The sequence below is a fragment of the Dermacentor variabilis genome, chromosome 6, assembly GCF_050947875.1.
Source record: "Dermacentor variabilis isolate Ectoservices chromosome 6, ASM5094787v1, whole genome shotgun sequence".
NCBI classification, from domain to species: Eukaryota; Metazoa; Arthropoda; class Arachnida; order Ixodida; family Ixodidae; genus Dermacentor; species Dermacentor variabilis.
Window position 1 is genome coordinate 150,408,889 of NC_134573.1, and position 144,179 is coordinate 150,553,067.

Below are 144,179 nucleotides of genomic sequence, written 5' to 3' on the forward strand. Positions count from 1 at the left end.
CATTTGTCTATGTTCACTCATTACGGATCATTGATATATATAGAAGCCTCACGATGAGCGACCACCGGTTGTGGCGCACGCCACCTCCTTAAAGAGCCGCCAGCAAGGTCACCTCCCGGTACACATCCTGCGAAGCACACGCAATCTTTCATATTTACTGCGCTGCGAACTCGGGCGCGTTTCTCAGCCGTCTTGCCTTCTACGCGTCGAACATGCGCGCGTAGGTCAACCGGGCGTTTCGGGGGGGGGGGGGGGGGGGCGAGACCCTCTGGATTGCTTCTGGATTGTTTCTGGATTGCGATGGTGTTTATTGGTTTCCTGGTAAAGCAGCCCAAAGCGGACGCGAATCTTACCCAAGGGCGCCGTCCATTGTTTTAAAGCGAAGCTTTCCTTGTTTAATTTTCCGTGTTTGGCGTTGGCTGCCTGGCTGCTAGTAGCTGTTTGGTCGGTCAGTATCTCGACGGATATATTTCAGGATATGTATACAAAGGTTATACGTGCGCACGAATGAAAGTACCAGCGAACTGGCATGTAATACCCTGCTGTATGGTGGACCAGGTGTGCGCCCCTCTGCTCTGCGTAACAAAAAGTTAACTCCCTCTAAAATGCATCTCTCAAACACGCCGATAAGTTAATAAAATGGTGAATTATACTCCAGGGATTGTGCGATTGACTCAATTTCAAGTGATTTAGCCATCTGGTATGTCCTGGGGGGTGTGTCAACTCTTGGCCAGTCCTTCAAAATGGGTACCTCCCACTGTGACACGGCAGGTACATAATCCCTAAATGTTGCTTGCTTGATACGGGTTGCACTTTTCTGCGCGCACACCTGTCATCACTATTCTTCCTTCGAGAAGCATCATACATTGATATTCATCCTTGTGACATCGCTGCGTGTACGTCTCGCGTTGTGCATCCACCTGAATTTCAGTATATACATTTCGGCATAGCTTGCGAGCGATGTACTGCATAAACATAAAAAAAATTGCAAGACAATGAAGTTTTGACCTTTGTAGTGGAGAAATCTATAAAGATTGGATGACATTACACGTTACCTAGAATGGAAGTAAAGAAAATTGAACGCATCGCCGTTAATTGTAAAACACACACACACACACACACACACACTTTCTGAGAGAGCGATATATATATATATATATATATATATATATATATATATATATATATATATATATATATATATATATATATATATATATATAGATAGATAGAGAGAGAGAGAGAGAGAGAGAGAGAGAGAGAGAGAGAGGAAAGGCAGGGAGGTCAACCAGACCAGCGTCCGGTTTGCTACCCTGCACTGGGGTGAGGGAAAGGGGCATAGAAAGAAGAAAAAAGGAAGGAAGGGATTACTGTGTGCAGTGAAACACCGTGACACTATATACGCTATGCGGGGAACTTTGTTTTTGTACGCCGCCGTTGTTTGTGGTCTCCCTTCTTTTCTGCCACGAAACCTCCAATCGTCTCTTACTAATCTCTGTTGCGGAGATGATTACCTTCCCCCTGCTGTCCTAGAACCCAAGGGATTCAAGGAGGCCAGAGCAAATGCTCCTCTTCCTTGGTGTACCTCACTTTATAAGTACGCGTTCTAAAGCCTCCTGATCTCGCTTCGAAAAGGAGCTTGCCTTTGAACGATCATAAATTGTTTCTTTTCCGATTTCGTTTTTTTTCTCTTAGGTAGTTACTCACAGCATGTTTGCTTTCCATCGCCGCCACCCATGAGATTGTATCAGCCTCTCTGACTTTGCGTTTGCCGTTCTTTGTTTTCATGTTGCTTACCACACCGGTTGCTTACTTGCTGGTAAGCTTCGTAGTTCTTTTCCTCCACTGTGAGTCTGTTTTTTTGTACACATACCTGAACACTCTCGCAACCCATTTACTTTCTTTCAGATCCCTCAGTCGTCTTTTAAGACCAATTTTACTCTGAACTTCCCTCACTTCATTACTTGTCGAGCCCATATCACCATGCACAGCTTCATGTCAGCCTTCCCGTGGGCACCCAATGCGATGCGTTCCACTGTCCTTTCGTTGCCATCGAGCTCAGGTTGTACCTCTGACTTTAAGCAAACAGCCACATTTCCAAATGTAAGTCCTGAAGCCATTGTACCTTTCCTCACACCTGGAAGCACTTCGCACCTATTGTATCGACATAGCGCTCTGTGTTTCATTGTGGCCGCAATTCGCTTCCTCTTTGCTGTTATTGTGTTTTCCAGTGTTTCCATATATATATTGCCTTCGTTTATCCGTTGTTACATACGGGACATTTTCCTGAGCCTACTTCGAGTTCACCAGACCACATCGAATCGCGTCACACCTAATTAAAGAGCGCAGAAGCACATCTACCACGTTCCCGAGGCACGGCACGTCCAAACAAGTTGGCGCCCCCCACCTCGTGCGCCGCATGTGGAGCTGTTGTCCCACTGCTTGACTCTTCCCGAAAGTGTAGCGGGAGCCTGGCACGGTTCCAGGTAACGTGAGTCCCGAGCCAAGCTGCTTTGCAGCTCTGAACGGTCGCTCGAAGACAACCCGTCTCCCCCCATCCGCCTATTGTGACGGCGCTTGCAAGCAGCGAGGCAACGACGGCCGTAATGCACCGTGAAGCCCTGGGAGCAATCCCCCCCGTCCGCCTTTGTGACGGCAGTTGCAGACCAGGAAGGCAATACCGCAGACAAGTAATCCCTCGGACAATTGGAGCTCAAGGAGCGACCCTCTGCGGCGGGTGCGACTGACATTCGCACGGGCGGCCACCATTGGCCGAAAATGACGCCACCTGAGCGGGCTCGCAGATTGGCCAAAAATGATGCCACCTGAGCGGGCTCGCCGATTGGCCGAACGTCACGTGACTTCGAGACACCGAAGGGGTTAAAAGCCAGAGACCGGGAGCACCAAGAGAGCATTCCTTCATTCATCTCTTTCCAGCTTCTTGCCACGGGCCGCAGCGTCCGAGTTGCTGCCGGTCCGTAATGACTTTATGACTGTTAATTTCTCTGCACTCTCACTGTAAATAATGTAAATAAACCTCCAGTTTTCTTCTCAAAGTCCTCCTCAACCTCGGCCAACTCCCGCACCCAACGGCAAGGTCCAAAATCTGGGGGACAGCAATTGGGATTGTCCTCCAGATCCAACATCATATACACCAAGTTATTTGTACACTTTACCAGAGGTATTTCCCGGTTCTGTATTGCGACTGTCTGCTCTTTGTTTACATTGAATATCAATAAATCCCGCCACTGCAAAATTTGACAACATTGCGGAGTTTGATAGTGTGCAGAATAGCACTCCCAGCGCCTTGCAGAACAAATTGGCGACACTGCAGCACCCTGCAGCCACAGCCTCCAGGATTTCCCATTTTTGTGACGCTACTCCTCACTTTGCCGTATTAGGGTTCCCCGCGCAAGGTTGGAGAGGGGATTTTCGCAATATCTCCAATTCGCAGAGCACCTCCGCCCTCCTTTAGAATGCCGTAGATGTGGAGTCTATATAGGCAGAGGTCATTGGCTGTACTCACGTTTCACAACGTTCTCTAAGTAGGCATATATGCTGTTGCACCGACTTTCTGTGGCTTCTCAACATGATCATAATCATTGCCCTCCGGTACAGTAAGTAGCCGTACTACTCTCTTAGGAATCGGCAAAGAATCTGGTGACGTCCCTGGCGTTATCATAGAAATCATAAGGGGTGTTAAAATCGAATTAGAATATACGACATTGGCAAGAGAGAGAGAGAGATATGTCCTATACTGACAGCAGATAATAAAAACGAAAAAAAAGCACGTCTTCGTCATCGTATAACCAAGTTTCCCGTGAATCTGGCTCCAGAACTGGCGGAACCAAGGGATAATGCTGTCGTTCACCTGTTAATTACCTTCAGACGACGTATGCATGCATTGTGTCCTTAATCTTATAGGGAGAAGAATACAGCGCCACGTCTACCGCTTTTTTTTATGAAGTAGCCTTTGTTGAATTGTCGTGGTTGTGTATATCCTTGGTTCCAGGAGAGGAAGACGAAGCGGCGTTGACACGCGCATAGCGCTCGAGAGCCGCTCGCGCGACGGCTTCGAGCTCAGCGTCGGGCGCGGGTCAGGCCGATCCGCAGGATTAGGCCGAACGAAATTTTCACCATGTAGGCTCCAATGTCAGATCAGGCCGCAAAGGTAACCGCGGTGTACTACCCACCAGGCGAACAGGGTAAGCCAGCGGCCACGCCCATTGACATTTCCCCAAACGTATTCATCAAGCCGGCACTAACCTTTGACGATGGGAAGAGCGCGGGCAAACCCGAAGTCGCCACCACGAGGCATGTGACACCGGACGGCATTGTCATCAGCCGAAAGAGGGAGAAGTACGCCATTAAGCCCAATGTCGAGACGGTCGTCGTCGAGGCACGACCCCCAACTCCGCCGCCGCACGGCCACCAGCACTGCCTGCGTGTGCGGCCAGTTCCTCCGCATGCTCTCGTACCTTTCGCCAGGCCCGTACCTCCGCCAGCGCCACTGTGCCCGCCACCGGTGATACCGGGAGGATATCGCCGCGCGTCGGCAGCTCAGGCCGCTGAGAGATTCAGTCGCAGCGTCCAAACCGAGTGTCCGCTTCATTTCAAGGCCTCCTTGGAGACTCAGACCGTCGATACTGCTAATAACATCACCGGCATCCCGTTCACACCCATCTACATGCCGGTTTCGATGCAGAGGCAACGGCAAAACAGCATCGTCCACGAGTCGAACGTGGCCCCGCAGCACAACTTCAGGATCCTTTCGCCGCCTCCCGTGATCGAGACTTCGGCGGTCGGCGAGGCGCAACGCGCGGTCGTCACTCTCGAGAACGAGTACGACATCAAATTTCCGGCTCCCCCGCGGCGCGAGCCGTCGGTGAGGGCGATAGGCTGCGGATCAATGGACGAGGATGACTTCCTCGGCAACGCATCGATGGTCGCACAGACCACCATAATCCTCAATGAGGGCTCGCCGGGCAGCCCGGGGAACATCATCGTTCGTCGCGGCAGCAGCGCCACCAACCTGGCGGCGTCCCCCATGGCGACGATAACGCTGCCTCCTACTGGTCAGCGAATGACGACGCAGCAGATCACCATCCCGCCCGTCGGACCGGTCCAGGTGTCCCCGCCGCAGGTGTCCATGATGCCGCAACCGCAGACCATATCGCACGTGCAACAGACGACCTCGGGGGCGCAGCCAATGGCCACCATCAACATCACGTCCCGCATCCGCGACCTGACCGACCAGGTGATGCGCGAGTCGCGGCGCGTGGGCCGCGCCCGAGACCGGCTGCGGTGCCGCCGTCCGGCGCCCCTGAGCCGCGTGTACTCGGCCGAGAATAAGCTGCACAACCTCATGAGCCTGGAGAACCAGCTGGCCAACGAGATCGCCAACTACCGAAACACTGGGCGCGTGCGCGACCCCGACTTCCTCGCGACGCTGGCGCAGACGGAGGACAAGCTGCGGCGCTTGATCAGCGCCGAGAACGACGTGGCGCGCGACATGCGCCGCATCAAGAAGGAGAGCTTCAAGCAGGAGAGCTACAAGGTGATCAGCCCGCGCCGATACATCACGCCGACGTCGTCGGTCACTTCGACCTCCATGTCCTCGTACAGCCCACCGTCGACTCCCATGCCTCCCATGTATCCGATGCCGGTCATGCCGCCCATGCCGCCGCCGCCGCCGCCGCCACCGCCCATGACGCCTCAGCAGCAGCAGATGATGATGCAGCCGGGAATGATGCAGCCGGGAATGATGCAGCAGCAGCGGTTCGCAGGGCCTGGCATGTTTCCGGGTCTGATGCGCATCAGCATCGAGTCTCCCGAGTGTACGTGCACGAGCTTCACCTCGTCGAGCACCGTTTCGTCCGACTCGTCGGACTCGTTGTCCAAGAAAAAGGAAGAGACCAAGGTGGTTGTGGAGATGCCCAAGTCGCCGCCGACGCCGCCGACGCCGCCACCGCCTCCTCCGCCACCTCCTCCGCCGCCGCCCGTGGACCCGAACGCTTCTCCGTCGCCGGACGAAGGCGGAGGCAAGAAGAAAAAGAAAAAGAAGAAGAAGAAGAAGAAGAAAAAGAAGAAGAAGGGAGGCAGCCCCGACGATGGCTCGCCGTCGCCGGAGGGCGGCAGGAAGAAGAAGAAAAAGAAGAAAAAGAAGAAGAAGAAGAAGCATTGAAAGATCGGGCAGACACAAAATGCGGGACTGTGACACGAATCGGATTAAATTCAGGCCTCCACGGGCCGCGCTTCGACGTAAACTTTTTTTGTCTCTCTAACTTCTTTGGAGGGTGTATATCCAAACACGTCATCGCGGTCACCGTAACTGAGTACAGGGCCGGTATAAGGTAAGGATTCCTTTCACTCTATTTTATTCGTCATCTGCCCTTCAAGGCCGGCCGATTGTGGGGATAACGTAGGCGGAGCGCCGCTCGAACCACTAACGAAGCCAGGAAAGGAACAGAATTGAAATAACACCGTTATGTTAACCCAGCGCAGGGTAATCCGGATTTGCACAAGTCATCTCGTTAACATTACTTTCGTTAACGTTATGAAAAAGAAAAAGAAAAAAAAACCGTCCGATATGATTCTTAAAAGTTTGTACTGACAGGATTAACCTGGTGGATTTTATGCTAAATACAAGCTGTTCGGAAGGCCAACATGCTGAGCGGTATTTACCTTGAAACAGGTCTGCCTTGCACAGTAAGAGCACTGGAAATCCTATGATCATTTGAATTTGGGGCAGAGGCTTGGCAGCGGTGTGAATAATAATATGCGGCCCATGTTTTAAAGGATCAGTGAATAATTAATATTTTCAATTAAAATTGAATACCTTTGGCTAATAGAAGCGCTTCCGATTCGAAGAGTTTATATTCACAGCGTACAAATATTCGCTGGGGCAAAAAAAAATATATATATATGGCATTTGTTTACTACGAGTGCCAGGGTACCTGTGTTAGTGAAAATATATGTATATAGCGAGTGTTTCGTGTTACTGGAGCCAAGATTAAGAATAAATAAAATCGTACACCTTAGGCGATTGAGACCAACGGTGATATCTTGACGTGTGATTAGCTAGCTATTTAACTATGTTCAATTGAATGTTAATTTTAGGGCATAAGTGTCATTGTAAAAGTTGCAGAGCGTGTTCAGAAACACCAAATGAAATTTATTCGACGAGAGTGTATTTTCCGCGTTCTTTTTTTCACGGACTCTGAAGAAAGTTCTCAACGGTTTTTCCAAAGAACGACGCCCTCGTGTTTTAAATGTGGCCGATGGGGTATTTGATCCGCTTCCTGGGCAGGCCTATCACTTATAATTTTGGACCGCGCCGACGTGGCTGCCTTGATGGCGGGGCGTTCTTTTTTACAAAGGAACACGCGACCTTCGTTGCTTGGAAACATGACGGAGGGCGGCGAAAACCAGACAAGCAAGCTCACATTAATGCTTTTCTTCCCATGTTTCTCAGGCTTTCTACAGAGCCCGGAACGAAGACCCACGTAAATGATAACACAACAAAAGCAATTTAATTGGGTGCTATTGAGCACGTTCTACATCTTTTACGATCATGGTTATGCCCTAAAAGGAATATTTAAACATTTGCGTAATTGAACGTACTTGGCAAATTAGCTAAGTAATCGCTCCTGAAAAAAATATAAAGAAAGAAAACACTCAGTGCCCTTGGACTCTGTGAAGAAGGGAGACCAGCGAAGCTGTATACATCATCATCATGATCATGATCATCATCATCATGATCATGATCATCATCATCATCATCCTGCTTACGCCCACTGCAGGGCAAAGGCCTCTCCGATACTTCTCCAACTACCCCGGTCATGTACTAATTGTGGCCATGTCGTCCCTGCAAACTTCTTAATCTCATCCGCCCACCTAACTTTCTGCCGCCCCCTGTTACGCTTCCCTTCCCTTGGAATCCAGTCCGTAACCCTTAATGACCATCGGTTATCTTCCCTTCTCATTACATGTCCTGCCCATGCCCGTTTCTTTTGCTTGATTTCAACTAAGGTGTCATTAACTCGTGTTTGTTCCCTCACTGAATCTGCTCTTTTCTTATCGCTTAACGTTACACCCATCATTCTTCTTTCTATAGCTCGTTGCGTCGTCCTCAATTTAAGTAGTACTCTTTTCGTAAGCCTCCAGGTTTCTGCCCCGTAGGTGAGTACTGGTAAGACACAGCTATTATACACTTTTCTCTTGGGGGTTAATGGCAACCTGCTGTTCACGATATCAGAATGCCTGCCAAACGCACCCCAGCCCATTCTTATTCTTCTGATTATTTCCGTCTGATGATCCGGATCCGCCGTCACTACCTGCCCTAAGTAGATGTATTCCCTTACCACTTCCAAGTCAGGCATACAATTTTCTGGGTACCGGGACACGCTGGAATAGAAGGGAACCTAAGGGCGGACAAGGCAGCTCGAGAGCACACAAACCGAGCGGCCACAAGCACCGACCCTGAGGAACCCATACCAGTCAACCCAAGCTACTCAGACATTTTGAATTACTATAAGGGGGTCCGAATCAAATACCCTCCACCCCACAACAGCCTAAATCAGCATGAAGCAACCTCTTGGAGGAGGCTGCAGACAGGAACATATCCAAACCTAAACACACTAAGCAAGATGTTTCCCACCCAGTATAGAGACATTTGCCCCTGGTGCGGCGCCAAGCCCACCTTATATCACATTACATGGGAATGCGTTCAGAATCAACAATTCCTTCAAATAAAAGACCCGAGTGCGGAGCAGTGGGAGAGGGTGCTCTCCAGCAGCGACCCGAAAGTCCAGCATGGACTAGTAAGGCACGCTCGCCGAGTAGCCACCCTCAGTGGTGCCCTGGAATAGGGGCGTCGACCCTGTGCAGATGGGGAAGAAGACCGTGAAGACGGCCGACCGCATCTGCCACCGCTAATTTCTAACCAATTAGAGCAAATAAAGTTTTTCCTCCTCCTCCAGTGCCTCGCTACCTATTGTAAATTGCTGTTTTATTCCGAGACTGTTAAACATTACTTTAGTTTTCTGGAGATTAATTTTTAGACCCACTCTTCTGCTTTGCCTCTCCAGGTCAGTGAGCATGCATTGCAATTGGTCCCTTGGATTACTAAGCAAGGCAATATCATCAGCGAATCGCAAGTTACTGAGGTATTTTCCATTAACTGTTATCCCCAATTTTTCGCAATCCTGGTCTCTGAATACCTCCTGTAAACACGCTGTGAATAGCATAGGAGAGATCGTATCTCCCTGTCTGACGCCTTTCTTTATTGGGATTTTGTTGCTTTCTTTATGGAGGACTACGGTGGCTGTGGAGCCGCTATATATATCTTTCAGTATTTTTACACTCGGCTCGTCTTCACTCTGATTCCGTAATGCCTCCATGTTGGCTGAGGTTTCGACAGAATCAAACGCTTTCTCGTAATCAATGAAAGCTATATATAAGGGTTGGTTATATTCCGCACATTTCTCTATCACCTGATTGATGGTGTGAATATGGTCTATCGTTGAGTAGCCTTTATGGAATCCTGCCTGGTCCTTTGCTTGACAGAAGTCTAAGGTGTTCCTGATTCTATTTGCGATTACCTTAGTAAGTACCTTGTAGGCAACGGACAGTAAGCTGATTGGTCTATAATTTTTCAAGTCTTAGGCGTCTCCTTTCTTATGGATTAGGATTATGTTAGCGTTTTGCCAAGATTCCGGTACGCTCGAGGTCACGAGGCATTGCGTATACAGGGTGGCCAGTCTCTCTAGAACAATCTGCCCGCCATCCTTCAACAAATCTGCTGTTACCTGATCCTCCCCAGCTGCCTTCCCCCTTTGCATAGCTCCCAAGGCTTTCTTCGAAGCTGTATACGTGGGCCTCTTAATGGCGAACTCCGCCACGGGTCGGGCTGGCATCGCACTATCTTCGGTATCGGCACACGTATGGGCAGTGCTTAACGCCTGCGCCATCTCCGCCGCGGGTCGGCCAGGCATTGCACTATCTTCGGTATTTTTCGGTATATTTTTTTCCTGCGTGCGGACATGATGGTGGGGAAAGTAACCTTTAACAGCTTCGCTGTAAAAGAAGAAAAGAACGTATTGCCCGTCTCTCGTGTCTCTCGCCCAATTCTTGGCCTATCCCCCTTAATGGGTACGAGCCATGACAGATGTTCATCATCATCATCATCATCATCATCATCATCATTGAAGATCATGTTCTTGGGTGTAAGTTTCAATCCATCTAGTGTGGCCAATCCCTTTCGTGGGTACGAGCCATGTTTTGAGGCAACAACAACAACGACCTAACCCTATACGCGATGACCGCGCATGTGCTGTCGACAGCGTCACAGCGCGACAGCTGCGCCGACGGGGCGAACGCACCTCGAATGTCCATATAACTGCTATCGCAATAAGAGAGAGATAGATAAAACATTTATTTTGACCATCGAGGCCGTCGCTCTTGAAGTCGAGTGGGTGGTGTCCTCATTCCACGACTCCACTGGCCATGGCTGCTCGACGTACTTGCTGGACGAGATCTTCTTGTCCCGCCGGTCAGCTGTACCTCCCACCGCTCAAATGACGTGCTAGGCGTCTTCAAGTGTTGAGGTTTGCCCCCGCACCCCCACGAGATGTGAAAGAGTGTAGGGCGTGTGTCGCCGCACCAGGGGCAGATGCCGCGATATGTTTGTGGGTACACTTTGCTATCGCAATAAAACATATTCTGACTCAACGCGACTACGAACAATATGCTGTTGGCATAAATTGCCTAAAGGGTACCGCTTTTTCACAATTTGCAGCAAGGTTCAAGTTGCGTGAAACACCTGTTATAGTGGTTCCTTAGATAACGTTTGTTAAAGTCAACACAGCGGGAAATTCTCACCTCTACCTCAGCTATTATGACTGTTATGACTAAATTTAAGGGGGGGGGGCCGCTGTTGCGGTCGAGAGCTTCGACAACCGAACGAGCATGCGGAACAGCCAATAACTTGTAGTCATTTATCTAATTAGGGATCCTCGTTTTTTTAGGCAGCCTCCGAACTTCTCGTTTCACTCGCGAAATTGTGTTTCTCTTCCTCTGCAGGTACCACCATGCCTGCACGACTAAGTGATGAGCCTTCTTCTATCACTGCGCCTATCTTCTCTGAACTTATATCGGCATTTAGTCGCATCTTGTCGCTCGTTGAGATTATTCTCATTGCCCTAATAATGACCATATGGTGTAACTTGCCCATTGACGCTAATTTAAGATCGCCCCATTTTTCCGAACTTTCAGCTGTGTATGGTTATACATGTGCTGAAGTGTATGAGTAAGCTTTCTTTAGCCTACAGACAATTTTTTTAGGGGTGAAGAAATATTTGGTATTCGATTCGATGTTCGAAGGATAATTACATCAGATTAGTATTCAATTCGTAGATTCTGCTTGTCAACCAGCTTTCACCCCCCCCCTCCGCCCCCTCTTGTATGCTTTAGCAATTGCCTAGACTGGGCTACTCGACATCAGGGAGAAACTTCCTACTCAGGCGTTCAAGCTTGTGGTATATGAAGGAAAAAAGGTCAATTATTATGATTCCTTATTCTTTTAGGACTTGAGTAAGGTGTCCACTTCGGCGCATACAGGCTGCGCAAGTCCACGTAGGTCTTCCGAACGATGCGCCAACTAGATATGATAGAGAGATAATTTAATTGAAAGAAGGCAGAGAGGTCGACTTGAGCCAACGCGCTCAAGCCTGCTACTCTTCACGGGAGGAGGGGGAACGGGGACATAAAGGTGTGATGATGGATGATGATGACATAGAAAGCGTTACCACGTAGCCTCCGTAAGAGAGCAAGCTGCACCCGAACATGATGTCCACGTGATAGCGGCCGGAATCCACCAAGTGTCAAGTGGAATCTATATCTCGTAAGAACAGTCAGGCAGTGAGATAGCGCCACCTATAAGAGCGCCATTTGCGATAGTAAGGAAGGAAGCAGGAATAGATAGAAATACAGGGAGGCTAGCCAATTCTCAGACCGGCTGGCTACCCTGCGGACACGAACTAAAGTATAGACAAGATTGAACGAGGAAAAAAAAAAGAACCTTTAAGGCAAACGGCAGGAGCGTTCTTGGTCGAGTGTTGCTAGACGGGGTTTCGGATAGACCTTCCTGAGTGATACGTGCCGACCCGTTTCCGAGAGCACGCTGAGCAAATTGGTTGGGGAGTGTCTTTCCCATCTGCACGCCACCCACGGCGCGAGGACAAAACCAACGCGTCGGCCTTTGCTTCGAGAGAGAAAATTCCTACAACGTCTTCGCTGTGTGGAGAGTCACGTCGCCTTTTTTGCTGTATCGTCTCATGCTTTGACTCTTTCCTTTTTGTGTTTGCAACTCCTCTCATTCATTCTGGGTGCCTGTTCCGAAATCTCTGAATGGCGCACACCAGGGGTACGCTGAGAGCAAGAGTGACCGCTGTGAGATTTCAATGCAAATGAAATGGAAGGGACGGATGCGGGGAACCCGAAGCAATAGCTGGAAGCCCTCAACTTCTCAGCCACGTTTTACTTATATGTTTTACTTCCCCATTTTTAAGGAAGCAAATATGTGGGCGTTCGAAAAACGGTTCGCTTTCCTATTGTGTTGCTTTCAGTTCACACTGTGCTGCATATTGCAGCAAGTTCTAGCTCCATGTTTTACTACGCTTGGCGTCGAAACAGTTCCCGGAGTTGCATAATGCTGCAGGCATTAGCCCGAACTTTACATGCACAAAGAAGGAAGCACGTAAATAGAGAGGTGGTGTACATACACACAGAGCAACCTCTGTGCGTTGTACTTGTTTCCTTCGTTGTAGGTGGCAGCAACTAGTGTTAATGTTTAGTATAAACATGGGTCACCAACTCGTCCACACTGTCATTCTAGAGTTCTAGACAAACATTCGTCTCGCGAGTTAAAATATAAAGAAATAACTGTTACTGCTATTTATTTTTACTGGCAACACAGCAGACGCAATGCACACACAAACACACACACACACACACACACACACACACACACACACACACACACACACACACACACACACACACACACACACACACACACACACACACACACACACACACACACACACACACACACACAAACACAATATTTAGTTTTGCTTTTGTCTGCGAAAGGCTTTTTCTTATGTGGCTATTAATGTAACAGAGCACGCTTTACAGGAGTCAAATTTGGTGAATGCGTTACAGGGTGCGGGGGTGCCCATTGCAACGCATTTTGTTGCTCGAGCTCATTCAGCCTAATTGGTCCTCAGCGGAAAGAGCAGGGCTAACGTGTTATCAGATCAACTGTTTCGCCGCCGCCACCTCGCTACAACGCGCCCGCCACAGAACCAGCCTTTTGCAAAGGGTGCTTCGTTACAATAATACCAACATCAAGAGGAAGCCCACTTTCAGGCAAAAACGTGACTGTGTTTTCTATTGTTTCGCAAGAAAAAAGAAGGCGTTCTGAAGAAACAAAGATAGGCTCAGGTACAAACGTTGCAAAATATGCTAGGCGGCCGCGACTACGCACGCGCCAAATTCACAAAGAAAGCCCACATTTGCCCCACACACCCCCATTCATCGATTACCTGCTTCTGCGTCACTAACGCCTCCCGATCAGCCGCGACAGTTCAGGGACTACCGCGTTCTTCTGCTGAGTACCAGATCACGGGTGTGATTCCCTACCGCGGCGGCCGCGTTTCGAAGGGGGCGCCATGCAAAAATGCCCGTGTACGTAGATTTGGGCGCACGTTATGTGCACGCGTTAAAAATTCTTCCGTAGCTCTCCGCTACAGCGTCACTCGTAGTCCCAGTGTTGCCTCGAGACGTTACGTCGCCATGAATCAATGAATCAGCTCAAGCAAAGACCAAACCACGCCATTATGCGTTCGACTGCAGTTTTGATGGATATCGCGATCCCGTAAAACATTGCCAACGATCACCTCTTCAACACATTACGCGTCCTGCCTAGTACATGTCTTCTTTTTACTTTCATCAAGAAAGTCAGCTCACGTTTTCTTGATAGCCAAAAAGAAAGAAACAGCTCTGTTCCTCGTGGTTGGCTTTCAAGTTTCTTTATTAGCCTGCAATTTACTATGTTTGTAGTTTTCATTTAAATGGTACACATATACATCGATGTCGTTTCGTCTAAGGAATTATGGCATTCTATTCGATCTTTTCTTTCTGATGTACTACACAGAGGTCCATAATTTGTTCCAAGGTGGGGCTGATCCACACAAACACACACACGCACACGCCCGAACGAACATAGACACGCACACACATGGGCACGTACTCTCTCTCTCTCTCTCTCTCTCACACACACACGCAAACACACACACACACACACACACACACACACACACACACACACACATGCACACACACACACACATGCACACACACACACACACACACACACACACACACACACACACACACACACACACACACACACACACACACACACACACACACACACACACACACACACACACACACACACACACACACACACACACACACACACACACACACACACACACACAAACACACACATGCACACATACACGCACGCAAGCACGCACGTACGCACCCAAAAACAGAAATAAAATCAGCCTTCCGCCACTCCCTTAATTCTAACTTTATATCACTTTCCTTTCTTTCTCTTTTTTGAATTAAGCTGACCTATTCGTTCAACAAGCCAATGAAGTCATACAAATCTTTCTGAAGTCTTTCTGAAGTTTGTATTCTTCTTTATTTTCTTCTTTTTTTCACTTTACGTTTCTCCCTGACGGCTGACATCCGGCCGCCTATTGTCAATTCCGCGTGTGTCTTTTCCACTTAGAGCGTCGGAAAAGAACGAGATTCGAGCCGTAGAAATCGGGTGACAGCCACGGTAGACACGGGACGGTTTTAAAGCGGCACGGAGCCCTTGAGGCGTCCGTACTCACGGAACACTGGAGGCCTTTAAATTGAATGCCAGGAAGAGAGAAAAAATAGGCTCTCATCCAAGTAAATATTTCTCCTTCTCTGTCAATGGAAGACTTGTGGGATTAGGTTTCGTGGTTTTCGTGGTCACTCTTGGGAAGCAGGCATTTAAAAAAGAACGAGGTAAAAAAGAAAAAAAAATTGTCGATGCCAGCCGAGGGCGGAGGGCTCGTCTGAGCCGGAAATCAATTTGTGTCGAAGGGAATGTTTTATAAGTGGGTGCGATTTTTCAATTCCTGTTTTCGTGCTCAAAAAGAAAAAAAAAGGAGAGAAAGAATGTCGGCATCCTTTTTGTATTTTGCGTGTAGGAACGCGTTTCCCAGACCATCATTCTATGCGTGAAGGGCAACTAGAGAGAAGAATAAATCAGTTTCTATTGCTAGATTATTTTTAGAACCGTCTGCATTCTTGTTGCCTGAAATAGAGGAACAACACGAGAAAAAGAAAAAAAGTAAGGAATTTGGGAGGAGGGAGTTTAAATATTCAAATGCACGCCTATCTGCGGCGCCGCTGACGTAAGATTAGAGCCGCTGGCTTCACGACACCTTCACGCATTGAATTATTATTAGGCGAGTGCGAATGGCAATTCCTGAGACCGAATAGAATACTAATCAAAAAGTGCCAGAAGTGAAGCGAATCGAACCTAATAGTTTTCGAATATCGAACAGCCGTTTTCACAATTGCCATAAAAGTATGTTCGCACCCTAGTATTCATAACGTTGGAAATTAAAGCACAGATGGAGCATCCGGAGCATTTTCTTCGCATGTACGGAACTCTTCGGAGAGTTCGAATGATCCATGTATAGCCCGTAAGGTATGGCTTCCTGAGCGACCTAGCCTGCTCCGCTGCGCAAGTTCTCGTGTTCTATGCCTATACTATGCCAGCGGGGAGGAAATGAATAGACGTTTGGAACTATTCGAAATCTATTCGATCAATATTCGTATTTACGAATACTGGCTATTCGATTGGAAGAACCAATCGAATGGGACAATATCAGATTTGTTATTCGAAAGTTTCGAATATTTCGCACCCCTATAGTTATTGTTGTGCAGAAAAAAGTGCGCGAAGGTGGCCGGGCGGTGATTTTTCTGTTTCACTCCGAAATAGAAGGTAATCTTTTTTTTGTGTGTGTGTGCCGAAGAACAGTTGCCGAAATCTATGACGTCACACAAGTATGGTCGTTGCCTGTTCCAGTTCAATAACTATCTTATACTTCCTTTCTGGATTACGAAGTCTACCCTCACGATAAGAGCAGCTTATTTTCAATGTCCCGAGCACAGTCTATTAGATTACTTGCATTTCATCTTTGTGTTTACTTGTCTACTGGCGCACTGTATTCTTTGTCGTTGCTTTTACTTACGTGTCATCTTATTATATCTTCCCTCATTACGTGCATTCTCTTTATCCTTCGACTTCTGCCTCTATCCTCTTCTTCCTGAAAAGTAGGCACGCTCTTTGCCTCTCTCGGGGGCAGTTGCAAGCCTGCGCCCTTCAATTTTTCAATGTCATTTTTTTTTCTCTTTTCGTGTACTTTCCTTCACCTGAAGGCTTCCACGGAACTGATTTTCCACGTTCAGTGTCTCAGTGCCTCGAGTTGTCGATTAATTTGCCCTCGCTCTACAATCGGCTAGCCTCCTGGTTAGCTCAGATGGTAGAGTCACCGCACCGGAAAGGCATTGGTCCCGGGCTGGAGTCCCGGACCAGGACAAATTTTACTTCAACTGCGAGGCTTTGTTCCTGAGAAATCCGTATGCTTCCTTTGTAGCTTCGTGCTGCAATACGGGTGGATGCCACAATTTTTTTCTTTCATGTACTTTCCTCCACCTTGCGGACTTCTGCAGAACCGATTTGCTATAGTCCGTCTTGTAAAAAGAAAGAAAGCAAAGAAAGCCAAACAGGGTCTCGGAAGGCGAGTCATGTAAAAGGAATAGTTATGCTGCCGAAAGTTATAAGAAAACGTTTTCTCGTACGAATTAAAATTAAGTACAATACCTGTTTGTGCAACAAGCACTCTCACGAATTCGCGCTTGGTTTCATTTTAAATGATACAACGACGTGATATGGAGAATTTCGGCTTTGATGCGAAAGCGTCAAATGGCTTTTTGAGCGAAAAAGCCGGCGTCATCTGTAGCAGAGAGACGGCACCTAAATTTTCATTGGCTGCAACACCACATCACGTGACGCTGGCTCGCGCTTGCAGGCTCGGAATTCGACGCAGCAGAGCGGTAGAAACTTGCGTGGGGCCACGTCACTAGCGCGACGCCACGTCACTAGCGGGGCTCAACGGACCAGATACGGCGACGCGGCGATGCGGGCCGTCGCACTGATGCCTCGGTCTCTCGTCGCGCAGGACGCTGGCGGCATGCGGCGCCCTTAATTTCGCAGAAATGTCGTCCAAATGATTCCTGTATAAAGCCGACATGCTAACATAGACACTGTACGAGTACCAATTTAATCGAAAAACTCGATAACATACGACGGAGCAAAGCTCTAAAACATTACTTGCAGCGCAAAACTCGAAGGAGCGCTCATAGCAGTTCAATTGGACGATAATGCTTTCGCATTGACAACTCGTAAGAAGTATTTAAAGGGACACTAAAGGTTACTATTAAGTCAACGTGAACAGTTGAAATACCATCACAGAAATCTCGAAACGCTTGTTTCGTGCCAAGGAGAGACTTATTTTAAGAGAAAATGCGTTCTGAAGCGTCCGCGTACCTCTAGCGCAGTTCAAATCGCCCGCCCTCCGATCGAGGAGTACTGACATCATGGTCTCATAGTGACGTTGCGCCATCGGTGAGTAGAACGGCGTCCGGAGACGGCGCTACGGCTTTTCTGCGCAAAACGCGAACGCGCGGCCAGAAACAGAGCCAAGACAGAGCCGACAGCACAGCGAAAGCGGGAGTATGGTGGCTAGCGGAAGGAGAAACGAATTACGTCCCACATTACGTCCCACGGCACACGGAGAGTCCGTTTTCGTTAAACTATAGGCTGCGGCGAGCTCGCAGCGTGGTCGGCGTGGTCTATGAGAAGCGACGAGCCTTTTCGCACTCGCAACAGGGCATAAAAATGTGCGAATCGACGGAAAACTCGGCCTAGAAACGTGCTTCGCCACAGCCAGGGCTCAATACGACCCAAGCTGGCACGACCCAGATGTCGTTTCCCGCACCGCCACCAGGCGCCGCTACTATACCTCAAGCTCCAGCGCAAGACGCCCATAAGCTGGTACTTCATTCTATGACGCTAACTTCGACGCTCGTCGCAATGGACCCTGACACCGACAGATTGGCTCGCGATGGTGGGCTCAACTTCAGCTATTTGAGCACCGACGAGCGCGACCTGCTGCTAAGGGCTCGCATTGCCGGCGTCGTTGCGTACTACGACGGCGGCCTCGACACCGGCTCTCCGGAGCGGGAAAGCAACGAGGGCTTCCCACGACATCACATGGACGTGGCGTTCTCGCTGCTTGTTCCAAATGAAAGTTTCGCGAGCCAGCAGAACCCTCACAGCACGACGCGATAACGAAACTACTGAAACTCCAAAGCGTGCGCGGCGCAGAGTCGAGCGCACAGAGTCGAGCGAAAACGAAACCTTTCGAACGCCCATATTACTGAAGGGTAACGTCAAAATGTTATTTTTTCTTAGAATCGAATAGACGTAGACAAGTAGCATTTTTTTCCGTCTTATAATCGAATGAAATGATATTTTTAATACGAGTAGTTGAGTATTAGTAACACAAATTATGAGGAGTCCCTTCGTCATTGGGCTAGTACCGGAATGTCGCTGGGGGGTCTCAAATCGTGTCATGCATTTACCTCAATTTCTCGGTTACTAAAGCTCTGTTCGCGATTATATTGACGCCTTAGACGTTCTAGAACATTGCTCTACCACTTTAACTTGAGTTTCTGGTAACCTTTAGTGTCCCTTTAAGTGTCCTCGGATTCTTTAAATGACTCAATAAAGCCATTTAATGTATTGTACAAGAATAAAGAGATGAAAAGAGAAAAAGACAATTGGTGGAGGTGCTAGGAACAACCGGAATTCTGGAACTTCGTAATCGGACACTGTAGCCCGTCTTCATTATGCCGGAAGAAGAACCACCAGAACCCGCTGCCCCGGTGACTACCGTGATCTACCCCGGCACTTCCACCAATTGTAAGGGAGGTTTATTCGGCTCGTAGAGCAGCAGCGACAAACTCAGCACCAGCATGTAGGGCGCAGCCAGAGAGCGAACTGGGTACGAGCCACGTGATGGGCAACGGGGCTTTTCAGCCTGCCGATCTTCTCCGTCACAAATGATACAGAGAGAGAGAGAGAAAAAAGTTTGAGGTCGCTGTTATAGCGCTAATTTTCGATCGTGTTAGAGACTCACGATCGCAAACGCAACCAATTAAGTTGGAAACAACTAAGAACAGTATAATTTTTTTAAGCGACTGTGACCATATCCCACAATTCCCTACATTCAGCGTTAACCACTTCCATCCGGAGTCTAACAAGGAGCACAAGCACGGCGGCCAAAAGCTGATACTTCACCAAAGGCTTGGACTATCTTCTTTGGGGAAGCCGATGCTGCCAGTTACAGAAAAGGAAAAAAAAAAAAAACAAAGTGAAATATAAGACAGACATCAGAAATCAGTGAACAACATCCTTTATTTCTTCTTTTCTAAGCCACGCGAGGAAAACGGAACGAGAAGAATTGGAAAGATAGACGTGTGTCGTGATGCCCGGCACACTGTTTTCTTCGGCATCTTCAACGACAGCGTTCGCAAGAGCTGCAATGCAGCCGGCTATTACAAAGGTTGATCGATGTTGCCGAGAGAGATAAATACACTGCAAACCCGCGGGTCACGTTTACTTGTATCTCAACAGAGAGAGAGAAAGGCAGGACTCGAACGACTCAAAAGGGGAGGTCACAAAAGCAAACGGGGAAGCACCGATTAGTTCCATGCATCGGGCAAGATAACGTAGATCTATTTTTCCGCAAAGACCGCTCTTCTGACACTTTATGGTTGTTTGTTTGACCAAACTACCGCGTATTCTGTACAGAGGCGGTTTTCTGACGCCGCAGACGCATGTGAAAAAAAAATAATAATGAAAGAAAGAGAGAAAACGCCGTCATACTTTTTGTTTTTGTTTGTTGCGTCATAGCTCGCGATCTATCTCGGCGTTAACTTCTTGTCCGTGTTACTGATTGCATTTGGATTTTTTTTAAATATTTCCCTCTCATTATGTTCAACGTCGCTCGGCGGTTTCCCTGAAAAGCATCGTCCAACACATTTCCGGCGTGTATACAGCAGAAACCTGCGACATAGCAGGTGACGGTTAAATGTTTATCTCATCGTTTACAGTGGCGTTTTTCATGTTTTTTTTTTCTCCGCTTGTTAACGTGTAACCCAGATCTCCTGCGTTTTAAACAAAGAAACACCTGGCGGGCTCCGGTCCGCTCAACGAGGGTGCCTCTGACGTCACGCTCCGTTGAGTATTGCCAGTGAATGTTTTTTTTACGTAATTTGCGACAAGACGAAAGCTTTTCACGAGTGTTTCGAAGCAGCGGTGACAGCACCTCGATGTACAGCAGCGCTCAACCTTGGGACGAAAAAGTAATTGTTGTGCTATTGCTTTCAGCCAGGGGTTTATAAATGAAACCAGAGAATCCAACGTGCGTTACGCTTTGTTTACCTTTCAATTTTGATTAAATATATTTTTCTGCTGATTACAGGGCATTAACAATAACGCTTCCCTAAAGTAACTCCGCAGAAAAAAGAAGCGAACATAGTCTGATTTCTTGAAAATGTATAACAGGACATATACGCAGTGCATGGAAGTATACATAGTTGCCGATATGTTGGAGGAACAAAAAAGAAGCAAGACATTTATTTCGTGTAGCCCGCGACACACGACGATCCCGCAGGTAGACTGCTCTCGCCTGGCTCGAGACATCCCGCGATTTGGGTGCATGTGTGACATGATGTAACAAATTAGCCGCCAAACGAGAGAGAGATAAGAGAACCAGACAGACTTTCTGCACTCGATATCCACGGCTCCAGATACGCTTGGTTTGTGTCTGCTGCCGCACAAATTGTACAGACTTTCACATGCAATAAATTAAAACAAAGCGAATAAAAGCTACCAGCGGCTGAACAGCCAAACCTAAATGTTGCAATCGGAACAAACACACTTGTCTACACTTGCCAAATGCACGCCGAGACGAAGCTCGGAGGCTAGGTTTCTGACTCTATATAGAGCAGTTTTCACAACGTAATCAGGCTCGGTCGTTGCCTTGCGACATTTATTGTTTTTTTTTTCGTCCATGGCGCATAGGGCGTTCATCCTGAGAGGACAACGAAATGTGCAACTATAATGACGGGAAATGAGAGGTCGCTCGGTCATGAATTCTTTATGGCGCGAGGCAAGCGCGCGTCTGTGCCGCGTCACTTCCGGAGGGAGCCGGCGGCGGAGCCGGACTCCTGCTGCTCCGCCGACGACGAGTGGAGCAGACTGCGTTCGGCCGCAGCCACCATGACGTCATCGGCAACGGATCGCTTTCCGGGACCACCGAGGAACTCCGAGTAGCGTTTTCCCGGGCCTCCCAGAAACTCTGAGTAGCGTTTTCCCGGGCCGCCCAGGAACTCGGAGTATCGTTTTCCGGGACCGCCCAGGAACTCCGAGAGCCGCTTGCTGGGTCTCGCCCTCTGGTGGCCCAGGATCCAATCCAAGTCGTGGCCGTAGCCACGGCTCCTCGCGAACGGGCTGTCGCCGGCGTACAGCTGTTGCAGGCTTCTGCTAAGTGCTCCGTCCGTATCTGCCCGAGTCGGGAAAGGGTGAAAGGAACGTCAATTAGAGAGCAACGCGTTTAACGTTCTGATAGAGAAAAAAAAAACGGGGAAAAAAAGAACGCTGCGACAACTGGCGTTCTGCGACCAATGTGCCACTATCGATTAAAGAAAAACAAACAAAAAAGACGGCGGGCGCTAGTCGCCCCGTTATCGGTGTTTCATGGCTGGAGAGCGCAGAGTGCCCTTTGTCTGTGTAATCAGCATTGTATTCGGCTTTGACGAGCGTAAACTTGAAGCTGCGAAAACGCAAGTCTTTCAAGATCGCTTTCCCAAAATGTGAATGTGGGAACGACCGCCAGAAGGACGCACCGCCTTTTCTAAAGCTTCCTGCACCGCGATACTGAATTTTGTAGATAAGAAAATGCTGCTATCGCAACGAGTTGCAACCAGCCGTTTACCAGTTGAACTTTATTCCTACTGAGAGCATCCCTCCTTTGTTCGAGGTCATCCAACATTGCCCAAGATCCCGGTGAAAGCGCTATTATCAGTTCGCCCCCCCCTTTTGACTCAGGCTGTTGCAGGTGTTACGAGTGGAGCCCAAGAGTATAGATCAACGAGTGAATAATGCTCCCTGCTCCTCATATAGGCGGCGCACAAAGAGTCAAGGCTCTGTACGTGTAAAGTAGTGTTTGTAAGGTCAGGCACCGGAGAGGCGGTACGCCGGAAAGATACGCCTGCGTGGAGCGTAGACGTAGCGTGCACGAATACATTTATGCTGCTGCTTCCCATCCGTCAGGAATCGAAACTGACGCCGAAGTTCACTTTCTCCTCGAAGGCATTCTGCTCTTGACGTACGTGCTAGCTTAACTTACGTACACTAGCAGATGTGACCAGACATTTATCCGGACGATGAGTAAAACGTGAACAAGGTGAATGCAGGAGCCAAGGTTTCGACAAGTCGACTTGTCTTCTTCAAGGCCACTTGTCGAAACGTTGGCTCCTGCATTCACCTTGTTCACGTTTTGCTCATCGTCTTGAATTTCCATCTCCAGCATTCCCCGTCTTTCCTCCAGACATTTATCCGTCATTTACGTTAATCTGTCCTTACCTGTTCTTATGTACCTCTTCCCTTGATTCCATGTGGTCTTTGTTTTGTTTCGTTACTTGTATTTCTTGCGCTCCGTATCAATTTTCGCATATCTGATGGGTGAACACAAACTAGGCTCGACTAATGCATTTTAAGTATTGTTTAAACAAGAGAGCGTCAGGATCACTTCACTAGCGCGCCAGCCATGAAAGCTAGTGGGTATATCAATAAATAAGCAACATTTTGTGTACAGTAGCTACGTTTCTTCTTTTTTTTTTTGCACTTTTCATTTTCTGCAGAAATATGTATACATATGAAGCCACGAATATAGTTTGAACCATGCTGGTGATTTCACGATGGTGACGGTTTAGTCTTAAATATTTAGGCGACATGGTTAAGTGGAACATTTAGATCACAGACTCACGTGTTGGGTGGTGCTGACCGAGCCATACAAAATTGTCTTATGCCCCTTGAAGGAAGAAAAAGAACACGGATGCATTTAAACGTCGTGCATAGAAAGTTTGTGCAGAGAGCGATCACAGGCATTGTTTAGGCAAGGTTTAGATGTTGAAAACAAAACTTGTGGCAAGTTTAGACGCGACTTTTAGAGCGCTATAATCAGAAGGAAAGAAGAATGTAGGCTTTTTGAGGTGAGTCGGGAGACCACATGTGCAAGCATAAAACAGGGGGGGAATGTCACTTTAATGAGCACGTGTTTAGAAGAGACTTCAGCGCAAGCGTCAGCGTTTTAAACACAATTGATTCATTTCAATGGTCGAGATGAACACTTAGCACCGCCTAAATCACCGGTTGTTCGTCACCAAAAAATACAAAACAATTAGACAAGGGCACAGCGAGACCCTCGCGCAACTGGAATTCGGCAACGATCGAATATGGATCCAGCCCGTCTGCGGCAAAGCATAAACACTGTCTCACTTCTTCGATTGATCGCGCTCGACATTACAGCTAACGCATTTGCTTTGTTCCGTGCGGATGGTTTTTAGAGGAACGGGTCAATGGCTTCGTCATTGGTAGTTCATGCGAAGAGATCATTAATTTATGGCTGTTATTCGGCGAAAGTCAAGCGCATTAAATTGTAGAGGGCGGTAATAAGAAAGATAGGAAGTTTAATCTGGCAAGCCGCTACTTCGAAGTAAGTTTAAGCGGACAAGCTTTTATCGGTCAAAAACGTTATTACTCACTTCTTATGTTGCTTACACAACAACAATAATAAAAAGAGAAATATTTAGGAAGTTCGATGTCTCCATGCATTTGCATATCAACAGTAGCGCTAAGGAGAGGCTAGGTCTAGGATGATGAAAAAAAATCTTCATGATCTGTACACGTATACAAGACATTCGCCAATCTTCGTTATTTGTACAGACATAAACTAACGCGGACAGATCACGGAGACCGTGTAATCAAAGGCGTTGGTTGGCTGATCTTGATAACGCTACCGCAATACAGCATCGTAGCGTGCGAGTGTTCTTTTGATTTTGTTGTATGCCTCACTGTTTGAGCTGGAGGTAACGCAGCGTCTAACAAACGCCCACAAACATGCGTTCCGCAAATCGCATGCCGCTTGTGCCTCCGCGCCTGCTAGGTACTGAACCCAGCACGTGTGCATCGAACTGGGTTGCCCTTATCAACTAAGGCCTCGTTGCAGGCGAGTTCAAGTAAGATACGTTTAATGTATCGGTGAGGCACAAAAAAAAAAAAAAAAAGCAGGGAAGAGGTCGACATAGACGGAGTCGTTATAGGCATAGGTAAAGGTAAAATATAAAGAGAGGTTTTAATAAAGGGCGAGGGGGGTTCAGAAGAAAGAGCAAGGTGATATGGGCGAAACGCTACACTGCTGTAGATGTATATAAAATCTGATTAGCTCGCGCAGGCTAGGTGGCCATTTGTCGTCACCCCGTTTCGAAGGGCACGCCCATACAGGTCATCATCATCGTAATCATCATCATCATCATCATGTTCTACTAGCGCCTGCAGCTTAGCTTTACGCAGGGGGCTTCTCTTGCACATAGTTGATACGGTCATTGCTCCGACGCTGTAGTTACTTGCCTTCAGACACGAGGACGTCAAAAACAAAAACGACCGGGCATGGAAGTAGAACTCAGCAATGGTATGGTTAGAGAAATATATGCTTTTTACCATCGTCCGGAAGCAAAAGCATTGCCTCCCGACTCGTTTTAGTCGTCGTACAGTTTAGAGAAGGAGTTTCATGCAAGTATTACTGGAGGGAAAACTGACGCCGCGGTCGCAGGGCCGCCGTGCGATTCGTGAGAAGCAAGTAAATGTTATTCGACCCACTTTAAGGGCATAGGTGCGGCGTCTTCTACCATTATTTTTTAGGTCTAGTTTTGTCGCGAGCTTCATGCCGTTTCTTCGAACAACTACACGTTTAACAGGAAGCTTTAGCCCGGGGGTTCCAATCTAAATACACATGAAAGAAAAAATTGTGTTTCTCGGCAACCACTGTACCAAATTTGATAATATTTGTTGAATTTAAAAGAATATGTTAAAATCTAGTGACTGTCGGTAGCCATGTTTTTTTATTTAGGCCATCAATATGTTTATAAATATCGTTAAAAATCACAAACATTTAGAAAACGAAACTATAAAGTTTAGAACTCTGTAACTCAGAAATGAAAAACGATATCCCAATTCTGTAAATTGTACCTAATAGTACAACTCAGCGGAAAAAATTGATGCATTATGTATGGCTCTAAAATGGGCTACTAATATGTGAGTAGGATGTTTGTGAAACCCTTGCGGACAAAGCATAACAAATTCACGTAAGATGTAAAACGATAAAACAATTTTTGTTCGCTTTTGATGCTCTAACAGATGCAGTTTACAGAACTGCGATACCTGTTCTTAGTGCAGAGCTACGATTTTGTAAACCTCGCGCTTCCATTTTATTCAAACTTACCAATTCTTGAATGCTCCACTTAAAGAATTCGGGACCAAAATGAAAATTACGCTTCCAAAAGTCACTAGAATTTAACATTAGCTCTCAAATGCAACAAATTTCATTAAAATCGGCCCAGCGGTTATCTCGAAGAAAAGCTTCTTTGCGCTTTACATGATACTTGAATAGGCAGCATCGTAGTTGAGCCCGACCTAAAGCATCCTTATTAAGCTTGAGTAATTATTCAATTTCCGACCAACTGTTCGAGACTAATTGTTATAGTTAGTTACAGACTGTGCTACGAAAGAGCAGCTATATGTAGACAGTATAACAATCACTTTAGAAAATAACTTGCTGACATGCTAAACTAATTGACTGTCTTAAGAGAACCAAAAACCGTATGGTGTCAGGTTACATAGTTATTGCTGCATAAAGAAGTAGTAATGGGAAATAATTTTATGTTTACTCTGAAAAAGGATACTGCAAAAATAGAAAAAATGCAAAAGAAATAAGCAATGCAGCACCTCCCATAATTTGTATTCAGCTTGAACGACATCGCTGGCGGTTCCCTGAGGCACCGGCGCCAGATTTCTCCTCCAGGAATTTTCTCAAGAAACTTTATGGTTTAGAAATGGCCTCCGAGAGTGACAAAAGGCAGGGTTTCGCACGGGGTCCCACACGTAGTCGCACCATTTCGCTCCTTCGAAACCGTAGCGCTCGCGCTATCGAAGCATCGTTAATTCCACCGCTCCTGCACGCAATATTGAGGAGAACAAAATTAATGTTCGCGGTGTCTATATAGCACACGTGGCAGAGTCCGTTCCCTGCAACGTGCAACACTGCGCCATTCTATCGCTTGTTACATCGTGCGCCGAAGCAGCTAAAAAATTTAGTGTATAAAAGTATTTTGAGATTAGGATACACCAGAAAGGTAAAATGAACGATGTTGGTGGTGCGCGCCGCCGTTCCGTATGAAATGGGGCGCTCACATCACCATCATCATCCACAACATCCTCGCCGCAGCGAGTGCGATTAGGCTCTATCGGATTGGACGCTTGGAAACGCGACGTATGGGGAAACCCGCCGCACGTGTCACGCTCGGAGGCCTCGGTTTAGACATAGCTTTAGTTGTGACCTCCGAGACAGCCGGCTCGCGCCACGTAACCGCGCCTCTCGCCGGCCGTCTCGGAGGTCACGGTTTAGGCAGTTGTACCTCGTTTACGCGTCCGGCGAAGAGTGGAACGCGTCGCGTTTCCTCCGTCCGAGGAACTCGGAGCCCATGCGCTTGGGCAGCAGGTCGGAGGTCGAGGAACGCTTGCCCAAGAACTCGGAGCCGATTCGCTTCTGCTTGGCCGCGGCCGCGGCCGCAGCCATGGCCAGGTCGAGGTCGTCGTCATCGTCGTTGTCGTAAGCGCCGCCGCCGCCGAAGCGGTTGACGCCCGCCGCGGCGCGCAGCAGCCTGGCCACTCGCAGGGCGGCGGCGGGCGACCTCGCGGCCAGTTCTTCCTCCCAGAAGCCCCCTGGCAGCACGTCGGCGACGTCCAGCCGGGAGGACGGCGACCGCTTGCCCAGAAACTCGGATCCCATGCGCTTCGCTGCGTCGAAGCGCGGGCAGAGGGCGTGGCCACGCCGCGTACAGCTCGCGTTGCCAAGCAACGGGATTTTACACGTATACTATATATGCGCGCGCTCCGAGGTCCTCACATTTTTGTGTAGGCGAGAGTCAGCTTACGTGTGACCGTTGGTTTCCTACGCCTGGCTGCCCGGGCTTGACGTTATGCGCAGCGCGAGAGAGGATGCGCAGGGGAAATAGGTACGTCAACGGAATCGTACAACAAGCGCTGGCTGTGCGTTTTCCTTAATGAGACCCTCAAGGAAAAATATTAAGTCGAGCTAGATTTGAAGATTATGCTTCTGTAGTAACGAATTGGACATTCGTATCGGGAACAGAACTTTTGTGAGCTAGAAAAGGACGAGAATGAAAAATTGTAGCGGCGCCACCTGTTGTGGGCTATGATGCCTCTCGTGTTACGTCAGCACTAGCTGATTCACAGAGAATGGCTTAGAGGGAGGTTAGTAAGAGGTTACGTCAACTCGTCTGTTTTGGCGCGGGCGGTTGAAATCGAGGAACGGCACCGGGCCCTTCGACGGCAATTTTCTACGCAACAAAATGATACACTGGCACAAGGAAAACGATAACGGACACTTATCTGCACGTAAATGTGTTAATCGGAGTGAGTTACGAGCAAGAGATATGCATCACTGGAGCCTAATAAGAGGCAGTAGAGGGTGCAGTGAGCTTGTTTTTAATATTATCGGTTAAAAATAAGTGAAACGCTGAGGAAGCTTTATGTGAGACATCGGCAAAATTGAGAGGCCGAAATGAGAAAAACAAAGTTGGGCTGAATATTGTATCATTGGTTACTGTGGCGGGACAGAGCGCGTTCGCAGGCCAAACAGTAAATGCTATAGGGTGCGAAAAGCTCTGCAAAATTGAACGCCGACGTGCTTACGAACGCTGTATCCCGCGATAATGAAATATTTTATGCAACCGAATAAACTACGCAATGCATGATGAGTTTCTCTTCTTGTTTCTTTCGTCCGTACTGTTTTGCAAGCAGCATTTATCCCTTTTCTTTTCGCCGCACGCCAGAAGGTAACGACAAGAAAGCTATGTCTATATTGTTGACACCTTTCCGGAAACGGTGCCCACATTTACGCCTGATGCTCCTGTTAACCCCATCTGCATTCGAACCCTTTCTACACTGTATAATCAGCTTGACGTTATCGCTCATTCTATCATGCATTATGCCGTGTCTTGCTTGTATGCAACCCGGCGTTTACTACGTGCCGTGACTACGGTCTTGGAACTAGTCCGCACAGGTTAGGCTGCGGTCAGGGCTCGAGTGTCCTCTGGTAATTCTGTCACGCGCGTATACCTATGGACGTTGTTGCTGGCTGGCTAGGGCACTTCAAGATCGCGCGGAAATATTGTCGTCACACGGCAATGCCAACTGCACTCAGTATTCTGCAGCGACGCATATTTGTGACTGAGAAGGAGACAAACAGGACAGGAGTTCAGATGGCATAGGGCAGAGACAAGCTTGCTTACACGTGTAGATCCTTTTTTGTTAGGAATCAGGGATTATACGGCGTCGAAATTTGGTGAGATAGTGAGGACTCGCAGTTCAATGAAATCGTGTGCGACTAGGACAACGAAAGAAAGCCCACTGCTGAAGTCCTCTGGAGCCCAGTATCATACAAAAAAAAAAAAAAACATACCGCAGCCAACAAATGCCTCCGTCGGGCAACCATAGGTGCGGAGAAAACGCGCAGATAGCTTTCCCGTGGGCAGCGACTTTTTGGTGATCAGAAGCTGGTGCCATACTGCTTGGCACAGCGTCGGAGTGCGCGACGGCGCGAGGCCAATATTAATGCGAATTTTCGTGCGAGGCGCGCTGATTGCTTCATTATTGCGCTGATGAGGAAAGATACGCCTCTGTGTTGGGGGAGCTCTCCGCGTTGGAAGCAGCCGAGGCTGCCGCACCATTAGCGTGCGCAGTTGAGTGCGAGGAGCCCCCACTACTACACGGAGGTCGGGTGAAAGTTATCGCAAATCCCATTGTGCGCGGTCCATGCGCTCTTTCGTTCCCTCTCCGTCTATCTGCGCGTCGCGGACGAATTCCCGGCGACAGTGCGAAAGTGTGTGACATATATACCACTGGGGGTCCCCCATCGGCCATCGTACTTGACCTTCCCGTCCAAAACGCAATCACGGTTCAATACCGCGATGAGAGCGAACATTCCGACGACTGCCGCATGAGAGTTGCGGAGATTGGTCTCTTGCGTAATCGAGCGCCTATAGAGTGTCCGTGCTTGAGTGCAAGTCAGGCATGTGTCTTGACTGCTGCCTACGGGTGCCGTGGCGTCTGCTTAATCAAGGTCGGCGAATTTCTCACTTGTCCTCGGCATAGCTATTTTGCAACGATGTCTTAAAATTTAGGGTTAGTAGCTTCGCTTCTAGATGCTGCGGCTTGTTCCAACATGTCCAGCGCACGCAAATGCCTCTTTTTTCTTTCTTTTTTTTTGGGGGGGAGGGGGGAGGAAGGAGGGGAGACGGAGGCTTCTGTTGGAATATACCGCAGAAACTACAACCGAAGTGTAGACGATCCGCATATTATATAAGGATGCGGATTCCTGTGGAGATGTATCCTGGCCAGCCAGCGTCAACTCCACGGAGACAGCATTACCGAGCACATCATGCGGTACCCGCTTTACGACGGTAATTGTAATGTGCGATCGAGCTGCTCCTGCCACGCAGCAAATATGGGTACTCTCGTTGCTAAGCGATCCTTTGCAACCAGCGGGGAAAAATAGCACTGAGGATGGATGAGTGCACAGCTGCCAGCTAACGCAAATTCAGAGCGACATACTGCTATACTTACGTGGAATTGAGATGAAATATTATCTCTGGTTGCTTTTACTACACCAACATATATTAACTAACGATGGCTACAACTACCAGAAGGTGCATTCAGGTTCGACGGTAGAGCTCCTCATCGGAATAACAAATGTTGTTGTTATCTGGTTGGCGAATAGTCGGGTATGGCTCAATGCCCTTGTCCTTTAAAAAAAGGAAAGTTTTGCGCAAATGCCAAAGCTTCTTCAGAAGTTTATTCCTAAAGTGGCTCTTGTTATGCAGGGTTTAGATATATTTTATTTGAGCTTGAGCAGAGGGAGGAAAAGGTAGTTAGACACTGTTTTAGGGCATCGCTGGTCCCATTGCACCAACACAACCACATGCCTAAGTTTGATGTCATGGCAATGTTTATAAAATGTAAGCGACAACTGTCATACTCTCTAAGCCAACAAAGTCATACCAGGCTCAAATTACTGACGCATGACGTCGTGTGTGTGCAGCTGCTTACGTAATCGCAAGCGACGGATGTAAGACGACACGCGTTTCACAATGAGCAGTCTTGGTGCAAGTTGGGATTAGCGAGATTTCGTTTAGTGCGACTTTAGCAAACAAACAGCTGGAGAGAGCAATTTAGGCTAGCATACGGGATTCCATTTTAGGCAAGGGTTCGGCCGCACAGCGGCGGGTTTGCGCACAGCGAAATTTTCGTTTCGAATCGCGCTATAGGTGGCAGCGAGGAGCGAGCGGATAAAGCGGAGCGAGCGAATAAAGCGGAGCTCCCGTATTACCTTCCATGTTGGCGTGCACGGCACAAAATAATCCGCACGTCGCCAGGACCACAAGAGCGAAGAGGTGAAGGCAGCTCATGGTGACCAGGTGCCTGGGAAAAAAATAAACATAGCGACAATTACGTGTCACTTCAAAAGAAATGGTTTGAGGGAATTAGAATACCTTCATTTCTAAATGGAAAGTTTGACTTCACCACAACAATTTGGTTGCTCGAGGAAAACTAGCGATACTTAGGCAAAGATATGGATCGTTACAAAACAAGAAGAAGCAAAACAACAAGGGCCCTGGCATCACAGCAAATGAAGACAAATCATTAATGCATAGTTCTGCTAAACAAGTTTGCCTAAGTACAGTGAGTATACTCCATAATACTATACTGACTGACCAGTGAGAAACCGCCGGTTTGAAGCAGATTAATCTAAGACAAAGATGGCACATAGTTCAATACAGCACTAATCTGCAACAGAAACCCGCGCGGTTTCCTTCGGGAAGAGTCTTTGGGAGTCGTAGAAAAAATCGCCTTGGTCCGGGGATCGAATCCAATACTAGTGCCTGACTGCGGCGCTTGCTCATCAAATTGAGTTAACATAGGAGGTTAGCACGAGGCAGAGCGGGCGCGAATAATTCGACCACTAGAATCGCAGGAACGTTCACAAATCGAATAAGGGTTTCGTTTGTATATCCATGCTTAAATCAGAGGAACGTTGACATCCCTTTTCACACAGTACCTACATGTGACATGTATCATGCGTAACGTCGTCCAGCGATTAGGCATCGGTTTGGCCATGCCGCTAGGGGCATTCCAGCATGTCATGCCCTTGATTATCATTAATGTTATTTCATAGAGGCATGTTGTTTCGAGGCTTTTGCGCACGAAGCTTTTGAGTGCCACCGGTGCAGCAGCACTTTGCAGCACGAAGACGAGATTGAGAATCAAACGCGGCACGAGCAGCTAATAGACCATACATTTTTGGCAGTCTTGTACATAGATTGTACATACACTCGTTTAACCTTTCGACGTGCGTGTGATTCTAGTCAAAATCCTAGTCAGAAAGCAGGGTCGCAAGTGTCTGCTGAAAAGGACGCCACTAACAGCCGCTTGGAACCGAGGAAAGAAAGAACGGAAAGAGAAAGAGGAAGGGCCCTCCGGAACACGTCACAATATACAAAGACATAGTATACGAGCACAACAACTAGTGATGAAGGCCATTCCAGAATCTCCATGGTGGCGTAGCGTCTTTGGTGCTGCGCTGCTGAGCCCGAGGGCGAAGGACCGAATCCTGGCCGCGGTGGCAGCATTACGATGGTGGCGAAATGCAAAAACGTTCGTGGTACCGCGATTTGTTGCACGTTAAAGAATCCCAGGTATTCAAAGCTAATCGGGAGTTCCCCGCTACCGCGTTCGTCATAATTGAATCATCTCTTTGATTTCCGCACGTAAAACCTCAAAATTTAGTTTAATTTTCAGCCATTTCAATACCGCCGACTGTCAGTACACAAGTCGCCATGAGAAACATAATTTCATCTTTATACGCACATATTTCAAGCAACGTTCGCCGCAAAGCATATACTTGAACTCTATGATAGCGCTGCACAAACTGTTCCTTACCCCAAATTCTGTTACGCTAGGCTGCAGTTTTTCTCTTGTGTTCAACTGATTTCCCGTATTCTCTCCTATCTGCTACACAATCATTTGAAACTTGAAACCACGGGAGGAACCCTGTTTTCAATATGTTCCAAAAGCGGCTGGCTCAACCACAGCGGGATGGTAAAGTAAGCTGTTAATCAGGCGACCTTCCTGTTCTCATTCTCCTTAACTCAATATGGAATATTTTGAGTGCCACTTTAACACTAGAAAAAATATAATGAGAGGTTACCGAAAGTATTTCTCAGTTTTCTGGGATTTTTATTATCTTCGCTTCACCACCAGCTGCAATTCGTCTTTCGAATACATCGACATCGATATTTAGACTGAGGGCATATATAAGCAGAAGTGCGTGGTATGCATATTCAAACTAAATGATATTGAGGGGGACATCGAACGAACGGGAGCCTAAAAATATATATACAGTAAGAAGTGGATTACTCTGAACCTTCAAGTGGTTCATTTTTCTTCGATCTTTGTCGTTTCGGTGGAGCCCAGCTCCTATACGCATGCTTTCTCGCCTTGCTAATGGGTTGCTCTCTGTTGCCAGCGCGAATTTCGTAACGACCCACTGCGGGAACCCCGACATTGCCCTCAGCACCCTATGCCACCACCACCGATACTCCGGGAATTCCCGCACCGGCGTCATGGAACCGGCGGTCGCTGTTGCTGTCACGGCATTGTGTGCTCCAGATGCGGCTACACAGACAAAGAGCACCTCCAGGAGTAATTTTCTCACCGTCTGCATCGAACTCCCGAATATCTTCTTATTTCTGTTTCCGTAAGCAAAACTATGGTTGGTATTATATGTGCGGGAGAAACCGAAGCCCCATCAGCAAATCTGCATCCCTGAAAACTCGGTGTCGGATGCTTTCTCACTTGTTTGTATGTTTGAAAGACTCCGGTTCATTTTTTAAAAAAGAAGTAGCAAACAGCCCCATCGTTATCATCAGCACGTGGTTTTTGAACCCTGGGCGTTTCTCTTTTTTCCAAGGGCGCGTCTGCAAGACGCGAGAAAGAATGGTGCACCGAAGTATAGACCAGTCAGAAGCCATTCATCATCAACTGAGCGCAGATCGTGGAAAGGTGAAAGAGAAGCTTCGTTTTTGGCAAAGCCCCTTTGGTCCTCCCCGGCGTATGAGCTGAACTGTCATTAGGCCAAACAATGTCACCTCGGTTTTGCAACTTCCCCCCCCCCCCCCGCCTCGCCGCCCCTTTCTATTTATTTCTTTTGAACGGTTATTTTTTAGTGTAGCATACAAGAAGCCTCTGTGGCTAGGTGGAGAAGGCAGTGTCTCGCAAAAATTATCATCCGAGGTTTTATCCGTGAGAGAGAGAGAGAGAGAGAGAGAGAAACAACTTTATTTGCCACTGCATGGTTAGAAGTCTTATCTGATAATCTACTAGTTCGGAACGCAACCACAAAATAAATTAAGAGTTAATAGATGAATGCGTTTTACTTGAGCTCGGTAACATTACAATGCAGTACAAAAGCACTGAAGCAAGATCGCTTCAGAGGTAGCACACAATGAATAGAATTTTTTGGGTGCCCGAACGTTTTAAACTGAAGTTAAACCTAACCGCCAAAAGATGGATTTGATCAGATAGTGTGGACCGTGAAAGAGGCTCTGATCGTCGATAGGAGGCTTCAATGCTTATGATCATGCTGGTAGCTACTTCTTTTCTCGCTCTTAGTAATTTTCCTAGTGTATTTTACCCGACTTCTCTGTCAAAGTGTGTCGGGCTTAGTCCTCATGCAAACATCTTGGAACGTATTTACATATTTCTTGCCTGGAACTGTTCGTAATAGTATAGATGTCAGCCAACAGTAATTTTCAGCATATTATTAACAGCACTAGCTGCACTTATACGAACTAAAACCTTAGTGAACTCCGTTCCTTGCTATCAATGTGAAAAAGTCCGCCCCTGCAAATTAATTTCTTAAAACAGCTCGTTAAACATTTTCGAGGCCAAGTCAAGGGAGCGCAGACAATCAAAGGGAAGCATAAAGGACAAGACTGCACAGAAATTGTCCGCGATGAACACAGGTCATGCACCGCATTGGCCGGCAAGCTTCAGCTGAAGCAACAGCAACATACAGCAGCCAAGGCAATAATGACACGGCATACCTCTACAAGGAGATTAAAGAGGCAGGGACGCCTCAGCGGAGTTGTCGACAATGCCCGATGCTTCCGATAGAAACATTCGCCAGGCGTTACGCTATCTAACTGGGCCGAGTATCTCCGGCTTGAGCGAGAAAATGAACGGAAGCAGGCGCCACCAGGCTACTGTTCTCACCTCATAAGCTCGGTGGAGCGTGGATTTATCGCCACTCCTCGAAATGAGCGCGTCCCTACGGTAGTATAGCGAAAGTAAACAGCCAAGAAGAGAGGCGGCAACGGATAAACGATCTGCCGCTCTGAACGCTGCACGCAGATACGCTATACAGACGGTGTTGTTCGGCACGTCGCTGGCCGCGAAGACACGCGACATAACGTCCGAAGCACCCTTGCGATCACTTGCACTGCGCACAGAAGGAGGCAACCCTGCTGCCTTGCTCTCTCATATTTATTCGTTATCTTTTGTTTTCTTCTGACTTTCTTCTTCCCCTTTCACTGCTTGATTGCAAGGCCTGTTACGTTGTCCAGAATGCTTGGGCGGCAGGCGGGCCCGCGAGAAGCGTTTGGGCGAGGAGACGCGTAACAAAGTTGCTCTTTATTTTCTCTAGCATTTTTCAATTCGGTGCTGGCGTTGGCTTTCCCGCGCTACCGGACTGCCGAGTCCCTGTTCCTATCAATGTGCGAACGAAGGCCCGGTGGCCAAACAATATACTAAACAGTAAAATCTATTTATTTCGAGTAGTGCTACGCATGTGCATTTCTATTGGGGTTCAGGCACACATCTTTCTTTCTTTCTTTCTTTCTTTCTTTCTTTCTTTCTTTCTTTCTTTCTTTCTTTTCTTCCGCCAGCTGCCACGCTAATCGCGTCTCCAGGCCAGTGCCATAGGTTGAGAGTAGACCGTTTAGGCGTGCACCCTTGTAGTACTATACGCGAGATTACACGCGACACAACCTCGCTGTCCGGTGCAGAAGCGCCGGCCTGCACTGTTTGGCGGCGGCGCAAATTGAGTCACGGGGCGATTTCGATTGGAAGCGACCACTCGTGGCGTACCCGGCGAAGCACATGAACAGAAGGTGACCGCGTGGCCGTCGGAATAAAAATTTTTCAGGCACTGAAGCAGAACCGCACGCAGCTGACACAACTTCTTCGCACTCGGCAAAGTTGTTTTGCATCTCATCAAGAAGCCCTCCTCTCTACCTTTACAACAGATAGAGTGGTGTGGAACCTCGTACATGAACTTTTGGGAGCCTTTAAATGCAACGGTGCGTTAAGCTCAGGTCTTCAGCCGCTTTAGCGTTAGACAGACTATATATGTGCAATACACAGGCTATGAAAGACGCATAAGTGGAGGACTTACAAGTTTTACCACCTGGTGTTTTTTTTTTTAACATGAGCACAAGACGCGAAAGCACAGGCATTCTTATTTTATTTTAGTTCGCTCCATTGGGATTCGACCTTTTAGGCTCCGACACGAAACAGGAAAACTGATGCTAAGCAAGAAGCTGCCATTGCCGCATATGCCGCAAGAAGCGCCACCGCGTCATATGCTTCGGCCAATGGCAAATTTATAGATGTTGATACGGAAAAGAAAGCTGCGGTAGGCCCTCATTTCACTGGTTTCCCGAGAACCGCGACCACGAAACGCTCAGCTGTTGTATAGCTGAATCTCTAGGCAGACTTTAGTTTGCGGACTGTCCCACGTCTTCTCTGAGAGTCTAGAATACAGCGATACGTAGCGCTCGAAAAAAAAAGCGATAAATTATAGAGGAGGGTATACATAGAAAATCGTCCGCGGGGAAATGAGCAAAAGCCGCATGAGCACGGAATGTCGCGTGCGTTTTGCTGATTGCTGGCAGCGTTCCACTGCAAACGCTTCCACGCAGTTCCATCGAGCGCGTTGATCTCACGTAAATGCACAGGCGAGCTTTAAATTTGTCAATTTATTATTATTTTTTTAAACAAACTGAAGCTGCCCGATTTTTTTCGCGAACACTGTATAGGGCTTGAACTATTGGGATAAGCACAACACAGATGCATCGACCTCGCAGCTCAAAACACGCTAAAAATACAAATTGTGTAGTTATTCGCAGTGCCCACGAGGGCGATTCACTGCCTAGTCACTAAAGTACTTTGAAACGGCGTGTTCATTTACTGCGCAATCGATAAGTACTCATGCTTTCCCAAACACCTGACTGTCATGGGACCATTTTCGGAAGCGAAAATCCTCGCACCATGTACCTGCGTGTCGCTGGCGCAGAAAGCAACGAGAGCGATACTGCAGTTCTTCAAGTCTACAAGTCTCTGCGACCAATTTATAGAGTTGGTGCGCACATTGAAGTGGTGCTAGCAACTGCGCCTCTCCCTCTGTTTGCGTTCCCATATACCCGTTGCCCAGTCGTCGTCGTCGTCGTCGTCGCCGTCATCATCATCATCATCATCATCATCATCATCATCATCGTCATCTGCCCATTTTATGTTCACTGCAGGACGAAGGCTTCTCCCTGCGATCTCCAATTACCTGCGCCAACCGATGCCAACTACAGCGCCCGCGAATTTCCTAATTTCATCACCCCACCTAGTCTTCTGTCGTCCTCGACTGCGCTTCCCTTCTCTGGGCACCCATTCTGTAACCCTAATTGTCCACCGTTTATCTAGCCTGCGCTATATGTGACCTGTCCAGCTCCATTTTTTTGCTCTTACTGTCAATTAGAATATCGGCTATACCCGTTTGCTTTCTGATCCAAACCGCTCTCTTCCTGTCTCTTAACGTTATGCCTAGCATTTTTCGTTCCATCGCTCTTTGCGCGGTCCTTAACTTGTTCTCAAGTTAAGGGCCCTTTGCCCAGTACAGGGTAGCGAACCGGAGAGAGAGAGAGTAACCTTATACAAAAGAGCATACGGGCGTAGGTAGCTCTCTCCGCTCTGCAGTGGGTGGTCCCCTCAGTACAGGAGTCCAGCGGCCTTGTAGCTGCCCTTCTCGCTCGGTTGACCAGGTTGAGCTGGTCCATCGAGGTAGCAAGCCGGACGTGCGTTTGGTTAACCTCCCCGCCTTTCCTCTCTTCTATTCATTTCTCTTTATGACTGTTATCGCTTTCCGCTTACTGGTGACATTAAACTGCAAGCATGAACTTAAAGATAAGTGACAGGAGATAAGCCTTCTGCAAGAGCTCCGTGTACGCGTATCATTTAAGAATTATTTTCATTATTCATTGTTTTGTTCTCTTCTCCTTAAGCAAAGAAAGCTTTAAAACAACACACAGCCCGTTCAAGGGATGCACGCTTCGCTATTTCTGTCGTCCCCGCTGGTAAGCTTGTAAGTTTGGACGTACGGACGTTGACATGCTGCCTAAACGTAACTTCTTTAGCGAATTATCGAAAAGCTGCAGGCAGCGCGAACAGTACCAATTTTTTTCAGTAGCAAACCTCTCTTGCAGTATCATAATTTATCGCGAGGTTTGGCATCCAAAGTTGAAGCGCGCAATGAAAACAGAAAAGAAATAGCCGAGCTCGCAAATACATAAATATAGTAATAATGATCAATACATTAAGAATCACTTATAGTATTTCGATAACCGTTAGAGCTTCTTCATATTACCAGCACTCTTTCTTGGGCTATAGCTGGTTCATCTCGAATGCCATCATAATTTCATCGCTTCTTCTAACTCGGACTCAGTACTGTCGTGTTTTCCTTTCATATTGTAATACTAATAGGTACTTCCAGCTACTAGAGCGGTCGTGTGATTTAGCGCTGTGACGCAGTTGTTGGTTCATTATGCTGTTCCAGTTGGTTGTTGAAACTAGTAACAGCCCATACTCTTCTCTCTCTCGCTCTTTCGCACTCTTTCTGAGCGCAGCACCACCTTGCCCACCACCCACATGTCTCGGGACTATACACGGTCTCGCGCTGTTTTGCCCCTCCCCTTCGCTCGGCGAGCAGAGCCCACAAAGCCGTCTGGACTTGAAGCGGCCGTTAGTTCCTGCGACTTTCCTCCCGCAAGCCCGCCATCCGTTGGACACGCGCCGCTCAAGCCACTTCATTGGCAACGCTACACGTGCGAGATGCGCATATCGCGGCTTTTGCGACCCGTGGCACCCTGGACGGCAAACGATTCGCGCGAAGCCTAGAGGATTGCCCCCACTTGCACAGGGGCCGCCGGCGACCGGCATTCAGATGTAATTAAGCGGATCTTCTCTCCGGCGACCGCTCCGGGCGACCGCAGAAACACACATACAGTCCAGGCGCGCGCGGTTTGGTGGCGGGCGGAAGTGAGGGGGGGGGGAGGGGCTGAGAGGGCAAGCCGAACGTAGGTCTGAAATCCTGAAGGCCATTTACAAGACGGCGGCTACTTGCGAGACCCCTGGATAATGAGGCCCCGAGACATTCGGGTTAGCGGCGCGATAGCTTGGCAGTACACGAAACGGTGCGCAGAGCCCTCTCACGAGGGGAGCTATAGGGAGGAGGGGAGGAAGCGGCCGGTTTATAATCCGCAAGACAACGGCACTCTGCGTTGGTGGCACGGCGTTACATAGGCGCGCTGGGATATATGCGCACACGTGGCTCATCTGCCCGCGGTGGAGACACGTCACGACGAAGGGCACGTGGCAAATAAATGCGCAGTTCTCCCCATTTCTTTTCTTTTTTTTTTTCGTTCTCTATCTTATTCTCTCTTTCTTGCAACCAACGCTCGCCGACTTAACGCAACACATTATGTACGTCTGCCCTCGTGATGTCAAAGCGAAGTGCGGTTTAAAGTCTCCAACGGCGTTGTTGGTTTAAGGCGACGTAAAGAGCCCGTTGTGACCTTCGTATACACGTGGTTAGTCCGTTGCGTAGCATATAAAATACCGAATGCTGTAATGCTAGGGACATGGGGGTGGTAGTTTAGGACTTACTGATAAGGGATGTGAAGAACCCTCTTCCGAGTTTTGATGTATTTTGTTTTGTCGCTGTGTCGCCCAAATTTACTTGCATGAAAAAAAGCGGGCATTACAGGTACAACGTGGCCCGAACTTGCACAGCCCCTAATCGTCACACGATGACACTTCTGATGAATTCCAAGTATGGAGGACGTATTTCAACGCTTTGGGAAATAGAATGACCCAAATGAACATTCTCGTGGGCAGGATTATATGAAACTGCACGAATATAAGATGTTGAATTGCCTGTGCTTAGGAAAGAGGCGCAAATGCAGCCTATCCTTTAGGCTCGTCTTCATATGAACACGCGTAGTCACACAACCATAGAGGCCTCTAACCCAGCGCTTCGTTATTGCAACACACAAAATATATATTTTGTCATACCACGAATATATCCGCTACGAATGTATTGCGAACGAAAATATCTTTTCACGACACAAAAGAGAATAGAGAGAGTTTCAGGAGCGGGTGCCTCTTTTATTACACCAAGAATAGTGAACGAATCAGACGCTGCCTCTGGAAAGTGCGACTGTCCAAATTCGCGGTCGTGATCCACTAATGAGCTCATTTCGTGGTCAGGTTTCAGCCGAATGCCACAGCCACTGGGCCGCCGCTGAGGCTCACGTATATGGGTTCCAATGTACTCGGAAAAATACATGCCTCCCCCCTGTGATTGTGTGAGATTATAGGATATGAAAGTTAAAGACTCTACTAGTTTTTTTTACCAACAATAGGGCAAGTGCATATAACTATAATTATTGCAAATATACTCTGCCAATTCAACTCCACAGTTTCCTTGAATCTAAGGATTGTTACGTTTCGCCTACGACGCGCGGTTTAGCCGGCGCGGCTGCAACAAAGCGGCAGACATTTTGGCCCGTTCGGCGTCGCCGCTACGCCTCCCCGCCAAGCGCGTCCAGGCATGTTCCGATGCCACGTGTCTTCATGTGCGTGTGTGAGTGTATGTGCATATTGGTGCCCACGCTTGTCGAAGCGCGGCAGCCGGGGAGAGGAGCTCCCAACAACTGTGAAGCGAGGGGGTCTGACAGGCGCCGACACGACAGTGTGAGCCACCTTCCCCTCCCCATTGTGCCCGACCGGCGGCGACACGACAGTGTGAGCCACCTTCTCCTCCCCATTGTGCCCGACCGGCGGCGACACGACAGTGTGAGCCACCTTCTCCTCCCCATTGTGCCCGACCGGCGGCGACACGACAGTATGAGCCACCTTCTCCTCCCCATTGTGCCCGACCGGCGGCGACACGACAGTATGCGTCACCTTATCCCATTGTTCCCGAGCGGCACAGTCACGTGCTCGTCTATTGAGGGGTTCCGTCTTGCCCTCAACTGCGAGAGTATAAAAGCAGCTGCCCCCGGACGCCAAAGGAGGGCTCCGATTTCTTCTGTTGAGTAAAGTGCACTCCCGTCTCTCTACTTCGGTCAACCTGACCGCCAACTCTTTGCGATGTTTGAATAAACAAGTTGTTTTGTTGTTACCAGTCGACTCATGCTTTGCCGGGACCTTCGGATGCTTCCAGTTGTACCCCAGGCCGCCAGGCCAACGCTACCCTTGGGGCTTGCGACCCAGGTGCAACAACGGGCGTCAGCGCCGAGTTCCCAACAACTAGCGCCAGCGGTGCGACCACAACAGGATAAACTAGGCACTCGGTTCGACACTGCTTCCCTGGGTTTTCGCTGGAACAAACGGTCATAGCACGAAAAGGACAAAGAATAAAGAGGGGGGGGGGGGGGCAAGAAGAAGAAAGGAACGCATAATTGAATGAATCGCCGCGTTTTGGCCGCGCTGGAGGTCAAGGAACTGACGCTGCGGATGAAAACGGACGCCACGCGCCGGGTGTTTTTCGTCCTGTTTTGAAAAGGAAGAAACCGGGCACAAATTGAAGTTTCGCCCGCAGTCGCTGTATTCGTCTCGCCTCCTCAGGCCGGCGCTGAATCGCCGCAACGCCTGGCGCACACCACCCTCCCACACCTTTCATGCGTCTTGCGTTTGGGTGCTTGCATTTGTATGACGCCCTTCGAGGCGTGACAGATCGCGCGTTGACGTTCGCGCATATCAATCGGATGCCTCCAGGCTTGCCGTACCACGCGAGGCCGCAGGAAGTGGTGCATCAGCGATAACCAGACAGGAGGGAAAAGAAAGAAAGAAAAAAAAGAAAGAAAGAAAGAAAGAAAGCAAGAAAGAAAGAAGGAAGGAAGGAAAGAAAGAAATTGAAGAAAACAAAAGGAAATAACGAACAGCGAAAGAAGAAGAAAGTTGTTCGCGCTTACTTTGGCGGAGTAATAACAACGGTCAGACAGTTGCTACAGAATATTCGCTTCCGTAAAGATGATAAAAGGGAACAAAGAAAAAAACGACTCGAAATAACGAAATGGAAGCCAATTCACCGGGACTGCGGACTAGCAAGCGAATTGTGCAAACAAGAGCGTAGCACAAGGAGGGCACGTTTTTAATAATTGGGCTGGAAAGGCAACACAAAGAAGAGGGACCGTGTAAACCATCTGCCCTTTTCGAAGAAGCCGTTAAGAAACGAATGTGAACGATAAGATAAAAAGAAAAGCGTCTCTCCACGCTCGTGGCGTTGCGGCTTGTACTCACTGCACCTCAGTTTCTCCTCTCCTACAAGCTGCCACTAGTTTTCATTCGGCGAGATCGTCTCTATGCTCCTTGACCAGTCGACCGTAAGAACGTGCCCGCGCAACGAGACAGCTCTAATACGACACCCCTCCTCATACACATGAGCGTCCCCTCCACCCCCCCCCCCCCCCCCGCCTTGCCCACATGCACACACGTACTTTTATTCTTATACCTTCTTCCTCCTCTGTCGTTTTCGCCAGATTGTGCCTCCATGCAAACGCCCGGTAGTCTCGCACCAGACTATCACACAATAAAGAGCGTAGCGCGTTTGTGGCACTAGAAAGAAAAACAAAAGAAACAAGGAACAAAAACAGGAACCGGAATAACGAAACTAATGCTGCAGCATTCACGATGGTGGAAGGAAAACACGCTCGGTTACGACGTACTAAGGTCAGGATGGGTGGGACCGGTGTTTCCCAGCACCGATCCAGAAGGCGCCATAGACCAGCCAGCCATCACAGAAGCTTCGAGAGAGCTATGCGCACTAAGCGACAGTACACCGCGCTGTGCAAGTCGGTGTCTTCACCACCGCTTCCTCAAAGGAACTTGAAGCAAACGCAGTCCTTTTTTTCCAAGGAAGGCGTGTGATGAAAGAAGGAAAAGAATGGTGCGGTCTTCTGGAATCGATGCTTGGAGTGTGCGCATCTTGTCAGGACGCCTGCGAAATATCAGCATCTTTTTCTTTCTTGTCTCGCTCCTTGAGGTCGCAGTGAGTCTAATGTCCTCGTTTGGACTCCAGTCGTTCCTTTCCGCCTGCGGTGTGCGGCATGTTTTGCGTGCCCCTAACGCGCCGCGGTTTTACGGCGCTTGGAAAAGCTCGACGCTCTACCAGTGCTGAGCTTTCTTTTCTAAAAAAAGAAAGAAATATTATTCGCATACGTACACGTATCTGTGCTTATCGTGCACAAGAAATAGCTAGACGGAAAGTCAGGCCAAAACAGCAGTGAACTAAACCGACAATCACACAACCCGTAGAGGGGCAGTCCCCATGCGGCTGTTGCAACGTAGAGGTACGGCAACTTTGCGTGGCCTGTACAAGTGATCGCTTCAAAGAGCAGCAATACAAAGGCAGCTGGTTCGCGGTACGGCAACTTCTATTCCCCTTTCCACTGCCTCGTGCTTATGCCCCAAACATCTGGCATCCCGAACGTAATTAGAACAGGTAAAATAATGACCCAGGGTTGGCTCATCGAGTATAGGTTGTGCGACGCAAACTGGTAGTTTATACGCGTGAACTTTATGCATCGTCGTTTAGCTGACGCCATGCCCACGCATGTCGTACGTCACCTACACTAATTAAAGGACACACGTGTAGCAAATATAAGCCCTGTACAATACAGGACTATTATTGGTTATTAGTTAAGTGCGAAAGGCACGCTTCACATGCCGACAATAATGGTTTTACGGTGCGCACTGTGTATGACCTTGGCAAAACCCAACAACGCCTATGGAAGATTCCTTAGTGGGTAGTGGAAATTTGGGCTTGTTTCATGATCATCGGTTTGTGTGGCGCAGAGGGAACGACCACAAAAAGAAGGACAAGGCGACACACAGAGCGCAAGTTTCTTGCGCTCTGCGTGTCATCTTGTCCTTCTTTTTGTGGCCGTTCCCTCCGCGCCATACAGCCCGATGATCCTTAATGGGCGACTCCAGCAAACAGCGCAACGGTCTTATCTCGACGGTAGCATCGCGGAACGGATGCGTTATATTTCTTGAAACACACACCATGATGTTTGACAATCACCTATGCGCTGACGTGGAGACGCCAACGAAGATGGAGCTCGACATGAGCTGTAGAAAGGTATCCGTCGAAAAAGTTTATAATCATGCTGAAACATATAGCATAGCCTCGCCGGAAGGCACGTAAGCTGCCGAGTAAGCAGCACGTAAGCTGCGGGGACACGAGCGTCGAAGAGGGCCCTCTTTGCGTCGGTTAAGCGAGGCCGAGGAGCATCACCTCGATGCGGACGCAACGTGACAAACTTGGAATCCTTTTACACTGAAGCCACGTGTGCAGTCGCCTCTTTCACCTCGCTTTAGTCCGCGCCTATGCCAGCTCTGACGGACGGCACATGTAAAACAGCACCCTCAATACCTACAGCTGAGGCCGAAAAAGACGCGCGTACGCTACAGAGTGCGCGTCAGTCTAATTCCTGAATAATTATTGCTGTTCTCTGTTCTGCTCAGCATTGAGTGAGAAAGAGAGGCCATCTACAGCTATTGAGTCTCTTTCGCTCATCGTTCATCCGGAGTTAGCGCATATGTCCGCTAAAGCAAACGTTTTATGTTGCCGAGTAAACCGAGTACCGAGCTGCTTGTCAAATCTATGACGTCCTATTGACATCAATATTTTACGCGCAGTTGGCTTCTTTACCGTTATCAACGGAAACAGGGTAAAAAAAAAAAGGAAATATGTTGTACTCACGTCACTAAACGTATGCCTCCATTTCTGGCTTCTTTTCTTGCACAAAACTCCCAAACGAGGTTTTCGCCAACAGAACCGCTCTAGCCCCAGGCTCTCCCATTTTGCTACTTTTTCGAGACTGTCTGTATGGGCTGCTACACAGCAACAAGATAAAGGGGGAGAAAACTGGCCCTGATGTTCCTTCACCCACTTATATGAACTGCATCAATTTACAACGAAGCATTTTGTCCTCTGACGTACGCCTCGAGGCGCCAATTCTCTGGTCTCGAAGAACCACCGTTCGATACTCCTGCGACGACGTCTTCAAAGCTTCCTATTTTCTTCTTGCAGTGGCCTACCGTGATGGTGGAACATGGCTAGACAAAGTTTTGCTGCGAAGTGGATGAAGAAAAATATACGTGTGGCAAAGGTCGCCTAAAAGAAAGATTTACGTGCCGCCCAAAGCAATGAGAACGACGAGAACGTCGACGACGACAAAGAAGCGGTAAGTGGCCCCATGACAACCAGGACACCAACAACGACGATAACGGCGACGACAACTACAATAACGAAAGGGCGACGTCGACGACATAAGGACAATTCATGCGTCACGAGATGGGGAATTGAATGTTGGCTAAGACATGAACAGAGGGTCTCTTTCCTAGCGACTTTTTTTTTATGCTAAGAAAGCAGGATGATGACAAACAACACGTTGGCACTTACCATTGTGTGAACGTTAGTGCTTAACATATAAACTTTACGTGTTAGCTTACGCTGTAAAATTTTTTTACGCACCTTTGGGGCTTATTTTGTTGAGGAGCAATAATCGTCATCTATCTCGAGTACACTTACTTTATTTAACACTCTGCGGTAGCCAGTTTCCTTTCAGAAACGCCATGTCCCACTGATGTTACCGCAACGCCACCACTAAAGCCCCGCTATGCCCCGCTGATGCGTTCATACCATAAGAAGCCAACAAACAATGACACCAAGGACAACATAGGGGAAATTACCTGTACTTACTAATTGAGTTAAAGAAATAATTGTTATCATCATTATCATTCTTTAAATTCAATTAGTAAAAACAAGCGGTTTCCCCTATGTTGTCCATGGTGTCATTGTTTGTTGGATTCTTATGATTATTAAAAGTTGGGCCCCTCGGTTAACCCCCTTCCTTCTTATGCATGCATGCCATTGGTGATTCGAAAGCGCTGCCCCTGAGATCACACCGGTGGTGCGCCGATACTATCTCGGAGGCTACACTAAAAGCACTGGTAGCGAATCATTAAGGAAAGAAAATGCACGCTAAAATAGACGACGCTCATTGTTGGGCGACAGTATATGCCTCAAGGGGTGAAATTCTTTACTCAGATTGTGTGATTATGCTAACATAAACAAATTCCATGTCTGAAATGTTTGTTTTGTAGTTTTGTTTTAAATTCTTGTTTTGCAAAAGAAGCATGATGACAGATTTTATGTTAACACTTAAGATCCTGTTAACGTGTTGCTACTTGATTCGACAGACAAAGAAACAACCGTGTATGTAAAAAATTGATAAAGCCAAAGAGAGAGGGATAGAAAATTATAAATGAAAGGTAGGGAGGTTAACCCGGGACTGAGCACGGTTGACTACCGTGCACTGGGGAAAGGGAAAAGGGGACGGAAAGATTAGAAGAAGAAGAGAAAGTCCACTGGATATATCATTCGGTCACTCAGTCCGGATCACAGACGGTGACTCAATCCCGCAGCTTTCAAATACTGCAGCAGCCACTTTGTAGCTTTTTGTAGCTGCGATATGCGAGGCCATGGTTTAGCGAGGCCGTATGCGAGGCCGTCATTTAGAGCTGTGCAGAGGTCACGTCTTTCATTTTCAAAAGATGGGCAGTAGCACAGTAGATGTTCTATAGTTTCCTCGACACCGTAGGCATTGCACTCCGCGCTGTCAGCCATTACAATAAAAAACGTGTATGCATTGGTAAATGCGACGCCCAAGCATTAGCGGCACAGCATTGTTTCCTCATTTCGCCGAAGCCCTGGTAAGAGCCGCAGTTGCAAATATGGGTCGAGGGAATGTAATCGATCTTGCGTGAATTCAGGTGTGTGCCACTTCTCCAATATCATACGGTGCGCTAGCATGCTTAAGTGTTGGGCTGCGTCAGTGCGCGATAAAGGCGCAGAAACAAGACAAAGCCCTCATTATTTCGAGCACATGCTAGTGGACACTGGGTGCTGGCCTCCTTTATGTGCAGCTTCGTGTTGTCTCCACATCACGCCGTTCGAACGCTCCGTAAGAATGGTTTCGCCAGCGAGATTAAACAGCTGTGCGTCTATTTCACTATTAATCGTGCACAAATTCCGGTGAAAACTAAACCTTCCGTACGGCAGCTGCTTTTTTGGTGGATAAATGGAGCTCGAACGTCAGTGCACACGTGTCGGTCGGTGTCCTCTAGGATTCGACGCAGCCGCAAACGAGCTTGGAACTAAGGGCATAAATCACTTCAGAAAAAAAGAAAAAGAAAAAAAGATCGTTTTCAACGGATCTGTGTGAACTTTCTTTGAAAAAAAAAAAAAAAAAAGAGAGAGAGAGAGAGAGAGAGAGAGAGAGAGAGAGAGATTCAAATATATCTTTTTTCGAACGGTTCTTAACGCGGAACGGCTATACACAGCCACTGAACGTTTCATCACTTCTTTCCTTTTGCTATAGGAGGTCACGGGCTATTTAAACGTTCCAGCTCAAACAAAGGAAAAGACGCCGAAGCAACGGTTTCATGAAGGCGAAAAAAAAAATTGCTTTTCTCTAATGCCCAGCTTTTCACAAGAACACCAGTTACTTCTTAGGTGTAGGATATTCCGGACCAAGCGGAGGGGTTCACACTCCATTTGACGCGGAAAGTCTCGTCGTCGCCATAACAGCGAAGCTGTGAAGTTGGTCTCCGGGGGAAGTGAATTGATGTACGATTCAAACTACGCGCCGCATAACCAGTGCGTTCGATCATCGAGGGACGTCTTAAGAAAAAAAAGAAGGTATAAAGGAGAGAGAGAAAAAAAAAAGACAAACGACGACGATTCTGCAGTGACGGCTTTCGAAATGAATCCTTTGAGGAGAGCAGACACATGTTAGTAAGAAGAGATGAAAAGTAAAATAGAAAGGGACGAACAGAAAGGAATGACCCATTGTGAGTGTGATTCGTGCTGGATATCAACTTATTTTATGGCTCAAGAGGCCATATTTCTCAAAGTGACGCCTTTGCTAAGGCATAACAAAGCATACTTTGGTTGCTTAGTTCGCATGGTTAACGATACGTCTGATCGTTATTGCTTTAATTTATTATAATTATTCTTATCTTATTCAATGCGTGAAAAGAGGCGTTTACGCCTGTCGCGAGCACCTGCTACCTTTCCGCCCTGAGGTGCGAAAAAGAAGATAACGCGATGATTGAAGCCAGGCGTGAACGGGTGTTCTTGTTTCAGCGAACAAAAGCACAAAAGCACGAAAGGTTGCAGGTGCCTTGCGAACAAAACGAAGATAACACGATGCCTAAAGCCATAGCGAAAACGGATGCTCTTGCTTCGGCGAACAATAGCAGGATAGGTAGCAGGTGCATTCTAAATAATATACCGAGCAGATAGTGCTAGCATATTGCCCTGGGTTTTCTTTACTGCCTTTTTCTTTTTCGTGGTGTTCGAAACAAGTTATCAAAGTGCACCAATTATCAAAATGTTCATCCTTATTCTGTTTCTATACGCTCGAACTTTCATGATGCTGCTAGGTGCTCAGCTGTGTAAACCGACGCACTCGATATCTAGAAATGCTCTTGTTACGGTCGAGTAATTGGCCGGTGACTACCAGATGCGTTAGAAACCGAATGACGGATGCATTTGGCAGAAAGCTATCAAAATGCCCTTGGTACGGTCCAGTAATTGGTGAGAGATTGGTGACAGTTGCGTTAGAGACCAAATAACCTGACACACTCGAAATATAAAGAATGCTCATGGTATAATCGAGTGATTGGCAGGTGACTATCGGTTGCATTAGAAACAATAACCCGACACGCTCGACATATCGAAATGCTCTTGATTAGGTCGAATGATTGGCGGGTGACAATCAGCTGCGTTAGAAACCAATTAACACGACGCACTCGAGATAGCGAACTGCTCATGGCACGATGGAATGATTGGCGGGTGACAATCGCTTGCGCTAAAGACCGAATAACATGACACACTCAAGTTGTCAAAACGCCCATTGGTAATTTTCCAAGCAGGAAATTTACCACATAACAGAGAGTTTAGTCTAAACTGCAGCGAAAGGGAAATGTTCACAGAACTGTAGGGACTGAAGAACTGTTTGAGAAAATAAGGGAAACCGTTTTAGTGAAGCAATTATTCAACAACTGCGTCACTATTGTTCGGTAACTGACGTTCAGCTGCTGATTGTGAAGTCGCGAATTCAATGATTGCCTACAGAGGCCCCGTTCCGATACAGGTGGAATGGTGTAAAGAGGTTCGGGTGCATGCTAAAGAGATGGTCAATTATAATCCGAAGCCCTCGGCTTCCCACTGCGAGGTCCGCGAATTAAACATCCGTAATCGATGAGAGCAACTATATTCCGGCGACGGCAACGGCGGCAATTTGCCTGGAGTGTCCCTATAATTGCGATCGCAATAAAATGCGTCGGAGGCGTTCATGCCGCTACAAGCAAGAACCGGACACGCCATAAAGGTGGGAACTCGTAGAACAGGACAAAATGAAGCGCCTGCGGTTTAAAGAGAAATCTGGAGCACTACGCACAAGATGAGAGAAAATAACAACGGTAGAAGGAGAACGTTAATTGTCATTGCTTGGTTGTTGTTAGTTATCCCGGGAACGTACAGGAGAAAGATTCCCAATAACTACCTCCGCGCTGTTTCTTTCTAAAAACGCGCCAATATTTAGTGAATTTTAATTGCTTCTCCGACGACACGAAAAACGTCGTTATGCGGCAAGCATAACAATAATACAAAATAAAGAAAAAGCCGCAAGGAATGTTACGGCCGCGGTCAGCAAGCATATACGCGTTCAGATTTCACTACGAACGGCTCTTGTAATTTTCCCTTTTTTGCTCAAATGACCAGATACTTCGATATACTGCAAACTCGTTCGCTCATACAGTGCAATTGTTTTTTTTTGTCTTAGTGCTGAACAAATGTTCTTTGTTCTCGCATGTGACAGGCGGAATTATATCCTGCTCTGTAAAGTCGTATACGCTCCTCACTTGCTATTTAATTCCGTTCTTACATTATCACTTTGTAGTGTAGCCCGGCCTAGTGTACTTACAAAGAAAACACAGGTGGCTCGAGTCTTTCGAGCCAACTTTTCCTTGCACGCAAACAAAAAGGAAGAAAGAAAAACCTGATTATGTACACCGAGAGCCGCGAGCAAGAGCTCGAAGTTCGCGTTCACGGCATTCTTCTCCTTCCTATAGCCTCGCAAAAATATATACCCTTGCCGTGCGTTAGAAATCAATTATGCCCTCTGTTCTTGTTGATCGTTCTTCCGAAACGTTAAAGTTATGAAGAACATTCAGAGAGTTCAATTTGTCATGTTTTTAACGCGGTGGAACTTTTATTCTGTTTAAGTTTGTCAGTTAGTTCTCTGCACCACTGGAAACAAATTTGGTTTCGCTGCTCCTGTAGTTGACAGAGTCTTGAACTTGACTCTCTTGAAAGGGGCTCCACGCAAGCGCTATTAGTGCCTGGATAATCACACACACTTTCTCTCACACACACACTCACTCACGCCCACACACCAGATAAAAAGAAAGCTGATTACGTCACGATACCTGCGCTCATTGTATCGATATAGACGGGTTCCCAACCTCTCTCATAGGCTCAAGGAAGAAAAACACTACAGAATAGCGGTTAACCAAAGCTGAACTAATTGAAGCTCCATCGAGAAGGCGATGTCTCTGCTTGAGAGGATTGAAGCTCGCCATCACGGACCAGATGAGAAATTCTAAAGTTTTATGTACAATCCCCACAATCTAATTATGAGGCACGCCGTATAGTGCAGGAGTAATTTTGACCAACTGGGGTTCTTTAGCGTGCAGCTAAATTTAAGTTCTCAAACTACACAACGCTCGTGACAAGTTCTACAAGCAGGCTATGATTACATTCTTTAAAAAACTCGCCAAACAAGTTTTTGCCCTTCACCCGCTGTGGTGGCTCGTCGGCTATAGCGATGCGCTGCTAAGCACGAGATCGCTGGACTGAATCCCGGCCGCGGCGGCCGCATTTCGATAGGGGCGAAATTCAAAAAGGCCCGTGTACCTTTTTGTGCACGTTAAAGAAACCCCAGGGGGCCAGCATTAACCCGGAGAGCCCCCCCCCCCCTCGTCTCCGCCCACTACGGCGTGCCTCATAATCAGATCGTGGTTGTGGCACGCAAAACCCCAAAATATAATTCATTTTGTCTAAAATTAAGTTTTGGCACTTCCTGTCTGACGCGAAGCAGCTGAAAATAAACGCCCACTACAGCTGTATGAATAAAGGTGAGGCCTGCCGCGTGCATCGAAAACGGTGTAATCCGCCGAGGCGACACCAGTCGGGTACTGTTGTCCGGGCTCGACATAGAAAATGCGCCAGGAACGCGTTTGAGACACCACCACCCGTGGAAGCCGGCGTGTCCCATCCCCGACAGCTAGCGTCGTTCGGCCTAGTCAAGCGGCCGAGAATTGAACTACGGCTGTCAGGTTCGCTTCTATTGCAGTCCGCCTGACGCGAGAGGCCGTAGCTTTTTTTTTTAACCATGTGGCCGGGAAACAACGTAAACTCCAATCTTCATGATCTAGCTAGGGAATTTATTAACACATTTTATCAATCATTCACTGGAACCTCAATTCTCAGCTCGCGTGTTGAGACATATTCAACATATATGCTTCATACTCAATTCCCGATGTTGCAATTAGTCGCGAAGGAATATTGTCTTTGCTGCTGAATACTGACTCACAGCGTCGCCGTCGCCGTGAGGGTCCTTATAAAGTCAAAGGGCGATAAAATCGCCGCCGCGCGCCGTATGCTGTATGTGACAGTCAAAGCGTGCGAGGGTGAGCCGGCGATCGCGGTTCAATCCTGCGCACGCAACGGAGAAAAGCGGGGAGGATGCGCGCCGTCTTCCGTCGTGCGAAAGGCTCCAAGGGAGGGTATGCGGAGGTGGTGGCGCCTTGTTCTCCGGGCGGCCTGGGCGGCAGCGCTCGTCCGCCCGGGCCGCTTTATCTTGAAAGCCATCTACGACGGGTACAGAGTCCGCCACGCGCTGTGTTTTTGCGGCTTCGTTCACGTTGATGCGAGCGACAGCGCGAAGGTGAATTCGCTCGCTGCTTCTGCCACGCTTTTTCACTGCAGTATTTTGACAGCGAATTTCCGCAGTCATCGAGTGAGATGTGTTCATGTTTACTTGTGCGCGTGTGAGAGCATGCTTGTGAATTTATTTAGTATGCCTATGTTTACAAGTTTATACAGCCGATAAAACTACTATGATTACTTCATATAGATGTCCACTAATTTGTTATCGCTATCGATGCTTCGCCTTTCGGGCGAAACTGCGACCGTTTTTTTTAATACAACGCTTAAACAGTGCTCAATACCTAAATATTAGCCAACGTCCAAGGTAATACCGATGTTTAAAGCAGTTGATAAACTTGATCCCGGCATATGTAGACCTATTTTCCTAATAAGCACTTGTGAGCTCCTGGGGCGTATTATCGCTGCTCGCATATCTAACCACCTAGGAATAAATATTTGTTTTGTTGATTATCAGCGTAATTTTCATGCAAAATTTTGAACACCTCAATTGCTGTCCGTCATACACGACTTTGCCAGTACGATAGACGATCGCCTGCAAATTGATGCAATATTTCTTGACCTATCAAATGAATTGGACCATGTACCGCATGCTACCTTAAGTGAAACGCTTAAAATGCTTCGACTACCGGAAAATCTAGTGCGTTGGATTCAGTCCTACTTAGAAAATTATAAGCCGTTTGTAGAAAATTTATCGTGTGAAATATGAAAACTTGCGTGTTTTCTCTCGTGTGCCACAGAAGTTAGTGTTTGGATCCCTGTTGTTTCTCATTTATGTTAATACTATAGGTAAATATTTGGTTCCAAATGTCAACATGAAATTGTTTGCAGATGATTGTATCATTTATTCTGTTATGAAGAGTTCTTCATGCCAGGACACACTCAACAACACTCTTTGTAGACTCGCGGGCTAGTGCGACAAAGGAGGAATGCAAATAAACTTTTCATAAACAATTTCAATGACAATAACAACAAAACAAAAACAATGTCTTTATACTTATCCCGTTGGAGATGGAAGCCTTAAATCTGTTACCTCTGTTAAATACTTAGGCTGAACAATTACCAACAGCCTCAGATGAGGCACCGATATCGATAAAGTATGTAAGAAAGAATTAAGAAAAGAACTTTGATTCTTACGAAGAAACATCAACTGTTTCTACGTAACAGGTGATCAACATCAAACAGTCAACTTCAACTGCAAGCTGCAAGCTTATCGCTCCCTCGTGCGCGCAGTCTTAGAGTATGCTTCCATAGTATGGGAACCATACTTAAATGAGGAAATTGCCAAAGTGCAGCGTATTCAGCCCCTGGCTGCACGGTTTATCTTCCGAGGCTACAGAACGTCATCTGCTTCTGATATGTTAGGCAAACTGGGACTCGATCCGCTTCAGATGAGTCGTGAAATCGCCAGGCCCAAACTTTCTCAGTCGATGTTCCACAAACAAACATGTTTGTCTAATTCTCATGCCCCACACAGGTAATCGCATATTTTTCATTTCACAGTAATAGAATCATACTTTGCCCGCCACAAAAACTCTTTCAGGCATAATTATTTCCTCTTAAGAGGGAAGAGTGGAATCAATTGTATACTTGAAAGTTCGCTGAGTTTGACTGTGTGTTACATGGCAAAAAAAAAAAAAAACAGGGTGAACAACACAACACTGAGATAGAAAGAGAGACAGCGCTCGTCCTGCCTGTTCCTCTTCTCAGTGTTATGTCATTCACGCTGTTCCTTTCTTTTCTTTTTTTTTCCAAGTACAACGTCATCACCCGTTTCAACTTCACTCAACGACGAATGCGAGATTTGCCGCATTGGAGATTGGTCATGCTCTCGTTGGCTACGTGTGGACTTGACATTGAATGACGTGTTTGCTTGGGCGCTTAAATGACGGACGCTATAGCGGAGCGCTCCGGATGAATTTTGACCGCATGCGGTTTTCGTCTCAGTGCAGCCCTGCAAATTCTGTGCAAGCACGCGCTCTCCGTCCAACGCTGCTGCTTTCTTTGCCTCCTCGCTGTTCTGCCCCAAAAACTATACACACAGCAGATTGTGGTACATATGCGGGTTGTCATACGACGTATAAAGTTAGTTAACTGGATGAATATAGTTGACCTTGCATCCTCCTTTTAGTCACATCTAAAAAAAAAAAGAGAGAATTCTGGGGTCTTACGTGCCAAAATCACGATCCGATCATCAGGCACGCCGTAGTGGGGATACTTCGAATTAGCTTTGAACACTGTGGTTTCCGCTAACGTGCACCTAAATCTAAGTACACGAGCGTTCTTGCGCGTCGCCCCCATCGAAATGCGGCCGCCGTACCGGGATCGAACATGCGACCTCGAGAGCACTAGCTCAACGCCATGGCCACTGGGCACCGCGGCGGGCGTTCTCATTCGTATATACAGTATTAAGAACACTTCTGTACGAGAGTCATATGCGCAAATGCGAATATAGGAGACGCCACGAAACTGCCATTGTAAGTATGCTCCTCAACCATCGGCCCGGAGCGAACGTTTCGACAAGTCGACAATTACTCATAAGGGCCCTTACGAAGTACGACTGTACTTTGTCAGTGCCCTTATGAATGAAAACGTTCGAAACGTTCGCTCAGGAATGACGTGTCCTCTGCTCGGCTACTTTTGGTTACTTCAAGTCTTCGTCTTCCCGCGACCTTTCTATCTTCCCAGGAAAAGTAAAGCAACTTGTTCTATAGAAGAGTGAATTTAGTAATTGTGCGTAAGTCAACCTTGTGCAAACGAGATTAAAGACCACCTCTAACCTCCCCCCCCCACCTCCCTTGCTCCCTCTCATCTGCCTCCTTAACCTTCTTGATAGGCGGCGAACTGTAACTATACCGCAAGACAGCGAACTTCCTGCAAGGCAGTCGCCACTTTGGACGTGCGATTACTGATTCAGCGATAATCACATTTTGATCAATCTCGTCGTGACTGGCGCCTCTGCCACGGCATCTATAGGCAGATTTTTACGAGTCGAAGTCTCGTAAATGTTGTGCACGTTACGGGGTTAGCGCAAAAACAAACGAGAAAAACACAATAGAAACGATCGCCCATGTACACCGAATGGGCCGGAGTGCTTTTCGGGGGAGCATTATTAACGTCAATAGCAGAACGGCCTTCAGCCGCATCTGGCGCCCCCTCGTGGTAGCGTACGTATACCTCCTGCCGGGGGTGTTTCCTGGGCGGCATTTACTGGCAGCTAACGCGAAGCCCCTGTTGCTGTCGCGTCGAAGCGGCTCGAACGCGATATTATTGCCGGTTTGCGGGAGCAGGTATATACACGTACACTCGGCGGGTACGTAGCACGTAGAACAGAAAGCGATCTAGGACCTACGAGCGCTGATACCGAATTCAGGGCAAACTGCCGGTTCCTCTAAATAAGCAACGCGCCGCGGACCTTTTATAGCCGGCGCGCTGTGTGGGAGGGCGGATGTGCCCGAGGGTGACGTTCCTTTACGCGACAGGCGATAAACAAGAGCGACGAGATTCCGACGGCGATATGGAATAATAAATCTCGTGCCGCTAATAACGACGACTTGCACCGCGTACAGGAAAGCGCTTAGACCCCTCACATACGGGATCGTAACAACCGTGTTTAAGCTTTCATGTTCTTGGCCGAGAAAGATGCCACGCACGGACTGTACGTACTTAGGAAACAGCTCATTTAAAGAATCAGTTTGCATAGAAGCGTCACAAAGTGCAGACAACATGAAAAGGGATGCGAGGGCTAACGATGATTTGTTACGTACTAGGCGCGCTGCCAATTAGGCTTCTAGCGCCCGCTCCTTCGCTAGAGCAGAGCAGATCAAAATTCTCCTTAGCATTCCATGACGACAGCGCAGGGAGGTCGTAATTACGTGCTTCATCGCAGATATTGTAGTTTTATTTTATTTTTATTTTGACATGCATCCTGCCTATATGCGACAGACATTCAGCGCTCAATGATAGCGGCTTGTTTTTAAAAACTGATATTGTATATATCACGTGCCGACTCGGTACTATGTATGTGATAGCAATGGCACCTGGGTGCATCATTTTGTGTGTTAACGCCGTGCAACAGTAAACATTCACTTGTGGTACGTGGAAAGCATAATGTGCTGAGGTGATCGTTAGTCGTAGTTATTCGTGGTAGTCTTGTAGTAGCAGTTCTTCATGTGCAGTCTTCACGCTCGAGCAACAAACTAAGAGACTCTAGAATCGTTCGCTTGGACAAAACTGACATTTACCTTCATAGCTTCCTTGACGTTCTTGGCGGCATATAAACATTGTTTCACTCCTATTTTCTTCGTTAAGAAGAGAAGGCGCTCGGTAAGAGCCAAAACCAAGAAATATAGCAAATGGTTCATCCTAACACATCTTGAGCTTGAGGAGCAACTCCGTCGCTAACAGTGCCTTGGCGTACCGTGTGTTTCTATCGGCAAGAAACGGGCTGCCAGAGAGATACTGACATTTGACAAACTTGCGCATTAACAATAGAAAAATTCGTTTAATGGTTAATACGTTCCACAGCTCTCCCTCTCTCCCTCTATCCCACTGGCTGTTATTCGACGGTATCACGGTAGCAGGTCAGGAACGTTGCCTTCGCAATGTTGTCCTCCCATATGTATTGACATGCTATAATGTCGGGCATATGCCTTCCTTCGCAACGCAGATATTGTCCTTTGAAAATACCCGGCTATGGGCTAAGGAATTTGCTATTGTAAATAACTGCAAGGAATTCTCCGTCATCATTACTTGACGATTTATCTTACAAATCGCGAAACTTCTTATTCACTCGTTTTCATAAACAGCGCGAAAACTAGGGAATCCCTTGCCTAAATTAACGTTTCGAAAAGGTCGCTTGACTTCATCAGGGCAAGTCTTTGTCAGGGTGGCTACCCTCATCGAAATCTTAGTTTCAGCCTGTAGGCTCACTGGATCCCCCCCCCCCCTCGGCACGTTCGGGAATCACGCTCGGGACGTGGTTGCAGGGAGGAACTTTCTCTTCATTGAGAACTAGGAATACGGAATTTATTCAGAACATTTACATAACGACAGGAGATACATTTCAACAGTCTAGCATGTCTCCCAAATGGAGCACGCAAGACGAAGCCCACCACACACAGCGCACGAGCACGACAAGCAGCCGAAAAACTACAGCTTAAAAACCCTCTGTCCTCCCTAGATCCCTACGTGAGGGAAAACTGCTGACCAACCTTCGTTCAATCAGATCGTCCAAAGCCGTCGTTGGATGCGTAGTCGACCCGCCTTTGAGGATCGACTAAGAGAGTTCACACACTCTCTTCAGCATTTTGGTCCCACTGAACACACTGAGGTGAGCGGGTCCTCGTACACATGGGTTGTCACGCTTGACCCCAGCGGGCGCCTCTTGATTCTAGAGCTGACTTCTCAGGTAGCCGCCGCGACTGTCAGCAGACTGACGTATTCTGGGGTCCGCGAAAACGCACCGCGAAACCCCCTTTTCCAGGAGTCCTCTTGCTCCAAGTAGACCGTGAAGGCGACAACGAATCAAGTTACAATACTCGGTCCGCCGAGCGTGGCTAGCCTCGCTGGCGTCGCCGAATCTCCGAAGGAGGCGCATGGTTGATTATCTTTGCTGTGGTGCAAGGAGGTGCATCGTCAGTTAACTTTGCTGGCGTCGCCAGTTCTCCGAAGACGCGCATTGTTGGCTTTCCAAAGCCACTCGTCGCAGCGGGCCGACAAGGGTTCGAAGACCGCTATCCCCGCAGGACGATCGAAACAGCTGCGGCGGGCTGGGGAAAGGTTTGCAGGTAAGCAATCCTGCAGGCCGATCGTAACACTGGTCCGTGTTAACATGCATCACAGGCCCCGAAGGCGACGCATGCGTTATTGCAATTCGTGAAGTCGACAGACCTCAGTGTTTTTTCTCTCTCTCTTTCATTATCTGCATCACCGAACCACCTTTCCAATGCATAGGGTAGCAAACCGGACGGCCGTCCGGTTTCTATGGTGGCATGGTGCGTCCCTCTGTCTTTTCTTTTTAATTTCTCCCCCACTCTCTCTACTCAATGTTTCACTTTATATTTTATGGCGACAGTAAGCGGATACGGCCGCTAAAACGCGTGCTATACAGGATAACTCCGATCGTTGCATGACCGGGGAATATAAATAAAGAACTTAAAATGTCGCAGCAACAGTTTGCCACACACAACCCAATTTTACAACTATAATCAAGAGGCGAACAGCAGCAGCCTGAAAACTCAGCTGCCAAACTTAGTGATGCGGGCGGTCTAGTTGATTGAAATTCATCATGACTGCTAACAAGCGAAACAAGAGGCAGACAGGTTTTGTGATGTCATTGTGTTCACACACCTTTTGACATAACATGTATAAAGGAACTGTATTGACATTTACAGAAACTCACGATTTCCTAAAGGAAGTGCGGCCTTCAGCGTGTGACAAACATGACTATCAGTTAAGTTACGTGTTGAACCACAAATGAGAACAATATGACAACTATAAGTTCCCAGCTATGGCTAGCTCAAAAGTTAAATCGTAGCTTCACGGACTCAAATAAATTACGTAGCAGTCACTTTCTTTAACACGATCCAGTTATAAGCTTATATGTCAATAACACGCATTGCTTTCAAGAATTCCGAATACACTATACCGAGAAATATTGCATACAATCCGATGTTATAAGACTCACTAATATTTTATTTCGTTATTTAAGAATATTTTACGAAACTGTCTTATGAGACATGGCAACATCTCTAAAGGCACTTGTCTTGGTACACATGAATCCTGAATCCAAATTTTCACACAAAAAGTGGGGATGGCACTTTCTGCACTCCGTTTAACAATAGCCTGACAATGGAACAGCAGCGACAGTGCAGCTTTAGAACTTGGAACTGCGTTCCAGATTAAATGAATGACCCCCTGATGAAGAGTGAATAACTGTTGCAGCAGAAAAAATCATATTCTTAGTTGTCCAAGAAGAACTGAACAAGAGCATCATCTTAAGAGCCGTAAAAAACTAGACTTACGCTGTCTTCCCCCCCGACACTCACAAAGACGTCGAATGAGTTCATGACTGTAATGAAAACAGTCCCGTATTATTAGAAAGAAATAATAATAAAGAGAAGTAAAAAAGAACTGTGGCTGTTATCCTTACTGCTCGCTCATTTCGGCCAGACAGACAAATGTTACAATTGGGAAGTGTGTCTTTCGTAATACATTCGCCCACCGTCACGTCTGAAGCAGCCATTCGTAGTGATTGCCCAGAGATGAACGAATTTCCCTTGTTACATGTCTCGGGTAATGGTGCTACTTCGGCACGCTTACAACCTCGAACACGGCAGGCACGCAACTCATTCGCTCTATCTCCGCGCCGAACACCATTGGACCAGTAATAACGGCCGATAATCGGCCACATTGAGGAGCAAAATGCCGAAGAACTGGGCCCGATATTGTTGATGAAGTGCGCACGTGAAAGTCTGTTGGCGGGGATAGTTAATAAGAGAGCAAGAAGTAATCGAGATGGTAACCTGACCCTACAGGAACAGAGTCATTGTCCCATCTAGAAACGAAGTAGTAACTAGTGCCAATAATTTCACGCGCCAATGACTGCGTGGAAGATTCCACAAAAATTCAACGTGTTGTCTGCTTCTAAAATTTGTGAAATTGGAGTCGTTAGACTATACTACAATATAAGGTGCATGCAACGATGCTCTCTTAAATGAACGTTTTTTTTTTAAATTTCTGCATTATCTTGCACCAAACCGGTGCTGGCCAAACGCCTTGGTTCTTCCACGGCCCCTCTGTATCCCCCAGTCGGGGAGACTATGGGGCCCACGGCACGGCCTCCCCCTTCAGTAATTAGTACTACCCCTCTACCCCTTCCCGCTTATACCAACTTGTTCCGTACGCCTACAGCAAAGATGAATACCACCCCTTTACCCCTCCATCTTCCCTTCACGTTATCATGGATCCCCCCCCCCCTGCCCTTTCACAACCCGATTCTGCGATAACGTATATCTCATATGCTTAGAAGAAAACAAATGGGAGATATAGACATTCTCATTTCCGATTCAGGTGCAGCACAAGTGCGTAGATTACTTCACCATCACAACGACAATGTACCGATAGGACGTTGTCCATTTTGCGGATGCTACTTGGCACACACACATTACTAACAACTCCTTAACAGGCTCACAAACGCGATTCCATCGCCTTGCCGGTTTGGCAGTAAGCTGCTGTGGCCCTCGCTGAGCCGGTGCTTCTTCGCGCCGGCGAGCAAGGAAACTCCATTAGAGAGCCCAGCGTACGTGTGCAAGCGGTGATCGGATGATTAGGGGTCCGGGCAGACCTCTTCCCTTTCGTGGTAGGCCCAAAGGCAGATGTGACAGGGCGGCAATCGCGGAGAATGTGCTCGGTGTTATTCGCGGCCCACGTGGTGAGCTGACTCTGGCAGCGCTAAGCAAGAAGAGAACGGATTACGCCTACACCAGCCCTCCAGATGTAACGCTTTGTAATGCTGTGTACTGTCCGATATTTTTTTTTCCGCGCCTCCGCGTTCTATTTTACGATGCGAAACACTTTACAGTGTTGTCCATCACGCGGTTCGTGGTGGTTACACAAGGCAACAGTTCCTAGACGCAAAAAAAAGAAAAAGCGAAGAACGGGCACATGATAGGCTGAACTTTGAATTGATTGAACGACTGCTAAAGCACGCGCAGGCACATGTACAGGATGAGAGAGGACGTAGGATAAATGAAAGGCTAGGAGGTTAACCACGACTGAGCTTAGTTGGCTATTTGTACCGGGAGAAAGAAAAAGGGGAGGAAAAGTTTGAGAGAAGGAAAGCAAGAGCTTATGTGAACTGGAGTCGTCGATGGTATAACGTACGTGTAAACACACACACACACGCACGCACGCACGCACGCACGCACGCACGCACGCACGCACATACATACATACATACATACATACATACATACATACATACATACATACATACATACATACATACATACATACATACATACATACATACATACATACATACATACATACATACATACATACATACATACATACATACATACATACATACATACATACATACATACATACATACATACATACATACATACATACATACATACATACATACATACATACATACATACATACATACATACATACATACATACATACATACATACATACATACATACATACATACATACATAGCGCGCCAGCGCAGCCCAGGTACTGGTGCAAAGCAGCTCGATGCAACCTGGAGGTTGCACCAGCCGCGATAAGGTGCACACAGTCGGAAAGCTGGGCAACATAACCAGTGCACGGCCGTTGTTAATATTCAGTTTCCCTTAAACCCGTTCTTTCTTGCTTCTCATCCGCTATACCCTCTCTGCAACACATGTATACCGCCGGTTCTGTTGCCTGTCAAGTAAGCAGCACAAACAATCGCGAGCTTGGGAAGCTGCAGAAAAGAACCCTCGTGGCAAGCATCGCTACCGCCGCGAAAGAAGTAGAACTTCAATTATTCATGGTACCGGGAAAAAAAGAAAAATAAAGAAAAAAACCCGATCCCGAGTGTGCAGTCGTGCGCGAAGAGCAGGCACATAACGCGGTTTTGTTTTGCTCTGGACGATTACGCTCCGTCCGTGTGCTGCGACACGACGGTGTTGCCTACAAAAGCGGGCAGAGCCCGGTGTGCGCGCTTGCGGGGCTGCTGGTTGGTCGGCAGCGAAAAAAATCTCAAACTAACTGTCTTATTTCGTTCTCTTCTCAACCTTCACGACGCGTTGCATATGTTATATGTATTGATTTGCTTTGCGCAGCCTCCAGAAAATCCTAACGTGCGCGGTGCTGATGAGCGCGGTGTGGGATCAAATAATTTCTTTCTTTCTTTATTTTTTTTTCCATCTCCGTCATCCAGATCACGTCGGTATGGAAAACGCCTCCGGTATATGTACAGGCACGGTTGACAGGTGTAAAAATAATAAAGCGAAAGAAGTCTTCCTTTTTCTTGCCTTTTCTTTTTTTTTGCGTGTTTGTATGTCTGGATCACTCGTCTAGCCCCAAGCAGACAGTAGTTCTCGTGGCCGTACGTGAAATGGAGTTCTCTTTACTCTCGCCTTTCTTTTTCTTTGTTTGCTGCACGTTATTCTTCTTCGGTTTTGTTTTGAAGCAATCAAGAAGAAGGAGTCCCCCATCCACGTTACAACTCCAGCAGTTGAACGGGTATACAAGGCGGTTGCTCCTGCATATGTAAGCTCGTCGGTTGTACGGGCGGCGAATGGTTCTTGTCGACTTCTTCCTGCTCAACGAGCACAACTCGACATCGCTAAGGTTTGCGTGCCTCAACTGTGTGCGCTGGGCTTCACGACGAAGACGAGGCGTTGGGCACGTCTCCCGCTGCACCGAGTTCATTACGCCAGAAGTGCAACTCTGAGGCCAGCCTTTAAGTAAGAAGACCTCTCTAGGGCCGCCTTGCCTTTCCTTAGGTCTCTCGCGCGCAGCGCCGCATCTCGCCACTAGACACCCATCCCAGAAATAAGAGGCAAAGTTATAATGCAGCGTATTGCAGCGCGGAGTATTCCTTCTCACGATGGCCGCGCACGCTTGCATATCTTGTATGTGCACCGACGTGTAGGAAGTGAACGATCAAAGCAAGTAAGTATAACAGTGTATAGTTGTTTCGCCTCTACAGAGTTATTAACGCGGCACAAAACATAATCTTCCGTTTCTCATTCTTTTTTTTCGTTTAATTCATCGCTTAGGTAAACGTTACTATTGTTATCTGAGTGAACAAAGTCGCACGCTGTTGTTTCGATTACTTCATTCTGTAGCTCCCTCTCTGCTTTCGGACGGTGAGCGTTTTTAATAGATAACCCTAGTCAAGGACGTCACGTTCAACTGGCTTTATGGGACCGGTGCAAAAAAGGAAAAGAAAAGAAAAAAAAATGCTTCAAGAGCACCATGTGCAGCGCAGCATTTCTCTTTCAAAGTATGAACTCGTCGTTTTCTTCTTCGGCATGAGCGCGTCAGTTGGGCGAGGTGATACCCGTCTCGTTTCAGCCGGCGAAAGCTTAGTAAACGGCGTCGGTGTCTCGCCACTTCTTGCGCGATTACCTCATCTCTATCCCTGCTTCGCTTTAACCGCATGCTATACGCTCTTAGGCAAACGTTCCACCAACGAACAGTCCACACACACGCCAACCAACAGGTTCATGCAACTCGCGTTGCTAACCTACAAAAAAAAAAAGAAGGAAAAGAAAGAGAAAGCGTTGAAGGGGTGAGGACGCAGCGTTGAAGCCTTTGCAGAGAGCGTATGGAACTGCTGGCAGCCGTTTTCGGCGGAACCGAGACGGAATTCAAATGGCGCCACTTTCCGCGAAAGAGCGTGTTTCTTTCGCAGGATCACCTCCCGCACTTCGGCTATCGGTGCGCTCTTCGTCTCGATTGAAAGAGAGACGCCCGACCGTATATCGCAAGACTCGATCTGTCCTATAGACCGCCACTTTGGCGTCGCGCTGGAAGGGAAGTTATGGCCCTTCTAAAAGGCGCGCGCGCTATGGCGAAGAAAGAAAAACGAAAGAAAGTGTGGGAGTTCGTATCCCGCGCACAAGACTAGCATCTCGTCTCGACCGCAGTGATAAACCGCCAGACAGACGGCGGTGTACACGGCATCACGTAGGCCTGCCGGAGCGTTAAAAAAAATGACGAAAAATAAGTACATCGTACAGTGCCCACTTTCCCGTCCTGCCTGCGTTCGCGTTTATGCGTTTTGCGTCTCGCTGCAGTGGCGGAGTTCGGCGTAGCGGATTTAATAGGCGCGGCTTTAGGAGAGCACGTACGACGCAAACCGTGAACGTCGCTCGCAGTGGCATTGGAAGCCCACAAGTGCGCCGCTCGCGCGGCATTTCGTGAAGTAAGGTTTCGAAGAGGAGCACGAGGAGAGCGACGTATACAGACGCGGTTCGTTGGTCCTTTTATGCGACCACTTTCGAAGTAAACACGTAGAGAGCACGCAGGCGCGCAATACGTACACAGTGGACGCACAGGTCAGTTACCGGATTTTTTCGGCGATCGGAGCGAACCAGATCTCCTAATTCTTAGAGAGTTGTTTAAGTAAACTCAGTTGGAGCAACGAACGTGACTTCTTTTACTTTGAATTTTATATTCCTTTTTTTTAATATAGTTTCCTTTTAATAGACTCTCCCGAAAACGCATATAGGGTTAAGCCACGGCGAATGCCCAAAGAGTGTGTCTCAGGAGGCCTATAGTGACGCGGCTAAAAGTTGTACATGGGGCTGTACTGTTCTTAAAGCTCAATATTGGCTACAACAGCGCCTCTGTGATCCCTCACAAGGACGCCCATTGTGGTCGCAGCCGATTGATGTTTTTTTTTCTGAAACTGACAGCCTTTACCGGCGCGCTTCAGCTATGGCAACTTTCGTTAGGCCGCCATCCCATACACCCCATTCTCTTTCGTGATCGTATTCTATTATCGATCGACGATTTACAATGGCTAACATACTCCTTGTCTTTTTACGGGGACATCTGCACGCGCAGTTGGTGCATATCACTAGCGTAACGTGCGTGTGTTGCCTGTGGATGCGCGCTGTTCGATGTATCATTTTATAGAACATCAAGGTATCTATGGAGATAGGTTGATATATTCAAATAATGTTGCTAGGTGAATAGGAAAGTCGAGTATCCATGTATACAGTGGATTTCCTATATTTGACCGTGAGTAGTCAGACGAAGCAAAACGCCTGTATATACCAGTAAATCTTCCGCTACCACCGGAGATAAATATGTATACAATTGCACCGTACACAAAGTTACTTCACCGATGTAGTAGGTGCACCACAGCTACAGTTTCCACCACCTCGATGTCATGTAGTCAATTATTGAACATCACAATCATCGTCATGATCTTCACCGTCATCGTCGTCCTAGTACAGGGTAGCAAACCGGACGTTTTAAGTCTGGTTAACCTCCCTGCCTTCCCCTCATTTGCATCTCTCTCTCTCTCTCTCCGTCGTCCTAGCCATCTTTGCTGTCGTCGTCTATCCCGTGAATCACAGCTCGACGGACTCTCCCGGTAATCTCTAGTTACCCCTATATTGCGACACCAGACTGAGCTGCCGGATGTAAAAAAAAATATTCTTTTTTGCATTCTAGAATGAACGTACACTTAACATAAGATCATTGAGCCTTTCCAGAACAAAGAGAGAAAAACGTACGATAACAGCGAAGTTCACGATGTTGCCACAATATCAAGGAAATCGCAGTATATGGGCTTCTGATGATAAACAGCAACATTCGCTTCCGTTTTCACTGCTTATAAGCAATTCAGTATACGCATGCTGAAGCGGGGCTTATTGGAAGTGATACACTGTAAGCAGCGCACCTGTGTTATTCCTCTTTATGACATTACGCGCTGCTCAGAAATGAACCAGTCCTTTGACGTTCAAGAAAATGCAGATCGCATATTGGGCGAGTATAGTCTTGAATAAAAACTGAATTAGCCTTTCTTTTTAGCATCCCTCTAACGGAAATTAAAGCACGATTCGTGTCCCGTGTTAATTACATTCATGCCTGCCGCTTTTAGATGCTGCGAATTCCCCCACAGCTGAGGTTAGATATTGCCAGTCAGGCACGGATTGAAGCATTTAACTTAGACCGCAGCACCCCATGTGCACGGGCCGTTCGGGTTTGGAATCAATTTTCCGAGAACTTCGCCCAGACGAGTACGCGGGCTATAGCTCGCGAAATTTGGATTCCCGCTTCATAGCGAAATAAAAAAAAAGCTTTTATGTGTCTTTTTTTTTTTGCGATACATCGACATCTCCAACGAACGTGGTAATGAGCCCGCGCGTTACCCCCTGTTTTAAACGCAGCCACGTCCCTTTTCTTTTATCTTTCTTTTCTTGTTTTTTTGCACTTCTGTCATTGTAGTATGAGCTCGGCTGCACAGATGAGTACCGACATCGAGATGAATTCTACGGAGAGGAGCATTACGGGAAATGAATGACCCAGACGAGCCGTGGTGATGAGATGCACATCCTAGCTATATCCGCCGCTCGTCAGCGCGAAGTTGTGGTGGCTAACTTTGCAGAAATGAATGCCGCGCGGACTATTTCTGCAAACTATTTGGTTCTTTCGTGCTCATAAAAAGGGTCGAAAGTGTCGGATGTTTTTTCGAATAAAAATCGACACGGCGGCAGACAGCCGGGGCTTGTAACGGGAGCTACGCGACTGGTGCGATTGAAGATAAGAAAGAAAATAAAAATGCTCGCGCCGATTCGGTGAACGCGTTGGAAGTTATGTGGAGCAAAGCTTAAGTAAAGCGCTCAATTAAATGCCTCACAGTAACGGCGATGCATAAAATTTGGTGATGACAGCTGTGTGTACACGTAAAAAGCACGACACGCTTCAAGCAACATTTAGGCGTTTCGGCACCTCTTGTGCCACGGTGGGACGTACCCGTTCTGGAGGACTGGCCGAGAACTGGCGCGACCCTGCAGTGGCACTCACCGAATGTGCGAAATCAAAGAAAGTAAAGTAAATCAAAGAACTCCTTAAATATAACATCGGTGTGCTTTAGGTGCATGTGCGAGCCGACAGTATATCTTCACGTTTTTACGCAGGAATCGTACTTGGTGGGAGACGACCATTCTGGAGGATTGGCGAAGAACCCACAATGGCACATACTGAGTGGCTAAATCAAAAGAAAATAAAGAAAATCAGAGGATCCATCGAATGCAACTCACCCTTCAATTAACACACAGGCGTGCTTTAGAGCTGCTTGTAAGCCGACACTGTGTGTTCAGGTTCTTACGTAGGAAGTTAATTTTTTTTTTGTTTATGTTACACAGAACAGAGCTTAAGATAGATAGTCGGCGCACAATGCTTACATGAGCCACTTCATCGGCAACGCCATGTGACCTTTGTGTATACGTCGACAAATATATTAGGTGGGACAGCAGTTACGGTATAAGGAAAGTCCGGAAGGGTCCGCAAAGAAAGCTCCGCTTTAAAAATTGCTATAACTCGAGGCACCTTCTCTTCCATAACGCGTGCACTTCTTTGAAGTTTAACATTTGCGGGCATATACTTTATTGTAGCCGAGCGAGGCACCTAACGCTAAGCAGCACAACCCGTGCTGCGCGTAGCCTAACAAACCGCAGGTCTCGTCTCCGGCACCGTGAGTGCAGGTATGAAGGCAAGTTACCCCATCATCAAAATCAAAGCTATTATGGTCGCGCAGTGGGGGAACGTAATCGAACAGAAAGCTTTCGGTCTGTTTTACGAGAGCGCAAAAGTGGACAACATCGAAACAACGAGCACCACTGTTTTTTTTTGTTGTTGTTGTTGTTGTTCTTGCTTTGGTTGTCTTTACTGTTGTCTTTACTTCAATTTCTGCTCTAGCTGACAATGCGCGTTACTGCCTATGTCTCTACCACGGCCAATTACATCCCTGCAACGCCTTTATTCTGCTTGTTTGGCAGGAAGAGTGGTATACTACCAGAGTAGCGCTCCCACAGATTGCTTTCACAGAGATGCTGCAGGCCTAAGTCAGACATGGGGAGTTTCATATTCGCGCAACGCTTTCGTTCGCCACCGTCTTTATCACGCAGGTAGTGTTAATCATGACAGTGAGCAAGGCCAAAATTATCTGTTGCAAACGGCACTAGATAACACGAAGAACAATGTCTCCTTGATTGTCCTTCGTGTTCTCTGGCCGGCGCACGCAAGCCACGAAAAAAGAAAAAAAGAAAGCCATCCAACCCAACAATGCGAGTTCCCCAAAATTATACTTTTTAACGCGTGAAACTCGAAGAGACCCATCGCAGTTGCTGGGCTGTCACCATGTTCTGTTGCTGAACACGAGGTGGCAGGTTCGATTCCCACTCGCAGCAGCCGCATTCTGACAGAAGCGAAGCATCTTTTTAAAAAAGAAACAGTCCATGTATTTAGACATAGGTGCACGTTAGCTAAATAACTTCCAGTGGTCGAAATTAATTCAGATCCCCCCATTACGCCATCTCTCGATCATAGCGCTAAAGTTGCTTCGAGACGTCTCCCCCTTTATTTATTTTTTTTAGCTTTAAACGTGGAACATCAGAACAACTAACCCTGTAATTGCTACCTCCACAAACACTTCTGAAATGTCTGTAAGGCTACTGTGTGCGTATGTGTTGGGACGTAGTCCCGCAACGCCGCCCCCACTTGCTGACCAATAACACACTTCGCAATACAAAGCTCAAGTCTTCATTATGACAGTTTTCTCTCAAACAGTTCTTTGAAGAACGTCAACAGGGGGGGGATGGGGGGGGGGAGGGGCACACGATTCTCGTGTGAACGTTGTGCACGAATCGAAGTGCGATCGGTGTATAGCCTAAATCAAATTTGCTTGCTTGTGAAGAGTGAAATCGCGCTCTAGACTGCAATCTTCGATCACGCCTAGTGATCCATTCTAAGCAGCAGTGAACATTGACGACTAGGGACGAGGTCGACTGTTAATGCTCGTCCTACGTGTTCTCCTTTATACGGAGAGACACAGATAAGTCATAATGGAAAGAGAGGGAGGTTAATCAGGCTGAGCCCGGTAGGATACCCTGCACTGGAGAAGGGGGAAAGGGGATTGCAAAAGGAGAAGGAAGAAAGAAGTTCGCAGTTTGCACTGTTACGGACACAAGCGTGCACCACTGAATCAGTCACAGGCGGTCATACAGGCTGGTGCATTTCAAGAAACGCACCAGTGCCTTTGTGGCCTTGCATATAGCAGACGCACGAGGACACGGGTCCAAGATCTTCTCCTCTGTGAAAAGACGGTCGTCTAAGTGCTCCAAAGCTGTACAAAGGGCACTCCTCTCGTCTTCGTACGTAGGGCAGTCACACAGGCGATGTTTGGTCGTTTCTTCGACACCACATCTGCTGCAATTGGGACTGTCCGCCATTCCAATTAGGAATGAGTAGGCGTTTGTGAAAGAAACTCCGACTCGCAAGCGACGCTGCAGCGTTCAAGTGTAACTGAGGTATACGTCACCGTTGTCCGTTTGTGGGCTGCTTACAAGAGATCGCTTCCAACTTGCCCGCTTCGCCATCCATCTACACGTATATATAACGACGTACCGTGCGGTGGCATCACACGTGAAGTGACCTCCCCACTACGATGCCAACAAACTACCTTTTGGGAACTGGGCCACAACATTCTTTTTCCGATACGCATCAAAATTGCGAGTCCTTGATCCTTCTTTAACGTTGGAGCGGCTCCAAGGCCTCCGTCGCACTCTCCCCATTGTGTCGCTTGTGTCTGGTTATGACACTCAGAAGTGGCCATTCGTTCCTTATTGGGATGGGCGGTACACTTTTATGTGGCCGTTACGGGCGTGAGGACTCTATCAAACATCTCCTCAGCAGCTGTGCCCGATACGACGATCAGCGCCTTCCACTGTTCAGCACGTAGACTCAAGATCGTTCCTGGTGACGAAGGTCCTTGGACCATGACCACTAGAGACGCAAGCACAGAAAGCGCCACATGCTTTGGTTAAGTTCTTGAAGTCGGCAGACACCTGTGACCAATGTGCACCTCCGACGAACGTCTTTCTTTCTTTCTTTCTTTCTTTCTTTCTTTCTTTCTTTCTTTCTTTCTTTCTTTCTTTCTTTTCATCACTTACCCTTTTTCGCCTGCGTATCTCTCAAATTTCCAACGTAGGTTTGTAATCTCAACGACGTCCACAACTATTGAGAGCACAATGAGAAGATTAAATGAAAATGTTAGTGGTAGCGTAGCAGGTCATCATGAGCTTCACGATGGCTGCAGTCGCAGTGAAATGAACCTTACAGCACGTGCGATTAACCTCACGCTGCCGCGTTATCGTCGGAGGCTGATGACTCGCATTCGCTGACCAACGGCATGACGGTGATTGCATATACTGAGATAATGAGTCGGCTCTGCTTACACGCCACCATCTCCGAGCACTACGGCATCAACCGGACCATGGCGATCCTGTGATTAATCCGTCCCGGTGCCTTCAACGCTCTTTTAAGCGCTCCGACACGGGACTCCTCGGCTTGGTTTTTCAGAACTCATTCGAAGTCGTTGCGGGCCGTGAGCACGCAGGAGTCCATTTGCACGAGCCGCCAACTCATTACCGAACTATAGCGCTAATGACACCGTGAAGAGTACGGGCTCAAAAAGCCCTGGAAGCTGCTTCCGCCATGAACAAGTTGGTTATAGTTCGAGAAAATTTCCTCGGATCAATTTACATTTACACTGCCGCTCATCTATGCGCAGTGTTTGTGAAAAAAACAAAACCATTGAAGGCACTCCGCGTGTGACAAGACCCGTCACCGGGCCGCCTACTGGTGCATCTTCAAGAGCGCTTAGTCCGCCAGCGACCTCTCCCCCCCCCCTCCCCACCTGTTCATCTCCGAAGCATATGGCCTACTCCTCAGTTCTGAAGAAAGGCCCAAAGACCACTCTGGTCAGTTGCAGAATGGCTTTGAATATTTTGTGGAAAAAAATGCCTTTGTAGAGTACAAAAAGTCATTCATTTATGCTTTTCGCGCAATCCGCTGCTATAGTGGGGTCAGTTATTCCGCTTGGACACTGATTTAGAAGTACGGAATGCTGGGCAAGTTGGTATTCCATACTGACGAAGAACAGCGCGGTAAACGAGGGACGAGAAGGAAATAAACGTCTGCGCTCGTATCCTGTTTCTTTGTCTTCTTTTGTTTTTCGCCCTATTCGTCAACCACTGACGACAGTTGCGTCTAGTTCCTGCGCGTTGCGCCATGTTCCTTGCATAGGTACGTTGAACTGAAACTTTTCCACGAAAGTAACGAAAGACTTTGATTTCGCCGCCTAGATACGCACCTAGGAAGCTAATTACATCGTGCCCCCTGGTTTGGGCCACGGGTAGCCGGTAATGACGACACGCGTTTCATGCGCATCGTTCTCCATTCTCAATTCGGACGCACGTTTGCGCTCGGACGTGCCCTTTGATGTGATACTGTTTTGATATAACTAAAACTTATTTCGCAGTTGCCGAGTTATTCTCCGTTTGTTCACTCAAACTGAAAGGGAGGGGAGCGAACGGCTTTACAAGAGACGCCGAACTCCCGGACTGGCCGCCTAATCTCTCACAGAGCCGCTCAATGTAAGGCGGCCCGTAGGACTCTCGATGGCAGTGATGCGAAGATAGGGCACCGTAGCGCATGAACACGACAGCACATGTAGTCAGCTCTAAGCGTGGGCTTTGGGCTCGGCTTGTAACACTCAGGCGAGTGATCAAGCCTCGGCGCGTCTCTTTGCGTTTAAAACGTTTCACGTTGTTCGCGACCCTAGCGGCCGCAGTCGGCGACACTGGCGTGATAAATGCAAAACTCACCGAGCGCAGCTCTACACGTGTTTTCATTTCGCAATACATTGGCTGGCGCGGACAATCTGTCTCGCGCTGCACGTTGCAAACGGAACGAAGTGTCGCGCGACTGCCTCGCTAATCTGGAGATCGCTCCGCCGACAGGCATCCCAGACGACAGGCGCGACTGCGACGCCACCTCGTAGCCATCGTCGCCGCAGTACGCTTTTCTTCTCGCCCATTCGCCACACCCTCGTCCTCCGCTTTCCACCTTGTGTCTTTCATTCGCCGCTGCCGCTCCGCGTTCGCTCTTCATCTTTCGCTCTGCTCGTTCGCTCGGTCACGCCGATGCTCGCTGGAAGAGCTGCGCTCTAAGATGTCGCCGCGCTATCTCACCGATGCAATGCACCTACATTGCGCCCTATGGGACTAATCCACACACAGTGTTCCGTACCTATAGTTGTCATATACAGTTGCGTTTATCATATTACCCGCGTCTCGTTTCATACACATTATTATCCGTTCTCAACAGGGCTCAGCGGGCGTCCTGCCTTTCACTCCAGGTCAGGTGTTTCAATTTGCGATGGCAACCTTTAATATATGCAGATGCGCTGGAAAGAGATAAGTTGCAAGAAGGACTCGTGGTACGCTTCAAAAGTTGCTTTCTTGTGTGCCCAACGGAATATTCATTGATTTAAAAAGAAAGATAAGTAAATTGGTATAATTTAGGCCCATGCTCCCTCAGGCAATGGAATGATCGATGATCCACGCGTATCTAGCGAACTTCATTTGCAACCTCAATTGGTTTGTAAATGTTGTAACCTACGGCATACTATTAGCGCAAAGCATTCTTTTTACATACATTACAGCGAACTAATCAGCGCTTTGGTGTGCACAGTGTCAGGCTTGTTCTTTTTATAGTTATCATGCGCACGCCTCATTAAGTTGTTATTTCATCACCAGGACGATTAAACATTGCGCAAAGGACGATTAAGAGAGAGATTCCGTTTGCAATGTCCTCAAGATTACACAACAAGTCATCCTACACCAACTACAACCACCATTAACAACAGAAAGAAAATAAAAATACCTTCCAGAACCAGAACGGCGCATGCCCTGCATTTTTACGAATGTGATGCTACCGAAAAATTTGTCCCCTGTGCAGCGGGAATCAACAGTCGGTATTGCTGGAGCATAAAGTTTTTCTGACGCCACGAGGCAGAGCTGATGCAGCAAGTGTCCCCTTTGTCACGCCTCATGAATATTTAAGAACTGGGATTCTCTGCAATTTTCTCGGAAGCCTAATGCAAGAGTGTAAACATGACACTGAATATAAGATTCACTCCCTTCTCAAGCAAGCAACATCTTCAATTGAACCGAAAATGCCGTCACCTGCTCACTGTTGCACGAGGTGTTATCCAGGAAAGCAAACTACACAATGAACAACAAAAAGCAAGAATATCCTTTTACTTGACGAGCAAGGGCTGTTCGGACCAGATATACTTTCACTGCCGGATGTGCCCTGCCTCTAACAGATACTCGAATGTTGACGGTGTCCTTTTGAATGGATTCAACGGAGAACGTCGCTGTACAGCAGAAACCTCTGCAATAGCTGCTAGATCACATTAGCTTGATTTCTATTTGATGCCGCGGCTATTAGAACATCTTTCTTTATATATATATCTCTCTCTTAATAATTTTCGTCACTAATCTTGTTCTTACTAAATCGTACTTGTTCTTACTAAGTCGTAAGTTCAGCCTAAGCACTTTCGATCCCACAAGATTTCGCAAAGGCTGATTTTATTGTCATTTCTTTTTAGCCAATCTCTATTTTCCCGGTTAATGCAAAACTTGTATTAAAAAAATTGCAGGTTTTTTTAATGACAGTACGGGTGAATAAGGACGATAACTGGATTCGAAACAAAGACGTTCAAATTCACGCAAGAAAAGTAGTTTGAGACGAGGAATACACCTGCGCGACGTTCTGCACTATCGCTGCACACTGTTCACTGGTTGAAGCAAACGATGATCAACAAAAACAAGTTCAAAACTAGGGATCACTCTTTTTCGTCACTGACTTTAAACAAGGCGTTTGAAAATGTTCCAAATAGAGAAAGCTCCGTTTGAAACTCCTTATTTAATCTGTTCCGCATCAAATATTTATCCCCGATATACGTATATTGTGTACTTTGTTAACGTATCGTTCCTGGAGAACATATTGTGAACTTTCTTTTTTTGACAAGAACGTCATGCAAATCTCTGCAGCTCTCTGCGGCTTAAGTTTTTTTATCTGCTGAAAAGTAACAGCTATCAATGACTCTCGATCCATATCTAAAGACCCTAACAACGCAACTAACAAAGCATCGTCATTCACATTCATTAACTCCTTTCCACGCTATAGAAGGAACATTTTTAAGTATTCTTTCTACCGCAGAACTGTAACCGACTGGAACCGGCTACCTCGAACCTTACTAACCAATACTGAGAGCTCTGATAATTCGCTGACATGATTTTGTTATTTTTGTGCACTTAATATTTGCTCTTCGTGTATTTCATTCTATTGTATTAATCCCCCACCTTTTTGCTCTTTTTATTTTTGACAGATCTCTGATAACTTGTCGCGATTTGTGCGTTATTGTTGTGCGTTAAATATGTTTCTTGATTTCTTTATTTATTACTAAATGTATTTAAGGAGAGGTTGGTGCGTATGTGAGGCATCGGCTACTCCTCTTCTCTTACATCATAGTTAACGTCGAAAAGTTGTCAACGATCACCAAACTGGACTAAAAAACACATGAACAAACATTCACGTACTAAGTCTCAGCACTGCAATATAAGTAACCGTTCGCGCAACAGAAGAGTTCGCATAGCAAAAATACTCACAAAATCGAAATGTTCACACGCAACACATGAGTTCACACGACATAAATGTTCGCAAAACCAAGATGTTCACACAGAAAATGTTGGGCACTTCAATGCCGCGCTCTAAATGCAACACATTCAAATGCTACATGAACACGAAGACAAAGTGAACATGTAATTAGGGGTGTCTGTTAATAATAACAATGCGAGCTATAACTATAGTATGGCTTAGTATTTTTGTGATATTTGTGATTCCTCCAAAAATTGTACTAAGGAGCGCGCAGCAATGGTTTGAAGTTTTTCTCTTGGCCATGGACCTAAAATTTTTCCTAAGGATAGTGGCCGTCTATCCAAGCCATGATATATTTTCGAGGGGTTCTTTAATATTGTATTGCCCCTCCTGCCTGGGCCTGATGAAGGCCGACAGTATTGTACAAATAAATTAAATAAATAAAATGCGTTTCTAAACGCCGTCGAAAGTGGCTTCCCGAACTACTAAAATTAAAGGTGAATCAAGACGTACCGATTGGTTCTTTGTTTTTTCATAGTTAAGCAACAACCTGTCTTTTAGCCATATGCACTCATTTGTGTTCCATTATTGCCCAATTTTTTTATCGTATTAAATGTACACTTAATATCATGTTCATTTTTTTCTCTTCGTATTATTTTTCTGAATTTATTCACCCTATACCACCTCTAATAAGGCAGTGAGAACCTTTTGCCGCTCGCAAAACGTGACTTGTTAGTGTATAATCATGAACACGGAAATGCGGGAGCACGTTGCAATTAAAGAATGCTTTGCCGTCGCCGTGCAAAGAATGTTATTAGTACTGTTTATTATTGTTTCTTTTTCCGTTGCCGCATTGAAAAGCACGTGTTCTGACTCACATTCACAAAGGGGCTAAGCACGGCTACGGCAGCCCAGTGGCCTATGGCATTCTCGAAGCGGCGGGTTCGAACTCCGTGCGTGGAGGCCACATTTTGATTGGGGTGAAATGCAAAAACGCTCGTTTATACTTTAGCGCACCTTAAAAGAGCCCCAGGAGGTTAAAATTAACCCAGAGTGCCCCCAGTACAACTTTCCTCATCATCATATCGTGGTAATGGCACGTAAAACTACAGAATTAAATTAAATTAATCAACAAAGGGGTTAAATAAACAAGTATACCCGGTACGCGCGCAGATTCCGTGGAATCGCACGTTTAACGCGGACTCGACAGTGATGAGAAGGGAAAGCTTTGGGCAATGAAACAGAAAAAAAAATTGCATGCAATATGGCTAAAAGATGCATATTTCATCGTATTAAAAATGCACAAAGAGTAAAAGAAAAACACTTACACCACTAAATTCTGACGTAGCAAGGTGCGGTAAGAACACCGCATTAAATGCAGTATCTCACAGAAACTGATGTGATGACGCTGAATTTTTTTCCCCATCGGCCTAAACAAGTTGTAGAAAGCCATCAGAAAACCCCAAGCCTGCTTTGCCCAAACCATCACTGAAATGCGATCACATGTTTTGTATTATCCGAAAAGAAAGTTTCTTTACATCAGATTCCATATCATATAGCTGAATCATAAAAAGATAAAGCTGCGTGGCGATTAATGTTAAGAACGCATCCAAACTCTCTTTTACTTCTCTGGGCTAAACGTGTTTTTTCGGTGGCCTCATAAAAATAGGCGGTAAAACGGTAACACAATAAACCTCCGTGGTCCCACAACTTCCTTGAAAAAGAAGGAGAAAGAACGGAAGAGCTCTGGCTACACTTGCAGGTAAACGATGACAAATTCCACTGTCTCTGCCGCGGAAGTAGCCAAAGCGCATGGGACGTGCGGGTACGACGTAGCCTGCGAAGATCACAAGCTCGTATTTTGCGTCGACATCTCGATGAAGAGATATACAAAAACTTAAAAAGAAGGAATAGGAAACCAGTGACGTATGGCCTGTTATATAATAATCAGGTTCTGTCGTTCGCACCTTTGTTCGCCTGCTGTCTAGCGGGTTGATTAGATTTTTTTTGTTTTGATAGGTTGGTTTTGTTAGCCACGATTTTCGGACGACAGACTCTTCTGTAGCCAAATTCTCCATAATGCCGCCGCTAACGTCGACAACCGTAACAGACACTACATTCCGACGACAGAGTCTTCCTTTACGCTGCTTCCTACTTAGTAGTGAAGGAAGCTTAATAGAGACATGAGCTTCTTCGTCAAGCCTCTGCAGCAGAAAGTTAACTGTGAATTCTACTCTTTGACACGAAGGAACATTTTGCTTCCTGTTTTGAAGAAGAGAACGTAAGTTTCTCTGGTCGATACGACGTGAGGATTGCATATTTACGTCGGAGACTCGGAACGATTCAAGTTTAATCCACCGGCAAAGAGTGAGATCTCCTGTGTAGTCAACAGTACGGCTGTGCCCACCTCTACCCCTAAGGACATTAACTTCCTTCAAGTAAACAAGTGGAGATTTCCAAATGTGATTCACGGTGTCTACTTTTGCTAGTTTGCTGGCGCGCGCGCGTGCGTGCGTGCGTCAGTGACGCTGAGTAATGCGCTGAAGTCAGGCAGATCTGCAGAAGAGCAAGAACTTTCGGTTTCCTTTCCGGAAGCGAAACGTAGATATGCAAAGCAAATGGAAAATGCGAGTCTCATGCCGCGGACGAACGTTTCGACTTCTGTGTTGCCGCGCACTATGCCGATCGCTGGCTCTCGCACGAGTCGCTGCGCAAAATTTATATTCAGACGAAACAAGTGCTCCTTGAAAACGTTCACTCAGCAACTTTTACACTTATGCGCGGACACTTTCGAAGTTTCCGCCAGATGCTGGTGTGCCATGCATCCATTTCGCACGTGTTTCTTGCTCCCAAGTAACAGGCGCCTTAATGGAAGACGTTTTTCTCGCGTGCTGCCAGTGCTGACGTAGTTTTTTGTATCAAATGACAATATTAGTGCGAAAGGATCAGGGACCAAATTCGCAAAGCTTTTCGTTCACATGTTTTCTCTCTCTCTCTCTCTCTCTCTCTCTCTGGTGCGATTGGCCCCTCTTCGATTTCCAAAGCAGCTTACTGTGTCGTCACAGATTTCAGAAACCACTAACCGACGCTTTTAATTGCCCTTCGTTAAATATAAAGAAAAAGGTCGGTTGCAGCTTAACATGTGTGAGAAATTCTTTTGGAAGCTCCTGTACGCGTTATCTGCCGTAAAAAAGGTCAAAGTAATAAAAAAGGAGGACCAAATATGGGCCGAGACAACGAAAAAGCTTTATCCCGACTCAATTTTACAGCGAGACTGTTTACCTATAGCCCCCGTATGCATCCCCCTCATGCATTTCCAAAGGAGGTACCCTGGGCGGCTTGCGTCCGTGTACTGGACAGGAATGCGCACGCAGCCGACCATTTAGGAGAGAGGGGTAAGAAGCGTGGCGACGGCACCTGTACACGTGGCCTGCGCTTCTGTTATGACGTCACGCGCGTCGGAGGCGCCGGCGCTGCTGCAGCAGCGGTTGCGGCAGATGCGTGGAAGGTGCGGTGACTGCGGCGGCGCTTGTGTCGGCGTAGCGCGGTGCCGTATGAAAAAAAAACAGAATTTTTGATTTCGTAATGTAGGCAGCCCATGTATGCAGCCTCAACAGCTTCCCTGGTAACTCGTCCCCATAGAATGTTGCGGCCCCACGAATTTCTTTTCTTTGTTTCCTTTCTTTTTTTCAGAGCATAGTAGGCGGTCTGAGTGGCGCCCGGCTGCCAGCGTTATGACCAAAACTGGGTTACCGTGATCCATGGACGATTAGAAACGGATTAAAATCGGGCAAGACGAATTGTTAGATTATGTACCGTCCCTGCGATGTCACATAAATAGGTTTATCTGCGTCGCCGTTTGGCCTAGGGATATCTTTTGAAAGGCAACTTCAACCTGTAATCAGGATTTTCTTCCGTGGTTGGTCATCTTCTTCTGTTGAATGAACGCGCAGAGAGAGAATCAAAGCAGTAACTTGTGGTTCTATCTCGTTTTATTTTATTTATTTAATGACCCGTAGTAACTTGTAAGGGCCACAACAATTTTAGCCATAGATATGTTTACAGGAATCATAGAGTAATCTCATGAACGCCACAGCTGACGCGCATAAGAAGGATGAGAGAACACACAATAATAGATCAGGATAGTCATCATCATCATCATAATCAGCCTGGTTACGCCCACTGCAGGGCAAAGGCCTCTCCCATACTTCTCCAACAACCCCGGTCATGTACTAATTGTGGCCATGCCGTCCCTGCAAAGTTCTTAATCTCATCCGCCCACCTAACTTTCTGCCGCCCCCTGCTACGCTTCCCTTCCCTTGGGATCAGGATAGTGCTTCTCCCTAAAATAAACAAAAGAAGCAATAGGAAGAACGAATAAAGGAGAGAGAAAGCGAAGAACGACAAAAAAATGTCTAAGGAAGAAAACAACGAACAGATGAAAAATTGACACAGAAATAAAAGGGAGAACGCCAAAAACGAGAAGAATAACACGCTACTCGCTCGTGTAAACGCGGTGTAACAAGGCAGGCTGTTTGTTCTCAGCGTAAGAGACGGGACATCTGGAACAGCTCCGAAAGTGGAGTCAGGAGAAGTGCCTAGACGCGCCCACCTCCCCCTTCGAGACCTCCGGCCGGACACTATTACCTTACGGCGCGACATCGATAGGGGCGCCGGATATTTAGACGACGAGGAGGAGGGGCGAGCGGTGCATGCTGTGACTGCACCGCGGTCATGACCTTTGCGAGTGCGGTCGCGATGTTTCTCCGTGACGTCACGCGCGTACGCCGGTCGCTTGCCGATTTTGGCGTGCTCGTATCTTTTTGTCTTTCTTTCTTCTTCCTATTTTTCAAGCTCTTCTTAGTTTGCGAGATAGTTTTGAATGCAAAGTCATTTCTTTAACGGCAACAAACACGCACGCACAAATAGCGTAATGGGCTTGGATCGGATTGCTACGGTGTAATAGTATGCCGTGTCGTTGGTATTATTGTTGCTGTTTATTAACTGCAACAATATGAGAAGTTTGGCTGGTAAAGAGAAAGCTATACCAAAATCGTAGCTAAACACACATACACATTAAAAACAGTAAACGAGAGAACAGTATAAATAAAAAAAGATGCAAGTACTCAGAAGCTTTCACAATCTATTAGAGTGAAAAAAGTTATCTACATCCACTTTACAAATATAAAAGCAGCTCGATATAAAGTTTAAGGCTATACAAGTGATGCGTCATTCGGGGTCAGCGTATGACCTGTGAAAAGCACGGATAGTCTCTACTCATGCCGAAGTAGATCAGTTCAAAGCAAAGCGCATAATGTGTCACTAACGTGAAACAACATTATAATGGTTATAAAATGAGATGAAAAGGGAACAAGCCACCAAACAACGCCAAAATATTATTGATACGAACAAAGTCATCACAACGTTCTCGTGAGACAAAAAGTACGTCACCAAAATAACATAATTCGTCAGGAATTATTGGTCTCTGTCCACATCAAAATCACGCAATGCTTGAACAAGGCTGCGGTAGTTTTATTACGTTTAGTATACGTTTTCACCTGTGCGTGACTCAGCGATGAACGCTTGTGTTGTGTAACAGTGCAAATTGCGAACTTCTCTCTTACGTCTCCTCTTTCAATCCCATTTTTCCCTCCCCCGTGCAGGGCAGCCTATCGGGCTCAGCCTGGTTAAGCTCCCCGCCTTTCCCTTATGACTTCTCTCTCTCTCTCTCTCTCTCTCTCTCTCTTACATTGTCACCTTTCCTGTACTCCAGCAAGCTGGATTATCTATTTTTGGTCTTGGCAATTACTCATCATTTTTATGTTGTCTCTATATATGTCTCTTCTCATACTTCATGCCTTTGCCTCATAAATAAAAGACCGCGCGCAGGTTGTTCGATTGCTCGTAGGCGCATTACAAGCTAATGAGTAACCACCTCTAATTAAACTCTAAGTATAATGCGCACACACTCAACTTTCTTTCTTCGTTAATTTTCTTATTCTTCTTTCTAAATGTATCCAGCCGAGGCAAGTGCCTACCTCAACTAACCGAACTAGCATTGGTCGCTATAACTTTTAAGGCTTCGTCGTAAATATTATTTTGATACTTTCCAACAACGCAAATACAACAATAATAAAAATAAAATCTCGATTTTGACACCGAAATGATTGTTCGGTTCTCTCGCTAGCTGACACTTGCACAAGTTACTGTAAAATAATTCGACGAATTTCACAAGTTCAGCGTGCTTCATTGGTTAGTGCCAAAAAGCCACAGCCCCCCCCCCCTCCCCCACAGCCACTCACCCATCTATACACTTCTCAAAAAGTTCAAAAAAAAAAAGAAGATCGCAGAAGAGATGAAAATGTCCATCACGCAGAAGAAAGCACACGAAGATGAGCGGTCACCTACAGATGCCTATTGTAAGAATAAAAAACCGTTCTAAATACAAACTGCTGCCAGTGAGCGATCGTCTCCAGCTTTCAGAGCTGATGTGCTTTCTTTCATTATTTTTTTCGCGTTCAATTTTCTGGGGTATAATGATCAAGCAACTCACCCAACATGCCAGTTTTCTTTGAAAAAGCGAAACGTCAAAGTGTCAGCAGCTATCTTCATCTTCTGTCAACAATGAGTCCGCATCCACGAATCAATACTTTGAGAGAATAAAACTGTCAATTTTCGCGTCCGCTCCCCGAAACTCTGGGACGAAAAGATGCGCCTTCACTGTGTACAGCTTCGATATCGAATTTTTCGAGTCCTATATGGGCGTGCAAAGCGAAAGGGCTCAGTCGGAGGTCGTTTAAAACTAGCATTCGACAAAATGCGATTGCTGTTCTGTGCTTAAACAAAGAGTTGACAATGGGAACTTCGTTATCAACGAAATACCAAAAAGGGAAATCAAGCCCTTTAAACGAAGAAGCCGTATTTGCACGTTCTATGGTTGTATACGAAACTTCCGATCTTAAAAAAAAATTTTTTTTAATCGCTTGACGCGGCATTTATTCGCAAATGACGACCCGGTCAATACTACCGATTCGTGATTAGCCGGCATTAGTAGCGGACGTATATTTAGGGGGAACGGAAGGAGCGACGACTCTGGGTTCTGCATAGATTTCCTTCATTTCTCCTCTAAGTATGTCGCGTACAGCAAGATAAATTAACATCATCCGGATCGGGAACGTCCGCTTATTGCAGTCGATGACTTTTTTTTTTCTATTTGAAAAGCATTAAGGAGACATGAGAGCTTTTCTTTCATAATATTTCTTACGCAGAGCTACGGTTCGAGGCGTCCGACAAACTGCACTTCACTTGGTGATATTGACGCAGCTTGCCAGACATGATTAAGATTGTGAATGCGAAACAAAAACGTGAAAAGGAAATACCCGCGCTAAAACTGGAAACAAATATTAGAAATTCATTGATGCTGATTTTGACGATGACGGCAAAAATAAAAGTAACGATGTATTGAGTGGTTGCACGCGCACTTCTCAAATTATCCATCTTTTCACCCTACCGTAATATTTATCTATTATTCTGTAGCAATACGAGGAAGAAAGCAAAACAGTTAAAAAAATTCAGTGATTTCCACCCTGTGAACGTGGATCACTAGCGAAGCTGTATATGTGGGCCCCTTAATAGCGAACTGTCCATTGCCGTGCGTTAAACGTCGCATGTACATAAATGTAAGGCGAATTGAATTGAATTGAATTGTGGGGTTTTACGTGCCAAAACCACTTTCTGATTATGAGGCACGCCGTAGTGGAGGACTCCGGAAATTTCGACCACCTGCGGTTCTTTAACGTGCACATAAATCTAAGTATACGGGTGTTTTCGCATTTCGCCCCCATCTAAATGCGGCCGCCGTGGCCGGGATTCTATCCCACGACCTCGTGCTGAGCAGCCTAACACCATAGCCACTGAGCAACCACGGCGGGTCAACGTAAGGCGAGGCGCGACTAGTCACTCCTCCACGATGCTGAGCCACGGAAGTGATGAGGCACCGGGGGGGTATACAAACCCATTTATTGTTGCAAAACGCGGCAAGACACCCTTTACTAACGAATGCCGGCATGTAAAACAAACACGCACCTCACCGCACTCCTACATTGCTTCACCGTAGCCAAGGCGATCGTGCGTTGGTCGACGCCCCGCAATGCAGTAATGGTTGTGAGGTCACTCGAAAGCCACAAGCGGTCACACACAACGCAGGCCACACAAAATTGGTTCCCCGCAAACTCCCTCTGGTACCTGGTCGTTGCACCGGTGAAACATTCCAATTTTGCGGTATCGGGGCCACATGGACGGTGCGCAATTATTTCCGGCTCGCGGTACTGGCTGGTAGCACGCTTACGGGACCGCCATCACAGGAAAACGGAAGGAAGAAAAAGGAGACACGCAAGCACTTGGAACGCCGACAAAGAGAGGGTGGTGGGAACGTAGATATGGCCGACGTAGGTCAAAGTGTAGTATCTGTTCTTATCAGCTTAACATCTGATACGGGTTGTATTCGAAAGCAGCCATCCAGAGCTTGCGAGGTTTACGACGTGGCAATTATGAAGAGGTGGTGTCTAAAATCACTGAAACTTGCCATTGCGCTTCTGAACGAGGACATGATATCATCTTTCAGTGGCTGCCGAGACATTGTGGCATCGTTGGTAATCACCTCGCCGATGACGCTGCCCGACGTGCCCAGGCTGGCGCACCGACACTCCTTATACCTTTATCGAGAGTTGACGCTGCAAGAGAGCTTCGCAGTCTCGTTCGTACCATCACGTTAAGTTACTGGCATACACCACAGAACTCTAAATGTCGTTTAGACAGCCTCGACCTACACTGAAACTTAAATTACCAGCAAACCTTTCACGACGTCACGCTACACTGTTCTGTCGGCTGTGGGTAGGAGTAGCATTCACTAACTCCTACAGCTATCGTATCGGAATGGGGGACTCACCAATGTGCGCTAAGTGCAAGTGTGAAGAGACCATCAATCATCTTCTGTGTCACTGTTCTACCTTTGATAACCAACCTCAGACTCTCCAGTGTGCCTTGAATAGACTGGACGACAGGCCATTTACAGAAGCAAAGGTCTTGGGAGCCTGGCCTAACAGTTCATTAGCCCAGAAAGCAGTTCGGGCGCTTCTTCACTACCTGAAGGCAACAGACTTGAGTGCCCGACTATAGACATCCTGCACCTAACTTAGTGCATGTGAAAGTGCGGTATAGACTCATGTTTTTCTCTCTCCCTCTTTCACTCCCCCTTCCCCTCCCCCCGTGTAGGGTAGCAAACTGCACTCAGTCTGGTTAACCTCCCTGCCCTTCCTCCTTCCCTTCGCTCTCTCTATTTGGACTTAAGATATTACTTAAACTTATTTTTGCGAGTTGGCGGAGTGCTTAAAGCCTGCTTCGCCTCCGAACATTGAAACTCGCAAGTAAGCAAGCTTTCACGAGAAGAAAAGCTTTCCGGTGTCCTACATTGTATCGCACATCCATTCGAATCAATTGGTAGTGCTTAACTGGCTATAATCGCAGTGAGGCCTTGCTTGCAAAAACAGTTCCTTTTCACAACTTTCGTTTGCTCTATCCTAGCCGTTTCCTACCCATTCCATGTTCAGGGTGGCTAACTGGAGATTTGTTCTAGCTAACCTCGACCTCCTCATTTACTGGTTCCCCATTTCCTGATGATCCGCAGTTCTTGACCACTTAGATCGAATTTGCAACGACGCGAGCGGCCAGAGAGCCCCGTGATTGAATTCTTAACAATTATAATAAACTAACGATGTTAAACTTACTGATCTCATTATTAAAAGGCTTCGAGGTTGGGCTCTGATTCGTCGTTTTACCTCGTAATGAGTTCTCGCGGGCGTGCTTGTGTTCGTACTACCAGTATGATGCACCGTTCCCACGCCTTACTCTGAAACTCATTAAACCTTATTAGATAACTTCTCTCTTTTTCACCCCACCGTTTCTCTTTCTATCTTGACTGAGAATTCATCGGGTCTCCCCTCCATTAAACGCCAGCTGTTGCCCCAAACCCACGATACAGTTGAGCACGAAGCCGAGGGCTCGCTTTCTCGCTACGGCGGTCTCAATCCGCTGAGATCGCAATGCCAACACTCTCAAGTGCGCTGATTTAAAAAAAATGCATATTAATGAACCTTACAGGTAGCCAAATCAATACGGCAACCTATTCAACGGAGTCTGTCCTTGTCAGAGTGTTGATTTGAGGCTTGGAGCCTCGTCGACCAATCAATTAATTGCGAACCAGAAATAGTGCCATGTGGGCTCCGCGTACAACAATGCTGGAAGAACGGACGCGATGCGGCGATTTCGAGGGATGTGCGTCTTAATTTCAAACGCGGAGGCGGCGGCAGTGTTTCCGCCTGCCACTCTTCACGTATAGGCACTCAGGCACGTGAATTATTATCGACAGTCGAGGCTGCACGCGCGCTCGTACGTGTCAACATTGAAACCTCCTTGAACACGCATGCGGGTTGGCCCACAAACGGAAGGAGACCGCATTTACTGAGCCGTGCTGCTCCTGTGTGCGCTTGCAGTGCATTTGCAGGTCACAACAGCGGAATTTCTCGCGTCCGTTCTGCCGCCCTAGTCGCTAATTACTTGCCCGCTTACGACGGATGTTACGGGATGTGTTACAGATACACGCGGGTTCTATCGTGTACACACGTGAGCCGTGCGTTCGACAGTGAAAGGGCGCAAATAAGACGGGACAAACAATCGCAGCGTCGCGGTTTAATGGTTTTCCTGAGAATAGCCCACCCGCAGCATTCAGAACGCACGTCTTATGATACTTACCTTTCGTTTCTAGTTTCTTTTTTTCTTTGGGTCGCCTAGCCTTTGTAATCGGGATGAGGCTGGGAGGAGGCACTGCGCACCGAAAGATTATTTGCAAAATTTAATTATGGGGTGTTACGTGCCAAAACCACTTTCTGATTATGAGGCACGCCGTAGTGGAGGAGTCCGGAAATTTTGACCACCCGGGGTTCTTTAACGTGCCCCTAAATCTAAGTACACGGGTGCTTTCGCCTTTAGCCCCCATCGAAATGCTGCCGCCGTGGCCGGGATTTGATCCCGCGACCTCGTGCCCAGCAGCCCAACACCACAGCTCCTGAGCAATCACGGCGGTTTGCGTTACTAATCGACTAGCTGCGTATTTGTTACTCTACAACTGATCTCCCTCAAGTGCATTGGCGTTCGATTTCAGCTATCTGAAGCATCTTGTGCGGAGAAAAAAAGCTGAAGAGACGCAATGTGCACTAAAGAAACAAAAATCAAGTTGTATGCAGTCGCACTGTGGTTATGTGCAGTCCGTTGGGAGCGGCTCTCACGTCCGCGAATAGGCAATGAAGGCCCGCGCGTCTGTTAATTTTCTTACATTGCACCGGCAGTATCGTCGCACCGTGTTATACCTACGGTCGCAGATAGGTGCGTTTGCAAACCATACCGTGCTAGCGAATGCACGCATCAGCGATTTAGCTCACGGAATCTGAAACCCCTAATCATTGCAGGGCCCTCGCTTTTTCATACATCTCTCCAATACCAAAGAATAACAGTACAGAAAGCGAGAAATAAACATGCTGAGCAAGCAGCCAGCGGGCAGTTGATGAAGCCGAGACAATTTGACTGGGCAATCGATCTTGTTTTCTTTTAACAACACTTTTTGCTGAGCTAGTTGGTTCACGACTCAAGGACAAACGGTACGGCGCTAAGCAGACGAGGAGGAAGTGAGACACAAACGGTGCCCGTATGTGTCGCTTGTGTCTCACTTCCTCCTCCGTCTGTTGTTTTCTTCATTTTTCTCTCTCCGCTTCCGTCTTTTTTTTTTCCCTTTACATTTTACTTTTCTCGCCGAACTGCATCTTTGGTATCTGCGGCTTGAAAAAGAGCATCGACCGCGGCGTCAGTTGTCGCTTCTGATATCACCTCTAGAGCCGATCTTCCTCAAGTGCATCGGGACGCCAGTGGGTGACAGACCACTGTTCATTTAGGAAATATGCGAGCGTGGACTTCACTGCTCACCGACCCACAAGGCATTCAGTGCGCGTCTGTGTATTCTTGATACTGTTCTGTCCTTGGGAAAGCCTTCAATCACCTGACGCTGCTCCGCTTACCGCTGTATAAATCGATTTCCCGCGTCAATGCTGTCGCACCCTTTCTGAAGTAGAGTTATGCTTTTGCGGAAGGCGCCGCGTAATGAACGTAACGAGAAAAAAAAAAGGAAATGCGAACATCCGTATCGGTAACAATGCATGGGGGAATGACTGACGTCATGCTGGCAAACAGAATCTCTCGCTCTTTTTTGGATTTTGAAGGCAACGTCTTCTTGGGCGACCTCGTATCGATGCGGGGTTCAAGAAATCTGGTTATCTGGCCACTTTGGTCTCGTCAAATTAAACCACTTGAGGCCTCCTGGTACACGTAGGACAACGAAATAGGCGTCAAAATGAAGTTCTGAACGAAGCAGACGCGCCAAGTTAGCGTAGAGCTATGAAATTAAGGAGCAGTATTATCGTGTAATTAGCGCAGAAAAAAAAAAGGCCGGCATGAAAGTCGGATGCGCTCGTAAAACTACACCCGCTGGAAACCAGAACCGGCAGTACGTGTTTACTAAACATGAAATATGGGCCGATCACAGACATTGCGCAGTCTACAAGTGCGGACCGTTCCCGAAGGTAGTGAAGTCTAAAAAAAAAAAGAGAAAAGGATTAAGTTATGAGGTTTTACGTGCCACAACCACGATCTCATTATGAGGCACCTCGTAGCGGGAGATAACGATCCGAAATAATTTTGGCCACCCGGAGTTGTTTAACGTGCACCTAAATGTAACCACATGGGTGTTTTCGCCCCTATCGAAATGGGGCGGCCGTGGCCGGGGTTCGATCCCGCGATCTTGTGCCTGATAAGCAGTCCAACACCATAGCCACTAACCAACCACGGTGAGTTGAAAAGAAAATAAGTAAGGGATAAGTAAATGGTTCTATGTCAGAGCAGACAACGTGGTATACTTATGCGCCCAGGAATATACCTTGTATTTCTTCGACGTCAACCACTGTTAAGCCGCCTGTAAGCCTCCCAGACAAAGCGAAACATGCCAAAAAGAAAAAATGAACCTGGCATATTCACGCGATAGATGGATTTTTTTGCCGTTTGCGATCGAACGCATACGCACGTGCGCACAATTTTCTTGTCAACAGAGCTTCAAACGGTAAGCAACTACGGGAACCTTCTTAACCAACCTCATCTCAGACAAGGAACAGAGTCATCATTTAAAAAGCGCTTAAGCGTTATTTCCCCCTTCGCGTTTAGTACAAGACTGGGCTAAAAATTATAAAGAAAAAAAAAACCCAACGCCAGTTTTACCCGCAAGCTGTTTGTCCTGTTCGGTACTCGAATCCCTTGATCGAGCGTTCGCCAAAAGAAAAAAAAAAGAGAGTTTCTGAAATTTTACTGTTTCGACACAACTGTCAAAAGGCAGGAGGACCAGAATAATGCGGCAATTCTATTCGGTTTCAGCACACCGAAAATGTTCCCTGTGCCATTTATCATTGAATACAGAGGTGCGAAGCTTATGTTATCACTGGAAGCAGATAGCCTGCGGCGATGGATGATGAGGCTGGTATAGAATCGATTGAAATGGATACGCCTGTCGAGCACATCCGTCCCACACTACCTATGTAGGCCTAGAAATCATACTATTACAGCAAGCGCGGTTTAATGTGTCGTCTCTCTAGGGGCCTTTAAGAAATGCGATACATAGAAGCCGGGCACCTTCGAGAGTCCGATAGAATCTTCGTCGAGTAGACCTATCAGGCTGAAATTATGTTGAAGAGGATCACGCAAACTAACTAATCGGATTGAAGGAACCATGCATGCCAAAGGCATAGAAGTAAACATACAAGGAAATCGAGAAATGTTTATGCACTCTCTTTCAATCCGCATGAATCGAAGGAGCGACAGCTGCGTCCATGATTTTTATAAACGTACTTTACGTGCATCTTCAGCTACCTTAGCTTTAGGCTTAGCGCCTTCGATCGACGCGAGTGCTGACGATTGCCGCACTACAGTGAAAAAAAAAAAAAAAACTTTGCACGTGTTCCCGACCTAAGGCAACGGAGCTACAGTTTTGTTGGGCTATAAGCATATATATCCCTACATGCGTCAGCAAAATACGTCTGGATTCCACCAGCTTGAAAGCAAAGATTGTTGTGGAGGCAGTGAAGCACATATCCCAGGTTATGATAAGAGTTTCCGGCTACTGCAGAACAGCCTACTAGGCAAAGAAAGTACTGCAACGGATTCCAGTTTACAATACAGAAAACATTATTTCACAGAACTATACGTCTAGACAGTAGAGCAGTACGTTTGTTGAGTTTGTAATGCATGCGCACACATAGGTCAAAACCTTCACTCTCCGAGCCTCGCCCTCCGTTTTCCTCGCATGTATACTCTGCAATACGCGCATTGCAAGAACTGGTACCAGAGCTATCAATCTAAAATATAATCTTCCTAGAAAGAAAACGACGGTCTAGCTATCATAAAGTGGCAAGACAATCAGGTGCAAGAGAGACGAGTTCAGTTCTTTTTTTTTTTTTTAGAGGGCCCGCGCGGTTACGCCATCTCGGTGGCCCCGCTTTCCGAACCGGGACTCATGGCAACACGCACCCGCAACCGCACTACCCTGCCGAACCGCAGACACCGAACACAGCAGGCGAAGAGGGTGATGTCGCCGCACTCTAGTATAGCAGGATACGCGAAAGTTGCCACGGCTTTTTTTTTATTTTCTCTTTCGAATCACATACGTCGATGCACGCCAAGCTGTCTACAACCGGGAAAGGCCTAGCGTGCCGTTTTCAGCGGCCCATCGCTGGTCGCGCAATCAGATCGCGAAGTGAGAGCGAGAGCGCAGCTCGCGCGCGCGCGCGGACGTTAGAAATAAATCTTGACAGGCCGTGCGCTGACGTACAAACACGGCTCTGTCAATACGCTTCCCGGCCTCGCGAGCCGGCGCCGAACCTGCCCGCAGGCTAGACTCTATATACATAAAGCGGAAAATTTCGGGAGAGAACTGAACAGCACAACGCACAGTGCTTGACTTCAAGCCGTAGACATCCGTCCGCAGCCTTGAGTCCCCGTTTTGTATACCTGCGATTCTTTGTAGACTGTGCGCGTACGTTTCGTTGACTATACGTTGAGTTCTCGTGAATTTTTCAATTGGGAAGCTGTCTTTTGCAGCACTTGACGTCGATGCTTACCCACTTGGCATCTGCAAATCGAGAACACTCTCCCGTCAGTCAGTCATTGCAAAGCTTCACCGAAGGTAGTATGAAAACGCCTAGTAGCGCCTTCACTACTCGCCGCACCAAGGAGGGCACACTAGGAATTCGGAAACAAGCAATGATTTGTAATAAGTTCAGAAATACAGGTAGAGCTTCTCGCTACGATGTCTACGAATCGCTTATGATACTGCATTGCCACCCCCCCCCATTCATCTTTTACCCACACAAGTCTAGTTCGGTGCCGTATCTGTAATTGTATTGTCTTTAATGAGAGTGAGTCTCTAGAACATATCCCTTATTAACATGGCGCCGTTTCTTTAGTTCAAGGGAAACTGATTTTGTAGGATGCCTTACCAAGCTCAGCATGCACTGGACTTCTCCGGTGTTTCTTTTTGTCTGGGGCTACAGCTGTAGGTTTGCACCACAGGAAAATTTATGATGAAATTTTAGATTTTCTGAGCTAGGAAAGAAGAACCGCATGCTGGGTTTATGCTCCTTTTTTTTAGTCTGCCTAATTTGCAGAAATATTTATTTATTGATACTACTGAATGTATATCGGTATCGGGTAACTACTATGCGTTTTTCTACCTTCGGCGAAGCTTCGAAAGGCCTGACTGGAGAGTGTTTTCGATTTATAGATACAAGAGGGATAGCATCGACGCCTAGTGTTGCAAGAAACAGCTTCTCAATTCAAAATCCACAAGGAGTCAAAGTATTCCACCACTTTTGTGTTGGGCTGCTAAGCACGAGGTCGCGGGATCGAATCCCGGCCACGGCGGCCGCATTTCGATGGGGGCGTAACGCGAAAACACCCGTGTTCTGCATATTTAAGTGCACGTTAAAGAAACCCAGGTGGTACAAATTTCCAGAGTCCCCCATAACGGCGTTCCTCATAATGAGATGTTGGTTGTGGCACGTAAAACCCCGTAATTTAAAGTAGTTCGCCAAATGTATGTGCACAGTCTATGAAGCATCAGTGGTAGAAAATAGATCCTTAATACTTAAACCATCCACCTCGCGGCTGATGATCCACAGTGGATTGCGCAGATCACCCTAAACTTTTATTTTTGGTTACACATAATAATTCTTCCTAAGCAACATTTGCTCAAGAACGTGCAGTCATAAGTATAGATACTATATTCCAACAAAATTCACGCAATTGCAGCTATAAGTAGCTTTATATCCTTAAGCTATGTGCGCTGAAATCTTCAGCAGGAGCTCTACACACAGTATTGATAAATGCCTGTAACGCGTTATGTTTATATGTCGGAACAATAGGTTCCCTGATGTCGTCAAACACAAACCGGGACGAGTTTTATTCTGCGTTGTATTAGTTCCGCAAAGCAGCATACCGACTGCTGTCGTAATTGTGTATTTCCTGCGGCTTTGAGGAAGACGGAAGCAGAAAGGGGGAGCACGATTCTCCATGCAGACGTTTGCTGTACGCTGCCAAGGATTTCCTGATGAATTGTAACTTACTGAGCTCATAAATTTATGCACGTCTTCTTTCGTTTCTACTTTACAATAAACTGCGTCCCAGCTGTTTTCCTTTCGTGTTTTTACTATCGTTCGCATGTTAACATGTACTTTGGCTCGTTTCGCACAGCCTACTTTTCGTCAGTAGTAGAATTTCATGTGCTGCTGTCATTTTGATTGATACATCCGATTCTTGATCAATCCCCGTCCACATAGTGTGTACGAGCCATAGGTTTCCTGGGTAACAACAACTACGCTAGTCTTTGTAACCGACTGTACTTAAAAAAATTATATTTCATTATGCGACAGATTGGAAAAAGAAAGTATGCTGCCCGAAAATATGTCTATCAGCTGCACTGATCGCGAGTGCGCAGCACCTATTGCTGATGACAAGTATATTCGACGTCTTTCGGGACAGAGAGGAAAAGCGGGGAGGTTTACGAGATTACAGTTTCCGGTTTGCTACCCTGCACTGTGGTGGTGGAAGAGGTGTTTAGAAAGAGTAAAAAGAAAGGGAGATTACTTGACAGTGCGTTAGACGGGGTGCCACACAGCTGTCAGCTTCCTTTTATTTTCTCGAAATGCGACAAACTTCTTTGTGAAACGCGCGAAAAAATAGTCAGTACAGTCAGGTTCCCAACTAGTCTTACACTGTCTGCATTAACTGACGGTAGTGTCACCGGCCGCCTTTGTAAAAGGGGCGTCGCCCCGCTTCAATCACACGTGCGCGGCAGGCGTCTGACCTACCTGGACGTGTTTGTCATTTCGCGACGCCGTGCGGCCATTGTGGCTGCGCGCAGTTCATTTCCCCTTTGGCGAAAACGTAATTTCCGAGCAGCGTCGCACGCTGGCGCGCAATCTCTCGCGAATCTCGGGTCGGGATATTAATCGAACGTTCGCGTGGCTGACACGTGAATCCGACTTCGCCCCAAAAAGCGCGTGATTATTTGTGACCTCCGCGCGCGCGTGTTGGAGGCACAGAATGCGGGCAGTGATTCGATGGGCGCTGTTGACACAATGGCTTGAACAGGACTAAATAATTCGTTATTAACCCTCTGGGTTTAAATGAAGATCGAGATAATCACGGAACAATTGCAAGGTCAAAGCGCAACGACGTCCTCTGGTTCTTCGAAGCTTCTGGAAAGAACCCGTGGTGCCAGTTTATCGCATGACAATTCAAGCGAAAGAAAAAAGAACGCCGGAGTTAACCTTAAATTAAATTTAACGATCGGCAGTCTGGTAACCACAGGTCCTGCATTTCAGCTAAACCGTTGACATTCGCGAAAACTTAATAAAGGGGAACCAGTAGAGAGGTCGTCAGTGTCGGTGTAGATTTGGCTTGACGTACCTGCGCGAGTATAAAAAACTGCTTTGAAGGCCTGGAAATCAATATATAAATATATATATATATATATATATATATATATATATATATATATATATATATATATATATATATATATATATATATATATATATATATATATATATGGTCGGGAGCACTGGGAGCACAGGCGAAATGCAGTGAATTGTTTCGAGCCTGGAAAACAAGAATCGCTGCGTCTTAAACGCAAAGGGCGATCTTTTTACCTCCCTCTAACGCTCGGGTGTCACTTCGCTGTTTTAGCAACGTCAATTGACGGTGAAAACGTATCAAATTCACAGAAAAAGAAAGAGAGAGAGAGAGAGAGAAGTAAAAAGCAGAGAGGTTAATCAGACACACGTCCGGTTCGCTGCCCTGCACTGTGGGAGAGGAGACATAGGGAAGAGAGAAGGAAGGGTCGAGCGAGAGCTTTAGTCGCGCGCGCACTTTAATGCGCACGCCAGGTCAATAAACGGTCGCAGAGGCCTGTCGACTTGAAGTAGTGCATCAGTCCTCGTTGCATTCTGCGCCCTCGGCGACCACAGTTCAACTCGCAGCGTGACATATACGCAAGGCATCACAAGGTTCATTATAACACAGTCAAAGGAGATAACTTTGAGGCCATAAGATCAGCGCCCTGTGAAGTATAATAAAACTCAGGCGCTGAATTATTAAAAAGAAGCCGTTTCTCATTGACCAGCGGGCTTTCACGACGATGTGATAGCTTCCGCTGTCGGCTGGCGGCCGCTCGTACGAACTCATTTAGCTAGCTTACGAAAATCTTTGCAAATGCGGGACCAAGTTTTTCCTGCTATTGTCCTTCTTATTCCGTAAACAAAAGAACAAAATCCGGAAGTACGGAACTTGCATAGTAGCGTGATATCGAGGTGAAGGTAATGGGGCAGCCGACTCTAAAAAGTCACCCTCAGAAACGCATTGAAAAAAGAAAAAGAAAAAAATAATCAAAGATCTTTTTTTTAATTCGACCCTCGAAAGGAAAGGGGGTCGCCAGAACAAAAGGCTGAAACGTAATCCATTCATTCCCTTGTAAATGAGACGCTGCCAATGAGCGAAGCTTGGCGGCGGCGACCCATCCAAATGCACTGCAAATGGAATAAGCTCCAGTGTACAATAAGTCAGCTAAAGAAAGAAAGGGGGGGGGGGGAGGGAGAGAAAGTTAGTTTCTAATTTGAACGGCGGATTATGCAGGCTTATCGGCGTATAGGGTCCTTACCGTTCCACGCGTAACATGGAATCGCGTGCTTGCGGGGTAAAGTTTGCGCAGAAACGACACGGAGAGCAACATCAATCGGTGAAACGCTTTCTTCACGAATCGTTTCAGCACAGAAACTGCAAGTCGCAATTGAAGCGTCGACGGTGTATGGTGCAGGAGGGAGCGGCTACATTTTCACCTGCTCACGATGAAAGTTTAGCAGTGCAAAACCAAGACGAGAACAGAGAAGGCCAGACACCAAGCGCAAAATTTCTACATAAAAGTTTATTGGAAACAATATAGGCAATATAGTATAATCATGATATTTCCCTACCCCTATATTGTTTCCAATAAACATACGTTGAAAGTTAAGCCTTATGTATCTCGTCTTCTCTGTGCCCGTCTTGGTTTCGCACTGGTAATTTCGAAAAGAAAAAAAAAATAACGGAATAAAGTCGTTTTCAAACAAACTATCTTTAGAGGTGTATCAACACACCCAGTCTGCTCACGTTAAGTTCACGCGCGCGTTCACCTTTACGTTAACTTGAAGGAACAACCCTGCCAAAACCGGCATTCCTAATTTTTAAGCATTCCACCGGCACTGCTGCATTGCGTGCACAAGAAGGCGAATATAGTTTCACTTGCTGCAACATTATGCCCTAAATGCGCTCACAATTTTTTTTCTTTTTTTTTTTTTTTTTTTGTAGACTGCTGTGGGGTGTAATGTCCCGAAACTGTGCGGTGCGTTATGAGCGACGCCGTGGTGGTTGACTCCGGTGTAATTTTCACCATCTCAGGTTCTTTAACGTACATTTCAATCTAAGTACGCGAGCGTTTTTTTCTTTCTTTTTCTTTTGCTTTTTCTTTTGGCCTTCTGCCCTGCTTCGAAATGCAGCCGCCGCTGCCACTTGGGATCGAACCCGTGACAGGTGGCTCACTGAAAGTACATGTGCAATTCGGAAGTCGCGAAGACAGGCTCAATACTCTCGCCACATAGACGCGCTATCTGGAATTTAAACGACAACTGTACGCAATGCCCTCGAACACGTGCCCTATGCGAGCCTCGTACACGTGCTTTTGTTCTTAAGCTACTACCACATCTGGTTCGCTTTCCTTGCTCACTTTCTTTTTTCTTTTCTTTTTTTTTCGGGACTACGTGACCTGAAAACATTGGTAACCACGGCTCCGCACTTGCGTTCTTCTTGTCTTTTCAGAACCTCCGTCACCACTGTCTGGAGCGTGCGGTCGTTGCCAATTCGAAAAAAAAAAAAAAAAGAACGAGGGAAGGGGGGAGAGGGTTAATGGAGACAGAGAAGGAGGCGCTCTTTTACTGTCATTTAAGAAGAGTGCAGTTATCAAGGTGTACCTTGCGTGTCTAATATGCGTCGTTTACCGTGGTGAGCGAGTAAAGGCGACGACGTGTGGCGGTGATGGTTCTGATGCTTCCTCGGGCGGTTTTCAAGAGGGAGATACACAACGTCTAAAGTAGACATTAGTTTAGAGGCTTGAAACGTCCGTGCCTGCGATTAGTCGACTTCAGCGCCTGTTTTGCGAACAAAACGCGCAGAGACACGCGAGAATGCGATAAAGAGGCCCTTCACGCTATTTCGTGGCCCTTCATTATTTCAACCTTTCACATGTCGTTATTTCCACAGCCTTTCACGCTGTTCGTGACTCTTCTGTGCAAGTTTCTAAATAATCACCTTCATTAGTGACATATCTACAGTCGCGTTAAATATGAGGTGCAACGTGGTGCCCGTCGTCGAAGACGCCGGCGGCGCACAGCGCGCGAAAAATTGGGGAATTTAAAAACATCCCAACCAGTGCTATTTGTTGAACCACTTTCTCGTATGTCAGCGCCTCTGCGCGTTCTTGGGAGCTCCTTCGACCACGGGCAACGTGTGGCTGCTTATAGCGGACGCAGCTGTAGACGTGGGAGCAAACATATGGTGCCAAGCATCGCCCAGATCAGTAGATGGCGTATATAGGGAGAAAACCCTAAAACCCATGACAACATGGCCACCCTTCCTCACATGAATCTAGGGTGGCTGTCCTATGATTTCGAGCAACGAACGTATAACCACATCCTCATCAGGGCAACTGAATAGCAGTCTCGCACCACCACCATCATGTGTCCATGCACGTATATGCCGCAACCTGAAAGCGCGTTTCCCATCCCCTTACGTTGGAGGACGAAAAGTCTAGAGCGGAAGTGTTCATTAAAAAGCATAATGAAGACCTTTTTCGAAAAAGAAAAGGGCATTTTCATGTGGAGCAAAGAAAGAGCTTCACTTCAAAAGAAGTAAGTCAGAAAGCGAGAGGCGGCATTGTGCATTTAACAGCGACCTGTTACACATGCCGCATTACGCATGCCGCATTACGTGGCGTAATGCGGCATGCGAAAATTCCCATAACAGTTCGTTGCAATGCCTTGCAGTTGCAATGACGGGCTATCGCCAAAGAAGAGCGTTGACTCATAGTGGTCACTTACCGCTGCTGACTGGGAAATCGCCAAGTGTCTTCTCTTATACGCGCATGTGCCGGACAACCGCATTACATGTGTTAACTATGCGTCAGGCATTTGGCAGTGTTCGCATTCAGGACTGTCAAGGCAGTCAGTGCCGACACAGCAGCGTGCTGTTGCCAAGGGCTAATGCAACGTAACCACTTCGGTTACTTGCTCGACCTACAGCATTGGAACACTGGAATGGAGCGGAATTTTTCAACTGCCGTCGACGCTCCTTAGAGCCTTCGTTGTGTCGTCCGGTGCCACATGGTCTGTCTCATTGCGAGGCAACCTTACATTGTCGCTTGTGGCTGGGGCGCGAAATGCTCAAACGATTGATGTTTTCTTATCAACAGGATAGACAGTGCCTCGCGAACCTTTCGCCACTGCGGCGAGACCAGGAAACATGTCCTCTGCCACTTCCCGTGTTTTTGAAGGGAACACGATACGGGATTCCTGACTTGAGCGCCATCGTGACAGAAAGCAAGTAGAAACACTGCTGCGCGTTCGAAAGGTGACTATACTGTACGACCACGTTTGAATGCACAGTGAACGCTGGTGCGTGCGCGCATGCGTCGCCACTTATCTCTCTTATTTCTTTCTTTCCTTTCATCATCTTTTTCCTCACCACAACGTAGCAGATCGGAGTCAAAAGGGTTTCCTTTCTTTGCGTTCCTTTCTGTCTACCTAAGGACTTGATCTTGCCCTTAATGTTAACGAGAGCGTGAGAAACGCAGCGTTCGCTCTCCAATTCGTGATAGTCAGATGTGTTCACGAGAAACAAAACACGATACGTTCACTCGGGTTCCGAGTCAACTCAGCACTCCAGTTCTTTTGCTGTTTTCTCAGTTTCACTGAATAAGTCTTGGAAGCATCGCGGTGAACACAGATAAATATCATTTCCTAAATTTCCCTGTCTACCGCACGATATATATGGTTCACTCCTTTCCATCAGCTTGCACTTGTTTATTCGGTCTTACTCTTCTAATTCCGGGCAGCGGAAGTTCTGAAGATTTTTTTGTTTCGACGCTTATGGCAAAAAAAAAAATGTTTTTTTTTTGGTAGCTGTACAACAGCCAGGGAGCCTGTTCTGCCTGTAATTGTGAAGGTGCTGCTGAAAACGCTGAATAAAAGAAATTATTAGCAAAGCCAAGGCGCACAATACCAGGACTCAAGGGCAAGGCGCCGGTCCTGTCGTTTGTGTTCTTCTTGAGTCCTGGTCTTCTGCGCCTTGCCTTTACTAATTCAAGCATGAACCAACTAGCCGAAGCAAGAGTTTTAAAAGAAATTATATAGAGGGCAGCACGGGCGTGCAAAATTCACCATGTTTATCTCAGTTTACTAAAATAAAGAAACACGTACGTTTCGCAGAGTTTGACGGAAATTTCAGGGGACCATGCAACCATGGCGGTTACATATGTCCAGCACCTCGGATCTCCTCTTCCTATGAAATATCCGCTGCTACAATGAAGATCAAGCTGTGAGTCTGATGATTTATACAGACGAGGAAGATGTACAATGGATGATGATATGTAGAGATGATGAAGATAAAAGTCAGGCATGTGTTGCGGTCACGATATATACTTCTCTTTAAATTCTACAGTGCTTGCTTAGTCTTTCTTGCCACATTTGTCAATAGTATTCCGTATCCGTACAGTAATTCTGCGTGAAGCTGCCATTGTTTGTGAATAGAGCAGAAACCTGAAACAAACTTGCGCGCGTGAAAGAGCCAAGACGAAGACACGCCAGCTAGCTTACCGCCTAACGTCGCGCAGGGTTAGGCAATCGTACTCTCGCGTGCAGCTCCTCGCTTGGGATCTACGTACCACTCACAGTTTAATTAAAGTTTAATAGGCACCAGGGCTACGCCCAGAGGTGCGAAGAAATGCGGTTTCGCGCGGCGCGCAAGTGTTTATCCAAGGGGGTAATGGAGAAGCGAGAGCAGCCGGGCAAAGCGCATGGGGCCAAGCATTAGGTAAATACGAAGATGTCTCACTCAAGACCCGGGGCTGAGCCGGCGATCGAAGCGTGCTACGATTGCGAGTCTGCCCGGCGCGGGTAAAGGACGGCGAGGAAAAGTAAAAAGAGAGCGCTGGTACGATGACAACATAGCAGGCTGAAGTGAACGCGGGTGGAACAGTGGAGAAGGAAGCATTTCTTTCCCGCACGCGAAGCACGTCTTTTCGAGGCGGTCGCGCGGGACCCATTCGTAACAATCGAGGCAGCAAGAGGACTGGGCCTACAACATCGGACGTCGAAGTAATGAGCGATACAAACGATATTTTTCATAGTTCTCGCGCAATGGCAAGTAGGTGGCGCTCTCGTTGCATTTCGTAAGAGCAGTATAATTGATGCATCCGTTTTCACGTTGCGAAGGGGCGCCTATTTCAAAATGCAAATCGAGAGAGACATGTAGCAGGTGTTATTTTTATAGCGCTGCTGTTCGTATAACTGATATTGAGAACGTATGCTCACCAAAGCTTTTGTTGAAGAGTTCATAAGATAAACACTAAGCGCTGCCGGTAGTAACGTTATTCTGTATAAACAACTTCGTGCTTTTAATGAGATTTTAGGAATCAAAACTTCATTGATGGTGGAAGTAGCTGAACAGGTATGTCAATATATACGTAATTAAAGAAGACAGGTTACGACTAATAAAGTTACTATACGATTGCAGTTTAAACAAGTGTACGAACAGTTCTGCGTCCTGCGGAAATGATACGTGTGCTAATGTTTAAACAAAAGCAAAACAACGCATATAATTATTTCTTTTCTGTTCTTAAGGTGTTCTGTTCCTTGTAAAGGCAAATGTTAACTATTAGAGCTGTTTACACGTTCGAGACAATGTCCCAAACAAATGTTCCAGAGATTTCTTGCACTTTCATGCCCGGGTAAAGTGACTGCACGAGTCATATGCAAATGACTAAGTGTTTACCAAAGTGAACGACACATTGTGAAGCTGCACGCGTTCAGTACAGAAGTAGCTGTCTGACCGTGCGTTTGTCACATGATCCTCGTGACTTGGAGGTGACATGGATATGACATGGAGGTGTGCACACTAAAAGTGGAAGCATGCGTCACTTCGCTGAGAGAGAGACAGAGAGAGAGAGAAATAGAAGACAGGAAAGGCAGGGAGGTTAACCAGATGCATGTCCGGTTTGCTACCCTGCCCTGGGGGAAGGGTGAAGGCAATGAGTGTCAGTGCAGCCCATGCAAAATTAATCACGTGACGTTGCTCTTTCTGTATTGTGATATTGAAGTACGCCCTGCGGGAACTGCCCAGTTAGAGGCATACATACGTAATAAAAAGTGGTCGATCACTTGCCACAACTTTAACCCTAAATGGTGGCTGAATGTCTAAGACGACCAGCTGCTGCGTACGAAATTTTACGCCTGACTGGAGGCAGCGGCTACCAGGTTCCGATGGAGAGACATAAAAAAAGAAAAGAAAGAAAAAATCGCCTACTTTTACTTAGGCATGCTATAAATAATCCTGTTTGGGCAAACTAACGAGACGGAATTCTCCACTACAGTGTCCCTCACACACTCAGTGCAGTCTTAGGGACATTAAATCCCATCCATTCGATCACCGATCCTATCTTCGAGCTCCTTTAGCTGACGAATATTCTGCTTTTATGGTGCCAGCTTCTAGTTTTCTGGTTATTGAAGCTGATACTAGAGGGAGGCTGCCACACTAAGGCAGTGTTTCTGGGCTTGATTCTATGGAGGAGCAAGAACTCGTCTTGACTACCAACCTTCCAAACCGATAGTTTTCGAAGCAACTCGCATCTTCGCAAAGTAATCGCATGTGTTTGCTTCGTATACCATAAGGCAATGTGCAAGTATACAGACGATAATGTCCGTGACAGTAACGCTCATTGAATGACACGAAACGCAATGATCTCGACATGCAATATTGTGATTCTGAGGTTAGCATTAGAGGCGCATAATTCACATCGAGGAATAATAATCAAACCGCTGTGAACTCATTTGTCGATAACGTTTAAGGGAAGAGCAGAAAAGGGTGGGAGAGGGGGCTTCCGTAGTCACATGTTTCAAATCAAGATTCTTTGTCGGCTGCTGTCAAGTTTTGCTTTGCATTCAAGTAAGTATGTTTGCTCAACCTAACCTACGACAACGTCTGAGTTTGCATTCGGTCAAAATTTTGCTACATCCTTCGTGCTAAGGCGATGGGAGCTTAACGCAGCAGGTAAACCAGCACGGACACTAAATGTCGAGGCAGTTGGTCATATCTTGCAAAGACACCAGGAAATTGTGAGAAATGTAGTCCATGTTATTGCAATTATAGTAGTCAGTACTTACTATTTATGCACGTATACTAGACTACTTGTACTTATACACTTACTTATATACATATACACTTAGACTACTTATACACGAGCTTGGTAGTCGCTGTTCCGTATTGGCCAGAGCTCGGATAAGTCGCCATCTTGCCAACGAGACGCATTTTACCGAACTATAGAATGCAGCCATTATTGCGAGCCGTTTTAGTTGCTGACAGTTCCGTTCTTTGTAGCAAGGAAACATGGATTTCCAACTCATTCGAAAGGCGATTACCAGCAGCGTAATTACTATATGTGAGGATAAAACTAAAAAGCAAAAGGCGTGGTTGCAGCAATGATGTACCAGAGTGCAAGTAGCGCGCAGAGTGCTTTCCGTGAGAGTTTTTATGCGGACCTCGCACGGTGTTCTTGTAGGATTTGCGGCGGGAACAAATAACAGGAGCGTAGACATGTTTCAATCGTTTGCCCTACGTTTCTACATATATTTATGCACCACCTCCATTCATAATTTGCAGATAACAAACAAGACATCATTTTTTTTCTTTATCACCCTGATTCGTCTTCCGAATAAACTTCTACAGTAGTCTTTTCGCGTCAATGCCTTTTTGATTATACTATTATAACGACTGAATTTTTTAGGTCGTTTAATATGAAGTCTATTGATTTACTCGTAGAGCAAAATAATTTATTTAAATCAGGGAAACAGAAATGCTCATTTGAGCATATCCGTATTGAAAACCCCGGGAACATTTGAATTTGATTAAGCTAGTCGAAGCAGTTCACTCAAACTCGGCTGCGTCAAGAAGAATACGCTGGTCATCAGGTCAAAGCGGATAAGCAGGATTTGGTTCCGGCAGTGCTTGACATGGGGACTACATGAGAGGGTGGAGTGCTGGCGGCTCATATTCTGCTGAAGGTGTATCTTCGCAACGCGAGGGCGCCGCCACGTCTGAGGTGCCTTGGGATGTCGTCAGAGAAATCGCCGCTATGAAAGGGACCAGGATCCCACTTTTACACTGTTTTGTGGCCACAGGCTTTTGATGTGACGTGCATGCGCCAGGGTCCTTTCCCAGGACCTGTCGCTCCTGGAGGAAACCAAGCGGGAGGCCGAGGGACACCTGCACCCAATTTTAACCAATAGGTAGCCAGCGGCAGCGAGGTTTTTTGACCCACGACCTATCACGGCCGAAGCGGACGCTCAACCAGGAGGTCATCGCTGCAAGTTCCTTTGACCAGGACAGTTACGGTGTCTGCGGCCATACATTTCCGCCTCATCGACGCCCTCAACAACACCGTTAATGCGAGAGGAAGCAATGAATAAAAGGAGTTGATCTACTTCTACACCTCTACGCATTGCAATGAGCGAGTCGCGGTTAAGCTTTACTCCGGCGTCGCATCATCGTTTCGTTTACCATCTTTGTTCTTTAAGAAAGAACAGCTCACTCAGGTTCTCAAACGTGCAATGTCAAAAGGGTCACTCGTCCGTAGCTCCAACTCACGTTGTGTCCACAAGGATGCGTTGACGGAGGCCTTGGGGCACGCTGTGTCGCGGGGCTCTTCCTTGCGCGGCGGACTCCCGGGCCAATTGCGCGGTTCCCTCCTCTCTTCGGTCGAAGTCGCTGCTCAACACGCGGCAAACTTTCCCGCGTGGTGAGTATTTATAACGTGAGCGGGCGCCACAAGCGGGCGCGCAGCGCAGCTGCACCTCGTGCAGATGGGAGGAAGAGGAGGAGGAGAAAGGAGGAGAGAGGTGGGCAGCGCACTCGGCCTCCTCTGCCGCGGATCGACGCAAACCAATCGCTGCCGCTGACGTCGGCTTGCCACGTGACTACCGCGGACCAATGAGAGGGGTGCGGGGGCTTGCGGCCGAAACAAAAGAAAAGAAACGTCACGCGTAGGAAGAGGGGGGCGGGAGGGGGAGGTGAAAACAGAGCGCGGTTCATTGCTGTGTTCGGTACACGAGCGCATACATACATGCCTTAGAGGACAGGACGGACGTTTAAGTAAAAGTGACGCATACATGTGAGAAGAAAGAATGACAACCATCTCGGGCCGAGCCGAAATTGTTTCGAAAATGAAACTTGCCCCAAAAGTGAGAGATACCCTGAATGCCTTAAGAGGTTTCGTGATAAAGAAATACGCTACTCCATGAAGCATGCTCGAAGTTCGTGAGGAAGACTACGATTTCGTTAACCTTCATTCTTACCTAATCGTTCATGAAATACCTCTGGTAGAGAAATAATTAGAATGGTGGCCGTGACAATGACTTTCTCTTCCTAATTCATTCCAAGCGTGCTGCTGAACCCGTGAGATCTGTTCACTGAGCGTTAAAATAGCTTATTCTGGCTTCGAATTTTTCTTGTCAGGTCCAGTCGCATCGCATTCCGTTTCAGACTGCCTTGTTTATATTCTTCATCAGACTTGTCCGGATACTACTTTCCGCATTGCTCTGTCTAAGCATTCATCTGTATATATACATTTATTTGCCTTTCCGTCTTTATCTTCTTGCTTTTTTTTATCTAACCTCTCGGGAAATAAGGTGAGCGGGACCATAGCATAAGCTTGCTTCGTCTCTTACAAGTGAAATTTCTGTCTATAATTAACCACAGGTAAAGTCCTGTTCTGCAAGTACGCTTTCTTTCCTTATTGTATGTTTTTCCATCATTGTGGTTACATGGTCCTAAAATTTTGCGCACTATGACCCGATTTACATGATGGCCTTTTTCTTCAGTGCTTACATTTACCTCGGAACATCTCAATATATATATATATATATATATATATATATATATATATATATATATATATATATATATATATTAGTGCAAGGAACCGTTCTAAGTGGACCAATCAATCAGCCAAATAAAAAGAAAGATCGTCGTAAGCTCGCCGTAAGACGCATGTATTCGATAATCGTGGTCTTGCCCGTTACCACTGCAGGAAAATTAGAAAACAAGAAAGATCGACTAGAGGGACCACGTGATATTGTGACGCACAAGTATCGCGGTCTGTCTTGGTGTTTTGTTTGTCTTAGTTCTTGCGCAGCAAGCGTTGCGGTCTGAATGAACCACTCCCAAACAGTGAGATGCGGATGCCTAGCTAGGGGGGGGGGGGGGGGGGAGGGGGCGTAGGAGGTGTCTGAATGTACCCGTCTTATAAACCGGCGGGTGTCCAGCGGTAGGGATCGAACCATGCACCTCCCGCAGCCGAGCCAGACGTTCTATTCGCTTCTCGAAGAGGCAGCACGTGTGTCGAGTGAGATCCTGAACACTTTGCAATACGACGAACACGGTTTAAATCACGTATGCGAACCTCAAAGAGGTGCCACGTGATGCCTAGGCATTTCTCTCGAATTTACCGCTAACTCACCACTGATGTTTCTTTTTCAACCTCAGATGGCATGCTGACATATTTAGATGGACAGTTTGGCAAGTTGTTACGCATTCGCGTTGGCTAGAGATATTCGAATATCAAAATTTCAGAATCGAATAGAATACGAATAGCGGAGAAAAGTGAAAGCTGAACGTCGAATCGAATACTGAATAATTTCTAATTTTTAAACAAAACGACAGAAAAGCTTGCTGGGAGTCCGTGTACTAGATATGCTTATTTATGCTAGAAACTTGTAATGGTCTTTCCCGTCCCCCAGAGTAGGGTAGCCAACAAGAGGCATTTCTAGTTTTTCTTTCCTCTAGTTTTTTTTTTTCCAGTTCTTTCTTTCCTGCTCCTCCTGTAATGCCGTTCACGTCTGGACGTCCGGTCAACAGAGCAGCTTGTATTATACTGGCAGTTTTGAAACAAGAGACGAGCTAGTCACCAGATCTACGTGAAGTGATGGACCACATGACCGTACTTTGATGCTTTTGTATAGTAACTCTATTTGTAGGAGGCCCAGCTGGAAGTTTTTTTTTTCAGAACTCTGGGACCTTCTGCTGTAATACTGTTACCATGTAACTCCAACATGACTGTTGCAATAAACTTGACGAGTTCCGTCCTCGCTGAAGAAGCTAAGTGTAATACTGTACCAACGCACATGGTTTGAATAGACGGAGACACGGTGATATTGACCATATTTTAAAAATTGATTCGCCCAAATTGAAAAAACTTCCTAGGTAGTCTAAAGGCGAAGCATCTTCGTTGAACAACTGTAAATTAATGAGTTTAAGTTATCTGCTACATGTGTCTGCTCAGGAACTGGTGCCGAATTCTCAAAGAAGCTCGCTCGTAAGTGCTCTTTGCCGTGGGCCGGTAGTCTTCGCTATTGGCAAGTCCAGCGTAATGATCGGCTGAAATTTTTATTTACGAACAATTCCAGCGTAAGGGCCTTTTTTTTTTGTGAATACGTGGTCTCTCTGCGCAACAACTTCGGCTCTCCTGCAGCAGAACCACGCGGAAGGGTTAACACGTGTCTGGTCTTTCTCCCTGAAGACTCTAATTAATTAAATTATGGGGTTTTACGTGCCATAACCACTTTCTGATTATGAGGCACGCCGTAGTGGAGGACTCCGGAAATTTCGACCACCTGAGGTACTTTGTCGTGCACCTAAATCTAAGTATACGGGTTTTTTCGCATTTCGCCCCCGTCGAAATGCGGCCGCCATGGCCGGGATTCGATCCTGCGACCTCTTGCTCAGCAGCCGAACACCAAAGCCATGCACTGAGCAACCACGGCGAGTCCTGAAGACTCTAAAAGCGTTGTCTTTACACTATAAGCCGATCCGTACACTTGAACACACGTACGAAAATGCGTCACTTTCGACGAGCGAATTCGTGGACAGAACACAAAATGAACAGGAAGGGCTATTTCCCCCCCCCCCCCCCCATGCGTACCCGAATTTTCGAATAATTATGCACTACCTGATGTTGGCACAGTGCATTCGTGCAGAGTAGAAAGTGCTGTGACAGCGCTTGCCGTGTCTTTCTACGTTTATCTGCTTTTGTCTGCCGTTCTTTTTTTCGCAATAAAACTTGCTAATATAGGGACTGGCAAAACCCTGTAATGCCTAAGGTATCATCTAGGCTACGCTGAGCATGTTGCCTCAAATGGCTGATTGAAGCGTAGCAAAGATAACAAAAAGACCATAGTTGCGTTTTTGAGACGATAGATTGAAGGTTCAGTTGTAGATGGCTTAAGAAACCAAATACTAATGAAATAATTAGGGCAGTAGTTAAGGTGTTACTAAAGAACATTGTTCTTTTTTTCTATAAGTGTGCTCTCCATGGCCACAAAGAAATGTCAACAATTATTTTCAATTTTCTTCATGTGTAACTGTGCTTGAGCATTACAGGAACGAATTCATCCTACCCTTCTTTCCACACTGAAAATACATTCTACGTGTGCGTTAGCGCACAGGGCAAGATAGTTAAGTGATACGAGTGGTCATTATGCGTCTCTTCAAACAGTGGCCGCATAGCCGAATCCATAGCCGTCAGCAGCCGTCTTTCGCCTAATTGATAAATTCATCTCCCTTCCTTCGGTCTTACTTCTCCGCAAGTACTCATCGAGCTTTCCGTATATTCGACAAAAAAAAAAAAGAAACTACGAAAATACACCGACGTCCATTACCCAACAAAGAGATAAAGAAAGCGTAACAATCGTTATGGCCAGGTCTGCACCGCTGCGCACTGCCCTGGTGCGCATATTAGGTATAAAACGCCAACGAACGCGCGGTAATTCGATCGTGATGCCATAATTCGAACTTTATTGCGCAGATTTTACTTCCTTCTTCCTTTCTTGACGATCTCTCGCTCATTTATTTAGTTTTGCGGCCGCAAAATAAGTGTGCGTACTGCCGTAGCTCGCTTACAAAAGCCTCCCCGCAAGGAACCCCATTATAAAAGCGCAATAGAATTTCGATAATTTGATCGAAACGCGGTACAATTCGGACCGCTTCCTAATTCCGAGAACATTTCCGGGCTCCCCCGCAACTACCGTCGAGCCGCGGAGCACACAAACACGCGTTGCGGTAAGGCGTGAAACGGAGTTAAAGTTGGGGGCTTAGAAGGAGGAGAACAAGAAATGGCATACCGCATAGACCCTGGTATAGTACCCATGGTTTCACCGCCAAGATTATATTCATCCACATATATTTTTTTTTCTCATTAGGATACCATACTGTCGGAATGAAACGCATAAAGTTAAGGCTACATGATTTGCGTACCTTTGCTTCTGCTGTCTCCAGTGTAAATTGCACCAGCATGATTTTGGCTTTTACGCTTAGATCTGAGTTCCTGTCTTTTAGCAACCAGCGTAGCGACGTGACGTCGAACTACAATTAACGGTTGGGCTAGTGTGTCTTGCACTGCCGATAAGAAAAATTAGCGGAACAAGAAGACCCCAACTCACACATACCTCTTCTATTTTTTTCGCAAATTCTCCTCATCAGAGACGTCGTACTGCGGAGTATTTGCGCTTATACGGTGTTCAGCTATAAAATTACCCTGTCGAGTTTCATTCCAAGAGTATATAGTGCAATGTAAAAAAGACAGAAGACAAAGTTGTTGGATTATGGCTTCAGCATTCGTTCTCCCCTACTTGAACAAAAATAGAAGGGGGGTATATAGGCAGACGATATTCATAAGTGCAGCTAAAGCAGAACGAGTGGCCACACAGGGTGCATATCACAGGCTGCATACCATAGCCTGCGTAGCCACCGTAGCCTGTGTACCACTACGGCTGCGGTTCGGCTAAGCTTGGTTCCGTTTGTTGCTCCCTTCGAAGAAAAATCGTTGTAAAGAAATATTTGCAGCTATTAGAGGTTACATTAAGGACGGGTAAAACCTTTACTTCGTTTTTTTTTTCTAAGGATGCTCATTGCCTTCCTTTTATATTTTATAAATTTAGGGTGCTTCAAACCCACTACTGTGACTATTAAACACGTATATTCGGTATTGCTTCACACGGCGAAAAGCCAGCAAGTTGTAGCAGACGACACAGAAGTTTTCTTTTTCGGTGTCTTTCCTTTTCTTCTGTTTTCCACGTAACACTTTCGCTTTATGTTCTACCTGTGAAACGCTTTATTTTACTTCCTGCTTTTCAGATTATGGAAAAAAGAAAAGAGAAGCAGGCGTTCTTATGTAAGTAATGCCATATATTTATTCGCGAAACAAAAAAAAACTGCTCTTTATTGTAAAGCTGCGTTTAGCTGTCGTACATTCACGGATATGCTACTATTCGGGGAATGGGACGGAGAGGAAGAAAGGCCATAGATAAACGTGGGCAGTGGTATTGAAAAAAAAAAGAACGAAAGATAAAAGTCATGCAGTTATCCACGTGATCTTTCATGTTCATGTGAGCAGCAGAGAATATGCTCTAGGTAATAAGTATGGGCGTTCGCTGGGCGAATTGGTGCACAATGAAGGTGCGACGGCTCTAGCAAGGTGACACGGGACGAATTCTTTCGTCCCGGATTCGTCGAAAAAAAGAACTGTGGGGTTTTACGTGCCAAAACCACTTTCTGATTATGAGGCACGCCGTATTGGAGGACTCAAAAGAACTGTGGGGTTTTACGTGCCAAAACCACTTTCTGATTATGAGGCACGCCGTATTGGAGGACTCCGGAAATTTCGACCACCTGGGGTTCTTTAACGTGCCCGTAAATCTAAGTACGCGGGTGTTTTCGTATTTCGCCCCCATCGAACCGGGTTCGTCCAGCGGTCATCTCATGTCCTCCTCCTGATTGTTCTCGTGTCTATTCACCTCGCCGGAACAAACATGCCTCCGCTGTTCCAGGGCACGAACGCAAGTTATCTTGGTAAATCGGGAATGAATTGTGAGCGGATGTTGCGTTCCTGGCCTTGGCTATATCGAAACAGCCCTGAATTATTTTTTTTTTCGTCGGTAATTACAACCTGTATTTGCCTGTGCTGTACTACACAGGCTGTTATACAATGGACTATTGCGGGACGTACAGCATACCGCTAAAATTATCGGAGCACGGAGGTCGTAATAAAGAAAGAAAAAAAGAAAGAAAGAAAAAAAAAGCAAAAAAAAAGAAAGAAAGAAAGAGAGAAAGAAAGAAGAAAGAAAGAAACCTCCATCTTTTCGGTATCTGCCACTCAGTCTAAAATTTAAGGTTACAGCGCTGTGTTCGTAAAAGAGAACCATAAACAGCACATCTATTTTTATTATTTTTAAGGTGCATGCACCGAAGCAGACATTTCTCGTTTCTTTTCTTTTTTCCGGTTCCCAAGCTTCAAAATATTTTGAGGGCAGCAGTGCTTCGCACCCGTCGGACAATCCGTCGTACATTCTGCTGTTGCTTCTTATGCATAGAAAATAGGTGTTCATTAAAAAAAAATTATTGTATATACTTTGTTTTATTTTTAAGCAAGGACCTGTAATCATCGTCGTCAACAATGACGACACCTCCTACAGTCAGCAACTTCACTTGGTAACTGTATTTACTAAAGTTACTAAGTGTCACAGACTCAGCAACCCTGAGTGTGTGCCAGCGCTAAGAAACTCCGTTGCAATGTACCACTTCACGTTACCTAGCAACCACGATCACACAACAGAACGAATGCTTACACAAGCAATACTCACGATTGGTCCTCAGTTTATTGCCGCTGTGCACTGCTGTCACTTTGTGTTCCTGTAAGGGGCCAAATTAACCCTAACATTTACGTTCATTTCAGTTCATTTTATTTATTTCTGAAAGTGTCCAAGAACAGCTCTACGCTTTAGTGTTCGTGCACTGTGTTACGCAAAGAACAGAAAACATAAAACAAAACAGAACGCCTGAAGGCACAGTGGTACAAGATGCAATGAAAAAATTGAATAATTCAAATACAGAAGTCTTGGTTTCCGAGGCTTTGAGCATGACGTCACACGGAGCCCTGATGCTGCAAGCACCCATGATGTTACAAGCTTACAGTGAACACCGGTGTTAGAAGGAGCCGTGATGTTACAAGTGGCCGTGGTATTACAAGGACCCGCCGTGGTAGCTTAGTGGCTGTTAGGCTGCTAAGCACGGGGTTTCGGGATCGAATGACGGCCATGGCAGCCGTATTTCGGTGGTGGCGAAATTCGAACAACACCCGTGTACTAAGAGTTAAGTGCACGTTGAAGAACCCCAGGTAGTCTAAATTATTCCGCAGTCCCCCGTATACGACATGCCTCATAATCAGATCAGGGTTATGGCACGTAAAACCCCATAATGTGATTTTGTGTTACGAAGAACCATGACGTAACAGGGATATCCCGATGCTTATAGGTCATAACAGCGTACCGCAATAAAACGGATAATGCACTACTTGGAGTTAATTTCAGCAGAAAGCGCTTTTGTTTCTTTTTATTCAGGAATCTCACTTTTCTTACGAAGACGAAATCGAAATGCAAACAGTGCAAAGTGCGTACATTTCATCTCAACGAGCCGTAATTGTATATATTTACTGTAGCGTAGGCGGTTTAGAGCCCACGAATTCGACAAAAGGAACCTAGTTTGCTTAAAAGAATTATCAGTGTGTTATCAACTTTTCCAATAACTTCGTAGTTAGCCGAGCACAGAAATTTTGGTGCTTCTTGCAGTAAAGTTCGCGTTGGGTAATACCCCGACGTAGTACCTACAGCAGATTCGACGATTACGTGGGCGCGCGGGCACCTGTGTCTCATTTCCGCCAGTCTGCGAGGCTCGCAGAAATTTTAGCAAATTCGCCGGTAATTTCGTAGCCAGAGCAGTGTCGTCTCTGACAGGCACAATTGGGAAAGCCGTTTGAATGTCTACTTAAGACTCAGCCGTGGTAGCTACGAAGATCGCGTAGGAATAATTCTCAGCCGCTTCATCTCTATCCACAATCTTCGATTTATCAAGGAAAATTTTCTTTTCTCCGTCGAATAAGTACGCATATATCACTCTCGGCTCGCGAAGGAACCACGCACCGCGACGGCGATACGTTAGTATATAAGTTCGAGTCGGGTAACACCTTGCTGCTTTCCTATGGAAGATTGAACGAAGTTGGTGTGCGCGCGCGTGAATTGTTGTCACGTGGGAATTTTCACCCGTCTGCGAGGTTTGAAGAGGAAGTCTCCACGGTGTTGCGTTTCGCCTGCGACACGTGGTTTTGCCGGCGCAACGGCGGCGGGGCGGCGGACATTTTGGCCCGATCGTCGTCACCGCAACACTCATCGCCAGGTGTTTCCAGGCGCGTCTGCGGCGATGCGACCGCCTAGGGATTTCGTTCCAGTCATTGTGCCCGAAACAGGCGATGCCAAAGCAGGGATCTCATTCCAGTTATTGGGCCCGAAACAGGCGATGCCAAAGCAGGGATCTCGTTCCAGTCATTGTGCCCGAAACAGGCGATGCCAAAGCAGGGACCATCTTCTCGTTACAGTCATTGTGTCCGACCGGCAGCGCCACGACAGTGTGCTGCGCAGCGCCACGACCAGGTGCTACGAGATCGTGCGCAGCGCCACGACATGGTGCTACGGCATCGCTACGACAGTGTGCGTCACCATTAGCCCATTGTACATTCACGTGCTCGTCTTTTGAGGGGTTCCTTCTTGCCCTCAACTGCGAGAGTATAAAAACAGCTGCCCCCGGACGCCAGAGGAGGGCTCCGATTTCTTCCGTTGAGTGAAGTGCTCTCCCGTCTCTCTACTTCGGTCAAACCTGACCGCCAACTCTTTGCGATGTTAAAATAAACAAGTTGTTTCGTTGTTACCTGTCGACTCATGCTTTGCCGGGACCTTCGGATGCTTGCAGTTGTACCCCAGGCCGCCAGGCCAACGCTACCCTTGGGGCTTGCGACCCAGGTACAACCACGGGCGTCAGCGCCGAGTTCCCAACAGATCGTACCAGCAGTCGGATCGAAACATCTGGTTGCCAGCGGTGAGATCGCCTACGACTTCAAACAACTGTCTGCCAGCGGCGAGATCACGACAACGGAGGCCAGCAGCAAAGAGATGCAGTTGACAGTATGCTGAGCAGCTCAACGACGATCCGGGAGCAGTGCAACGAGCCCTGTGTGACGACTGGTTGCCTGCAGCGGAACGACTGCGCGGAATTCCTGCCTGCGAGGTTTGGTGAGTGCGGGACTTTCTTCTTCTGAGCGTTGCCAGGCTTTTGTTAGTGTCAGAAACAGAGCTGGTAATTGTGGTTGTCGTTGCTGCCGGGTTAGTTTGCGGCAAGACAATAGTAAGCAGTAGAGAAAGCAGCATTCAGAGCAGCCATGGATTTGAAGTCGTTGCGCAAACCGAAATTGTTGGAGCTTGCAAGAGAGTTGGGTCTGGATGTCTCAGACAAACTCAGAAAACCAGAACTGATAAAGGCTATTCTTGAGTTAGAGGCTGAGGATGACGAGCTGTCGGAATGCCTTGAGACTATTGAAGAGAGGGAGACTGCAAAAAGAGAAGAGCGCGAACGTAAAGAACAGAAAGAGCGAGAGCAACAAGAGAAAAAAGAAGAGCGTGACCGTCAACACGCTTTGGAAATGAAGCGTCTCGAGATAGAGATGGAACGCGCTCGTAATGGAAGTCAGGCACACGGTGCAGGAGAACGCGTATTGTTCAAAATGACTGACCTGATGCGGCCGTTTAAGCTTGGAGAGGACATTGGTTTGTTCCTGGTTAACTTTGAGCGAACGTGCGAGAAGCAGGGGTTCTCTCGGGAAACGTGGCCACAGCGCTTGCTCACTTTGTTACCCGGCGAGGCGGCCGACGTAGTAGCTCGCTTGGATAGAGAGGAAGCAGAGGATTTCGACAAAGTAAAATCGAGTCTGCTAAAAAAGTACCGGCTGTCTGCGGAAGCGTTCCGTCGGAAGTTTCGGGAAAATGAGAAAGGCAAAAGTGAGTCATATACAGAGTTTGCGTATAGGCTTATGTCGAACATGCAGGAGTGGCTCAAAGAAGAGAAAGCGTTTGGTGACCACGATAAAGTTCTGCAGTGTTTCGGGCTAGAACAGTTTTATAGTCGGTTACCGGAGAACGTGCGATACTGGGTCTTGGATAGGCCAGACGTGAGTACGGTGGCTAGAGCCGCTGAGCTAGCCGAGGAGTTTGTGACGCGTCGAGCTCGCGGAGCTAAGGACGGTCAAAAGGGTGAATTTGGCTCGAAGTTTGAGAGGCCGAAGTTCACACCCATGAGATTAAAGGGGGACACGCGTAGTGCGGATGCGAGCGAAAGCAGTCCGACCAAACGTAAAGAGACGGCGGCAGCCAAACGCAGAAAGCGGTTCGAGATGAGGCGAGCGCGCTTGTGTTATACGTGCCAGAAGCCGGGTCACTTTTCGGCGCAGTGTCCGGAAACAACACCAAAAGTTGTGTTTTTTTCAATAGGCAGCACGGACGAGAACATGAAGCTTCTCGAGCCTTACATGCGAGACCTCCTCGTGAACGGGAAAGAGTGCCGAGTGCTTCGCGATTCCGCAGCTACGATGGATGTAGTTCACCCATCTTACGTAGAACCCCATATGTTCACGGGCGAGTGCGCATGGATCAAGCAAGCCGTGGAAGCTCATAGCGTGTGTCTGCCGGTAGCAAAAGTGCTTATTGAAGGACCTTTCGGAGCGCTTGAGACGGAGGCGGCAGTGTCATCTATGCTGCCAACCCAGTACCCGTACCTATTTTCAAACAGGTCCGATCACCTCCTGCGCGAGAAGGGGCTTTTGTTTGGTGAAGCTAGTGTTCAGGCCTTAACCAGATCGAAGGTTCGGGAGCTCGCTGCAAAGGCGGTAGTTGCGGGGCCGACGTTATCAAACAACGAAAAAGGGTCAGAGGCGCAGCAAGCTGATATGCCGAGCACGCCCGAACTGAATAAACTAGAGTCTGTAACGTTAAAGGCGCCAGATACTGGAGAGGAAACGCCCGACGCGGGAAAGTTAGAAGAGCTATCTACTGATTTGCTCATCGCGCCTACGTCAGACGGACTTGATAGGTTGCTAAAAGTCAGCCGGACGGCTTTGATAGCCGAGCAAAAAAAGGATGGCAGCCTGGAAAACGTGCGCTGCAATGTCAAAGAAGGTATCGCCAGGAAAACTGCGCGTTTTGTGGAAAGAGGTGGAGTCCTGTACCGGAAGTATCTAGACCGCAGAGGAGTGGAGTTCGATCAGCTGGTCGTGCCTCAATGCTATCGTCAGGATCTGTTGCGCTTGTCACATGGGGGTTCGTGGTCCGGACACCTAGGAGTTAAGAAAACTAAGGACCGTCTCTTGCAAGAGTACTATTGGCCAGGGTGTTTTCGGGACGCAGACCATTTCGTGAGGACATGTGACACTTGTCAGCGGGTGGGCAAACCAGGGGACAAATCGAGGGCGCCGTTGAAATTGGTACCTATCATTACGGAGCCTTTTAGACGGCTCGTTATTGATACAGTGGGACCTCTGCCGGTAACAGCCACGGGGTACAGACACATTTTGACTGTGATCTGCCCAGCGACAAAGTTCCCTGAAGCAGTGCCGCTTAAAGAACTCAGTTCAGTTGAGATAGTTAATGCACTACTGTCCATATTTGCGCGAGTTGGTTTTCCTGCAGAAATTCAATCAGATCAGGGCACAGTGTTTACTAGCGCTTTGACGACAACTTTTCTCGAAAGGTGTGGGGTAAAGCTGCTACACAGCTCAGTGTACCACCCACAGTCGAATTCCGTTGAGAAGCTCCACTCCGTCATGAAGCGCGTGTTGAGAGCGTTGTGTTTTGAACATCGAACTGACTGGGAGCTGTGTCTGCCTGGGGTGATGTTTGCTTTAAGGACCGCGCCGCATGCGGCTACGGGGTTTTCGCCAGCTGAACTGGTGTACGGTCGCTCGCTTCGATCTCCGCTTCGCATGCTTCGAGAATCATGGGAAGGTAGGGGCGACGACCCAGTCGTGGTGGAGTACGTGCTTAAGCTCCTCGAACGCTTAAGAAGGGCACAGGAGTTGTCAGGTGAAGCAATGACAAAGGCCCAGCAGAGGGCCAAGGTTTATTATGATCGGACAGCCAGGACCCGTCGTTTTGAGGTTGGCGATGAGGTCATGATATTGCGCACATCGCTAAACAACAAACTAGACGTGCAGTGGGAGGGCCCAGCGCGAATTGTTCAGAAACTGTCGGACGTTAACTACGTGGTAAGTCTGCCAGGAAAGCGGAAAGCACAGCAAGTTTACCACTGTAATCTGCTCAAACCTTATAGACAAAGGGAAGCAGTGGTGTGCATGATGGTAAACGTTCCTGAAGAGCTTCCGGTCGAGCTTCCGGGACTAGGCTCAGTGACGAACAGGGAAGACACCGGTCAAGTCATTAGTGACCTTATCAGTAAAGCACCGCTGTCGCCTGAGCAGAAAACCGAACTACACCAGCTATTACAAGAGTTTCAAGGTCTGTTCTCTGAGAGGCCTGGTAGGACTTCTGTACTTACTCATGATATAGAACTTACCTCCACAGAGCCAGTACGATCCAAGGCGTATCGGGTGTCACCCCGCCAGAGCGATATTATGGAGGCTGAGGTAAAGAAAATGCTACAGCTCGGTGTTATTGAGGCAGGTGAGAGTGATTATACCTCCCCTTTGATTTTAGTTGAGGTACCGGGCAAGGAACCTCGTCCTTGCGTCGACTACCGCAGGCTTAATTCCATCACTAAGGATCAAATTTATCCGATCCCTAACATCGAGGAGCGCCTTGAGAAAGTTAGTAGCGCTCAGTTTATTTCCACCCTAGATCTTGTCAGGGGTTATTGGCAGGTTCCACTTACAGAAGAGGCTAGTAGGTATGCGGCGTTCATTTCACCAATGGGAACATTCCGTCCTAAAGTGTTGAGTTTTGGTTTGAAGAACGCGCCATACTGTTTTTCAAGTCTCATGGATAAAGTGTTGCGGGGACAGCAAGAATACGCTTTACCGTATCTAGACGACGTAGCGATATTCTCCGCATCCTGGTCTGAGCATATGGCACACTTGCGGGCAGTGCTAACCCGCCTGCGCGAAGCGGGCTTGACAGTCAAGGCTCCTAAGTGCCAGTTAGCACAGGCCGAGGTTGTCTACCTCGGTCACGTGATTGGTCAGGGTCGTCGCCGCCCCTCTGAAATAAAAGTGGCCGCTGTGCGAGACTTTCCGCAACCGCGCACAAAGACCGATATTCGGTCGTTCTTGGGTGTCGCCGGCTACTATCAGAGGTACATCCCTAGGTACTCTGATATCGCGGCTCCCCTGACGGATGCTCTAAGAAAGACAGAGCCTCAAACAGTCGTCTGGGACGAGACAAAGGAAAGAGCTTTTAGCGCCCTAAAGAGTGCCCTAACAAGCCAGCCTGTGCTACGATCGCCAGACTATACAAAAGGGTTCATTGTTCAGTGCGATGCTAGTGAGCGAGGCATGGGCGTTGTACTGTGCCAACGGGAAAATGGAGAAGTAGAACACCCCGTCCTGTATGCTAGTCGTAAGCTGACCAGTCGTGAGCAGGCGTATAGCGCCACCGAGAAAGAGTGTGCATGTCTCGTGTGGGCCGTTCAGAAATTGTCATGCTATCTAGCCGGCTCGAGGTTTATCATTGAGACAGATCACTGCCCTCTCCAATGGCTGCAGACCATCTCTCCCAAAAATGGCCGCCTCCTGCGCTGGAGCCTCGCTTTACAACAATATTCCTTTGAGGTGCGTTACAAAAAGGGGAGTCTCAACGGTAACGCCGATGGCTTAAGTCGAAGCCCCTAACGTAGGAATCAGCCTCAAAATTGTTTGTTACTGATGTTTTTCTTCCTGAGGCAGGATTTTTTTTAACATATTGCTTTTGTTTAGTGTTTCAAAGTGATGATATGCTTTCTAGTGCAATTTTTCAATTTGTGGACGCGTTCTGAGTGATGCTAGACTACTGTAAGGAACTAGGCAGTGGTATAAAAAGGGGAAAGAGCCTGGCAGGGCTTAGTGAGGGTTGTGCCGTGCTTGCTGACTGAGCGGTTGAGTTTTCAGCGTAGTTCTAACGCTTGCCGGGAACGAGAACAAAAATGTGAACTCTCCCGAAGTCACTTTGCAGTGTCCCGTGCGAACCTGAACGAGAGAACGAGGCCTTCTCTGTGCGCTGCGCTCAAGAAACGTCAAGGGACGCCCGACTTCGGTTATGAGCATCATCGAGCGACATCCCTCCGGACAGCGGATGCAGTCCCCTGTCCATCGGGATCTCCTTTCCCCGGCGGGGCGGTCTGTTGCGTTTCGCCTGCGACACGTGGTTTTGCCGGCGCAACGGCGGCGGGGCGGCGGACATTTTGGCCCGATCGTCGTCACCGCAACACTCATCGCCAGGTGTTTCCAGGCGCGTCTGCGGCGATGCGACCGCCTAGGGATTTCGTTCCAGTCATTGTGCCCGAAACAGGCGATGCCAAAGCAGGGATCTCATTCCAGTTATTGGGCCCGAAACAGGCGATGCCAAAGCAGGGATCTCGTTCCAGTCATTGTGCCCGAAACAGGCGATGCCAAAGCAGGGACCATCTTCTCGTTACAGTCATTGTGTCCGACCGGCAGCGCCACGACAGTGTGCTGCGCAGCGCCACGACCAGGTGCTACGAGATCGTGCGCAGCGCCACGACATGGTGCTACGGCATCGCTACGACAGTGTGCGTCACCATTAGCCCATTGTACATTCACGTGCTCGTCTTTTGAGGGGTTCCTTCTTGCCCTCAACTGCGAGAGTATAAAAACAGCTGCCCCCGGACGCCAGAGGAGGGCTCCGATTTCTTCCGTTGAGTGAAGTGCTCTCCCGTCTCTCTACTTCGGTCAAACCTGACCGCCAACTCTTTGCGATGTTAAAATAAACAAGTTGTTTCGTTGTTACCTGTCGACTCATGCTTTGCCGGGACCTTCGGATGCTTGCAGTTGTACCCCAGGCCGCCAGGCCAACGCTACCCTTGGGGCTTGCGACCCAGGTACAACCACGGGCGTCAGCGCCGAGTTCCCAACAGATCGTACCAGCAGTCGGATCGAAACAACGGGTGGAGTCACACGGTGTGCGGTTAGCGCTCTACTCTGTATATTGGCGAACTTTTCTATGCACGTACTGGGACCGCAGCGCCTTGGCGTCGCGAACGAGAAAGAATGACAAGGACAGCGCGCTTCTTACATTCTTATACGCGTTCTCTTAAGCGCTGTGGTTCCAGAACATGTATCCAACCAACTAGCCCGAAAGCGTGCACGTCGACACGATATTTCAGTGTCACTGTTTCTGCATTTCCGCCTAGCTCGTTTCACTCACTACGAATAAGTATGCTCGGAGAGACTCTATGGACCCGTATTAAGAAAAAGCTCATACGATAAAGCCGCTCGCAAGAGAAGTTACACGCCAATCGCGATGTTGGACATGCTATAGGCGAAGGCGGCCGCCCAATAGTGATGAGCACTTACGAACAAACAGCCTAGTAAACTTGGCCGCAGATCGAGACCTCTATAAAAGCAGAAAACTCACGAATGTTTTGGCTAAAGAATATATATATATATATATATATATATATATATATATATATATATATATATATATATATATATATATATATATATATATATATATATATATATATATATATATATATATATATATATATATATATACGAATGTAAAATCGCTCCGCAACCACGTGAGTGGACATGTGTTATTCTTCAAACGTATCAGGTCTACATCTGCATTTCCGACAAATGTTGTCGCTATAGAATTTTTTTTCTTGGGTTTTACGTGCCAAAACTACGATTTAATTATGAGGCACGCCGTAGCGACGGACTCCGGATTAATTTTGACCACCAGGGGACCGTTAACGTGCCCCCAAGGCACGGGACACGGGCGTTTTTGCATTTCGCCCCCCATCAAAGGAAAATTTCTCGTATGCATCGAAAGCACGACGCTCGAAGCAAATTAATGCCGGGGTCATAAACTAGACAGACACTTCCACGTTCCACTTCATGCATTACTGTTTTCGCAAGTGATTATATTGTACTCAGAATTTTGAGATTTCAATGCACAGCTTGAAGTTAAAATTTTGCATGCCTTGAGGCAAGAAGAAGAAAGTTTCGGCCCCATTCAACAACACCACTCGACGCGGAATGCGAGGTTAGGCGTGTCGAATCAACCACCTTGACTATTCATTCTAGTAATTTTCTCCCTTGGACAGATGTTCGCGAAGACCGTTCAGAAATCATATGCACTATACTGTCTGTCTCCCAAGCACGCTCGGCCAACAGGATGGTCGATCGTTTTGCAGATTCAGAGGTCTTGAGTATATGGTTTCACTCCTGACCAACCCAGAAAGCTACGCGCTACAATGTCGTTTCTGAAATCAGTGGACCTACGAAGACGTTTTCAGAGGCCCTTTGTGTACTACTGTGCTGGTGGGCTCTCTCTCTCTCTCTCTCTCTCTGCTTTTGGAATTTTTTTTTCTTTCAATGTCTCATGCCTTTTCTCCGGTGCAGGGTAGACAACCGGACGTCCATGTGGTTTCTGCCTGCTGTTCTCTCTATCTCTCTTTCTCTCTCAACTTACAGTACCGTGCCTGAGAAGTGAAGCATCAGCAGGCGCCTTTCGCGTTACACTGCGATTTTATAAAGCTTCACTGACGAGCTACGCAGCTCCCTTCCTCATTTACTCCAAGCCGGTTATTTATTCTGCAACATCAGTGTACTATCGGGGATAAATGAAATGGGGACAAGGTAGGGGGCTAGCTAGACTCCAGCATTACTTTGTTTCGCCTTTAACGACTTCGCGTGATGACAGCATGATTTCGGCTCGTACGGATAATTTGAAGCGTGGACCACCATTGGAGATAGGATCGTAGCGGTACAAAACGTAGCTCTCGCGTTATTGTTCGTAAGGGGTGATCTGCATTACAATCTCCTGCCCACGTTTAGTTTACCCAGGGTAGTTATTTAGGTACACTTGTATATCACATAGAAGTTAAAGACAGGCTACACTTGCTGATGAGCGTCAGACATGGTACGTACCCGCTATAAGCAACCTGCCAAAAACCAGGTGGTGGGGAAAATTAATAAATAATAAACCAGTACAATAAAATGAAAACAATATTTGGACATGGAAATTTGCGGACAAGGAATATTGCGAAACTGAGTGACCAGACCGCATGAATACACATATAAAAGAGGCTAAAGAAGAGCGCCATGCTCCAGTGAACATTTTGGCCAACAAGTTTAGACTACATATAACTACGATATGAGAAACTGGAAATAGCATGAAAAATGTTGTAGCTTACAGGACCCCGTCATACATAACCATTAAGCTATAACCTAGAACCGATGGTCAGTGTAGTGTACAAGCAAAACGCCTAGATCCAGTGCAGGATGACGAAGCAGACCTTTTGGGAACCCTCCTCGTTGAAGTATATATCCGCAGCAAACTGAAATACAGTGGTCAATAGATTCAATTTCGTTTCAGAAATGACACGGAGGAGAGATAACTAGATAGTAGATAACCAGCGAGAAATGACTGAAGAATAATTGCCCAACTATATTTTTCGTCAAGACACGGTTATCATTTAATTTTTTCGCCTTCTGCTGAGAATGGAATGTCTCTCTACATCACCGTTTCCTCATCAGGCGCTTTCAATTTGTGGCCGAAAATCCGTTTCTAACGTTGACTACCAGCCCACGCAAATGAAATGCTTGCGCCTTAGCGATGCGGGCACTGCTTATTAGCTAAGCTCCCGCACGCCTCACGTCATGCACTAAGCAAAGCCCCTCAAACTCGGGCGATTGCTCAATGAATATCCCGTCCACCCTTGCAAAAGCATACTTCATTCACTCTAAGTTTCTCAAAGCACTCTATCGGGGTGAGTAAAATGAGCGTATAGTGCCAATAAATGCAGCAATCTTTTGTAAGCGTACGACGCGCAGTAGTGCTCTTTGCCAATGATAATGGTTCTTCGAATCAATTTTCTGGGTAGAAAATTTCAAGAAATAGCTTCCTGCGTGGCGTCCTAGCTCACGTCGTTACTATCAAATCAGCGGTCTCTCTGTCGTATGCACGCAATAACTCTTCTCATATGCGGTTAATGCTTCAAAGCAGGATCTAAGCGCGTGTTACCAGACTGCGGCCATTAGAGGTGCTGTTTATTTATGTGTATAACGTATATGTCTATGAATTTGAATTTATATTCCAGCATCACTGCTGTTACCACTCACACGCTGAACTTAAATAATAATTTGAAGCCGTGGCGGGATTAGATTCGAGGGAGGCAAGGTGGTATCATGGTTATACGTCATAATTATTGTGAGTAGAATGGGTGGCAAATTTGCGAAGAGCTGCACCCGTCCGCTTCATTGCAGTTTTGACATTACAGTTGAACATGGTGCTTGATAAGCGACAGCTTGCCGATCTTCAGCACCTTATATTTGAGTGTCCCGCTTTCAGTGCGCAGCGCATGTCGCTAGTGAGAAACTATCACCTCCTTGGCCTGCGGTGTGCGACACTCGAGGAATGCTTATACCCCAGTGGTTGTGCATCTAAACGTGATCAGGCCCATCGCGCCCTACTAACCTTTCTAGAGCTAACTAACTTAAGTTCACGTTTGTAGCGTGAACGTTCAACATTCTGTAGTAGCGTGACCTTCAGTGACCGGCCCTACTGTGTGTGATCTGTACTGTGTCCTAACGCTTCTTCCTTCGAAGATGGGAAGTGGCGGGTTCAGACACCTTGTAGTGTATATTGTGAACCGACTACCAGTGAAACGGTGATTGCGTGCAGCTATACTTGGCGTCTCATCGTGGAGCGCACAATTAGCCGCGTAGCAAACTAGCCATGGATGTGATAGATAATTGTGGAGGCTGTTCGATGCGGCGTCACTTTAATTCCGGCTGCAGAGTCGAAACTCGGCGGAACAACGTGCTAGTGTACTGTGTTCTACTTTAGTCTTTAGATTTGTCCTGTTGCTCTTCCTTTCCTCTTTCCTCCCTTCCTTCCTATCTTCCATTTCTGTGTTGCTGTCACCTCCTTTCAGAAGAGTAGGCAGGCGTTGTGCCCCTTCCGGTGGCAGTTGCCAGCCTGCTCCTCGCCTTCCCTTTCCTGTTAACTGTATATATGTGTATATGTGTTCAAAACAAATAATAATAATAATAATTTTCCTCTTTGCGAAATGTCGTGCTCTCTTGATTATTGCGCAGTGAATTGGCCGATCGGTAGATAATGCAAGAAATGTCAGTGACATTATAAACGCTTTTTTCGAAGCATCTAAATGTTGCACCGTTCAACGAACGCAACATACCAGCAAATTAAATGCGCGATTGAATAAATTAATAATATGCTTGATTACTAAAGACAAATGGGCGATTATTTAATTCAGGAAGAGTAAACTTGAAAACCGACAGACAATAACGGGCCTCAGACAACGAGCTGACTCAATAGGCAAGTAAACAGTAAACTATCAGCTTATTACAAACAGACCCAATTACTTAGAGGGACACTTAAGAGAAAATGTGAATCAGTTTAGATTGATAAAGTATTATTGAAGAACTTTATTTTCATTGATTTCGCGGTAATAGATTGATTACTATAAAAATGAAGTGACGGCCAAAGTACCATTTTTGCATTTCGCATCGAAACCACATCCTTAGTACGTCAGTGTGACGTCACGAATTGCAAAGCATTTTCTTCATTTTTATTTCTTCTCGCATTTCGGCCGGTCTGGTTCCATAAAGCTTCAGTCTTTAGTTCTTTTTTGAATTCGGTGGAGTTCACTCGTACCGATAAAAGTATAACTAGGCCTGAGCAGGCGGCGTCAAAATCCATGTCGTCACGGCGAAGATGGCGCGAGAGCTTCAAGGCGTCACCGCCACCCGTCTTTCCATTTTGCGTCTTCTCTGTGGCGTACCGAGCGTTTCCTCGTGGTAAGAGCGGCATTTCTTTTTGTATTTTGGAAGTGTAATTTACTAACGGAACTCATAAGTTTTTTTTTTCCTTTTTAGTGTCCCTTCGTTGAACCCGACACTCCAAGCTGTTAGCGGCGAGAAGCTGGAGTGGTGCCCGCCCTCGAGTGACGTCACGGCTAGGACGCCGCTCGCTCCGGCTCGCTCAGCCGACGCACGCGTGCTCTTTCGTTTCGTGCATCGTCGAATTTCGGACGCGCCAGCCGTATCCTCCAGCTTCCTGGATGATATTTCGGCTGCTTTCTGTTGTCACGGCTTAACTGCAGTGCTACGTCGAAACCGCGTGAATCGCGAAAACTTGAGGCTTGGTTGTTGCCGCATACGTGCTACATAAAGAATACACCGGCAAGTCTCGTATGAACTCACTCGATTATTTTACCTCCTCTGGCAAACGATGATATTTTCAATGTGTCCCAAACTACTAATTAATGATATTTTGGCCTTTTGCCGGCCGCAGCCACACGGTCTAAAAGGTAAATTTCGCCCCAACATCTGGACCGAACAGCTGCGTCAGTTTGGACAAACAAATCTGTCATACTTGACTGTCCCTTAAGCAACAAGCACCCGAAAATTGCCGAACTGATATGAGCGCGTAGCAATGAGAAGAAAATAAATATTGCTCCATGCCTTTTCGCGGGCTGCAAAAATCTGAATGCCTCAAGCAGCTCTACTTTATAGAACTGCCGCTTAATATTAACCGGCGAAGAACGGCTTAATTGCGAGACGCAGTTTAAAAATTTAGACTGCAGTGCTAGTTCAGTTCTTGTGCTACCACCGAACGTTTCTGTGCAGAAAACTGAAATTTTTATAGTTTACCGTGGACCATTCGTCATCAGCAAACAAGTTTTAGATAGTTAAAATCAAGGTAAATGTTGTAGAACTCATATATGGCCAGCGTTTGTTATATGCACGTTGAACCACGGCAAGTATGGTCGCTTAACTAACTTGTTCTATCCTGAATTGTTGCATTTATGGCTTTGTTATTGCCGTGAGCTACCGCTGCAGAGTACAGAACCACGCATGAAAAGCCCGTACTGCGCTCGAGTGAGCTTCGTTGGCTGGTACTGTAGCATTGCCTTTAAGAAATGCATTGTTGTATAATAATCTCTTAGAATAAATGTTGACGAACGAAACGATCGAGAAACATATCTGAGGGGACCGCCATAAGCGTGCTATCATCGGGAATGGGGCGAACAACCGGAAAGGGCGTACAAACAAAAACGCTGCAGGAGGCACCCGGACACCACTCGAACTGTAGCAGACGACAGTCACTAGTCCATGCCCTAACGTCACACGACCAGAGCTCGCAGCGCCCCTGTAGGTCGTTCTCAGGGCTAATAACCTCTGCAACTGTGATTAGATGGTAATAGATACAGTATCGACATCCTTTGACGAGAAAATTAAGGCAGGCGAAGCGGTTCTTCCGCGTTGATGAGCAATTTCCCGGTCCAGTCACCTTTTGTGCATCAAGGTAATGCTTACAAAGGCGACTCAGCGTCTGCCTGAAGTGCTTTTTTCTTTGCCTGTGTGTGACTCGGCAAGTGTGCTCTTGTGTGTGAGACGCGGCGCGGAGGTGCAGCACACGAGAAAGTATTCTGCGCCACTGAAATTTCGCGTTTATCTCTGTACTTGAGTTTTCAATGCGTGACACCATGCCTTTGAACCGAGTCTTACGTCGGGGAGCTAATATTTGTGAGTTCATCAGGAGGAGCTTGTGAAACGTCGGCGGTGTGACAAGATGTCCACACTATTTATTTCTCTTATACTTCTAGCACTACCATTTCTCCTGTCGTTGGCTGTTGGCTTAGTGCTTGTCTGTGCTGGCAAGGCTATCAACGCGGCTAGTATGTGATCCTTCACGACTTGTCCGTCGCATACCTCAAGGCACAAGAAACCGCCCATTCCTTCGTTTTACGTTGAACCTCCTTCCTTGTGTTCTCATCGTGACATTTTGTAATTACCCTTTTCTCTCTGCTTCCCTTAACCTAGGCCATAATATGATCAATTCGATCTACGATAATATAATAATTTGATCGGTCATGACAAAGCTAAAGCTCCCCGGCTTTTATTGAAACAAAAATAATGACAAACGACAAAAGCATTTGCCTTCTTTTCACGGTGCAAGACAAAGAGGTCTTAAAAAATACCACATGTATATTACAGTTACTGCTTCCTATGCAACACATAAAAACCCCTAACAATTACATAAAAAAATAGAGCCTGGGATAACTCCTGTTATTATTAGCCTTGTTACAGCATTAGTAGTTTCTTTAACTTTTGTTGTCGGATAGCCAGTCACGCCGGCCGAATCGCACTTCTTATCAATGTTGCAGGTTTATTACTTTAAAGCGTGCTTTGTCGCGTAAGCACTGTTATTGAGGCAAAGCCACCTTTACGTTGGAGTCGAAGGGTTTGAAGGTTTGTAAGTAGGCAAGCTGGTATCGTTATTGTTTGTTATTGTTAATGTGTGTGTGCGCACACACGCGTGCGTGTGGTGGCACCATCCTAGAGAGATCCTAAATGGCTAGAAAGCTGGCATTGGCGCAATCCGAAAGAAATGCATGTCAGCACAACACCCTCGAAATAGGGGCAGGCTGAAGCTGGTAAGAAGCGATTCGCTGGCTCGGCAAGAAAGAAAAAAAAAAGCAGAAAATCTCATTATATTTGGATTAAGCTTAAAAGGTTCGAAGTGTTGCTAGTAAGCAAAAGTACTTATTCTTACACTTCCTAATCAATGTACCATCAATCATCATTGTACCTCCTCATTGTCTTCATTGTGAGCTTCAGGTGTTTTCTTGTCTACGTTACGGAAGATACACACGATTGCTGACGCTCTCTTTCTGTTACATCGCAATGCAATTCATTGGAAATGAGTTCCACGTATTTATTACAACCAAAATGTTCAGGATCTATTCCTAGTGTCCGAAGATTAAGATAGGTTGCGCCTGAATGAACCTTGGTCTCGCCAAGCCGTTTTAACACGTAATCGTTTAAAAATAATTACAACCGTATTAAACTAAGAGATGAGAAAAAAAAATTCTGTCGGCGTTAGAAAAACAGGAGAGAGGGCATAAAAAAAAGGGGGGGGGAGGGCGTGGAAGATATCCATGAAAGTATCCGACTGGCTACCCTACACAGGGGAAAGGGGAATTGTAGCATAGAATTATGGAAGGGATAAAAGGAAGGTTACCTGGACCCGAGTGCGCTTGAGGAGAGCGTCACGTGTTCAAAAATTATCACACAGGCAGATTTATTTTAAGAGGCGTTGCTCAACAGATAACAACCAACGTCAGGCAGCGAAATTAACGATGTTTAAAGCATCAATTTCATATAGCCTGACCAAGCACGTCGTTTTCTTTTGTTCTACAAAATCTGGAACACCCCCCCACCCCCCCACCCCCCCAAAAAAATGAAGTATAGATATCTTCAGCGCTCGCAAACCTAGGCTACAAGTACGCCGAGTTGAGTTCCGAAGCTACGTCTGCTCAAGCCCCTGCTCACGGGGCACAAACCGACAGGAAGTTTACGAAGGGCAATTCATAGCAACGTTATTGTACTCCGCTTTCGTATACGGATTTCTGTTTCTTCTACAACAACAGTATGTGCTGGAACGAAGTACATCGAAAGAGAGTTTGTTGTTGATATGTCGCCTCGGAGGAGTGCTCCAGATAAACGCTCTTGATACAAGAAAGCCCTCTCGCGCCGGAGCAGAGAAACTCATGGGCACTAGGCGTGACAACAGAGTCGGAAACGCCGCCGGGGGCTTTCGACAGTTCCTCGGAGAGGGGAAAGACAAACACTCCGCGTCTGGTACTCGTTAAACGAGGCGCTTCAACTAGAGCCTAAAAAGAAAACTCTCCGCACTCCGGACTGAATGATCGTGGTGAAAAAAGAAAAGAGAAATAAAGCTAAAGGAAATGAGAATCACTTACTCGTGTACAAGCTCGTTAGAGAGCTCGCAAAACATTCCAACCCGGACTACAATGAAAGACACTTCCTGGGCGACCCACGCGCGACATAAAAAGAAAGTAACTAAATATACGCGCGTAGTGTAAACAGTGTCCTTCAGCGAGCGTAGCGAAAACGCCGAACGTCTTTCTTTCAAGCCATGGTGTGAGAATGGCTTCGAAAGAAATCGCTCTTATGTAGGCGAGCGTTACTGACGTGTGTTGTGGGAAACTGAAGCACCTTGAGTGCCATCGGCTGAGCCATCGCTCTGCTCGATTTGTGTGACGTCCTAAAATTTGTCCTTAGAACGCTTGTGTCACAGTGACACAAGCGTTGGAAGTGAGTTGTTGACCACGGGCATACGCGAGTAGCGTAGACACCGTTCATATCTTTTATTCATTTCGATTTATCTTGGTACTGTCAACCGTATTCTACGGGTAAATACGGGGAGGGTATTGTTCCAATAACGCTGGTACACAATAACAACGTGATAGCACACATTCAGTGTTACACAACGGGCATTCAAAGAAAAATGCTCGTAACAAAGCTTTATTGTATTACTTTACCGCAAATTTTGTCCCGCATTACGCTGCAACATTTGTTAATACTTCTCTGCGGCAGTGCATCAACAAGATAAATTTTTCACCCATTGGACCATAGGCGAAGACATTAATTCCCCCCTCCCACACCGAGAGGGGAAGAGGGAGGGGGGGGGTTTCCATGCATAAAGCAGCGATTCTTTAATCAAAATAACTGGAACTGGTGCATTCAAAACTGGTGCAGTCCTAAGAATTATTTCCAAGTGGATAATAAGCCTTGCGAATACATTAACTACAATTCGTAAACTTAAATATGTGCCGTAAGGTAATTAATTAGAGGGTTAATTAGCGTAATTATAATAAATATTCAGTGAAGCATTCTGATTTCTCACAGAAGTAATGGTCGCCTCATCCAATAATTTAGACCAAGGTCTAGAATTGTGCTGTCTCCAACAGGCATTTAAAAAAAATTTTCGTGAAGCTAAAACGAAAACACCCTATATATAACAAGCCTTAACCAACTGATCATTTTAACAAGTGAAAAGTTAAAAAATATTACGACAACTTAAAGGTAACCTCGGATGTGAACGACATAAGCTGCGATAGCGAATTGGGGAGACGACAGTGAAGGGGGGGGGGGGGGGGGGGTCCTCACTACGGTGTGCCTACGATGTGCCTCATAATGCGATCATGGCTTTAGACTCGCAAGACCTTCAATCGTTCACTCATTTTTTCTGGAAATCCTTTCAGCTTCCCTTTAAAAAAGGGAAGCTCGAAGGTTTTCCAGAAAAAATGAGTGAACATCTCTACATAATGGCTTTCAACCCTGCGAATTCGAATATCGTATCGAAATTGAGCGAAAGAAAGCGCAAATATATTTTATTTCGACGAAAAGTGCAGCAGCGGACACGCCCAGCTCGCGCGTCTCCTTTGCGCCTGTGATTGGTCGGGCGCCTCGTGACGTCAACACTAGTGTTCGTCCGAACCAACCGCTGCCGCTACACATGAAGCGCGGTGCCAGGTAGTTTGGTGCTGTTTTTCTGAGAGGGTAATGGAAAATTTAGAGAGACTGCGCTTTTCTGAGGAGTTCGGCGTTACTCCCTACATGTACGAGCCGATTGCGAAGAGCCGGCCTCTCGAAGAAGCAAACGATGCTGGTGCGAGCAGTGCTTTCGATGCGAACGAAACCGAAGTCTTGGGATCTCCTCGTGTTGGAAATGCTCTTTGGTGAGTATGTTTTTACAAAGCGATCTAGTGATCTCGCCGATCTTTCGCCGATCTAGTGAGCTCGTTTCCGGTTAAACAACTGTAGTATTGTGTTCCTGCATGCCTCCTGGTGGAACGTAAGCGGGGATGCGTTCGTCGGCATTTGTGCGCTGTCCAAAGCTGTCGGCAATCTTCAAAGACGGTTTAAACGCGTGAAAAGCTTCCCGGTTCATGCAGTACGTGTAGTGACCTTCATCTGTGCGCCATCCGCACACTACTCGTAACTGAAGTCGTAAAGGCGGCGAATTCCGTCGGCTACACGAGACGGTCGGTTTCTCGCTGTGCGCGAGAGAAGGGGGGAGCGTAGCGTCCTGGCGTGCGCCGGCTTTCCAGCACATGTAAACTCTACATTTGCACTGCGTTATTGTAGCTGCATGCAGGCTGTCTTACAACACACGTGCAAATAGAAAATTCGCGGCGCTTTGCGACGAAACCTGCGTCAAGGGCGGGAGATAAACATGCACTTTCCGTTCAGCGTGCTAACACGAAGGAGCTCGCAGTAAATCAAAATCCAGGTTTGGGCTTGTCTTGTGGGAAGTAATGGAAAACAACATCGTCGCGGCCGCTGGTGTTCGTGCAACCGTAGGCTGCACAGAAAGCCGCAATGATCGGCCCACCACTTCAGTTGATGCTGCGCACGTTGACTACCACTCTACGTATACGCAGACGCATCAACAAAGGAATGCAGGGTCGATCGAAGCAGATTACGTTGACACGCACGCAGAAACAAGCATGGTCAGGCACGGTCGCGGAGGCTGCGAAGGAACGGAACACTAGTGTTGACGTCACAACACCGCGGTTTCCGGTCTCCGCTCGCATCGTCAGCGTCAGCAGCAGCGCGCGGCATTCGACGGGGGGCGGAGCTACAGCGCAATTTTAACCGATGATTACGTCGCTCCTAACTGAAAAAAAACCCCCCAAATTTTGCCTACATGGTTTATAACGTTCCCGCATCCATATATGAGCGTCTTATTGAATTCGACAGACTCTTCAGCTTCCCTTTAAATAAGTGCTGCCTATACTTTTTTTTCTTTTCTTCAGCCCAGTGAGCACTGCATCTCCCGTTGATTTCTGCCTTCCTTTCAACGCTTAAATAACGTAGCAACGTGTCAAACGTCGAGTACCATGTTATGAAGAAATTGTAAAATTGTATGGATGCACCATGGTACTCTGGCCTCCCACGCCACAAAATAAGAAAAGACAAAAAAGAGCTACGGGCACTCAATCTTCATTTTTTTTATATCATAGCTATTATTTGTCGGTTATAGATAAAAAACTAGTGTTTTCATAAGTACTTTTCCACTTCTTTCCTTGCCTATGAACGCACGGACGAAAGTCACTCAAACTGTTTGCAATACGTCGCCAAAAGCGTGGGCCTTTGGCCAAACGCGTTGACGAGACGCAAGTTCACCGCGATATATATATATATATAAAACACAAGGTGTTTATGAACGTTCCTCGACGAAATAGGAGCACGAGTCCAAGATGATATTCACTCCGCTTATACGCGCTGCAATGTGTTACAAGAAAAACCATGGTGAAGAAAACAAACAAAGAACGCGTAAAGGTCGTGAGTGCCAAAAATCCACAAGAAACACGATCAAAGAAGAGCCAAATGACTGCAAGATGGGGGTTAATAAGTATAATTGGGCGCAAGAAGACGCCCTTCCGCGGCAGCCGCAAGGCATCTATGCAAATGTGCAGACTAACCCGAGGCGACAATACGTTTATATAGACAAGGGGTGCTTTGGGAAAGGCTTGGGGAAATTAGGAAGACGACGCCTTATCTCGTTCGTCTTTCTTTATTGTCGAGGCTGACGGCCCAGAATTTTGACCGCGCACCCTGAGTGAGCGACCTGTGGTGTAAGGAACGGGGGGCGGGGGGGGGGGAGGCTAGGTAAGGTGCGAGATTAGAGCCTCATTTCTTTTGTTCCCTGTTCTTTCTTTTTCCCTTCCTTTCACTTTCCTTATGTTTTCTGAACCTTTCCATCGCAGCGCATTCCTTCTTTGTCTCTTGATTTCTTAGCCGTTCATTACGTTTCCTCCTTTCGTCAACGAATTTGACGTTTGAGCGTTCTCGTCACCTCGGTGAAATAAAGATCATCCGAAGCGAAACCCCATCCCTCTCCAACATCCCCCTCTCATCGGCCTCCGGCCTTCTCAACCTTATTTTTTCAGTCTCCTGCACAGCCCTCGTATTTAAACAGCTGTTCTCGTGTGCTTCCCGCACATCGCGCGCGTTATGCAGTGAATGCGTAGTTCAGGCGGAAGTCTAAGCAAATGAGGTTCGCGCCATCTTTGCCCTGTGTGGGTCTGCCTTTGTGTCCTCGGGCTCTTTTCTTCTTCTTTTTCTTCTTCGTTGTTTTTGTTAGATCAGCGCCGCTTTCACTTCGCTCGTGAAAATTAATGAGTGATGAGAAAAGCTTACTTCTGACCCCGCAGTGGTGCATGGCGTCTCATTCCCCGCGGGCAGCACTGCAAGAAGCGCGCCTGAAATAAATATGCGTCGGAGTGAGGCCCCCCTTTTTTTTCAGTGTTGCTAGGCCAGTGAGTGCGCGCGATCTCCACTTACTCAGGACAGTTTAATGGAAGTCCTACTTCGCAGAGAGCACTTGCTGAAGTGATTCAGCACTTCTAGCACGCCGCCGCTGAACACCGGCTCGAAGGTTCGACACTCAGCTGTCGTGGCGGCGCCGATATGAAACTTTTCTTTGGCGCGCGTCTAAGGTACCTTGTGCGGCTAAAAATAATCCGAAGCAATCTTGCGCTACGTCTCTCAAAGCCCACGCGTAGCTTCAAGCCTTCATTTAGGTTTAAAATGGTGATAACAGGAGCTGGTTGGTGTTGCACGCCATAATTCGTGTGTCCGTGTTTTTTCTGTATGTCTTTTCGTACTACATACCGAAAGAAGAAAGTATGTTCTTTCAGAAGAACAGTGAACTGGACACTGTATGTCACTATGTCACTGTACCAAATGTTTCCTTTTTTTTTTCTTCGTGCGTCTTCTATTCGCGTATACACCATCATAACATTCTTCCATTATTATCCTTCCTCCTTGCCCTAACGCTGTGTAGCAGGCTAGAACACGGTAATTCGAGCCGACCTATCAGATTTTATTTTATGATAAATCTTTTTGTCCGGGCGTTTATTCCCCTGACTCGTCATTATCCTACCATACCAATTCCTATTATTTGTACAGCAGTCCTAGCAACCGAAATCAGTGCAAGGTGAGAACACCCGCCTTCACACTCTACCGCTCAGGATTGATAGATCGCCCCACAAGCTAAACTACTTGATCGAGTAGGAACTCTGCTTGATCACGTGTCTGAACAACTTAGTTTTTTTCTTCTTTTTTTTACTGCAACCAGATATCATGAAAGTCGTCCGCTGCTCCAGAACATGTCATTCTAAGAAAAAAGTCACAAGCCTGCGCAGCACACGCGTCACAGTCACAGCGTAAGGCCGAGCAGCGGCTCCAGAAGAGCTCCATTTTCGGCAGTAGAGGGGGTCTTCGCGGCGAAGTCTCTTCGCGTCGTTTTCACGAGAACGATCTGAACTGTCCGCCAGGCGTCGACGGCGAGACTGCAGCTTGTGCTGCGGCTTCTCCTCCTCTCAGGACAGCGTTCTGCTGAGCCCGACGTCGCCTGGCTGCAACCGCGCGCGTTTCAGCGCACGATTCACTTCGGCAGCAGCAGTTCGTACTTCGTGTCGAGGCGCCATAACGTGCACGGAAGAGTAAACACAGGTACCCTGACTACGTGGCGGATATGTCACATCCCTTGACCCGTGGCACGATACGATGGTGTTGCTGATGACAATGATGATGGTTTATTGGTATCCCATTTAAAACGGGTTGTTGATAAACAGTCACCTAGCCTGCTTGAGTTAAACAGGCCAGCTGCGTACAGCCTGTAACTGCTACATGCACCTACTACATGTCGGGGCACCTGGTGGAATACAACGCAACTACAATGCAAAGTTTGCACGTATCGAGGTTACGCGGCGCGCATGTCACATCGCGTCACAAATGGCACGATACGATGCTAATGCTGCCGATGATGATTTATTGGCATTGCTTCTGAAACGACAGGTGAGAAACGGTCCCCTAGCCTTCTTGATTTAATCAGATGTACAATATCGATCATATCATCGATATATATATATATATATATAATCTATTTTTTTCTTGCGGAAACCTTCTCTATCCACCTTGTACTGCTACCTACGCTTGATGGATGGTGGATGGATGTATGGATGGATGTTATGAGTGTCCCTTTGGAACGGGGCGTTGGTTTGCGCCGCCAAACTCTTGCTATTATACTGCCTAATGTCCTACCTAACTTAAAAAATAAAAAAATAAACACTATGAACTCCCACAGCCAAATTTTCTGATCCCCTATTGCTAACTGTGCTTTTGTACGTCTCCGTTTTTTGTCGTTTCCCTACTTTTCGCCCACCAATCCTGCAATCGCCTCTTACTAATGCCTACTGCGGACATCCTTACTTTTCCACTGCTCTCGCTGAAACCAAGGGCTTCAAGGAGAGCAGTGGTTCCTAAATCGACCGCTGGGTAGACACGGGTAGACGGGCATGCAAACGCCACGTAGCGTGCCACCTGGTGTAATAATATGCAACTGCAATGCAAAGTGTGCACGTATCGACGCGACGCACATGTCGCATCGCGTGTCTCTCCTTGCGCGCTACCCCGCGTTTATGTGGCTTGTTTCTGCAACAAGCTAACAGGTGCTGGCGTGAAACTACCCATAATTCCATGCAATAAAAAAAAAAGCTGGCTCAGTGGTAGAGTAGCTGAATCCGAAGCGGCAAGCCCTGGTTCGATCCCGGCGACAACTGTTTTTTTTTTTCCTCATAGTGATTTTTTTTAGCGCACAAAAAAGAACAGACGGCTGAAAGCAACGACGCAGACACGGCGCTAACTTCCAACATTTGATTTATTTTTCGAAGCAGTACATGCATGTACTGTATATATACATGTATATATAGAAAACAGATAGCAGCACGCGCAGGCGCATTTGTACTAGTTTCGTATCTTCAGAACAGCGGAGATGCATGTGTGCAGGAAGTTAAGATAAAATGAAGAAGCGATATATTAGCTGCAAGATTAAGAGACCAGTCTCTCTTGCCATCCCCGTCGAACCACTCTCTGCGTCTTGTTTAGAAAATCACTTTTTTTTTTAAGAGTTCGCTTGAAGGTACGGTAACACACGTGTCCCCCAAATTAACAATTTTCGCCGTTTCAATTATTTCACGAGTTGTTTGCGTCGGACTTCTTCCTATCACGCTGCGTTGCGTGACTATGGGACCACACCCACAGTGACTGAAGTGAAAGGCCAGATGGCCCGTGCCTGCAATTCGCACAAGATTTGCGAGCTCACGTAGCCTATAATTTGCGCAAAGTCCCATCTGGCCAATGTATTGTTTTTTGCCCCAGGACAACGGTAACTCATACAAAATGTTACTCTTACATTTAACAAAGCTTTCTTTGTGCTTTTTCTGGCAACCGGGCTTCTTGGAACCGCAGTGACTGGCCTTCCACAGACAAGAAAGCTTGCTTGGAGCTGAAAAGACGATTCTTACATTCGCGTTGTTTCCGATCCTCAACCTATGTGAGACGTCGTGTATTTGCGGTATTACCATAGGGAAACACACTGGTAAAGAGCGGACACTCCCATAGGGCCCTGCGGCCCAACTACAGCACTGCCGCCAGCGCCCCGTATGGCTGGTCAGACCGTTAATTTTGTCTTCCGATAATTTAAACGCGTGGTTTTGCTCTGTTTTGGTTTCGATAGCAATCCTTTCGATTCTGGTTTACGTTTGGCTGCAAAAAATGTCCAACACGTCGTCTCTAGTGGAGCGCAAGAACTTTAATATTCCATTTTTAAGCATGCCGTGCAGATGGACGTAATTAACTCTTGGATCGCAAACTTTTTACTGAAAAGCCGTCAAGCTTCTCGAAGAACCAGGAAGGCTGAATCAGCTCATGTAGATTGGAAAAATAATGCGGTCAGAGCTATCCTTACTGCAATTTTTCTGCCGTTTCTGAGCCGCGTTTTTGCACACATAGGAAGACGTGGTTTCATAGAAAAAAAAAGTTTTTTTTTTGCTGTTTACAAAGTAAATTGGAGAGAAAAATTGTGGATCACACACTTTATAAAGCCACACACTACAGGAAGAATGTTTAAGCCATAACAAGCAACGCGTCAAGAAAAAGTGGCAGTGTGAACCGGGCCAGGCGCATGCTAGCTGCGTGCATTTGCAGTGACGCAAAAATCTTTCACAACGCGATCACAAATGCGCATTACACTGCCCGAGCCACGCCAAGTGAAACGTTTGTGTGATGCTACCTGTGAGCCACATATAACAAGTTCTACGCCTTAAACCGTAGGTCTTGCGAGTGGATCTTGAAATATTGCGCGCTGGAAGTAATGCAAATGTTCATCCGTAAAAGATGGGTGCAAGAACAAACGGGTGGCGGCACAGTAAACGAGTGCCACGGCTCAGATTCTACGCTGCACGTGCAAAATACGCTCACCCTGCATAACAAACGTCTTCCTAACGATGTTCTTAACGCAAGAAACAGCAAAGTTATCCGCGGAGAGAAAAGAAAACACCTTACCGCAAAAGCGAGGCGACGCGTGGAAAAGCGCGGTGAGGTGGGCGTAGCCAGCGGCGCATGACCGGCGCAGCATCAACGTCTCTATGGAAACGGGATGCGTGGGCGTAACCCCGTAGACGTATGATAAGCTGCCTACCTTTGAGGTAAAGTGGAAGCGCAAATCGCTACGCCGTCTGGCGGGTGGTCAGACTCTCATTTGCTCGGCCGCGAAACGGCCCGACTGTCCGCTCTTCACGTAGGTATGTTTCTCTGTGGTACTACTGCGCACTTCTGCTTCACTCGATCCATTTCCGGCTCAGCATATTGGGCACCCTTTTGAGCGTAGTTTACCGTATTAAGCAAACTTTCGTCACAGCTGTGACAAAATCGTGAGGAAATCGGCTTTTCTTCATGCGATCTGCTTGTGCCAAGAAACTGTTGCAATGCTTGTGAAAACACGAATGGCGAAGCGCATTTGTTAAGGTTGATTTGCATGTGAAGCCACACTTTATCAACTTGGAGTGGCCCGACTTAAATTGCAGCAGTGGCTTCTTGGCCGTTGGTTCATACAACCAGCACACTTGGTCTTCTTCGAAAAATATTCGTGAGTCAAGGAATCGCGAAGTCCTGTCATTTGGCAGTTCGTGTGTGACTCTGAGCGGTTGTAAGCACTTAGCGAAAAGATCTCGCACGTTTGAAGCGTCATGAAGAAGCTTGGTTGAAGTTGATTCAAGAAACGCTAGGCACTCATCAACATACCTAAATACACTCTCTACATTTGTATTCGCTATCTCGGCTTTAAGTTTCTTGTTTACACAAGCTAAATAAAGGCCGCTTAAAATTGGCGCGATGCAGGAAACAAGGCAGATTTCTTGTTTTTGGAGAAAAAAAAATATCATCCCACTTCGAAAATGTGGCAAGCAGATAAAAAGAGAGCAGTTCAAGAAACCCTTATACAGATATGCTGACGGAATTTGCACTTCTGTTCATCGTAAACATCAATAGCCTCTTGGAAGCATTTTAATAACTCACCTTGTGACAAGGAATAATACAGATCCTTAATATCTGTAGAGAAAGAATTCAAATTACTGATTGCATGCATCTTCAAGTGACTCATACGGGGGGCCTCCAGAGCCTGAGCCCCTTCCAAAGTTCTCCGCAGGGGGGCGGGGGGAGGGAGACCCCTCCCCGGGCGATGCCGAAGCTAACCCCCCCCCCCCCCTAAAGTGTCATTACCAGAGTTTTGTCACCCCCATCATTTAAGGTTTCTTTTGAGTTGCCTCTACCTTATCACTTAAAATTTTATTGTGGGTAATAGCTTACTGCGACATTGTTGGCGTGGACGTGCAATGCTTTTAATTCATACTTTCGCATTATTTCTGCAAATCCTGACACTAGGAGGACAAACACATTAGGAGCACCAGCAGCGGCTGCTTCATCCGTCATCGTCATCAGTCTATTTCGATGTCCACTGCAGTACGAAAGCCTCTCCCTGCGATCTCCAATTACCCCTATCCTGCGCCAACTGATTTCAACTTGCGCCTGCACATTTACTAATTTCATCACTCCACCAAGTTTTCTGCCGTTCTCGACTGCGATTCCCTTCTCGTGGCACCCATGCTGTAACTCTAATGGTCCACCGGTTATCCATCCTACGCATTATATGACCTGCCCAATGCTTCTTACTTCAACATTGTTTAAAATTTCCACTGTAAACACCATGTATACCCAGAAGATATTTAAATGTATACGCAGGACAATGTTCCTTATATTTTAAAGAGAGATGCAGGTAGCCAATTAGCAATTATTTCTAATGGTATGGTTAGCCTAAGCCTAGAGAATGAATATGTTGCTGTATGTTCACCTCGCTTCAAATTGCTTTGCGTGCTTTTTTTATCCTTCAAAAAAACATGCAGACGTCAGTGACCCCTTCGGTAGAGCCTTTTATCATGGCGTGTGAAATACACGTGAATGATATGTGTCTCAGATTCCTTCTCTTTCCAGTAAGGAATGCTAACGACCCATGCAAAAAAAAACCTCTTCTAATAATTTGCAACATTTATTATGGATGGGATTATCGTTACTTACATGCAGAGGTCACAAATATATATAGGGCGTCCCAACTATCATAAACTAAGATTAAAAAAAAGAGCAATTGTTTAAGCCCACGAAAGCCTAGTGCATATTGTTTCCAGAACAGTGGAGTAGCCGCCCGTATTTTTTGTCGTTGAGATTTAATTAGGTAATTCTAATTAATTATCTAACTCGAGACGTACTGTCCTAATTTTCAAAGTTTCAACGAAGCATTTGTAGGCACAGCCAATGAAGATCTAACTGCGGTATTTTCAACGACATACTAATTGCGTATAATTTTTTTCGACTGATAAATAAATCCCGCTAAATATGAAAGATACCGCGTGACCGCGCTTTCACCCACATCATAAAGCAGCGCCCCCAAACAGGCTCCCTCTGAGTTAGCCAGAACGAACTAAAGAAAATAAAGAAAAACATCGTGATCGAGCCAGCGCCTTATCTGCCGCGCCCCGGCCGAAGTGACACGTCGCGTGTCGCGTCAGTTGGAAACAAGCTGTGTTATCTGCTAGCGTAGACAAAGTGCACGAATCATTCTCTTTTTCTTGCCACAAAACCTGTCACCACAAACGCGAACTGACAACGTCAGTGCAAAGGTTCAAAGGTGCGTTTTGTTTCGTCCCAGTCGCCGTGTCTTGCTCTAATGAGCAGAAGGCAAACAGAATCCTTGCATTGGAAGCTGCAAATGCCAACAAGAGGAAGGCTGCAAATATGTATCAGTCATAAAAGTGTGGCGGTAGATCAAACGCATTGACGGTCATCAGAAATGATGAAAACCTGAGACAAACTGGCAACTTCCAGAAACAGCGGCGGAGGACTCCATCTTTGAGTCCTGTAGCCTACGCGCGGGTGTTCTAGCATTTATGGCCTCAAACCCTCATGCTAGCGTGCGGGACGTGGGCGGCCAGGTACCGATTTCCAAGTCATCAGTTCGTAGGATTCTAAATGACCAGGCATTTCACCCGTACTACGTTAACCTGCACCAATGCTAGGAAGATAGGGATCTGCAGAATCGTCTAGATTTCTCGAATTGGGTCCTCAGAAAAGCCGATGAGTCATCGGACTTCTTCAGCAACATCATGTGGACAGATGAAGCCGATTTTTGCAGAAATGCCCAGGTAAATTTGCTTAATACACACTATTGGAGTGATCCAATCCACACTGGGTAAAGCGCACTCGGCACCAGCACCAGTGGTCGTTCAATGTGTGGTGCAGAATTTACGCCGGTGCTATAATCAGTCCCACCTACTCCGATCACACACTGACTGAACAGCATCACGTGAACGGAATCTTTGAAAGAATGGTGGATGAGTTTCTCAGCGAAGTCCCACTAAAAAAAATTACATTATGGCATTTTACGTGCCAAAATCACGATTTGATTTTGAGGCACGCCGTACCGGGGGCGCCGGAAATTTGGACCACCAGGGTTTCTTTAACGTGCACCTTAGTCTAAGTGCACGGGTGTTCTCACATTTCGCCCCCATCGAAACTCGGCCGCCATTGCCGGGATCGAAGCCGCGCTGTCACGTCTTCCACTTCTGTGGTATCAGCAACATGGAGCGCCAGCACACAGCAGCAGCCGAGCACGAAACTAGCTGGATGCGATTTTCCAAGCAGTCACACAGGATTTGTTTGGTCGAAGACGAGAGGAGTGCCCTTCGGACAGCTTTATGGCACTTAGACGATAGGCCCTTCACACAGAAGATATTGTGCCCGCGGCCTCGGGAGTCTGCTATGGTGCAAGGCCACAAAGGTGCTGGTGCGTTTCTTGAAATGCACCAGCCTGTATGGCTGCCTGTGAGTGACTCATCAATGAACGCTTGTGTGTGTAACAGTGAAAACTGTGAACTTGTTTCTTCCTTCTCTTTCAATCCCATTTCCCCTTTCCCTAGTGCAGGATAGCCTCAGGGCTCAGCCTGGTTAAGCTTCCTGCATTTCCCTTACGACTTCTCTCTCTTTCATGCGCCCTTGGAAGGCATGGGCCTGTAAATTGACCGGTTAGGTCACCTGACTTCCCTCCACTCGATTTCTTTCTCGGGGGTTTTGTGAAAGATTGTGTCAGACGACGACATGAGATGAGCTCAAGGCAAGTATAACGGATGTCTGCCGTAAAATTCCAGCGTCGGTCATCAAGAAAGCCACTGATGATGTGACAAAGGACACCATCCTCTAGGCGACAGCTCGTGTTCAACGGCGCTTACGAATGCACAAATAATGAGGGCACACAGAAATCTGATGTCTTGTTTTGTTTGTTTTGTGCAGACGTTCCGACTGCCAATTGGGCACATTTAGAAGTGGTACATTTATATATTAAATATAGCGGCGCGTATTCTTTCGCTGCGGTGCAAGCAGAGTCGGGATTTTGAACCATTCTATGCATATTCCACTGCTTTTACCATTCCGTGCGTGGTCAGAGCGGCTCTTCGGCCGCGTTATCAAGGAACTTTTGTTATCAATGTGATCAGTGGGCCTTCGGAGACGGATAATAAATGTGACATAGAAAGGAGAGGAAGGAATAGCTGCGAAGCCGAGAAACCTGCTGTTGGTGCGCCTCCCGTACTATTATCAAGGTGATGCGCTGTTTCTATGTCCACGTCGTTCCTTTCAGTCCTGTGTTCTTGTTTGTGCGTTAAATAAGTTGTTACTATGTATTACCAAGATGTCCAAGCATACGCTCCTTCTTTTTTCTCATTCTCGGCGACAGCTGCGACGGACACCGGCGGCAGCGGCGGCGGCAGTGGATAACATCGCCAACCGAAACAGCTATTGCAATGACCCCATAACAGCTTTCGCTGTAAAATGTAATGACATCTTTCGAACAAACACAACCAAAGTGCAACCTAAGTTACGAATGGACACTTTTATACCTCCTAATCAGTTAGGGAATAGACTCAAGATAAAAATCTACAAAAGAAAAAGTAGCTTGAGGACATCTGCAATCCAGAAAACAAGTGCAAACACACATAATACAAAGACGCGGTGCGCAGTCACTACTTATGTCAGCATGCAATGACGAAATAAGATTTTGACTATGAAGGACACATGATGCAATACATATATACTGTGAAACTTTCGATAAAATTTTGCCGAGATAACCGCTTTTTTTTTATTGTAGAACTCCTGCTATCATTGTTATAATTTCCCACTGCATACGTCTCTAATTTGCTTTCGTTGTTTGAGCCGTGGACAGTTGCAAATATTTTGTACTGCACATGCGTATATATTTTTTTTTTATTTGCGACACCGTCGTGTGCCGTCGTCACTTGCTTCATACAGAGGAATAGCTAGAAAGGATGGGGGGGGGGGGGGGGTATTCTCTCAACTGGAGCTCTTAAAAGCACACAGCCGCTCTCTCCTTGGTAGGAGTAAAATATTGTTGCGTTGTATTGCATTGCACCGTTATTCGCAAGATACAATCTTCATTTAGTGTTCACCGCGAGAACATGTTCTTTGTCACGCAGAAAAGCACCACGCGCGTTCGCTGCCCATTAATTCCGAGATATAAGTGTGTGCACTTGATCACAGGAGACACCCGCCCAAGGCGACGTAAGGATATTGGAAACACTGTTTCCCGTTTCGCATTACTCTGAGAGCCTCGTTATCGCATTACGCTATCTTATCACGCTGACCTGACGTGCCGGCAGTAACTGTCCACGCGACACAGTTTTGATTTCCACGGCACGCTGTTTCCGACGTTCCTTTCATTCCCTTTTGAGGTACGTAACGGTTGTTCCACGGTGAGGATTTATGAAATAATATCCTGAAAGACTAGCGTTGTGTTGGCAAGCATCTTACTCTCGTATTTTCAGCAAGGAATCCGTAGCATCGGCAGCCATAAGAGTAACGCGATGACGCGATCGGCTCCCTAAAAAAATAGGCTACTAGAACTCCGCACCCTACAGGCACTGACCTTTAGTTATACAATGAGACAACGAGAATGACTTCAAGAGACTATGGATGAAGAGATACATCTGCAGTGGACGATCTTATGCTCTCCCACCGTACAAAGTGGTGACACAAAAGGCTTAGTGACCTAAGATAACAACGCTCTTGTAGCATCGTATTTGTCGGAGGTCACGGCCAATATCTGTAAGAAACAGCTTTTTCGCTAGACGGGTGCTTAGGTTGCACAACATTCTGGGCCCGTCACGGCGATAAATGCTAATGGCTGCATTCATATCATTGGCGTGGCAGCACCAGTTGTAATGTCCCTGAACACCACGTCGTGATTATTTTCAGTGAAATAAAAAAAAAAAGCATACTGAGAAACTTTGTGCGGAGGCACGGGATCATCCGAGAAAAGTCAAGGACGAGCGCTAACTCACACACGAAGTTTATTTCAAACGCATACGCGAATAAGTAGGAAAACCGAGACAGAACAAAACATGGCTATCATTTTGAACGTCACGTGTTACCCCGTGTACCTGATTGAGATGGCCAAGAACCGAAACATCCTATCAGAGAAGCGGACGGAAGGTTGACTGACACATTTATCTCCGCTGATACGAATATGGAAGGCCTCCATGAGCTCTCGCACGAGTTGCTCCCGGAGCCTGAATAGGATTGTTGTTTTGTCGAAGAGCGGTTTGCATTGTATTTTTTTTTTCTTACCGTTCTTGCCACATGTGCGGCAATGTTTAGGGAAGTTATCAAGGGAATCTCTTCCAAATAATCTTCGGTGTTCTCCTAATCTTTCATTAACGTATCGTCCGGTTTGGCCGATGCACAATGGGCCACAGGATAATGGCAACTTGTAGGCAACTCCCCTGGCACAAGGAACGAACGGGGCTGTGTGCTTGATACTGCAATCATTTTCTTTATCTTAAAAGTAAAAATAACGTTCTCGCAGTTCCCCGTCTGTTCAGCTAATGTGGATTAAAAAATTCACCGGCTATTACGATACTCCCTAAAGCGAAATTAGAGCGCAGCTCTATACGTGTTTTCAATTCGCGGTATATTGCCTGGCTCGGACAATGTCTCGTGCGGCACGTTGCAAACGGAGCGAAGTGAAGCGCGACTGCCTCGCTAATTGGGAGATCGCGAGAGGCAGCGCGTGGGTGACATGTTGGCGCGATTCGCAGCAGCCACCGCAGACAGACCTCCGCTCACGCAGCGCTTTGTTTTCATACAGACGCGCGCTATCTGGCGCCATCTCGTAGCCATGGTCGCCGCGGAGCCCGTCTTGCGCGGCACCACGCTTCTCTTGTCACGCTTTCGCCATACCCTCCTCCTCCGCTTTCCGCCTCACGATTCCGCTGCACCCTCCTTCCCAGTTTCCCTCCTCGCGCTGTCTTCGCTATCGCCGTCTTTCATCCACCTATCTATACTAGATAGGTGGATGTACTAGATAAGCGGATAGGCTCCGCGTTCGCTTTTTCAACCTTCGTTGTGCTCGTTCGCTCGGTTACGAACCGCCAACAGTCGTCGCAGGAACGGGCGTCTGAGAGCTGCGTTTTAAAATTAACATTCGAGGAAGGGGAATTGCAATGTCATTGGCGATCGTTGTTGTTATTGTTATAGTTGTTGCAATTAGCGTGAGACCCAGGTACAAAGTTCACTTTCCAACCTAGCAGATGGCACCACGAATGCCAATTTTAGTTATTATTTCAGACACTTGCGTAGCACGGATCTGTCTTCCAACATGATATGTCATGCTTATAGTATCATGTTCTGCCACTATTTATTTCCCAAGCGGAAGTCTGAAAATGCAGTTGTTGTTTTTTTTCGCTTGTTTCCTTTATATAATGAAGGATTAAAAGGTGACGCGCTTCAGTGACATAAATATGTCATGCGTGCTGCCGCGTAAATATTAATTTGCGACCTGGCCTAGCAGTCCTGTAATAAAGTCACAACTCCAATACCGTGGCGGTTACAACTGCCTTTGTTGATAAACAAACAGTTAATTACGCAGAGCAGTGTCAAAATTGCCTCGGGAGATATACCCAAATAACGTTAAAATGCAAAGCAACGTGACACCTGGCAATGACGTAAGTAGAAAAAGAGTGAAAATTGCAGCGCGTTTGAACTATGCAAGTCGTGGATAATTCTCATCTATTCTAGGTTAACATTTCACTTGTAACTTCGACTGTTATATCCACACTTTATAACTTATCTAAGACACAATGTTCAGCACAATTTAATTACGTCCTCGCAGTTATACCAAACAACGAAACGCTGTAGCGGTAACGCAGTGCACGCCGCGTGGGTGACGTCAACACTCTTTGTTTGTTTGTTTTTTGCTTTCCCTCGCTTGGGTGCAATAAGGAGGGGTCTAAAGAAACTTGCTTGTGCCATGCCCTAAGGAATGGAAACGTTTCCGTCTTTATTACGAAGAGTATATCTGGCTCTGCATGCTCCGGGAGGTGAGGAAAAGAAAATCGTAAGTGCGTTTTAAAACTTTCTCAAGTCTTTTCGTTGGCCTGCACGCGCTCGCAAGGGGAATAAAGATAAACGTCGTTCGTCGACGGACAGCGACAACGTTGGCGCACACCCGTGCCGCTTAAGTATAAGAAGTGTGTGGCGGTGCTCATTAATCACATTGTGCACCACTTTGCATGTCGCGAGAAGCCAGGAGAACATTAGCGGTTCAACTCGATTTCGTCAATCGCTGGTTGCACCCAGGAGACACTTACACGTCAAGCCAGAACTGCGCTGCTTGCTGCATTTTCGTGTCACCCAAAACCGTGAATCAATGCAAATAATCGTACGCCACGTTTCTTGCTACGCCTAGATTCGGCTGATGAATGAGAAGCATCAAGCAGAGCTTTATACACACAGTGCCTCAGTAGAATTTATTTTGGGCAGTCTATGTAAGGTCCATAGACATGAGTTTGTTGTCGTTTGTTTGTTTGTTTGTTTGTTTGTTTTCTTTCTCTAGAACATATAGGTTGTCGATTGGTGGTTTGTGGGTTTATGAACTGACACTTTTTGTTAACTGATGTCTGCATACATTGCACAGGTCATCTTCTTAAAGCGAGTGGACTTTTATGGAACAAAGGAAACAGACTTACTAGCAACATCTGTCGCAGAGATTTTAGGCTTCATAAAGTGAAAAGTAAATGTCCATGAGAAATTAAATAGCTCCACAAAAGAAACAGGTTGGAAGGCGATTCAACATATAGTTGAAGTCGATGGAAGATGTCTTCCTGGGCGAGTTTGGGGTGAGCAGTTATCATCCTCATCATCATAACAATCACCATCACAAACACCATCACTATCATCCTCACCGTAGTCCACATCAGCGTGGCTCTAAGAATAAATTAAGTGGTTATCATCGTAAGTATTGTCACATTTCTAGAGTTCACTATCTCCGGGATCGGCACACGAAAGAAGCTAGAAACACAGTTTAGAAACAGACATACACGATAAGTAAAAGTGTCGCTAACTCGCCAAGTCGGTTTTCTCGTTAAAAA

The 144,179-nt window shown here is 46.9% G+C and overlaps 1 protein-coding gene across 2 annotated transcripts; it reads right to left on the reverse strand.

The window, feature by feature from the left end:
• Nucleotides 1-19,642: 19,642 nt before the first annotated feature.
• On the reverse strand, nt 19,643-102,133 carry LOC142585465 (uncharacterized). Of its 2 annotated transcripts, XM_075696244.1 has the most exons (5): nt 101,988-102,130; nt 30,999-31,090; nt 27,004-27,385; nt 23,298-23,342; nt 21,652-21,812 (listed from the first exon to the last, which is right to left on the reverse strand). In XM_075696244.1, exons 2-3 carry the CDS (start codon nt 31,075-31,077, stop codon nt 27,009-27,011), a joined length of 456 nt encoding a protein of 151 aa, XP_075552359.1. In that variant the 5' UTR covers nt 31,078-31,090; nt 101,988-102,130; the 3' UTR covers nt 21,652-21,812; nt 23,298-23,342; nt 27,004-27,008. The 2 variants fall into 2 exon arrangements, with proteins under 2 accessions (XP_075552360.1, XP_075552359.1); XM_075696245.1 differs by lacking the exons at nt 23,298-23,342; nt 27,004-27,385 and having other exon boundaries at nt 19,643-21,812; nt 101,988-102,133.
• Between the last annotated feature and the right edge of the window lie 42,046 nt (nt 102,134-144,179).

Bases quoted from the DNA above. Each gene is read 5' to 3' on its own strand.
- LOC142585465 (XM_075696244.1), bottom strand. From the start codon at position 31,077: ATGAGCTGCCTTCACCTCTTCGCTCTTGTGGTCCTGGCGACGTGCGGA. The intron at 27,386-30,998 runs GTAATACGGGAG...GCTTCGACGCAG, and splicing joins CGTGCACGCCAACATGGAAG to CGAAGCGCATGGGATCCGAG.